The 144,179-nt window shown below is 44.6% G+C and overlaps 1 protein-coding gene across 3 annotated transcripts; it reads left to right on the top strand.

Annotated features, from left to right (window-relative positions):
• The first annotated feature begins 25,349 nt into the window (after positions 1–25,349).
• On the top strand, positions 25,350–122,175 carry ABHD5 (abhydrolase domain containing 5, lysophosphatidic acid acyltransferase). Of its 3 annotated transcripts, none has more exons than XM_056520124.1 (7): positions 25,350–25,684; positions 84,646–84,731; positions 87,970–88,342; positions 89,087–89,241; positions 106,264–106,375; positions 117,674–117,860; positions 120,484–122,174. In XM_056520124.1, the coding sequence occupies exons 1-7, from the start codon at positions 25,569–25,571 to the stop codon at positions 120,571–120,573; spliced, it is 1,119 nt and encodes a 372-aa protein (XP_056376099.1). In that variant the 5' UTR covers positions 25,350–25,568; the 3' UTR covers positions 120,574–122,174. The 3 variants fall into 3 exon arrangements, with proteins under 3 accessions (XP_056376099.1, XP_056376100.1, XP_056376101.1); XM_056520125.1 differs by lacking the exon at positions 25,350–25,684 and adding an exon at positions 72,561–72,579 and having other exon boundaries at positions 120,484–122,175; XM_056520126.1 differs by lacking the exon at positions 25,350–25,684 and adding an exon at positions 80,532–80,687 and having other exon boundaries at positions 120,484–122,175.
• Positions 122,176–144,179: the final 22,004 nt, after the last annotated feature.

The raw sequence follows: 144,179 nt of genomic DNA, 5'->3' as shown, positions 1-144,179 counted from the left end.
CATCCCCGGTCATCAGAGCTCCTGCACTTCAGATTGTCCCTCACACACAGTTTCCCATGGAAGCAGCGCCAAGTCAAGTCCCAAAACTTCAAGGGGATCCTGATAGAATTCAAAAGCTCTAATCCCACCTCCAGATCCCGACTTGGGCAGTCCTTGAGCGCCAATGGCCTCTGGAAATGAGAAGACAGGACCCTCTTGTCAAGGAATTTCCTCGACAGAGTCCTAATCTCCCACATCCCCAGACCCCACCGACGAATAACCTTCAGAACCGGGGTAGCATAAGCCGGGAGATGCCCGTGTGGTGTGCGAAGATCCTTCACTTGCCCTCCTGTCTCCCATTCCTGGAAGAAAGGCCGAAACCATCCCCTACAGGAGGATACCCACGGAGGAGCCCTCTCTGACCAGAGGTTTGCTATATTGGTCTTAAGAAAGGTATTCACTAGGAACACCACAGGGTTGACCATACACAACCCCCCTAGTCTCCTTGTACGGTAAGTAACCTCCCTCTTCACTAGGTTCAGTCTGTTCCCCCATAACATCTGGAAGAACACACTGTAGACCCGGGTCCAGAGAGGTTCTGGCAACATGCATACACTGCCCAGATATATCAGCAAAGGGAGCAGGAAAGTTTTCATCAGGTTAACCCTTTCCCGGAGGGTCAAAGACCAACCCTTCCACTGATCTACCTTCTGAGCGGCGATCTTAAGCCTGCTGTCCCAGTTTTGTTTGGGGTAATCCCCTTGACCAAATTCGATGCCGAGGACTTTTGCAGATTCCTGGGGCTCTGGAAGGGCGTCTGGGAGATCAAAATCAGGATCTCCCCCTCCCAGCCAGAGACTCTCACACTTATCCTGATTGATCTTTGACCCGGATGCCTCCGAGTAGCGGTCCACCTCTGACATCACCCATCTGCCCTCCTCTTGTGAGGAGACAAACACGGTGACATCATCAGCGTACGCTACCGCCCTCAGAGCCAAATCCGGCACCGCCAGGTCCATTCTCACCCCCGCCAACGGTCCACAATCAATCCCTCTAAGGAAAGGATCGATTGCAAACACGTACAGCAAAGGGCTCAAAGGACAACCCTGACGGACACCAGACCCAACCTCAAAAGAGCGGCCAATCCAACCATTCACAAGCGGGAAACTCTCTGCCCCTACATACAAGGTCTTAAGCCAATCAACAAACCCCCCTGGCAGGCCATATCTCAGAAGGACAGACCAGAGGTACTCATGGTTAACCCGATCAAACGCTTTTGCCTGATCCAAGGACAGCAAGTACCCCTTCCAGTGGCCAGCCCTACCCTGCTCCACAGCCTCTCGGACACTGAGCACAGCACTGAATGTACTGCGGCCCGGAACAGAGCAATGCTGAGCCCCCGAAAGGAGCCGGGGTGCAAACTCCACCAGCCGATTAAACAGCACTTTTGCCAGAATCTTTCTGTCCGCATTGAGAAGCGCTATGGGACGCCAATTCTCAATGTGGGACGGGTCTTTACCCTTTGACAGGATGATCAGCGCTGACCTCCTCATTGACTTTGGCAGAGTGCCCGAGGATAGACACTCATTAAAAACCGCGGTCAAGAGGGGAACCAAAGTGTCCTTAAAGGTCTTATAGAACTCAGATGTTAAGCCATCCGGCCCGGGTGACTTCTTGAGGGCAAGCCCATCAATAGCCATCCTGACTTCCTCTTCCCGGATCATCTCTGTCAAAACGTCAAGAGAGGGGTCTACTCCTGGTTCAGGGACGGTTTCAGCCAAGAAAGCTGATACCTTATCTCGATCTAGATCCTTCCTTCCCAAGAGGTGCGAGTAGAAGGATCTGACGACCTCCAGGATCCCTGATCTGGACCTTTTCAAGGATCCCGTACTATCAATCAGTCCTGAGACTACTTTACTATTCACTGACATCTTGCAGTTTCTGTAAGGGTCGGGCGAGCGGTACTTCCCGTAATCCCTCTCAAAAACCAAAGATGCGTGCCTATCGTACTGGCACTTCATCAGCAAGGACTTCACTCTGGAGATATCATCACGACTACCTCCAGTCGAGACAAGGTTCTCAAGTTTCTTCCTCAGGCCCTGGTACAAACGGTACCTGTTTAGGCTTCTGAGGCCCGAGAGCTGGCGGAAGAATCTCGCAACCCTTTCCTTGAAGATCTCCCACCACTCTGACTTACTGCTACAAAGGCCCAGCAATGGTACCTGGCTCTGAAGAAAATCCTCAAAGGACTGTCTTATCTCCGCTTCTTCCAAGAGAGACGAATTCAGCTTCCAATAGCCTCTGCCCATCCGGGGGGTCTCTGGGACATTCAGAGAAAACAAAATTAAACAGTGATCGGAGAACTCCACCTCAACAACAGACACTGCTGAAGAGACGGCTTCCTCCTTTAAATAAAACCTGTCTATTCTAGACCTACAACTACCCCTATGATAGGTGAATCCCCCGTGGCCTGGGGTGTGCCGGATGTGGACATCCACCAGGCGAGCCTCACTCGCTATGCTATTAAGGGCGACGCTATCATAAGTCAGCTTGTCTCTGGCACCTCCCCTGTCTTGGGGCCTCGTGACAGCATTAAAGTCCCCTCCAAAGACCACCTGCCGACTTGTAAAAAGATAGGGCTTGATCCTCATAAAGAGACACTTCCGGTCCCACTTAGACTGTGGGCCGTAGATGTTAATAAGGCGAAGTTCTTGTCCCCTCATGAGGACATCTAAGATCAGGCACCTCCCCATTTCTAACTCGATAACCCGTCGGCATTCTACCGCTGCGGTAAAAAGGACCGCCACTCCGCTATACGGCTCGGCCCCAAGAGACCAGTAGGAGGGCCCATTCCTCCACTCTCTTTTAGCCTTGTAGATAGATGACATGTCTGTTAGCCTGGTCTCCTGCAAAAATAAAATATCAGCATTAATATGGGCAAAAAAATCATAGGCAGCAAATCGAGCCGTATCTGACTTAATGCTGGCGACATTAATGGACGCCAGCGTCAATGGAGAGGGTGCCGCTATCAAGGATGATTGAGTTAAACAGCTTTCTTTTTCCCACTCCCCTTCTCACCCTCCACATCAGAAGAACTCTTCACCCTTTTTAGAGAAATAGAAGTGTCCATCTCACCAGACGTCATTTTACTTTCCTCGTTTCCGGATTCCAGGCCAGTCCCTTCCCCCGAGGACATAACCTCCCCAGGGGAAGAGGACTCGGCGCCCCCTGGAAGCTCCTCTGCCACCTCCCCCTCATCCTCCCCTTCCGAAGAAGAGGAGGAGATGTCCCTGAGGGGTCGGAATCGATTGGAAAGGCCAACCAGAGGGGAGTCAGTTTTGCCTTCCTGTGGCACCTGGACCAGGGTGGGAGAAGATCTTAAATCTCCCTTTTTTTCCTACTTGTACCCCGCTTTCGTGTCTCCTTCTGCCATCCCCCATCATCCTCCTCCATGCTATCTGAGGAGATGGCACCTTCCTCATTCTGGATCCTCCTGACCTCCTCATTCAGCTCGCCATCCCTCAGGGTCTCAGCAGCAAGGTTGGCCTCTGGGACAGAATGAGAGGTTGTCCCGGTAACCCGGGCTTTCCCCATCACCCTATCCCTTTGGCGTTTATCAAGACGTCTTAGTTGGGCTGGTGTCTTTTTCTTGCTGTTCCTCACTGACCCCTCAGTTCCTCCACCCCTGCTAGTCCCCTCCCCAGCAGATTCCGGCTCGTGATCTTCACCCGCTGGGGACAAGACTGCATTAGCGAAAGAATGAGGACAACGACTGAATGGGTGACCTAAGTCACCACACAGGTGACACCTAATCTCTGCACAAGATGCGGCAAGATGGCCTACACCCCCACACAAGGCACATTTCTGCACCGTACAGTTTGCACTGAAGTGTGTGGGGTCACCACATCTGTGACAGAGCTTCGGCTGACCCCGGTAGAAAATCTGGATACGATCCCTACCGAGAAAGGCAGAGGATGGAATATGGGTAACTGTATTTCCTGAACGTTTAAGTTTTACCAAAAACGTCCAGGCTCCTGACCAGATGCCAAACTCGTCCCTGTTCTTCTGTGGGACCCCCATTACCTCGCCATACCGTCCTAACCAGGTGATGATGTCAACACAAGAGAGTGATTCGTTACGGGTCAAAACGGTCACTCTCTTGATTTCGTTTTGGCGAGACAATGCCTGTATGGCAAAGTCTCGCCAGCCGGGCTCATTCTTTACCAATTCATAATTCGACCAGAAAAGCTCAAGCCCCTCCGACCGAACAAAACTGATATCGAATTCAGGAGTACCGTAGGGATGTATCAAGGCGAAGATATCAACTGCCTTGAAGCCCATCTTTAGCAAGAGCTCAACCACTTTCGTCCTTGAAGGACACATATCTTCGCCCTGCCACCGAAGACGGACTACATTCCTACGGTTACTACCTGCCCCGGCTGTTGGGAGGGACCACACAGTATCGCCCCCTCTTTCCTCTCGGAAGGCAGAGAGACCGTGTCTCTCTATCCAGAAGGACAGATCAACTGCTCTACCCTCTACATTAATCGACCTTTCCCCCTTTTTCAGAGCCTCCAGGAGACGTCGCTGCAATAAACCGTCCCTAGAGTCAGGAGACGAGGAAAGTATTCTACTTCCCCCAGCAGTGACATTGGCATAACTCCTATGGTCTGTCACCACTGGGGGGGCAACCGGACCAGACCCTGCACCTACACCACTGCCGATGACAACATCCCCACCACCCCCAATGACAACATTAGCACCAACTCCAATAACATGGTCACCACCTCCCCCAAAAACACCTTCCCCAGTAACATCAATCTCCATCCTCTCCCCAGTCATACATCCCCCAACCCCATTTACCCCATCACTCACACTGGCTGGACCAGCAACAGGTAAACCGGCAAATGATGATGGTGATGTTGATACATTATCATTCCGTTTTGCCTCGGCATCACGGGGCACTAGAGCTGGGACAACCTCCGCTGGCCCTTTAAGGGACCGGGCAGCATGCTTACCCAGTCTAGAGGAGGCCCCAGCCCTGTTCTTATTAGTGCCCTCCGCCTCATCAGCAATTTCTCCAGTCTTATCAGGGCGCCGCTGATCAATGGGATCAGCGGCGCCAATACAAAATAAGATTTGTTCTTTTCTTTTGGGAGCGTCTGCTACATCTGTAGTCACCGCGACTACCTCAGGCACTGAATCACCCCCCCCTCCCACAGGGGAGCGAACTACAGCCCCGGAGTCTGCCTCTATGCCCACTGCTGGGCTGCCCTCACTGTCCGGCCTTGCGGACAGTGCCTTCTCTACTCCATCCCTGCTACTGCAAACAGGCATGGAGTTTTGCGCCCTTTTAGTACCTGTACTCTCCCCGCTCCTTTGCACCGAGTCCACCACAGAACACGGGCTGGGCTGGGTAACGGGGCTTGCACAATGAGCTGACCCTGCGGCCGACTCAGGGTTTACAGGGAGGGGGGTGTAGATGTAACTCACCACTTCTTGCTGCTTTGGCTTGGTCTTCTTTTTCTTACCCCCAGGTGCCTCATCTGGCAGCTCATCTCCGAACACCAGATTCTGAGGACACACTGGGGATTCCAGCATACGTATCTGGGCCATTAGCGCCCCTCCCTGGTAGCTGTTGTCACTGTCTTCCCCTGAGTCGGCAGGTGATACTGCTGGCTGCTGTGCAGGGGGCCCACTGTACGGGGCCTGCTGCTGTTGCGACAGGCCACCAGGTGGATCTGGCTGTTGTTCTCCCTCTATCTCCTCCTCATCATCCACCTGGCTCTCAGGTTGCAGCCCCATCAACCTTCTCTGTTTCTTTTCATCCATATCTCTGAAACGCTCTTGATTTTTCAGCTTTTCTTTAAATGGTCCACTCATCTCCAGCAATTCCTCCTTTCTTTCCTCCAAAGCATTTATTTCAGCCATCAGACCTTTTATCTGTGCCTGGACTTCAGGCTTCTTCTTCTTTGGGGTAACCTCCAGCCTAGAACGGACATGGCGAAGTTCCTCCTGAAGCCTCCTCACAGCTTTCCTGGCGTCTTCATACTCACGGAGGTGACTTACGACCCGGGTAGTATAGGTGGAAATAGACTCCCGGGTCCTCAGCATTCCCCAGCCTTCCTCACTGAGGTCGGCTTCACCTCCGTGAGTACTCTGCCTTCCTCCAGATGACCTTGGCTTTCTGCTGGCAGCACCCAGCTTTCCCAAATTGTGATCCTCGTTTCCAGAAACCTTTCGGCCTCTTGCCTCTGTGGGGGGTGTTGGAGTGACATTGCTGCGACTCCGGGTGGATCGCCTCACCCCCAGATCTTCTGATGTACAGGCCGCTTGCTGGCCTCTCCTGCCTCCCTGCGGCCTACTCCGGGAGGCAGAAGCCTGGGCCTCGCCTCCCTCACTCATCCCTGGAAACCCACTCCCTCCCTGGGGAGGAGAAAGCAGGTCCCAGGTGGAACAGGTGGTAATTCCCTGGAGCTCAGGAGGCACAGCAGACACTACACAGCTGAACTGAAGCAGAACCACACCCGCAACTGATTGGCTCCCACTCCAGAGCTGTACTCACTATTCTGCTGCAATCTGTATCTTCCTCAAATGTTTTGTCTTCTAACTTCTTCATCTTGGCATCATTCCGAGGTTTCCATCTTAGTCAAGAGCAGATAGCAAGATCAGGAACATGTTAAGAGTAGGTAACAAATATCTTTTTTCAGCATTAGAAATGGCATATAAATTAAGTATAAATATATATTGATCGGCAGTCAGAAACATTTTAATCAACTTGTCACATGTAGTGTAGCATATATTTCTGTTTTGCCTTTGTTTTAGAAACTACAGCTCCCAGCATGCCTCGTAGCCTATCTTCTCTTTCAGTGCCTTGCCCAATTTGTTTTGTGTTGCCGCCCAGCCCTATTTGTGGCAGATTTTATTTTTTTTCCTTTAGCACGCCCTTTCCCCACCCTGCTCATTAGTATATTTTGCCCCCCTTTTTTTTTCTATCTGGTCTGGATGTTTGATTAGCGAGGTTAGCTCATTGTCGGCCCAATCATCTGGGTGCGTGACACGTGACCTGGATTTTGGCCAGTCAGCATCTGTTACCATGCTTGGCTGTGACCTATCAGATTTGTCCTTGCTGTCTCTCTGTGTTTACACAAGATGGCAGCGGGAGGATGGATGTCTTCTCCCACTGTCAGCCAGCCCTGCGCCCGCGGCTCACAGTATACTGAATACCCTGTATCAGAGCTACGACTGACATGTAACCCCTTCCCCACCATGGGGACCATGCGGCCCAGGGGGGAGGCAGAGGAATCGGCTATCATGATTTCCGCTGCAGGCGCACGGTCCCCATAGTGGGGGAATTAGTAACATGTCATCGGAGAACAGAAGCTGACACCCCCCCTGTAAGCGCTAAAAGACAGTGATCCGCGGGCGCCGCAGAGCTTCTGCTCTGCAGTGCCCGTGGCTCACACTGGCTTTCTGCTCTGCAGAAGTCAAGGCTCACACTGGCTTTCTGGGGTGGGATGGGGGGGGAGAAGCAGAGCAGCGGCCGCGGGTCACATATGATTAGTTCCCTGATGTGGGGACAGCACGCTGCGGCTGACAATTCCTTCATTCCCTGATGTGAGGACGGCAGGGTGAGAAGCTGACAGTGCGCCCTCTGGGGGAATCACGGTAGCGCTGCGGCTGACATGTTACTAATTCCCCTGCCATGGGGACCGGGTGCTCGTGGGGGGAATCATGATGGCCGATTCCCTTGATTCCCCCCCCGCAGGCACACAGTGGGAGGAGACATCCATCCTCCCGCTGTCATCTTGTACTGTGCAAAAAAGGAAGGAAGAGAACAGAACTCCCAACCAATCATGGAACAACAACAATTCAATGAATTCATTACAGCAACGCCTGCAGCACAACGCCTTGTCCACAACAGTGAACAAACATTGTCGCGAGTGTGGACGACAATCAAAAGCAACCAGAAAAACTACTGAACTACCGTCACAGAAAAGAGGTCAGTAAAAACAGACATGCTGTGGACAGATATATAACATCTGAATTACAAAAGTGCTCAACTTGCTTCAAACACGCTAGATAATTATAAAGCTGTGGTACCGGAGTACCCCTTTAAGGCCACAGCATTTGTTTGGGGATTACTCTTTCCGGGCAGCCGCTGCATGAAGGGAAACCTTTGGTTCAATATCTCATTGTATTCTATTGCAAATAATGCACCTTTAACCCCTTAAGGACACATGACGTTCTCGTACGTCTCCATGTCCGAGTCCTTAAGGACACATGACGTATGAGAACGTCATGTGCTTTACCGGCCCCCCGCAACCATCTGGAGCGGAGCCGGCGCCCGATGCCTGCAGGCATCGGGGCATATCGCCCAGGGGGGTCATGATGACCCCCCATGTCGGCGATCGCAGCGCATCGCTCGTCAATTCAGACGAGCGATGCGCTGCGATTCCGTTCCCCGCCGCTTGCCGGGCGGGGATCGGAGCCGGATGTCTGCTGATTTCTATCAGCAGACATCCCAGCAGTGTGCCGGAGGAGGTCCGGAGGACCTCCTATACCGGCGATCGCTGCAGGACGCCGGTAACTACTTACCGGCGTTCTGCAGCGGTTCCGGGTCATCAGGGTCACGTGTGACCCTGTGACCCGAATGTAGATGGTGACTTGGTGGTGTAGTATACACCACCAATCACCATCCATGCTGTACTGGGGGCTGGCTTTGTGGCCACCCCCCTCAGTACAGTTGTGATTGGGTGGCCAAAGTTGCCACACCAATCACAATGTAATGGGAGGGGATCTGGTGGGCTAGGAGCATGTTGCTCCGTTCTGCCTGCCATTTCACAGAGGTCTGGCGAGCAGGACGGAGCCCCGTGCTGCCCACCATCCTCTCAGTTAAAAAAAAGTGCCCCTTGCCCCCTTTCTGTGGCCCCTTGGCACAGAAATCCCCAGGGATAGCTTTAGATTAGGTAGGGACAGGTTAGGGTTAAAAAATAAAAAAAAAGTTTTTTTTTTCCGGCGTACCTCAGTGGGTGTCCGTGGGTCCGTAGCACCTTTAGCTGCGTGATCCTGGCCCTGCTGGGTCGCTGCGGTCTGCCGCCAGCCTTTTTTTTTGGCGCAGATCTTTTTTTTTTCCCACTAAGCGTGTGTGCGGACCCTCTTAGTTATAAAAGAGCAGTCCGCCACCGTTTGTTAAAGCCCACCCACCGTTTCTTTTGTGGTGCCGGCGCTTTTTTTCGGGTTTTCTAGCGTGTTTTTGCATCCATAGGCGGTCCGTGCCACCAGTAGCAGGCGTGTACTGTGTGGCCGGACCTTAACTGTGTGTGCGGCGTGCCTCACCGCTGTCAGTGATTTATCACTGATCAGCGTTTTTTTTTGTGGTAAAGGCACCTTTTTCGGTTAACGCGTATTTTTTTTTTGCACCCATAGGCGGTCCGTGCCACCAGTAGCATGCGTGTACCTGTGTGTGCAGCCTGTCCCACCGCTGTCGGTGATTTATCACTGCAGAGCGTTTTTTTTTGGTTCAGGCGGGTGCATTTTTTTTCGGGGTAAAGCGTTTTTTAATTTAATTTTTCGGGTTTTTTGTGTGGGGGTCTGTGAACAAGCCACCAGCCACTGTTCTGGGCTGAGTGGCCGGACCCCCCACTGACTTCTGCGCCCCCTGCCGCCACAAGCGCTAATCAGTGCGCACACCACTGATTAGATAGTTTTTTTTTGGCGCAGGGTTTTTTTTGCGCTAGAAGTCCCCCCCTTTTTTTTTAAAAGACCCCTTTTTATTTTATATTTTTTTCTGTTAGGGCAGGTTAGTTTAGTTAGGTTAGGCTAGGGCGGGTTAGGGAGGTAGTATCGCACCACACCAGACGCAGCACACACACCAATAAAGTTTCCCCCCCCACACACACACACACATACCTGTATCCCCATTAGAGTAGGGAAATGGCCCGCAGAGTGTTTTCGGCGGAGGAGGCATATGACCTAATTGCCTCCAACTCTGAAAGCATCTCAGAGGACGATGAAGACCCCACCTTCCTTATTTCATCGTCCTCCTCATCATCTAGTTCAGATGATGAGCCACCAAGGCGGCGAACCCGCCGCCATCCGGTGCCGCAAACCTCCTCTGCCCTTGACCCTGTGCCCCATGCTAGTATGAGTCCCCCTGGCGCTCATACTAGTGAAGCCCCCCTGCCAAGGTCACTGATACCTCGTACCGGAGAACTTGACTGGGCTGAGCCAGCGGACCACGAGCCCGTGATCCCTGAGTTTGTTGGCAACTCAGGAATCAAAATTAACATCGCCGGGTTCACTGAAAAAGACTTTTTCGGTCATTTTTTCAGTGACGACTTTGTTAATTTGATGGTTACACAGACGAATCTGTATGCCCAACAGTTCGTCGCCGCTAACCCGGGCTCACTTTTAGCTAGACCCGGCGGCTGGACTCCAGTCGATGTAGCTGAAATGAGGACCTTTTGCGGCCTCGCGCTGCATATGGGTATAGTTAAAAAACCCAGTGTAAGGCAATATTGGAGTGGGGACGTCTTTTACCAGACACCCCTCTACAGTATGGCCATGACACGTTCCCGGTTCGAGGCCATTCGGAGATGTTTGCATTATGCTGATAATGCGGCATGTCCCCCCCGAACTGATCCCGCGTATGACCGCCTGTATAAAATCAGGCCGGTCATCAATCACTTCGGGGCCAGATTTTGGGAGGCCTATGTCCCGGGGCGGGAGGTCTCTATTGATGAGTCGCTCATCAGCTTCAAGGGGAGACTCGGCTTCCGGCAATACATCCCGACCAAGCGGGCGCGGTATGGCGTGAAGATGTATAAACTTTGCGAGAGTACCTCCGGGTACACTTGCAAGTTTATAGTGTATGAGGGACAAGATTACCATTTTGAACCCCCAGAATGTCCCCCCACTCTGGGTGTTAGCGGGAAAATCGTTTGGGGCCGTTTGCACCCATTGCTAGATAAAGGTTACCACCTTTACGTGGATAACTTTTATACTAGTATCCCTCTCTTTTCATCCCTCACTGCCAGATCCACGGTCGCGTGTGGGACAGTCCGGAAGAATCAAAGAGGCCTTCCGCCCCATCATTCCCTACATGCTCCTATCCCCCGGGGTGAGTCCCGTGCCTTTTCCCATGAGAACCTGTTGTTGGTCCGGTATAAAGACAAGAGGGATGTCCTTATGCTCACCACAATTCATGGGAATGGCAGCACCCCTGTCCCTGTGTGAGGTACCGCGGGACCGGTCCTCAAGACAGATTGTATTCTGGACTACAATCGGTATATGGGGGGAGTTGATCTTTCCTCAAGCCATATAACGCCATGCGGAAAACACGCGTATGGTATAAAAAGGTTGCGGTCTACATGGTACAGGTTGCCATGTACAACTCTTTTATACTGTACCAGAACGCTGGCAACACAGGGACATACCTGGAGTTCCAAGAGGTAGTTCTAAAGGCCCTCATCTTTGGAAACCGCCAAAGAGCGGGTCAGAGCACCTCTGGAACTTTAGGTCCCCGCATCGTCCCCGACCAACACTTTCCAGGTGTGATCCCCAACACTGGAAGGTCGGGACGAACCCAGAAAAGATGCAGAGTGTGTCACAGGAAGGGGAGACAGAGGGACACCACCACTCAGTGTGACACTTGCCCCGATCATCCGGGCCTCTGCATAGGCTGCTTCAGGGAGTATCACACTTCCATGGAGTACTAAATTTTCCATCCTTTGCCCTAAATGTCATTCCCCAGAATTCGGCTCCAATGTACCAGTCCAGGGTACATTATCTTCCAAATTTTATACCAAAGTACCCTACCCCCAAAAAATCAAACCCAAAACCTCTTTCCCAATGCCCCTCATAATATCTTTGTCCCCCAAAAAATGGGTCATGGGACACAGAGTCAACAGCATTGGAGGTTTGCAGTTGCCTCAAATGCGCAACGCTCTCTCTCCCCACCTGAGCGGGTTGCGCATTTGAGGTAACAGAATAGGGACGGCCCCACACATCCCCTTCCCAGAATGATGATTTAGAGTATAGGCTTTGGGGCGGGCATCATTTTTACTTTTGGCTGTACTCTGGGTCATCATCCTGGGAAAATAATTGGCATATGAGTTCTAAAATTGCAATTTTCTTCCCCCCCATAGTACTCTTCATCCATTCCTGGAAAATAAATGAAGGGAACACCCGTCTGTTCCAAATCTCCACTTCACCCTATACACCTTCCCTAGGGGGTGTACTGTTTGTAATAATCTCACATATGGGTGTTCCTTTCTTGTATTTTCTTCTAAATGTATGTAACTGTTAGGTCCGTAACAAACATCCGCCTCAAATGCGAAGAGTTCTCGCTGAGCTCTGTCGTATTTCCAGGCGACAATTCGGAGTCACATGTTAGTTGTTCCCAGAAAAATGAAGCAGAGCATAGGTTGAAAATTACAATTTTCAAAAGCTACCCTTCATCCATTCCTGCATCAATGAAAAAATAGCAAACAAGGATCTTTGCAGGCGCATGGACAGCAGTGGATAAAAGTTCATGGAGTCTTCAATACATATAGATGTTTATTTTAAGCACATTAAAGCAACGCGTTTCCTGCCCGTAGCGGGCACTTCATCAGGCAAGTGTGCATGTATACAGGTATCAGAGAAAGCACATTTAAATAGACGGTCCCTACGTATAATCAAAAGGTCAAATCAATTGAGCTATTCTGGACAGGATTACGGAGCCCAGGTGAACACAGTTACGTAACAAAAACATCATACAAATGTCTAAACAAACTTATCACAGATAGAGGTATTATAGTCTCTAGTGGATACAGAGACACAGAAAGTTATAAAATAGAGAAAAAAGGAAAATATGATAGCCGCAGAATCTCCAAGCACTGGCTAGCGGATGGGTTTAGGTTCCGGCTGCCCAGTACTGGAGTAGTCTGATTTTATGAATGAGCGACGCTACAGATACTGTAGCGAGGCTGAGAGTGGGCGGGGCCAGTGCATGCACTGGCTGAATATGGATTAATGAATGAACCGCGCTATAGATCCTGTGGCGAAGCTAGTGGTAGGTGGAATAGAAAACACACACTGGCTGGATAAAGAGCAGTGATCATGCGCTAATATTAATTAGAGAAATATAGATGGAAAAAACATGTGCTCCGCTAGTTATAGGGGAGCCGGCAGAAAGCTGAGAGTTGAAGGTGAGAAACACTGAGACAAACCCCGATGAATAAAAAAAGGGTAGTAACCCCTAGCAACCAGGTAATGGTAATTGAAAATCTAAAATCGGGTCTAATGTGGTAAAATCTAATATAGTCTATAGTCTAATGTAATAGACTGGAGGAGCACAGCTCACAAGACTGATGATTGGTACTGTTAAATTCAAAACACATGCATCAACCATAGGCAACAATAATAAACCAGAAAAAAAACAATAAAGCTGAGAAAAAGATGCTAGCGTGCCATAGGTAGTAGACACAGGGATATTGGTACGTATCTATATGTCTCACTCCATATATATTATAAATAACATTTCAGTATTAGAGGGGTGTGTATATATATATATATATATATATATATATATATATATATATATATGTTGTTTGATGGTAGAACCATCTCAAAGGCTAAAAATAGGTTAAAGACCTATATAGTGGGATAGATCGGTACAATAGATTGCTTCATCCATTTCTGGAAAATAAATTTAGGAAACACCTGTGCATTAAAAATGTCCTCTTTACCCCTATACCCATTCCTCAGGGTGGGTACTTTCTGTAATGGTGTCACATGTGGGTGTTTCATTTTTGTATTTTCCTCGGAATGTATGTAACCGTCAGCTACTGATATGCCAAAGGCCACAAATACAAAGTGACCTCTATGACTTCTGAGCCTTGTTGTGCGCCCGTCCAGCACGTTACCCCATATGTGGATGTATTTTTATAGTCAGGGGGAAAAGCCCTCCAAAATTTGTAACCCAATTTCTCATATTACTCCTTGTGAAAATGTTAATAATTGGGTAACCCCAGCATTTTACTGTAAAAAAATCAAATTTTTCAATTTATGGCCCACTTTTCAAAAAACCTGTGAGGTGTTATTTCCCACTGTAGCCCTTGTTACGTTCATTGAGGGGTGTAGTTTCTAAAATGGTGGCACATGTGTTTTTTTTTTGTGGCTGTTATTGCACAATGGGGGCTTTATAAATGCACATGACCCCCGACCAATTACAACAAAATTTTCACTCCTTCTATTCTGAGCATTATAGTGCGTCCACAGAGCAATTTACATCCACATATGGGGTATTTTTTTTGTCAGACAAAATTGTTCTACAAATTTTGGGGGCCTTTTGCCCTATTACCCAATGTGAAAATGAAACATTTGGGGTAACACTATCAATATAGTGCAAAAAAAATCAAATTTTTCACTTTTACGGCCCACTGTTCAAAAAACCTGTGAGGTGTAAGTACTCACTGTAACACTGTTACGTTCCCCACGGGGTTTAGTTTCCAAAATGTAATGCCATGTGTTTTTTTTTTTTTTTTTTTTACTGGCCTGGCACCATAGGGGCTTCCTAAATGCGGCATGCCCCCAGAGCAAAATTTGTAACTCCTTCTCTTCTGAGACCTGTAGTGCGCCAGCAGAGCACTTTTCACCCGCATATGGGGTGTTTTCTGAATCGGGAGAAATTGGGCTTCAAATTTTAGGGGGTATTTTCTGCTTTAACCCTTTGTAAAAATGCAAACTTTTTGGGAAACCAAGCATTTTAGGTAAAATTTATTCTTTTTTTTTTTTTTTACATATGCAAAAGTCGTGAAACCCCTGTGGGGTATTAAGGTTCACTTTACCCCTTGTTACGTTCCCCAAGGGGTCTAGTTTCCAAAATGGTATGCCGTGTGTTTTTTTTTTGCTGTCCTGGCACCATAGGGGCTTCCTAAATGTGGCATGCCCCCAGAGCAAAATTTGCTTCAAAAAAGCCAAATGTGACTCCTTCTCTTCTGGGACCTGTAGTGCGCCAGCAGAGCACTTTTCACCCCCATATGGGGTGTTTTCTGAATCAGGAGAAATTGGGCTTCAAATTTTGGGGGGTATTTTCTGCTTTAACCCTTTGTAAAAATGTAAAATTTTTGGGAAACCAAGCATTTTAGATATATATATTTTTTTTTTTTACATTTGCAAAAGTTGTGAAACCCCTGTGGGGTATTAAAGGGGTAGTCCAGTGGTGAAAAACGTATCCCCTATCCTAAGGATAGGGGATAAGTTTGAGATCGCAGGGGGTCCGACCACTGGGGCCCCCTGTGATCTCTCTGTACGGGGCCCCGGCTCTCCGGCCAGATAGCGGGTGTTGACCCCCGCACGAAGCGGCGGCCGCCACGCCCCCTCAATACATCTCTATGGCAGAGCTGAAGATTGCCGAAGGCAGCGCTTCGGCTCTGCCATAGAGTTGTATTGAGGGGGCGTGTCGGCCGCCGCCTCGTGCGGAGGTCGACACGCCCCCTTCCCGCGGGCTGCCGGGGCTCCGTACAGGAGATCGCAGGGGGCCCCAGCGGTCGGACCCCCGCGATCTGCAACTTATCCCCTATCCTTAGGATAGGGGATAAGTTGCTCACCACTGAGTCACCACTGGACTACTCCTTTAAGGCTCACTTAATTCCTTGTTACGTTCCTCAAGGGGTCTAGTTTCCAAAATGGTATGGCATGTGGGGGGTTTTAGCTGTTCTGGCACCATAGGGGCTTCCTAAATGCAACATGCCCCCCAAAAACCATTTCAGAAAAACGTACTCTCCAAAATCCCCTTGTCGCTCCTTCGCTTCTGAGCCCTCTACTGCGCCCGCCGAACAATTAAAATAGACATATGAGGTATGTGCTTACTCGAGAGAAATTGGGCTACAAACACAAGTAAAAATTTTCTCCTTTTACCCCTTGCAAACATTCAAAAATTGGGTCTACAAGAACATGCGAGTGTAAAAAATGAAGATTTAGAATTTTCTCCTTCACTTTGCTGCTATTCCTGTGAAACACCTAAAGGGTTAACACACTTACTGAATGTCATTTTGAATACTTTGGGGGGGGGGGGTGTAGTTTTTATAATGGGGTCATTTATGGGGTATTTCTAATATGAAGACCCTTCAAATCCACTTCAAACCTGAACTGGTCCCTGAAAAATATTGAGTTTGAAAATAGTAGAAAGTATGCAATCATAAAGTAGACATATTGTATATGTGAATTAAAAAAAAATGTATTTTGAATATCAATTTTCCTTACAAGCAGAGAGCTTCAAAGTTAGAAAAATGCAAAATTTTCAATTTTTTCGTCAAATTTTGGGATTTTTTCACCAAGAAAGGATGCAAGTTACCATAAAATTTTACCACTATGTTAAAGTAGAATATGTCACGAAAAAACAACCTCGGAATCAGAATGATCAGTAAAAGCATTCCAGAGTTATTAATGTTTAAAGTGACAGTGGTCAGATTTGCAAAAAACGCTCTGGTCCTTAAGGTGTAAAATGGCCTGGTCCTTAAGGGGTTAAAGGGGTACTCTGGTAGAAAACCTTTTTTTTTTTTTTTTTTTAAATCAACTGGTGCCAGAAAGTGAAACAGATTTGTAAATTACTTCTATTAAAAAATCGAAATCCTTCCAGTAGTTATTAGCTGCTGAATACTGCAGAGGCAATTCTTTTCTTTTTGGAACACAGTGCTCTCTGCTGACATAACAAGCACAGTGCTCTCTGCTGACATCTCTGTCCAGAGCAGCATATGTTTGCTATGGGGATTTTTTTCCTACTTTGGACAATTCCTAAAATGGAGAAAAGGGAGAGCGCTTCTTGGTGTGATAAAAGAGAGATACTCAGTATAAAAATTAAATAAGACAGCAGCTCACCAGATTTGGTTGTGTAACGTCATACAAAACAATGGTAAGCGCATCAAGAGGTAGTGTATCCGCAGCACTCTGGCTAGGCAAGGTATTCAATCGGTCTGGCTTCAAGGAGAACACCTGTGCAGTGCCGTAGAATGAAATTTGCCATAGAATGAAATGCTCCGCCTCCATCACATCCTATTGGCTCACACTTGTCACGTGACATATTTAACAGTCACGCATCGACGCGCACGGCAGTCTCAGTTTGGCTATCACAGGGAGAGGATCTCCTCTCCCTGTGATAGCTGAAGCTGCACGGAGCTCTCATGGCCTCTGTGGCCCCACTTTTACTGTTTTATTGTCACCCGCCAGCGCGCTCGATCGCCAGCGCTATAGATAGCGCTGTCAACCGCTTGCCTCCCCGCCCGCTGCTCTACTCCCCGTCCCCTGCTAACTCTCAGGGAACAGAAAGTAGAGCAGCGAGTGCAACTAAAGTAGTACTGCGCATGTGTAGCACTACGCAAATAGCGTAGGAAGGTAGATTAGTGTAGGAGGTTGTAATTTAGCATAGTTTAGGCACCACAACTCCCAGCATGGGAGTAGTAGTTTAGGACAACAACTCCCAGCATGCCCAGACAGCTAAAGGCTGCCCAGGCATGCTGGGAGTTGTAGTTTAGCTAAGATTAGACAGCGAAGTGACTACAACTCTCAGCATGCCCAGATAGCTAAAGGCTGCCCGGGTATGCTGAGAGTTGTAGTGCAGTGAAGGGACCACAACTCCCAGCATGCCCAGACAGCTAAAGGATGCCCAGTCATGCTGGGAGTTGTAGTTTAGCTTAGATTAGACAGCAAAGGGACCACAACTCCCAGCATGCCCAGACAGCTGAAGGCTGCCCGGGTATGCTGAGAGATGTAATGCAAGTCACCACAACTCCCAGCATGCCCAGACAGCTAAAGGCTGCCCAGGCATGCTAGGAGTTGTAGTTTTACACAGGTATAAAGTAGTTAGCGTAGTGTTAGCGCAATTTTAGCGTAGTTAGCGTAGCGCTAGCTCAATTTTAGCGTAGCTTTAGTTTAGTGTTAGCGCAGTTTTACAGTTTTTAGCGTAGCATAGTGTTAGCACAGTTGTAGCGTATTTAGCATAGCGTAGTGTTAGCGCAGTTGTAGCGTAGCTTAGTGCTAGCGTACTTTTTGCGGATTTAGCGTAGTGTAGTGTTAGTGCACTTTTAGTGTAGTGTAGTGTTAGCGTAGTTTTAGCGTAGCTTAGTGTTAGCGCAGTTTTAGTGTATTTAGCGTAGCTTAGTGTTAGCTCAGTTTTAGTGTATTTAGTGTAGTGTAGTGTTAGCGCAGTTTTAGCGTAGAGTAGCTTAGTGTTAGCGCAGATTTAGTGTATTTAGCGTAGAGTAGTGTAGTGTTAGCGCAGTTTTAGTGTATTTAGCGTAGCTTATTTTTAATGTATTTAGTGTAGTGTAGTGTTAGCACAGTTTTAGCGTATTTAGCGTAGCGTATTGTTAGTGTAGTCTTAGAGTAGTGAGCGCAGCGTAGTCTTAGAGTAGTTAGCGTAGTGTAGTGTTAGTCCAGTTCTAGCATAGTTGGCGTAGTTGTACACGGGTGTAGTGTAGCTAGCTTAGTTTTACAGGCAGATGAAGTGTAGTTTAGAGAGTTTAGCGTGGGGTGTAGCTTAGCTTAGTCATAAAGTGAAGGGGCGACAACTCCCAGAATGTCCAGAGAGCCAAAGGCTGTCCAGGCAGGATGGAAGTTGTAGTTTTGCAAAAGTAGCAGAGGCAGTTGCGCTCTGCTACGTTAATGCAGTATACGGCCACCTGTATAGATGGCTGGATACGGTGATCAGAAGGCCACTTACCCACCTCCGTTCCTGCTCCATCACTGGACTTGTAGCAATGCAGGAAGATGACGGAGCTGGAACGGGGGTGGTAAGTTAGGTTCTCCAGGTACTAACCAATTTTTTTTGTGTTTTTCTTCTCGTTTCAGATTCGTGAATGCGGAGGACTACATCGGAATCGGTGGACTACGACGATGACCTGCAGTTTTTTCTTTTCTTTTAATAAAATGGTTAACGAGGGCTGTGGGGGAGTGTTTTTCCTAATAAAAATGTTTTAACTTGTGTGTGCTTTTTTTCTTTGTTATTACTTTACAGGCTTAGTAGTGGAAGCCGTTGTGTAGACTGAGTCCATTACTAAGTCGGGGCTTTGCGTTAGCCCCAAAAACAGCTAGCGCTAACCCCCAATTATTACCCCGGTACCCAATGCCACAGGGGTACCAGGAAGAATCGATACCAACAGGCCTAGAGCGCCAAATATGGTGCTCTTGGGCCTAGGCGGTAACAGGCTGGCGTTATTTAGGCTGGGGAGGGCCAGTAACGATGGTCCTCACCCACCCTGGTAACGTCAGTCTGTTGCTGTTTGGTTGGTATTTGGCTGAAAATGAAAAGACGGGGAACCACACGTTTTTTTTTTTTTTTTTAAACATTGAAAAAGTGTGTGGTTCCCCGTCTTTTCATTTTCTGCCAAATACCAACCAAACAGCAACAGCCTGACGTTACCAGGGTGGGCGGGGACCATTGTTACTGGCCCTCCCCAGCCTAAATAACGCCAGCCTGTTACCGCCTAGGCCCAAGAGCACCATATTTGGTGCTCTAGGCCTGTTGGTATCGGCTCTTCCCGGTACCCCTGTGGCGTTGGGTACCGGGGTAATAATTGGGGGTTAGCGCTAGCTGTTTTTGGGGCTAACGCAAAGCCCCGACTTAGTAATGGACTCCGTCTACACAACGGCTTCCACTACTAAGTCTGTAAAGTAATAACAAAGAAAAAAAGCACACACAAGTTAAAACATTTTTATTATTAGGAAAAACGCTCCCCCACAGCCCTCGTTAACCATTTTATTAAAAGAAAAGAAAAAACTGCAGGTCATCGTCATAGTCCACCGATTCCGATGTAGTCCTCCGCATTCAGGTATCTGAAACGAGAACACAAAAAAAATGGGTTAGTACCTAGAGAGCCTAACTTACCACCCCCGTTCCAGCTCCGTCATCTTCCTGCATTGCTACAAGTCCAGTGACGGAGCAGGAACAGAGGTGGATAAGTGGCCTTCAGATCACCGTATCCAGCCATCTATACAGGTGGCCGTATACTGCATTAATGTAGCAGAGCCTCTGCTACTTTTGCAAAACTACAACTTCCAACCTGCCCGGACGGCCGTTGGCTCTCTGGGCATGCTGGGAGTTGTCTCCCCTTCACTTTTTGACTAAGCTAAGCTACACCCCACGCTAAACTCTCTAAACTACACTCCATCTGCCTGTAAAACTAAGTTAGCTACACTACAGCTACAAGTTAGCTACACTACCCCCGTGTACAACTACACCAACTATGCTAGAACTGGACTAACACTACACTACGCTAACTACTCTAAGACTACGCTAACAATGCGCTACGCTAAATACTCTAAAACTGTGCTAACACTACACTAAATACATTAAAACTGAGCTAAAACGAAGCTACGCTAAATACACTAAAACTGCGCTAACACTAAGCTACTCTACGCTAAAACTGCGCTATAACTACACTATGCTAAATACACTAAAACTGCGCTAACACTAAGCTACGCTAAATACACTAAAACTGCGCTAACACTAAGCTACGCTAAATACGCTAAAACTACGCAAACACTATACTACACTAAAAGTGCGCTAACACTACACTACGCTAAATACGCTAAAAGTACGCTAGCACTAAGCTACGCTACAACTGCGCTAACACTATGCTAAATACGCTACAACTGTGCTAACACTATGCTACGCTAAAAACTGTAAAACTGCGCTAACACTAAACTAAAGCTACGCTAAAATTGAGCTAACGCTAAGCTAACTACACTAACATCACGCTAACACTACGCTAACTACTCAATACCTGTTTAAAACTACAACTCCCAGCATGCCCGGGCAGCATTTAGCTGTCTGGGCATGCTGGGAGTTGTGGTGACTTCACTGCACTACAACTCCAAGCATGCCCGGGCAGCTTTCAGCTGTCTGGGCATGCTAGGAGTTGTGGTCCCTTCACTGCACTACAACTCTCAGCATATCCGGGCAGCCTTCAGCTGTCTGGGCATGCTGGGAGTTGTGGTTCCATCAGCTAAACTACAACTCTCAGCATGCCCGGGCAGCCTTCAGCTGTCTGGGCATGCTGGGAGTTGTGGTCCCTTTGCTGTCTAATCTAAGCTAAACTACAACTCCCAGCATGCCTGGGCAGCATTTAATTGTCTAGGCATGCTGGAAGCTGTAGTCCTAGAGGTCATCATTCTGGGAACATATCCTGTTTCATTATTTTATGATTTATAGTTTTCTGGCCCACTGTACCCCATATTATGGGCCTCTGTACCCCACCTGTCTACCCCAGTTACGGCCCGTTGTCCCCCATAGTGTTCCCCTATTTTAGGGCTCAGTGCTCCCCCCCATTAATGCTCCTTGAGGCGGGGTCCCACATCCTGGATGCTATAATAAGCTCAAGGCCCCTGACTGACCTCCCACTCCAAGACCTGGTGTGCACCCACGGAGCGAAAATCATAAAAAATTAAGGTATGTCCTTATTCCAAAGAAATGTATTTACAAATTTTGGGGTGTCTTTTCTGCTATTAACCCTTGTAAAAATGTAACATTTTGGGGAAAACCCACATTTTTGTGAAATTTTTATTTTTTTATTTTACATATGCAATAGTCGTGAAACCCCTGTGGGGTACTAAGGCTCACTTTACCCCTTGTTACATTCCTCAAGGGGTCTAGTTTCCAAAATGTGATGCCATGTGGGTTTTTTTTTTTGCTGTCCTGGCACCATAGGGGCCCCCCCCCATTTCAGCAAAGTTTGCAAATGTGACTCCTTCTCTTTTGAGCATTGTGAGCTCTTGCAGTGCACTTGACGTCCACTTATGGGGTACCTCCATACTCAGAAGAGATGGGGTTACAAATTTTTGGGGGTATTTTCTGCTATTAACCCTTGCAAAAATGTGAAATTTTGGGGGAAACAAACATTTTAGTGAAAAAAAAGACATTTTACATATGCAAAAGTCGTGAAACCCGTGTGGGGTATTAAGGCTCACTTAATTCCTTGTTACGTTCCTCAAGGGGTCTAGTTTCCAAAATGGTATGCCATGTGTTTTTTTTTTTTGCTTTTCTGGCACCATAGGGGCTTCCTAAATGCCACATGCCCCCCTAGCAAAATTTGCTCTCAAAAAGCCAAATATTACTCCTTCTCTTCTGAGCATTGTAGTTCGCCCGTAGTGCACTTCAGGTAAAATTATGGGGTATCTCCATACTCAGAAGAGATGGGGTTACAAATTTTGGGGGGGTATTTTCTGCTATTACCCCTTGCAAAAATGTGAAATTTGGGGGGGAAACACACATTTTAGAGAAAAACATTTTTTTTTTTACACATGCAAAAGTCGTGAAACACCTGTGTGGTATCACTTAATTCCTTGTTACGTTCCCCGAGGGGTCTAGTTTCCAAAATGGTATGGTATGTGTTTTTTTTTTTCTGTTCTGGCACCATAGGGGCTTCCTAAATGCAACATGCCCCCCAAAAACCATTTCAGAAAAACGTACTCTCCAAAATCCCCTTGTCGCTCCTTCACTTCTGAGCCCTCTACTGCGCCCGCCGAACAATTTACATAGACATATGAGGTATGTGCTTACTCGAGAGAAATTGGGCTACAAATACAAGTATACATTTTCTCCTTTTACCCCTTGTAAAAATTCAAAAATTGGGTCTACAAGAACATGCAAGTGTAAAAAATGAAGATTGTGAATTTTCTCCTTCACTTTGCTGCTATTTCTGTGAAACACCCAAAGGGTTAAAACGCTGACTGAATGTCATTTTGAATACTTTGGGGGGTGCAGTTTTTATAATGGGGTCATTTGTGGGGTATTTCTAAGATGAAGACCCTTCAAATCCACATCAAACCTGAACTGGTCCCTGAAAAATAGTGAGTTTGGAAATTTTGTGAAAAATTGGAAAATTGCTGCTGAACTTTGAATCCCTCTGGTGTCTTCCAAAAGTAAAAACACGTCAATTTTATGATTCAAACATAAAGTAGATATATTGTATATGTGAATAAAAAAAATTATTTGGAATATCCATTTTCCTTACAAGCAGAGAGCTTCAAAGTTAGAAAAATGCTAAATTTTCTAATTTTTCATTAAATTTTCTAATTTTTCACCAAGAAAGGATGCAAGTTATCACAAAATTTTACCACTATGTTAAAGTAGAATATGTCACGAAAAAACAATCTCGAAATCAGAATGATAAGTAAAAGCATCCCAGAGTTATAAATGTTGAAAGTGACAGTGGTCAGATGTGCAAAAAATAGCCGGTTCCTAAACTGTAAAATGGCTGGGTCCTTAAATGGGCACTGTCACCAACTTTATTTTTTTATATGTTGTAGTACTTATTAGGGATCGACCGATTATTGGTATGGCCGATATTATGGGCCGATAATCACGATTTTGGGCATTATCGGTATCGGCAATTACCTTGCCGATAATGCCCCGCCCCCCGCACCGCCCCCACCGCACAGCGACCGCGTCGCACCCCCCACCATAGTGCTGAGCGGTATACCGGTATGAACTGGATACCGTTTTTTTTTCTCCCACGGTATGGATTTTTGCCCATACCGCTATACCGGTCGGGTCTCTCCCCCACCCTCCAAGTCAATAAAAAAAATTTAACTTACCCGTAATGGGGGTGGTCCGGGCCATCCATCCTTTCTGTAGTGTCCAGCGGCATTCTGGGAGGAGGGTGAACCGGTGCGAGCTGTCCTTCTCCGGGGGTCATCTTCTCCACTCCGGGCAGGCTCCAGCCTAGTACGCTGCATAGACGCCGCTACGCCGTGACGTCTGGTGCGTCGCTGCGCAGCGGCGTCTATGCTGCGTTACTAGGCCGGAGCCTGCCATGAATGGAGAAGATGACCCCCGGAAAAGAAGGACAGCCCGGACCGGTTCACCCTCCACCCGGAATGCCGCCGGACACTACAGGAAGGATGGATGGCCCGGACCATCCTGACAGGTAGGGGGAGAGAAGCGGGTGGCGGCGGCGGCGGCCTATGGCACTGCAAAAGCCACTGCAGTGCATTGATTTAAAGCGCCCGCTTTAAATCAATGATCTGCAGCGGTGTCGCGGGGGGATAAATAGCCGATAACTTATACCGGAATATCGGTATAAGTTATTGGCTATCGGCCCCAACCTCCACTGATTATCGGTGTCGGCCCTAAAAAAACGATATCGGTCGATCCCTAGTACTTATGTACAACAACAGATCTCTAATATACTTTTATTATTATTTTTTTTTATTAAAATTGTTTAATTTACATTTGAAAACCGGCCACTAGGGGTCTCCCTCCTAGTGGCCGGCTGCAGCCTGGTGTGACGTCACGCCTGAAAAAGGACCGATGCGCCCAGGGATCGCTCTTTTTTCATTCAGCCTGCGCTCGCTCCCTGCCTGTCAATCAGACAGGCAGGGAGCGAGCGCATTGGCTCCCCGGCCACTGGCTGGGAGGCCACTCCTCCCGAACATCGCCGCTGCCTCCGCCTCGTCGCCGCCGCTGTCCCTGCACGCCCGCTGCCAGACTCTGCAGTAAGTGTAATGGGGGGGGGGGGGGAAGGGTGTTGTGATGGAGGGAACGGGGTATGGCGCGGGGGGGGGGGGGGGGGGGGAAGGGAGACGGAGGGGATGGGCTAGCGCCGCATGTAACTAATAGTTTATCTACACAGGGTGCCTCCAGCTGTTTCAATACTACAACTCCCAGCATGCTCTGACAGTCAATAGATGTCAGGGCAAGCTGGGAGTTGTAGTGGTGAAACAGCTGGAGGCGCCCTGTGTAGATGAACTAAGGGCGGAAGTCGCCCCCAGCAGGCATCAGTGACGTGGTGCATGCTGGGGAAGTCTGCCTGGTAGTGAGCACACTGCCAGGCAGACAAAAAGCATTTTTAATATAGTAAAAATAAAAATTAAAAGCAGGGAGGGGGTTAGGGATAGATTGGCAATAGGCAGGGACAGAAAAAAAATATATAGGATGGTGGGAGCTACCCTTTAAGGGGTTAAGTGACAAACTTCTACCTACCTCAGCAATGTTGGCATACTGGAAGTCTTTGGGTATAACCCAGCATAAGTTAAGGTACCATTTATATGTATCTCCCAGTGTACTGCTGTGGTATAGAGTGGAACTACCCTAAGACATCCTACAGTCAGTACCCACTGAAGAAATGGGCATCCATTTAACCCGAATGTATCTACAGTGTCTTTCCCTTAGGGTACCTTCACACGTACAGGATTTGATTTTGCTACCCATTAACTTCAATAGGTAAGAAATTTTACTGCAGAAAATATACAGCAGATCCTGTACTTGTGAATGTACCCTTAGACAACATAATCATTGCAGGTGTAACTCTAGACATGGCGGTATCTTCCTTTATACGTCACCCCTCTGCTGTCCAGACCACAGCCTATGCCGCACAGTCACCCTCTCACCCAGTGACTCCTGACATAAACAAGTCGCCCACATCAAAGATGGCGGCGCGCGGCGGTATGGGCAGGTCACCTGACCTCGAGTCAACACCCATTCAGTGTATCAGAGAGCGGTGACGCGGTAAGGGGCGATCCCACGATCTCACAACAAACTGCAGCTGAGCCGCGGACGGCGGGGACTGAACAGAGCTGAGCGGATCAGAAGGAGAAATCCTGTCATGGCGGAGGACGCTGAAGTATCTGTAGCCTCGTCCGCGGACAGAGGACTGATCAGCAGCCTGTGGGCGGCCGCCTGGTCTCTTGTGTACGTACCGGCAAGACAGCTAGACCGAGAGTGAGTGCCCGCCCCCTCCCCCGGGGAACTTGTGTAGCGGAATAGTTTGTGGCTATGGGACGTGTGACCTCTGTCGCGATATGTTGTGGCTAGACGGGTCACATTGGGGTGGAGTCTATCGCATAGACCAGTGTGAGGACTACAGATCCCAGCATGCATTGTGTCGTGATACATGCTGTGGAATGTCTCCATTCATTGACTTGTCATCTGGTTGGTAGATGTGTTATGTGATCTCTACTATGACGTCATTGGTAATAGTCACTAGTCAGATAGTGTCACATTCCTATGCTAAAGGCCAGTGGTCTCCAGCCTGTGGTGCTCCAGCTGTTAAAAAAACAGAAGAAACTTACATGTGGGGTCCCTGATCTATTTAGGGGCCAATATGGGACTGTCATGGGTGGTCACCGTATTGGCGCTTATAATGGAGAGCTGCTGCTCTGTATTTATCTCCGCCATGTCTGTTGGGCTCCCCATCCAAAAAGGGTTTCTATGTTTTATGATTGGCTGATGCAGAACGTGTAGGATAATGTCTGGAGCTGAAAAGTCCTCTTTACATCTTAATGGGGTTGTCGCTGTCATTTGAGCTAGGATTACTGTGGCTTTATTGGGACAGTCCTGTGGATATACCCTTTAGGGTGATCCGGTTAGACCATTTGACGTGAGGGTCCGGTGACATCTTGTTGTTTGTGGGTCCACATCATTGACAGATCACTACAATAAACTGATATTCATAATTCCATCATTGTCAGCTGGATGGCCCTCAGTAGACCATGTTCACTCAGCCGAATTTCTGAAAGGAATGTGGCGGAAAAATTCCTCTCCGAAATCTTGTTGCAGTAGACTCCAATTTATTTTTCAATCTGCCGACACGTCTGCAATAGAAATCGTAATTCCAAATGCAGAAAAAGCTGACGCGACCTTTTAAGTAGGTGACTTTTTCTGCGATGTCTCTTTTTGGTCCCTGTCTACTATGTTCTGTCTGTCCTTGGTACCCACCCATATCACAACTCCTGGTGGTGGAGCAAAATACAGCGGTCCCTCAAGTTACAATATTAATTGGTTCTGGGACGATGTTTGTATGTTGAAACCATTGTATGTTGAGCCCATAACTCTATGGAAACCTCGTAATTGGTTCTAAAGCTCCAAAAATGTCATCCAAAAATTGGAAAAAGTGAGAATTAAAGAAAAATAAGTAGATAACTAAAACAGATAAAGCAAGTCCTTACATATACAAGTAATAAGGATCTGCTGGGAGCTGTAAATCGCTGTTTGTCAGTGTTTTCCAAGCAGGGAGCCTCCAGCTGTTGCAAAACTACAACTCCTAGCATGCCCGGACAGCCAAAGGCTGTCCGGGCATGCTTGGAGTTGTGGTTTTGCAACAGCTGGGGGCACCCTGCTTGGGAAACACTGGTCTATGTAGAGGACAGGAGCTTCTTCAGGGTTCTGTACAGTACACGCAATGTCCTAAAAAAGTAACATGGAGTCTCCCTCACCTGGTGTCCAAAGGTAACCCTGGCACAGGTAAAGAGTGCAGAACATGTAATACCTCCCTGTACTGCAGGGGGCGCTACCAGACATCAGTCAGTGCATACTAGGGATCGACCGATATCGTTTTTTTAGGGCCGATACCAATAATCTGTGGAGGTTAGGGCCGATAGCCGATAATTTATACCGATATTCCGGTATAAGTTATCGGCTATTTATCCCCCCGCGACACCGCTGCAGATCATTGATTTAAAGGGGGCACTTTAAATCAATGCACTGCAGTGGCTTTTGCGGTGCCATAGGCCGCCGCCGCCACCTGCTTCTCTCCCCTTACCTGTCAGGGTGGTCCGGGCCATCCATCCTTCCTCTAGTGTCCGGCGGCATTCCGGGTGGAGGGTGAACCAGTCCGGGGTGTACTTCTTCTCCGAGGGAGAACTTCTTCGCCCGTATGCAGCGACGCACCTGACGTCGCGGCGTCTATGCAGCGTATTAGGCTGGAGCCTGCCCGGAGTGGAGAAGAGGACCCCCGGAGCGGTTCACCCTCCACCCGGAATGCCGTCGGACACTACAGGAAGGATGGATGGCCCGGACCACCCCCATTACGGGTAAGTTTAATTTTTTTTACTGACTCGGAGGTTGGGGGAGGGGCCCGACCGGTATAGTGGTATGGGCAAAAATCCATACCGTGGGAGAAAAAAAAACGGTATCAGGTTCATACCGGTATACCGCCCAGCACTACGGTGAGGGGTGCGACGCGGGTCGGGGCGGTCGTGGTGCGGTGGGGGCGGTGCGGGGGGCGGGGCATTGTCGGCTTATCGGCAAGGTAATTGCCGATAATGCCCAAAATCGTGATTATCGGCCGATAATATCGGCCATACCGATAATCGGTCGATCCCTAGTGCATACACTTCAGTAATACATGGGTTTTTACCAGTAAATTGCCCATTCTGATTGGTCTGTTCTCTTGGCCAGTGACAAGTTTCACAGATCTGGACTGTCTTTGTCCAGATTGTCATTGTATGTTGAGTCTGGTTTCAACTTACAATTGTCTTTTCTGGACCATTGTATGTTGAAACTTTTTTGTATGTTGAGGCCATTGTAAGTTGAGGGATCACTGTACCTGTGACTATATAAGGAGCCCAAACAGTAGGATTGGATACGAATGACACTAGTGTTATAACTTTTTTTTGTTGTTGTAACGTAAACGTATTATTTTCTACCTGCAGATACTAGTGACAACTCTTTCATATATAAGTCTAGTGTATTTCTATTATACAGTTTGTGGTCTGATGAAGTGTGTGCATCATTGTGTTCTAAACTTACATGTCTAGTATGCAATGATGTTTATTAGGAGTGACTATCTGCTTAATGTTCACAGATGCTGCAGCAATGAACTGTCTTAGTTGTAAGCGCTGCTTTTATGGGGTGAAGCCATTTGTTGTGACAGGTCACAAATCTGCTGGACTTGCTTACAAATCATTCCTGGCTGTTCTTATTCCTTCTGGGATAACAACATTTACATCCAACCTAAAGTTTCATTCCAGGAAGTTTATAATTTGTTCCTTACAGCGGATGAGTCCTCTATTAGTCGTCTTAGGCTGGGTTCACACCACGTTTTGTTAAATATGGTTCCCGTATACGGTTGGGAGGGGGCGGGGCTTAATCGCGGCGCCCGCACTCAGCCGTATTCGGAAACCGTATTTAATGCATGTCTATGAGCCGACCGGAGTGAACCGCAGCCTCCGGTCGGCTTAGTTTTTGTCCGTATGCGGTTTCCCGCCCGTAGGCAAAAACGCGGTCGACCACGTTTTTGCCTACGGTCGGGAAACCGCATACGTCCGAAAACGAAGCCGACCGGAGGCTGCGGTTCACTCCGGTCGGCTCAAATACATGCATTAAATACGGTTCCCGAATACGGCTGAGTGCTGGCGCCTCGATTAAGCCCCGCCCCCTCCTCCCAGCCATATACGGGAACCGTATATAACAAAATGTGGTGTGAACCCAGCCTTAGAAAGGTATGACTAAATAGTTAACTGGTGCCAGTAGGCAGCTTGGGGGAGGTTTATCAAAACCTGTTTAGAGGAGAAGTTGCCCAGTTGCCCATAGCAACCAATCAGATCGCTTCTTTCAATTTTAAGAGGCTTTGTCAAAAATGAAAGAAGTGATCTGATTGGTTGCTATGCGCAACTGGTCAACTTTTCCTCTGCACAGATCGTGATGAATTTCCCCCCTTGTCCCTACACAGTCAGATGTTGTCTTCTTTGATTGACAAACTAGGGACATACACCCAGTTGGCCACTTAGTCATACATATCTAGTTAGAATAACAAATACCGTATTTCTCGCCGTATAAGATGCACTTTTTCTTCCCCAAAACTGGGGGAGGGGGGGGGAGTTGGTGCGTTTTATACGGCAAATACACATTAAAACCCTGTCCTATCGCGTCGGTCCCTGCGGCCATCAACGGCTGGGACCTGCGGCTAATACAGGACATCACCGATCTCGGTGATGCCTTGTATTAACCCTTCAGACACAGAGATCAAAGCTGACCACCGCGTCTGGAGCGAAAGTGACACTAGCCCGGTTGCTCAGTCGGGCTGTTCGGGACAGCCGTGTTGAAATCGCGGCGTTCCGAACAGCTTACAGGACACCGGGAGGGACCTTACCTGCCTCTTCGGTGTCTGCTCCGTGCCGGGATCCCCTGCATGGCCGGCACTCTCCTTCGTTGTCATCACTTCGTCGCACACGCCGTCCCGTCATCCAATAGGAGCGGCGTGCGTAGTGATGTGATGGTGGCGACGGAGAGCGAGGATACCGGGCAGCAGAGACGTTCCGGAGTGACAGGGACACCCCATGGACGCGGCGCCAGCGATGGAGGGCGGCATCCAGGGCAGCGGTGACGCGTCCGGAGCAGCGGGGACACGTGAGTATTACCTCCTATACCAGTGATCTTCAACCTGCGGACCTTCAGATGTTGCAAAACTACAACTCCCAGCATTCCCGGACAGCAGTTGTAGTTTTGCAACATCTGACGGTCCGCAGGTTGAAGATCACTGTCCTATACTTTACATTGTATTTGGTTCACTATCTTTATTTTCTAGATTTTTATCCTTTAAAATTGGGTGCGTCTTATATGACGAAAAATAGGGTAAGTGGCACAACACAGAGCTTTAAGCAAAGATATTCCAGAATTGTTGCTAATGGGGAATATAAGTACTTGCTAACACAGACATCTTGGCAGAGGTGACTGGTCCTCCGTAGGCTATGTCCACGTGTTGCAGAAAATCTTTAGTACATCTGCAGTGATGACAGCAGCAGAAAATCTGCATCACAGTATGCTTGTGTTGAGGCAGATCTAAGCCACTCTTCCATTGTAATGGTTTGGAAATCGACATGGGTGGGTTTGCGCAGTAGATATTATGTACCTGGTTTGTGGATTAGATGTTCAAAATCTTATCCACTTTGGTGTGAGCTGTAAACTGCTGCATTTCTGCCTTGTCTGGATGAACCTAGAATAAGAACAGCTGGCCTGCTTGCTGACCGTCTACTTTTAACTGTTAATCTGAAAAAGCAAAAGAGGGAAGACCGGCGGGAAGGCGCCTAGTGTGATACTGTTGATGACATGTGGGGGGGGGGTTAGTAGAAGAGTAGGTAATGGATGCTCACCTTGAGCGAGCAAAAAACTCGCATATAGACCCCCAGTGGGGTTAGTGGTGTAGATGATAGTCCACCGGATGCAGCTGCTAAGCCCAGGGTACAGGACAGGACTAGCCAGTCCTGGAGAGATATGCAGTAGCGAGGAAGAAAAAACCCTTTCAAAGGGCGCTGCTGTTGTCGTTTAGAAGCTGTGCAGGTTTCTTTATTTCATGTGCTTAAAAGTCCATTTGCGGGAAAAGTCCAATCTATATTATGGAGATCACTGGTCACATTATTCTCTGTTTATTCACACCCTGATGAGAAGGGAGTGTGATGTGTGGTCTACTGTAGACACCAGTCATCATGTGTGATAAGATCTTCTGGACTTTCTGTCTGGAGAAAAAGCTGAAAAGCCATGTACACGTACAGCAACACCATGAGATGGGCCTCATGGTGTTGTTGTACGTGTACATGACTTTTCAGCTTTTTCTCCAGACAGAAAGTCCAGAAGATCTTATCACACATGATGACTGGTGTCTACAGTAGACCACACATCACACTCCCTTCTCCTCAGGGTGTGAATAAACAGAGAATAATGTGACCAGTGATCTCCATGATATAGATTGGACTTTTCCCGCAAATGGACTTTTAAGCACATGAAATAAAGAAACCTGCACAGCTTCTAAACGACAACAGCAGCGCCCTTTGAAAGGGTTTTTTCTTCCTCGCTACTGCATACTTTTAACTGTTAACTTTTTTTTTTTGCTATTGTGCAAAAGCATTAAAAAGTACATGTTTAAAGAAGCTGATGAAGATATGTTCCAAAAATAACTTTTTCTCAGTTTTCTTACTACATACTCTTACAGTAAACAGTGTACAGTTCTGAGCTGCTTGTTGTGTCATTGTACACCTGTCATTATTCCTTTACCTGTTTTTCAGATACATACCTTTGGTCACAACCTGACACAGTAGTAGCATTGCCAGAAAGTGGGTCTATAACAAAGCCCCTATTGTGTTCGGTTACTAGTTTATGTAATTGCTGAGTGTGCAGAATAGTGGATTCCTGGCTCTGTAATGCTTTAATCCCTGTGTATTGTCTCAAAGCTGCTGTTAAAGGGTTACTCTACTGCAAAAAAAATATATATAAAAAAATCTACTGGTGCCAGAAAGTTAAAACAGATTTGTAAAGGCTTCTATTAAAAAAAATCTTAATCCTTCCAGCTGCTGTATGATCCACAGGAAGTTCTTCTATTTTTGAATTTCCTTTCAGTCTGACCACAGTGCTCTCTGCTGATGCCTCTGTCCATATACAGACCCATATGAGGGCTTTTTTTTTTTTTTTGCACCACCAATTGTACTTTATAATGACATCAATCATTTCACCACAAAATTTACGGCAAAACCAGAAAAAAATTTGTTGGCAAAATTGGAAAAAAAGCCATTTTGTAACCTTTTGGGGGCTTGCGATTCTATGTAGTGCACTTTTCAGTAAAAATGACACCATTGGGGAGATTTATCAAAACCTGTGCAGAGTAAAATTTGCCCAGTTGCCCATAGCAACCAATCAGATCGCTTCTTTCATTTAACAAGGCCTCTGCAAAATGAAAGAAGCGAGCTGATTGTTTGCTATTGGCAACTGGGCAACTTTTACTCTGCACAGGTTTTGATAAATCTTCCCCATATCTTTATTCTGTAGGTCCATACGGTTACATGGATACCTAATTTATATAGGTTTTATTTTATTTTACTACTTAAAGGAAAACTGTTACATGTTCACTCCCGCACTAAGCCCCTGATCATATGAATCAGGGGTGCTGATTCATATGATCCCTACTTTGCCCGGATCCGCCCAGCCGTTCGCCCGCAATCTTAGTTTTTCGATACATTCAAATGTGGCTGTAACTGGCACGGGCGGGGTTTTTAGGAGCCTAGTGGCACTGTGATGTCAGCGCCTCCCGTCCGCAGCGCTGCCCGCTTATGAATATTCGTTCCCCCTCCCTCCGGCTCTCCCTCTCCCCGCTGCTCCTAACTGGTGAAGACCAGTTAGGAGTGGCAGGGAGAGACGGAGGGAGGGGGGATGAATATTCATAAGCGGGCGGTGCTGCAGAAGGGCGGTGCTGACGTCACAGTGCCACTAGGCTCCTAAAAACCCCGCCCGTGCCAGTTACAGCCACATTTGAATGTATAGAAAAAATAAGATTTAGGGGGAACGGCTGGACGGATCCGGGCAAAGTAGGGATCATATGAATCAGCGTCCCCTGCACTATCCGTCAATCATAGGCGTGCGCAGCCTATTGCATTAGGGTGTGCACCCTAAAGCACAAACTCACGCTGCGCGCGTGCATATATATATATATATATATATATATATATGCACACAGTTAGTATAGTTCCCCCACATTAGGTGCAGTATAGTTCCCCCACATTAGGTGCAGTATAAGTCCCGCCACATTAGGTGCAGTATAGTTTCCCCACATTAGGTTGGCAGTACAGTTCCCCCACATTAGGTTGGCAGTACAGTTCCCCCACATTAGGTCTGCAATACAGTTCCCCCACATTAGGTTGGCAATACAGTTCCCCCACATTAGGTTGGCAATACAGTTCCCCCACATTAGGTGCCACCTAATGAGGGGGAACTGTACTGCACCTAATGAGGGGGAACTGTACTGCACCTAATGAGGGGGAACTGTACTGCACCTAATGAGGGGGAACTGTACTGCACCTAATGTGGGGGAACTGTACTGCGCCTAATGTGGGGGAACTGTACTGCACCAGTACAGTTCCCCTACATTATGGGCAGTACAGTTCCCCCACATTATGGGCAGTACAGTTCCCCCACATTATGGGCAGTACAGTTCCCCCACATTATGTGCAGTACAGTTCCCCCACATTATGTGCAGTACAGTTCCCCCACATTATGTGCAGTACAGTTCCCCCACATTAGGTGCAGTACAGTTCCCCCACATTAGGTGCAGTACGGTTCCCCCCACATTAGGTGCAGTATAGTTCCCCCCACATTAGGTGCAGTATAGTTCCCCCCCACATTAGGTGCAGTATAGTTCCCCCACATTAGGTGCAGTACAGTTCCCCCACATTATGTGCAGAACAGTTCCCCCACATTAGGTTGGCAGTATAGTCCCCCACATTAGGTTGGCAGTATAGTCCCCCACATTAGGTTGGCAGTATAGTCCCCCACATTAGGTTGGCAGTATAGTCCCCCACATTAGGTTGGCAGTATAGTCCCCCACATTAGGTTGGCAGTATAGTCCCCCACATTAGGTTGGCAGTATAGTCCCCCACATTAGGTTGGCAGTATAGTCCCCCACATTAGGTTGGCAGTATAGTCCCCCACATTAGGTTGGCAGTATAGTCCCCCACATTAGGTTGGCAGTATAGTCCCCCACATTAGGTTGGCAGTATAGTCCCCCACATTAGGTTGGCAGTATAGTTCCCCCCACATTAGGTGCAGTACAGTTCCCTACAAAAGCAAAATAGACATGGAGGCCACCAGCATCTGGGGGTGCTACCTTCCTACTGGCAGGAAGAGGGGGTTAATTTGAGGGTACTACCTTCTTACTGGGGGGGGGGGGGGGTTAATCTGGGGGTACTACCATCCTACTGGGGGAAGGGGGTTAATCTGGGGGTACTACCTGCCTACCCGGGGCCCCAGATTAACCCCCCTCCCCCCCCTGTAGTAATGCAGTACCCCCCAGATTAACCCTATCCCCCCCACCCTGTTAGAAGGTAGTACCCCCCTGATGACCCCCTCACCCCCAGTAGGATGGTAGTACCCCCCAGTTTAACCCCCTCTCCCCCCCCTGAAGGAATGCAGTACCCCCCAGATTAACCCTATCCCCCCACCCTGTTAGAAGGTAGTACCCCCCCTGATGACCCCCTCCCCCCCCCCAGTAGGATGGTAGTACCCCCCAGTTTAACCCCCTCTCCCCCCCTGTAGGAATGCAGTACCCCCCAGATTAACCCCCTCCCCCAGACCCAGTAGGCAGGTTGAAATAACATTCACTCACTCAGCGCGATAATCCTGCGAACCGTGTACCATCACGTCACGCTCTGGGGCCGGCGTCCTTGAATACATCATGACGTCCTGATTGTCATGTGACGGCAGTAACGCGCTGTCACATGACCAGACCAACTGAAGGTGTGCCATAGCGGAGCGGGGCAGGGCACAAACTGGAGTAGGAGGCAGCGCTCTGCAGTGCGCCTGACGGACAGGCGCACCGCACAGCGGGGGAGCGGGGGTCTTGGCTGGTGAAGGACGGTCGGGCACAGATGGGGGGTGCTGCGGAGCGTCTTGGTGTCACCCGGTGCGGGCCGCACCCGGGTCGCAACGCCACTGGATTAGGGTGTGCCTGGGCACACCCGGCACACCCCGTGCGCACGCCTATGCCGTCAATACCTGTGGTTAGTGGGGGAGTGAACATGTGACAGTTTTCCTTTAAAAAAAATTATAACTACATGCACCAAAAGTAGTATGTGTAAAATTGTCATCTTCTGACCCCTATAAATGTTTTATTTTTCCATATACAAGGCTAGATGAGGGCTAATTTTTTGCACCGTGATCTGAAGTTTTTATCGGTACCATTGTTGTTTTGATGGGACTTTTTGATCGCTTTTTATACATTTATTTTAGGGTATACAGAGTGACCAAAAATACAGTTTTGGACTTTAATTAACTTTTAGATTTTTATAGTTTGGACATTTATACATGCGGTGATACCACATACGTTTATTTTTATTATGTTTACATATTTTTTATATGGAATTTGGGGAAAAAAGGGGTGATTCACACTTTTAATATGGAAGGGATTAATGTGTGTGTTTTTTAAACTTTTTATTCAACTTTTTTTTTCTTTTACACTTTTAGTCCCCTTAGAGGACTTTTTGGAGGAATAAGTAGATTCCTCATACAGATCAATGTGGTTCCATAGAACCACATTGATCTGCGTGCTCTGCGCTCGATTGATAAAGCCTAGTCCTGTCAGGCTTTATCATTCTCAGCACAGCAGCCAGCACAGGACACGAGGTAAGCCCTCAGTCTACCTCAGCAGTGGATCGCTGCACAGTGCATATGACAGACATTGATCCGCCAAAAGAACAAACACCTTCTTTTGTCTGAATACAACACAGGTAACATCACTGTCTATGGAGAGAATCATTTTCTGCGCAATTCCAGCACCCGACTGATTCAGCTGGCGTCAGCTGCTCTCAGAATTTCTGTATTGTGACTCTAACCTAAGCCAAATCAGTGGCCTGCCAATAGTTATTGTGCGCCTCTATTTTGGTCAGTGTTACAGGCAGCATATGTGGGCCCATTGTGCTGCCGATCCGGCTTGCCTTTGGGATATACGTGGGAGCATAAGAGGCAGACAATGAGCACTGAACTCTATGATCAGTGCTTGTTTAAAGGAGTACTGCAGCCGAAGACAACTTATCCCCTATTCGCAGGATCTCCCGTATGGGGACCCGGAACTGCCGTGGATCTCCCTATGCAGGAGGCATGTGGAACATGGCATGATGCCGCGGCCAACATGCTGGCAATGTTCTTGCATCCCTGCCTCTCCCAGGGACCTCTTGGTGAGGTCGATGACACAAGCATTAGCCGTGCAGAGCTGCGGCAGTTCTTGGTCCTCGAACGGGAGATCGCTGGGGGACCCAGCAGTCGGACCCACGCGATCAGACACTCATCTCCTATCCTGTAAATAGGGGATAAGTTGTCTTTGGCTGCAGTGCTCCATTTAAAGGGGAACTCTGGTGAAGAAAAAAAAAAGGTTTTCAATTCAACTGGTGCCAGAAAGTTAAACAGATTTGTAAATTGCTTCTGTTTAAAAATCTTAACTCTTCCAGTGCTTATCAGCTGCTGTATACTACAGATACACTAAAGAGAAATTAGTGACTTTCCAGTCTGGCCACAGTGATCTCTGCGGACACCTCTGTCCGTGTCAGGAACTGTCCGGAGCAGGAGAGGTTTTCTATGGGGATTTGCTTCTAATCTGGACAGTGTGGTCAGGCTGGAAAGAACTTCACAAATTTCTCTGTAGTATATCTGTAAGCAGCTGATAAATGCTGGAAGGATTAAGATTTTGAAATAGAAGCAATTTAAAAAATCTGTTTAACTTTGTCACCAGTTGATTTGAAAACTTTTGTTTCCCACTTGTTTCCCCACAAGACACAGTCGGTTGTGTGACCATTTATAGTCATCTCTGTCGGCCACACACTCCCTGTTTACACAGGACGATGGACGGATGATAGCGAAAATGTATATGGCCACACAAAAGATATGATAAGGTGATAAATGAGTGTTTGCTTGTTCATCGGCTGATCACTGGCCCTTTTAAACAGGCCGATAATTGAGAATGACTGTTACTAATAACACTTACCGTATTTTTCGCCATATAAGACGCACTTTTTCTTCCCCAAAACTGGGGGGAAAAAGTCGGTGCGTCTTATACGGCGAATACCCCCCTATTGCGGCGGTCCCTGAGGCCATCAATGACCGGGACCTGCGGCTAATACAGGACATCACCGATCGCGGTGATGCCCTGTATTAACCCTTCAGACGCGGCGATCAAAGCTGACCGCCGCGTCTGAAGGGAAAGTGACACTAACCCGGCTGTTCAGTCGGGCTGTTCGGACTGAATAGCCGGGTTAGTGCTTACAGGACACCGGGAGGGACCTTACCTGCCTCCTCGGTGTCTTCTCCGTTCAGGGATCCCCTGTATGGCCGGCCCTCTCCTTCCTCGTCATCACATCATACGTGCGTCAGCGTGCGTAACGACGTGATGGCAACGACTGAGAGCGAGGATACCCGGCCGACAGCAGAGACGTTCCGGAGTGACGGGGACACGGCGACAGCGATGGAGCAACATCCAGGGAAGCGGTGACGGGTCCGGAGCCGCGGGGACACGTGAGTATTGCCTCCTATGCAGTGGTCTTCAATCTGCGGATCTCCAGATGTTGCAAAACTACAACTCCCAGCATGCTGGGAGTTGTAGTTTTGCAACATCTGGAGGTCCGCAGGTTGAAGACCACTATTGGGTTCAAAATCAAAATCTTAATTTTTTTTAGATTTTGCACCTATAAATTGGGTGCGTCTTATACGCCAGTGCGTCCTAAAGGGCGAAAAATATGGTATTTGCCTGATAAACGGTCCATGTAAAAGAGCCTTTTAGGTCTCCACCCTTTTTCCTACTCCAGGATGCAGATGCTCTACTTATACTGCTAGAGCACACAAAGGCCCTCAAAGTCCCGTGGTCCCAGTATGCGTACGCCTGGCTCACCAGACTAGGTGGTACTGATGCATGACACTATGCAGGTAGTGTATTCATTGGGCCATTGGTACACTGGAGAATCAGAAAAGTACCAGGGATGAGGCAGAGGCTTGGTTAAATGTGGTTCTGAGCTTTTGAGACCCGCAAAAAGAAAAGCACTGACTATCTTTGGTCCATTACTTAGCATATACTATTATACTATGGTCTTTTGCTAGCAGAAGGTCTGGGATTGGTGAACTGTGATATACATCTACATACCATTCTGGTTTGCCAGCATAAACTACAAAAATAGTGCTGGAATAGATGAGATTAGCGCCAAAATAGACTAGGTCCACCACAGATGCCAGGGGTGCTCAACAAACCCTCTTAAGTGGATTACATCAGAAGGTGACTTCCTCTGTTACCCCATCCGTCCACCTGTGGGGGCTGATGGCAGCCGAAGCCCGTTCTCTGTTATTACATCGGCACCTCTGTTGGCACCAACCTGTAGCCTAATGAGGCCCTTAGGGCTGTCATGTTTTTATTTCAATAAAAGAGTGCATAATACACAGCCTAAAAAAACTGATCCACCGCACATTTCTCTTACAGTCTGTGGTGTAAATCACAGTTCATTTTAACCCCTTAAAGACCAAGTGTTTTTCCGTTTTTGCACTTTTTTTTTTTTTTTTTCCTACTTAACTTAAATCATAACCCTTTAAGTTTTGCACCTAAAAATCCATATGATGGCTTATTTTTTTGCACCACCAATTCTACTTTGTAATGACATCAGTCATGTTACCCAAAAATCTACAGCAAAACGGAAACAATATCACTGTGCGACAAAATTGAAGAAAAAACGCCATTTTGTAACTTTTGTTTGGGCTTCCGTTTCTACGTAGTAAATTTTTCTGTAAAAATTACACCTTATCTTTATTTTGTAGGTCCATACGAATAGAATGATACCCTACTTATATAGGTTTGATTTTGTCGTACTTCTGGAAAAAATCATAACTACATGCACAAAAATGTATACATTTAAAATTGTCATCTTCTGACCCCTATAACCTTATTTTATTTTTATTTTTCCGCATACGGTGCGGTATGAGGGCTCTTATTTTATTTTTTATACTGCCTGCAGTCTGAAATACAATTTTTACATCCCGGAGTACTCCTTTAAGCCTCAGCATGTGGCAAAATTTCAGCATGGATTTCCGCATTGAAAACCGCATGGAAATTCTGCTTGTGTTTAATGTCCACCCACTTCAATAGGGTTCCGAAGTCCCATTCACACAGCAGATATTTTGTAGCGGATGTTCCGCAGCTAAAATTCCACATTCTGCATTCCGCAAATATATTTCATGTCTTATATTTGTGTGGAATTGGGCTGCAGAAGCCCATTGAAGTCAATGGGGCTTTTTTTTTTTTTTTTTTCTCTCTGTTAAAAGCGGAATTTGTGTAAATTTTGTGCGGAATTCACGTGCAATTTAACTTTTGCAAAAATAAATGCACTTTTGTTTTTCACATGCACTGTGGAGTTATGTAGAAATTCTGCATGAATTCCTCAATTTCCACATAGATTCCGCAAATGATTGAAAGATGCGAAATTCGGGCCAAATGAATGCGGCTGCGAAATTCAAAAATCCATGCAGAATTTATACCATGTGAATGTAGTCTAAGGGTCTATTTATACATACAATTTCCTGCTCATATTTGATGCTGCATATTTGAAGCCAGGTGCTTTGCTAGGTCTGCAAAATACCGGGGGCTAGAGCCCGTAGCCCAAGCAACGCCCCTAACCATGCCCTCATTCACACCCAATCGTGCACAGTATACAAGGAGAAATATTATCACCATACATATTACTGTTACACTTAGTGACCATATCTAACAAAAACGAAGACAAATATTACTAATAATACCAGTACAAAAAAACAAAAATGGTCAGCATCTCCAAACAAAGTGAGACACGTGCACACTGCTAGTTTTGTGTGTTAACAGTAGGAACAAATACCGCCATACAATGACCACGAACACCATTACCACTAACAAATAACACTATTTGTTACTGAATAAAATTAACTATACCAAAGCCCATATTCCCAAATACATTCACCATACAGAGGTAGATACCAGCTGTACATATGATCTGTATACCATGTAAGTGATTATATATAGGACTATATAGTGGTATATACCAGCTATACACAGGATCTGTATACCATGTAAGGGATTATATACAGAACCATATAGAGGTAGATACCAGCTGTACACAGTATAGAAAAACAAAGAAAGTAACAGCACAACTCCAAGGTTTCTGTGTTCAAATCAGGACTGAAGATTTATTGCACCATAAAGCAAAGCACTTTTTGTTATATGGTGCAATAAATCTTCAGCCGTGATATGAACATGGACTTCATAAGTGATTAAGGGTACTTTCACACCTGCGTATTTTCTGCTGGAGATTGGCTGTAGCAGATTTTTCTACAGTTTAAAGTCAGTGGGCAGCAAAATCTACTAAAGCAAATCTGCAGCGGAGAATATGCATGTGTGAACGTAGCCATAAAATTACATTTAGGGACTCACAGATGGCGTCTTTTCTGATCATCGTCATCCTCTTTCCATTTCTTCTCCATTCAGATCAGACCAACATGACTGCTGGAGCTCAGTAAGGTTGGATGGAGAGCGTTTGTGAACAGCGGTTTTCAGTTCTTTCCACAGATTCTCGATTGGATTCAGGTCTGAACTTTGACTGGCCATTCTAACACCTGGATATGTTTATTTGTGAACCATTCCATTGTAGATCTTGCTTATGTTTTGGATCATTGTCTTGTTGGAAGACAAATCTCCGTCCCAGTCTCAGGTCTTTTGCAGACGCAATCAGGTTTTCTTCCAGAATGGTCCTGTATTTGGCTCCATCCAACTTCCCATCAATTCTAACCATCTTCCCTGTCCCTGCTGAAGAAAAGCAGTCCCAAACCATGATGCTGCCACCACCATGTTTGACAGTGGGAATGGTGTGTCCAGGGTGATGAGCTGTGTTGCTTTTACCCCAAACATAGCGTTTTGCATTGTTGCCAAAAAATTTGATTTTGGTTTCATCTGACCAGAGCACCTTCTTCAACATGTTTGGTGTGTCTCCCAGGTGGCTTGTGGCAAACTTTAAATAACACTTTTTATGGATATCTTTAAGAAATGGCTTTCTTCTTGCCACTCTTCCATAAAGGCCAGATTTGTGCGGTATACGACTGATTGTTGTCCTATGGACAGAGTCTCCCACCTCAGCTGTAGATCTCTGCAGTTCATCCAGGGTCATCATGGGCCTCTTGGCTGCATCTCTGATCAGTCTTCTTCTTGTATGAGCTGAAAGTTTAGAGGGACGGCCAGGTCTTTGTAGATTTGCAGTGGTCCGATACTCCTTCCATTTTAATATTATCGCTTGCACTGTGCTCCTTGGGATGTTTAAAGCTTGGGAAATCTTTTTGTATCCAAATCCGGCTTTAAACTTCTCCACAACAGTATCTGGGACCTCCCTGGTGTGTTCCTTGTTCTTCATGATGCTCTCTGCCCTTTAAACGGAACTCTGAGACTATCACGGTGCAGGTGCATTTATACGGAGACTTGATTACACACAGGTGGATTCTATTTATCATCATTAGTCATTTAGGTCAAAATTGGATCATTCAGAGATCCTCACTGAACTTCTGGAAAGAGTTTGCTGCACTGAAAGTAAAGGGGCTGAATAATTTTGCACGCCCAATTTTTCAGTTTTTTATTTGTTAACAAAGTTTGAAATATGCAATAAATTTCATTCCACTTCATGATTAGTCCCAATTGTTGATTCTCCACAAAAAAAATTACAGTTTTATATCTTTATGTTTGAAACCTGAAATGTGGCAAAATATCGAAAAGATCAAGGGGGCCGAATACTTTCACTATACACTGTATATAGATAAGTTAGGTAGCCCGGTATGACAGTATGTTTCCCAAGCAGGGTGCCTTCAGCTGTTGCAAAACGAACTCTCAGCTTGCTCAAACATCCTTTTGGCTGTCTAGGCAAGCGGGGAGTTGTAGTTTTGCAACACCTGGAGGCACCCTGGTTGTGATACACTGCCTCGGAAGGCTTCTACGGCAGTGTTCCCCAACTAATGTACCTCAAGCTGTTGCAAAACTACAAATCTCAGTTTGTTCAAACAGCCTTTGGCTGTCTGGGCAAGCTGGGAGTTGTAGTTTTGCAACACCTGGAGGCTACCTGTTTGTGGAACACTGCCTTGGAAGCCTTTCAATGCAGTGTTATTCTGTACGTGAGACCCAGGTCGGATGGCAGGCTCACTGTTTTGAAAGTGCCCACTGCGCTAATGTGCCGCAGCCACCTTTAAAACAGTGAGCAGCGGCGCAGTCAAAAAATAAATAATCGGCAGCGTGAGACCCGGGGCTATTAGCATTACACGTGGGGCTATAGCCCTGTTAGCCCCCCCCCCCAGCGATGTCCCTGTTTGAAGCTGTGGACAGTCAGCTAGTTTACATTGAAATCTGCAGCATTTAATCTGCATCTTCAAGTCCTGCACATTAAATATGCTGAGGATACTGTATATGGAATAGATTTCTTTAAGCGTTGCTTAATTGAAGTGAAACCTATAATCTAAATACATGTATTTACAAGTTTAAACCTTGAGACTTCACTTTCAACTGCTAAAAAGAGAAATGAAGGGGAAAAGTGCAAACACGTATGTAGGTCAGCAGTTGTGTCTCGGGATCTTTTATCACCTACACTACAACTACAGCAAGTGTGAAGCAAGCTGATAACAATATATCACATAGTCTGACTGTGTATTTGCAGTAATATGACTTAATGTTAACGTATAGGAGAAATTGGCAGCATTGCAAGATTGATAAAAAAAAGTGACCTTTTTATTTTTGTATGCAAATGTTCTACTTTTTAGTTGTTTATACTGGGACTTAGTGCTGAGTGGTATGAGCAAAAATCTGTATCACTGAATTTTTCTAAATTATGGCGGTTTCATGGTATTTAACAGTTTTTTTTTTATTAGATTTTTTTTTCCAGACAGGTGAAAATGGCAAATAATCACACAATTTGTGCTACCTGCAGATGTTGTCTGATTACTTGCAGTTTTTGGAGGTGCTCTTAAACCCCTTAAGGACGCAGCCCATGTGGGCCTTAAGAACACAGACAATTTAATTTTTACGTTTTCGTTTTTTCCTCTTCGCCTTCAAAAAATCATAACTTTTATATTTTCATCCACAGACTAGTATGAGGGCTTGTTTTTTGCGCGACCAGTTGTCCATTGTAATACCCTCACTCACTTTACCATAAAATGTATGGCGCAACCAAAAAAATACTTTGTGTGGTGAAATTAAAAAGAAAACCGCAATTTTGCTAATTTTGGAAGGTCTTGTTTTAACGGCGTACAATTTACGGTAAAAATGACATGTGTTCTTTATTCTTTGGGTCAATACGATAAAAATTATACCCATGATAACACACTTTTCTATTACTGTTGCATTTAAAATAAATCGCAAACTTTTTAACCAAATTAGTACGTTTAAAGTCCCCCTATTTTGAAGACCTATAACTTTTTCATTTTTCCATATATGCAGCGGTATGAGGGCTCATTTTTTGCGCCGTGATCTTTATTGATATCATATTTGCTTATATATAACTTTTAATCAATTTTGTCATAAAAAATTTTTGGGGAATAAAATGTTATAAAAAAGAATCTATTTTGGATTTTTATTTTATTTTTATGTTCACAACGTTCACTGTACGGTATCATTAACATTTTATTTTAATAGTTCAGATATTTACGCACGCGGCGATACCAAATATGTATGTAAAATATTTTTTTAACACTTTTTGGGGGTGAAATAGGGAAAATGGGAAAATTTACATTTTTATTGGGGGAGGGGGTTTTTCAAATTTTTTTTAACTTTACTTTTTAACTTTTTTAACTTTTATTTTTACACTTTATTAGTCCCCATAGGGGACTATTTATAGCAATCACTCGGTTGCTAATACTGTTCAGTGCTATGTGTAGGACATAGCACTGATCAGCATTATCGGTCATCTTCTGCTCTGGTCTGCGGGAAGGCAGATCAGAGCAGAAGACGCCGGGAAGGCAGTGGAGCCAAGTGAGGGGACCTCCGTCAGCTCTGCTGGATGATTGGATCGCCGCGGCAGCACTGCAGGTGATCCGATCATCCATTTTAGTGACCACGATGCTGCAGATGCCGTGATCTGTATTGATCACGGCATCTGAGGGGTTAATGGCAGACATCCGCGGGATTGCGGATGTCCGGCATTACGGGCGGGTCCCTGGCTGCGATCACTAGCCGAGACCTGCCGCGCATGATCCGGGCATCGCTACGATGCTCGCGGTTATGCTTAGGATGTAAATGTACGTCCTGTTGCGTTAAGTACCACCTCACCAGGACGTACATTTACGGCGCTCGCCGTTAAGGGGTTAAAGGGGCATGGCCAAGCAAAAAGAGGTGTGGTTCCCCTGCTCGCCAAAAGCTTTCTTCATGTAATGAATTGTAAGGAGCAAATAATATGTGTTGGTTATTTTAGGCGTATAAAAATCTGTAAATCTTAGCCAGTTCTATCAGCCAGCTCCAACAGTTTGGCGTATTTCACACTACAGCTTACATTTACCAAGTGTGTAGGTGTGGAAGCTCCAGAGATAGATCTCTGTCTGTCTGTCTGTCTATCACTGTGTAATGTTTATCAATGTCCCCAGAAATGCATAATGTCTCATTCATATATTTAACGATGCTGTGCTAAATGAGAAAAAATATGAGACAGAATGTGCAAAAATCATTTTAGTTAAAGGGGTACACCACCCCCTAGACATCTTTGGATAGGGAATAAAATGTCTGATTGCGGGGGTCCCCACGATCTCTCCTGCAGCACGATACTCTGGTCCCTGTATCGCCTGTCATCAGGCGCGGAGTGAAGTTTGCTTCGTGCAGCAGATGACAGGGATGCTGCAGGAGAGATCGCGAGGGTTCCCAGCGCCGGGACCCCCGCAATCCGACATCTTATACCCTATCCATTCAATAGGGGATGCTCCCTACCAGGCAGACTTCCCCAGCAGGCACCATGTCACTGATGCCTGCTGGGGGGGGGCTTCCGCCCTTAGTTCATCTACACAGGGTGCATCCAGCTGTTTCACCACTACAACTCCCAACTTGCCCTGACATCTATTGGCTGTCAGGGCATGCTGGGAGTTGTAGTACTGAAACAGCTGGAGGCACCCTGTGTAGGTAAAATTAGTTAATTACAAGCGGCGCTACGGCGCTAGCCCGTTCCCTCCGTCAAATCCCCCCGCGCCATACCCTGTTCCCTCCATCACAACCCCCCCCCCCCCCCGCATACCCCGTTCCCTCATTACACTTACAGTTACTGCAGAGTCCAGCAGCGGGCGTGCAGGGACAGTGGCGGCGATGTGTGGGAGGAGTGGCCTCCCAGCCAGTGGCCGGGGAGCCAATGCACTCGCTTCCGCCTGTCTGACAGGCAGGGAGCGAATGCAGCCTAACTGAAAAAGGACTGATTGCAAGGCCAAAATCAGTCCTTTTTCAGGCGTGACATCACGCCAGGCTGCAGCCAGCCACTAGGAGGGTGACCCCTAGTGGCCGGTTTTTAAATGTAAATTAAACCATTTTAATGAAAAAATAATAATAAAAGTATATAATAGATATGTTGTAGTACATATTTTTTCTGTCCCTTCCTATTGCCAATCTATCCCTAACCCCGTCCCTGCTTTTAATTTTAATTTTTACAATATTAAAAATAACTTTTTTTTCTGCCTGGTAGTATGCTCACTACCAGGCAGACTTCCCCAGCAGGCACCACGTCACTGATGCCTGCTGGGGGGTACTTCCGCCCCTAGTTCATCTACACAGGGTGCCTCCAGCTGTTTCACCACTACAACTCCCAGCTTGCCCTGACATCTATTGGCTGTCAGGGCATGCTGGGAGTTGTAGTATTGAAACAGCTGGAGGCACCCTGTGTAGATGAACTATTAGTTAGTTACATGCGGCGCTACGGCGCTAGCCCGTTCCCCCCCCCCCCCCCCCGCGCCATACCCCATTCCCTCCATCACAACCCCCGCCCGCATACCCCGTTCCCTCCATCACAAACCCTGTAAACACAGAGATGGCGCCTTTACCCTTTTAATTCTAGGGGGTAAAGGGGGGGTAGGTCGGGAGAGGAAGGGGGGGGGGGGGGGGTTATTCTGCTCACCTTTCAGGGTTGTGCTGCAACCAGGCAGTTTTTTGCTGGTGTGGGGCAAGGTTTCGGGACCGCTAACCGCTGGAACAGCTGGCCGGTGCTGCGGGTCGGCGTTCTGGAGCGTTGCTTCTGTGGGATGGGTACCGTCGGCTGGTGTGTCCCAGATGTCCAAGTGCAGTCCGCTGGCAGATGTTGCAGCTGCTGTCAGTGGGGATGGCCCCCTCGATGTATACTGGTCCCTTGCGATCAGAGCGCAGTTGGAGTCATGGTGAGCAGAAGGTTGCTGCTGTCCTCTAGACCCCGGTGGGATAAAGTTATTTTCGGTTGGTGATCGGGAGCAGCTTTCTTGCCGAGACCGCTGGCAGGCGGTGTCAATAATGTAGGAGAAAATGGCGGGGGTATCCCCTGGAAAACATTCCTCGGCGTTTGCAGTGAAAGCGCTTCTCTGTTGCGACAATAAATGGCTGAAACTTCTTGATTAGAAGGGGGGATTTATTATACAAACGGGTTACAAAAATAAAGAATAAGAAATGAATTTCAGAAGGTGGAGTCCACCTTCTGAAATTCATTTCTTATTCTTTATTTTTTATTTTTGTAACCAGTTTGTATGATATCTTGAGTCCTATCGGACAGGAGAGAGCACAGAGGAGTCCTATCGGACAGGAGAGAGCACAGAGGAGTCCTATCGGACAGGAGAGAGCACAGAGGAGTCCTATCGGACAGGAGAGAGCACAGAGGAGTCCTATCGGACAGGAGAGAGCACAGAGGAGTCCTATCGGACAGGAGAGAGCACAGAGGAGTCCTATCGGACAGGAGAGAGCACAGAGGAGTGCTAGCCCACCCTCACTTACTGGACTTTGTCCATGCCTGGGCTTCAGTTTGGACAAATCCATGATTTTACAAGCCATGATTTCTATAAAAAGGAAGTAAAATTTTCTTATGAAGTGTATTAGAAAGGTTAATGTTTTGCCAAGATGTACAACATATAAAAAGTTTTCGTATCTGACAGTGCCCATTTAAACTTGCACTGTGAAAAATATATTAGTGGTCTTAAGATGGGATTTTTTTTTTCTGGTCAGTCCCAAGTGGTTAAAACTAGAACATGGGTTTTGGATTTTGCAAGCACTGCAAATAACCCCACATTATAAGTGCATATGTGAAGTTCCTGGAAATGCTTGACTGCCAGAAGTTCTTCGAAAGAATAGCTGGGAATTTAACTTTGTACAAGCTGTCCTTGCTTCTAATAGGGCTTCTGTATGATGAAATCTGTTCTACTTGCCAGTGTTCGTGTGTACATGTGAATATAAAAAAAAAGACTCTGAATATTACTCAATATAAAGCAAAGGTTTGTTTAAATTCCCAAGAGTCAAACACTAGTATACTGCTTCCAAAGCTGATATCCATAACTAAAGCATTCATAGTCATAGGAATAGTAATTTTAAAAACATTTGTCCAAAACTAACAAGATGCATATAGTATTTTGTAGAAAACTGGGAGCCTTTTGCTCATGTAATTTTATAAGCATTTATTGGGGGGGGGGGAATATATATTTAGACTTGGTTAAAACTACATTACCAATTATGCTCTGAAATTCTGAGGCAGTCCAATTGTTGACAATAGGATTCTACTGAACAGAGCACATGATGGAATTTCAGTGGCAGAGCTTCTGCCGCTGAAATTCTGCCACCAAAAGAATCATCTTGCGGAAGACGTTGCGGTCTTTGTGGACCAGCAATGTTTGCACTTTCCTGGTACCAACTGATTTAGTTGGTGCTTTCCACCCTTGGTAACTCCTCACTTGAATGCCTTATTTTAGCACAGCATTTTGCCTTGTTTGTGCTGAACTAGGTATATATTATTTTATATTATTTTCTACCGTTAATTCGGTTTGTACTAATCCTTCATGACTGCACCAATATGGAGGTTGCTCCTCCCATCACTGTAGGGACAGAAAAGAGAGGTTTAAAAGGGCCCCACCCCAGACACACCCCATTACTTTTCAAATTACTACCAGGATGTGAGCTATAATAAACCAAAACACCAACAATATAGGGTGGGAGTTACAGCCGTGCCGTCATGAAGGATTAGTGGAGTCAAGGGTATGAAAAAATCTGTTCTCTCAGATTTTTGGGGTTTTGACAAAAAGAAGGTAAAATAACTTCTTGAAAAAGACACCTTGGGAAGAAAATCTGGACGGCGTCTGAGAATTCTCTTCTCATCTGTGACCTTAAAAAAGGGTTCTCTAATAGAAAGGGCCTAAATCTCCCCTATTCTATGGGCTGTAGTACTGGCAACTCAAAAGGCTGTTTACATGAAAGAAATTTAATTTCTGCAACAGAGACAGACTCAAAGGGACTTTTGGTTAAGCCCAAAAGTACAATGTTGAGATCCCAGCTAGGTACAGAAGGTCTGGACTTTGGATCTGATGACACTGACCCCCTTAATGAATCTTTTAACAAGTTTATCATCTGCTAGAGATACACCTAGAAAGTTTGATAGCGCTGTTATCTGCACCTTAATAGTGCTACAACGAAGACCCTTTTGTAGACCCTATCCCACAACCAGATATTAAATCTATGCCAGGTTCTAGTGTACACAGAAACTGTAGAGGGTTTCCACCCTGACTGGATCAAGGAGATGACGGAGTCTGAAAACCCTTTTGTTTCAGGATCCACCGCTCAGGATCCATGCCATTAGGTGGAGTCTGCCTTCCTCTGGAGACCATAGGGGACCCTGGTGTAGAAGATTTGGTCTGACCACGAGCGTGAGAGGAAGGGCAATAGCTAGGGTCTCTAACAGAGGGATACAGTTCCTCTTGGACCAGGCCAGAGCTACTAGAATAATTTTCTGTTTCCCTTCCTTTATCTTCCTTAGGACAACTGGAATAAGCGGGGAAGGCATGAGCCAGGTTCCAATGCCAGTCCTGACCTAGGGCATCCAGACTTTTCTGTTTTCTCTAGTAGCAAACAGGTCTATCTGAGGAAGACCCAAAGTCTGGACTATCAATTCGAACACAGCCTTGTGAAGTTCCGGGATCCACCCTCCTTCTGCTCAAGAAGTCTGCCTGAACATTGCCTATCCCCCTCAGGTGGACTGCTAGAGCTCTGTGGGGGGCGGGGGAGATATGTGTATGGTATGGTGAAACAAAAATATTTAGGTGCGTACTTACTTTGAATGGGGGGGGGGGGGGGACTAGATATATTATCCATCTCCCCCCTCCCGGTTCACTTGTATCCAATCACCGATCCACCTTCCGTAGGTACCGTCAATAAAGATTCATTCCTTCGTTTACTTCCAAGGTTTTTATTAGCAACGCGTTTCCGAGGTTAAAATATGACCTCCTTCATCAGGCATAACTTCACCGATATTTACACACACACACACACACACATATATATATATATATATAGATCAAAAGTTTGGGCACTCCAGGGAAAAATTTGTATTAATGTGCATAAAGAAGCCAAGGAAAGATGGAAAAGGCATCAAATTACAGATTAGACATTCTTATAATATGTCAACAAAAGTTAGATTTTATTTTCATTATTTACACTTTCAAAATAATAGAAAACAAAAAAAGGGCATCTGCAAAAGTTTGGGCACCCTGCAGAATTTATAGCATGCACTGCCCCCTTTGCAAAGCTGAGACCAGCCAGTGTCATGGATTGTTCTCAATCGTCATCTGGGAAGACCAGGTGATGTCAATCTCAAAGGTTTTGAATGCCCAGACTCATCTGAGCTTGCCCCAACAATCAGCACCATGGGTTCTTCTAAGCAGTTGTCTAGAAATCTGAAACTGAAAATAGTTGACGCTCGCAAAGCTGGAGAAGATAGCAAAACGTTTTCAGATGTCAATATCCTCTGTTCGGAATGTAATTAAGAAATGGCAGTCATCAGGAACAGTGGAAGTTAAAGCAAGATCTGCAAGACCAAGAAAAATATCAGACAGAACAGCTCGCAGGATTGTGAGAAAAACTATTCAAAACCCACGTTTGACTGCACAATCCCTCCAGAAAGATCTGGCAGACACTGGAGTTGTGGTACACTATTCCACTATAAAGAGATACTTGTACAAATATGGTCTTCATGGAAGAGTCATCAGAAGAAAACCTCTTCTACGTCCTCACCACAAAAATCAGCTTTTGAACTTAGAAAATGAACATATAGACAAGCCTGATGCATTTTGGAAACACGTTCTGTGGACCGATGAGGTTAAAATTTAACTTTTTGGCCGGAATGAGCAAAGGTACACTTGGAGAAGAAGGGGAACAGAATTTAATGAAAATAACCTCTGTCCAACTGTTTAGCATGGGGGTGGATCAATCATGCTTTGGGGTTGTATTTGCGCCAGTGGCACAGGTAACATCTCACGAGTAGAAGGAAAAATGGATTCAATAAAATTTCAGCAAATTTTGGATGCTAACTTGATGCCATCTGTGAAAAAGCTGAAGTTAAAGAGAGGATGGCTTCTACAAATGGATAATGATCCTAAACACACCTCTAAATCCACGGGGATTACATCAAGAGGCGTAAACTGAAGGTTTTGCTATGGCCTTCACAATCTCCTGACCTCAACATAATTGAAAATCTATGGATAGACCTTAAAAGAGCAGTGTGTGACAGACAGCCCAGAAATCTCAAAGAACTGGAAGACTTTTGTGAGGAAGAATGGGCAAAGATACCTCAAACAGGAATTGAAAGACTCTTGGCTGGCTACAAAAAGCGTTAACAAGCTGTGATACTTGCCAAAGGGGGCAGTACAAGATATTAACTCTGCAGGGTGCCCAAACTTTTGCAGATGCCATTTTTTTTTGTGTTCTGTTATTTTGAAAGTGTAAATGATGGAAATAAAATCTAACTTTTGCTGACATATTATAAGAATGTAATCTGTAATTTGATGCCTTTTGGTGATTTTTCCATCTTTCCTTGGCTTCTTTATGCACATTAATAAAAATTTTTTACCTGGGGTGCCCAAACTTTTGATCCCCACTGTACATATCTTATTTTGTCTGGATTAGAGCGCCCCTCATTTTTTTGTTTGTTTGCTGAGATAGAAAGGACAGTCCTTTTTTTTTTTTTTTTTTTTTTTTTTCTGCCCAGGAGAAAATCTCCTTGGAGAAACACTGGAGGTGAGGGTGCCTGGTCCCTCCTTGGTTTTTCAGAAAGGAAAGCGCAGTAATATTGTGGGAGTAAATTTTTAAGTGTTCTGAAGCCTCCCCAGGGGTGTGGAAATTTATTTAAAAAAAAACAAAAAAAACCCTACTTGTCCAGGGGACTAAAACGGAGCAAAATCTACTTGTCCCTCATGACGATCCACATGTCCTGGCCAATTTTCGCTTTTACACACTCTCGTTTTTCCTCCTCGTCCCAATTTTTAATATTGGTGAAGTGAAATTGAAATGGTAAAAGATAATTTTGCTAATGTATTGGTTTTCTTTTCTACGCCATTTACCTTTTGGTTGAGCTAACATGTTGTTTTGATACTTTAGGCTGGCCTGATTACAGCAATACCAGATTTTGTATAGTTTCTGTCATGTTTTACAAATTAAAAAAAGAAATTTAACTTTTTTGAATTTTTTTTTATTGCCTTTTTCTGACCTCTGTAGCTGCTTTATTTATTTATTCATTTTTAATATTTTTTTCACATACAAGGCCGTATGAGGGCTCGTTATTTGCGCCATAATCTGTTTTTTGTATTTTGATCTGACTTTTTAGGGTCTATTCCCACGTACAGTATTCCGTACGGATTTGATGCGCAGGATTTTCTGCTGCAGATTTCAATGTAAACTGACTTGAAATCCTGCGCATCAAATCTGCGCAGAATACTGTACGTGTGAATGGACCCCTAATCGCTTTTTTTCTGGGATATTATAAAAATTGCAATTCTGTTTTTTTTTTTTTTTTATTTTTTTTATTTACCGTACGGGATACATAATGTTATATTTTAATTGTTCGTACAGTTACGCATGCAGCGATACCAAATATGTTTATTTTTATAATGTTTACATGTTTTTATATAGGAAAAGGGGGTGATTTGAACTTTTAATATTGAAGGGGTTAATGTCTTTTAAACTTATATTAAAACATTTTTTTTCACACTTTATTAGTCCCTTAGGGGACTTTTAGGAGGAATCATTAGATTCCTCATGCAGATCAATAGAGTTCTATTGAACTCCATTGATCTGTGTGCTCTGCGATCCATTGATAGAGCCTAGTCCAGCCAGGCTCTATCAATGACAGAGCCACGGACACCAGGGAACAGAGGTAAGCCCTCTGGCCACCTCCATACTGGATCTCCCCTCGCAATCACACTGCGGGGGGGGGGGGGGAGGGGGGAGGCGATCCACCCCACTAGCCCATCAGGGAGCATTCACTTGTCCCTTTAGATGCAGCTGTCAGCTTTGACAGCGGTGATCTAAAGGGTTAATAGCCAGCCACCTTGATCACCGCATGCTGGCTATTAGTGGCGGCCCCCGGCTACTGAGAACAGCTGGGGGCTGCAGAGTATGGAGCGGGCACGAGTCCGGAGCCTTCTCCATACAGACTGCTGAGTGCCGCCATGCTTGTCCAGGGCTTTCAGGTCCAGCCCTGCTTGCCCAAAGCAGGACTAAGGAACTGAAAAATTCACCTGCCCGGTGCCCGGAACTGCATGTCCCGGGTGTCAGGCAATAGGAATTCCACATCCCAAACTGTCCTGAGTTCCCTGTAATTGGAAGATATCCGGCTTACTTCTGAAGTCCAGGATCGCTAAACTGAGCCCCATTGGAAAACCACCCCCCAGCTGATCCCACTTGAATCTGTAGTTTATGTCACCACTGGGGAACGGGACATAACTACTCTAGATTTCTTCTGTCCTGCCACCAAACCAGAGATTTCTTGGTGACTAAGGAGATATGAATCATGCTGTCTAGGGACAACTTGCTTTTGTCCTAGTGGGAGAGGAGATTCGCCTGCAAGGGTCTGGAGTCAGCTTGACTCCAGGTGGCTGCCTGTATGCAGGGAGTCATGAGGCCTAGGATCCTCATGCATTCCTGGAAGAGATATAAGGATTTGCATAGGTGAGACTGGATCTCACCACAAGCAGGTAGTCGTCCAGACAGGGAAATATCTGGACACCTTGCTGCCTTAAGTGGGCGACCATCTCCTCTGCGAGTTTGGTAAAAACTTGAGGGGCAGAGGAGATCTCAAACAAGCGACAACAGAACTGAAAATGTTGAATCTCTCTGTTTAGAGATACAGCAAACCGCAGGTACTGCTGGTACCTGGGATGAAAAGGGACGTGATGGTATGTGTCCGTCAATTCTACCAAGCACATGAGAGCATTCTGAGGAATCAGAGGGACTATGGTAGATAAGGATTCAATCTTTAAGCATCAGTAGATTATCCACTTGTTGAGATGTTTTAAATGGGCACTGTCAGATACAAAAACTTTTCATATGTTGTAAAGCATGCAAATCCAATAGGTTTTGCAATTGCTTTCATGAGAAAATTTTCAGTATGAAGCCAAACTGCCCCCCCCTGCCTGCTTGGACACATACTAGTCCTGTTGTGTCCATGTGTCATCACCATGTCATGGACACACTTCCTTGATTGACAGCTGTGAGCGCAGGGCTCACAGCTGGAGGAAAAATCCTCCCACTGTCAGCTTGTGTCCCACTACTGTCTGTGAGGACAAGCTGGGAGTTTAGTTTTGCTAATGCTAGGGGAGATGTGAGCAGACGGTATCTGAAGGAGGGGGTGAAGACCTGCAGTGAGGCCACGCCCCCAACCTTTGAGAGGAATTCAGACTAGTGAGCTAAATTAAAAGTTTAATAAAAAAAAAAAAATAAAGGTGCTAGACACATAAAATTAATGTACATGGTCAGGATTAGGTACTGAGGGATATATTATAAAAAAAAAAAAAAATTTTGCTTGATCTGACTACACTTTATTATTAAGTTTATTATTGTCCGATACGACCTGTTTGGTTTCCTCACCAGAAAGAGTCTGAAGTAATGACCCCGACCTTCCTGACCAAAAGGGACGGGAACAATAGCTCCTAGAGATAACGTGTCTAGTACTCCTTTTTGCAGCTGGGCTGACTCTTTGGGGGAGGAAAATAAAGTAACCTCAAAACTGAACTGTTGGGGTGCAAGACTCAAAAATTTAATTTTTAACCCCTGTTGGATTACTTGCAGAGCCCAAGGGTTCAAGGGTACTCTGTTCCCCAAATTGAGAAGTCCCTCCCACTTGAATCCCATCATTTGTTTTGTGGGAGCAGGGCCTTTGGAATTGAATTTTGGAATTGAGAATAAAATTCCTCCCTTTATTTCCCTTGGGTTAACTCCAGTGTCCCAACTTCCCCTTCCCTGCAGAATCTCTGAAAGGGCGAATGTTGCTTCCAAAGGACTGTTTTTTTTTTTTTTTAGGATTTTTTTTTTTCTACCGGAAATCCCTTCTTTTTATCAGAGGCATACTCTAAAAATGTTGTCTCTCTGGTCTGAACACCTGAAGACCCCTGAAAGGAATAGAACAAAGCTTATTTTTAGACTGGGAGTCACCGGACCAGGTTTTAAGCCAGAGTGCACAGCGGACAGAGTTAGACAAACAAGAGTATCTGGCAGCAAATCTCACTGATTCTGTTAAAGCCTCAAGACAGAAATCTAGTAGCCATTTTCAAGAGGGGGAAAGAAACAAAAATTTGATCCCTTGGGGGGGGGACCTTTCTTAAGGGTTAAATCAGATAATCATGGACCTAGCTACGGAAGTGGCGGTCACGTTAGTTTTAATAGAAAAGGCTTTTGTCGCTCCCACCCCCTCAAAAGTAACCCTTCTGACCTACGGTCCATGGGGTCCTTGAGTTGGCAGGTATCATCAAAAGGGATAGAAGTACGTTTACCTACTTTGGCGACATGGCTGCATGAAATGGGGAAAATGTGCGATTGCGATTTTGGGCTTAAATATTGCGATTTCGATATGCGATGCAATATTATATAATGGCAGGATTTCACCATTTATTTATGTCCAATCTCCTCAGTTTTAAATCTCCCCCTGTCACATTCTCCCCTCATGGTCACGTCGTCTTCCATCACATTCCCCCCTCCCCGTCACATTCTCCCCCGTCACATTCCCCCCATATCACAATCTCCCATCCTACTACCACATTCTCCCCCATATCACATGATTCCCCCATGAGATTCCCCCCCCCGTGAGATTCCCCCCCCCGTGAGATTCCCCCCCCCGTGAGATTCCCCCCCCCCGTGAGATTCCCCCCCCCCGTGAGATTCCCCCCCCCCGTGAGATTCCCCCCCCCCGTGAGATTCCCCCCCCCCCGTGAGATTCCCCCCCCCCCGTGAGATTCCCCCCCCCGTGAGATTCCCCCCCCCCCCCCGTGAGATTCCCCCCCCCCCCGTGAGATTCCCCCCCCCCGTGAGATTCCCCCCCCCCCCCCGTGAGATTTCCCCCCCCCGTGAGATTTCCCCCCCCGTGAGATTTCCCCCCCCCGTGAGATTCCCCCCCCCCCCCCCCCCCGTGAGATTCCCCCCCCCCCGTGAGATTCCCCCCCCCCGTGAGATTCCCCCCCCCCCGTGAGATTCCCCCCCCCCCCGTGAGATTCCCCCCCCCGTGAGATTCCCCCCCCGTGAGATTCCCCCCCCGTGAGATTCCCCCCCCGTGAGATTCCCCCCCCGTGAGATTCCCCCCCCTCGTGAGATTCCCTCCCTCGTGAGATTCCCCCCCCCTCGTGAGATTCCCCCCCCCCCCCCCGTGAGATTCCCCCCCCCCCCCCGTGAGATTCCCCCCCCCCCGTGAGATCCCCCGTGAGATTTTCCCCCCGCCGTGAGATCTTCCCCTACCTGTCACATTCTCCCCCCCCCCCACACACCCCTGTCACATTCTCTCCCCCCCGCCTGTCACATTCTTCCCCCCCCCCCCCCCCCGCCTGTCACATTCTTCCCCCCCCCCCCCGCCTGTCCACATTATTTCCCCTCCGCCTGTCGCATTCTCCCCCCCCCCCCTGTCACATTTTATACTGCAGCAACACACTAGCCTTCCTGGGCGGTTTTCAAATCTCCCACTGGGTCCGGGAAACCTAGTGTGTGTGTGTGTGTGTGTGTGTGTGTGTGCTGCCAAAAAGACTTTGGTTGATGGGGAAATCACTGGCTTGACACGTCACATCGTCCCCCTCCCCCAAAATATAAATAAAGGAATACATACCTGCTCCTCCGGCAACCCGCTCCGGCCTCCGCTTTGATCCCCTTCCTGGTTGCTCGTGTTGATGAGTCATTCTGCATTCAGCTAATCACCATTTGCAGTGAAGTCCCGCCTCGGCCGCGATAGGCTGAGCGGCAGTGTGACGTTTTCGGCCCAGGCACTGGTCGTCTTCCTGGTATCAGGATCAAAAACATCACTCTGCCGCTCAGCCTATCACCGGCCGAGGCAGGACTTCGCTGCGGCCGGTAATTGGCTGAATGCAGTATGACTCGCCAGCAACCAGGAAGAGGATCGCAGCGGAGGCTGGAATGGGTTACCGGAGGCATCGGGAGAGCGGCTGCAGTTAGGTATCCCTTTAAGGGAACCCCCGTGTCACAGCACTGCCCCTGTAGGGAAAGGAAAAACACTGGCGTGTGTCTGGGGTGGTGCCCTTTTAAACCTCTCCTGTTTCCTGTCCCCATAGTGATGGGAGGAGCAACCCTTCATATTGGTGCCGTCATGAAGGGGGATTGCAGGTGGAAATTATTAGCGGCAGAACAATTAAAAGGGAAACTCCAGTCATCAGTTAAATTTGATCTCTCCAACACTAGGCTTCTAGATAAACCCCTTGTTCTTTTCAGGTATTCCTATATTACTCCTTACTCTTTTTTTCTTATTTTTTCTTTTTCTTCATATTTTTTCCATAATTTGCATGTTGATCACATCTACAGGAACACACCAGGTCTTCTGTTGTTCAAAAAATTTAGTCCACCAAAAATATCGTGTTCTAAATCCAATACACTAGGTCAGCGGTATTCAACTGGCGGACCGCGGTCCAGATCCGGACCACGGCCGCCAGTCATCTGGCTCTCCGGCCAGAGATGGAAGCCGCTGTCCTGGCATTCATATGTTTGGATGTCTTTAAAGGGGTATTCCAGGGAAAAATTTTTTTTTATATATCAACTCCAGAAAGTTAAACAGATTTGTAAATTACTTCCATAAAAAAAATCTTAATCCTTCTAATAATTATCAGCTGCTGAATTTGAGTTGTTCTGTTCTGTCTGACAACAGTGCTCTCTGCTGACATCTGTCTGTCTCGGGAAATGCACAGAGCAGAATAGATTTGCTATGGGGATTTGCATCTACTCTGGACAGTTCCCGAGACAGGTGTAATCAGAGAGCACTTAGACAGAAAAGAACAACTCAACTTCAGCAGCTTATAAGTACTGAAAGGATTAAGATTTTTTTTTAAATAGAAGTAATTTACAAATCTGTTTTACTTTCTGGAGCCAGTTGAAATATAAAAAAAATTGATACAAATGAATAGCTGAGCGCTGCCGGAGCGAGGGGACACTCTGCTCCCTGCCCAGCCAGCGCTTCTCCTATGATGCAGGCGGTACGATTAGCGCTGCCTGCATCATCTGCTCTGGCCAGGCCTGACAAGAAGAGGCCAGAGCAGTAAAGTAGTGCTGAGACCTAGGACAGAGGAGCAGCAGAGGACCGGGCTGCCTAAAAGTGAAAGTAAGAATGATGCAGGAGGGGATAAAGGGGCTTGGGGGGCATAAAAGTGAAAATAAAAATGATGCAAGGGTCTTGGGGGGTGTTAGGGCAGAAGGGGCTAAAGGTGTCTAGGGTAAGAATGATGCAGGGATCTTGGGAAGGGGTGTTAGGACAGAATTAGGGGATAAAGGGGTCTGGGGGGAAGAAAAGTGCAAAGAAGTATGATGCAGGGGTCTTGAGGGGTGGGGGTATAAGTTTAAAGAAGAATGATGCAAGTTTAAAGAAGAATGATGGTGGGTGGGGAGAGTTCGTGCAGAAGGGGTTAGAGGGGTCTGGGGGGGGGGACAGAAAAATGTAAAGAATGATGATGCAGGGGTCTTGAGGGGCAGAGGAGTCTGGATGAGGACTTAGGGGTCGGGGGGGGGGGATCTGAAGGAGGGCGGGGGGAAAGATGGGTCTGGAAGAGGACCTAGGGGTCTGGGGGGACTTAAGGCCCATCCACATTGAGGATATTCCTCCGGCGGAGTCCAAATGTTTTCACGGGTTTTCTGCTGCTCTGTGCATACTGTGTAATCGCCACAGTGGAATTCCCCCAGCAGAATGGACTTAAACCCCAAGAACGAACATGTTCATTCTTTAGATGGACGTTCATTCTGCTGGTGGAATTCCGTCGGAATGCTTTGTCATCTATGGAGATGGCGCACATCCGTGCAGTCCTGCTGCCAATGGCTTCGGTAGTGCCTGCAGCAAGCAGACATTCTACTGACTAAATGTCCACAGTGTGGAGAAGCCCTTAGGGGTCTGCAGGAGGAGGGTAAAATGGGTTTGGGGGGAGTACAGCGGTGGGATTCTGACAAACAGAGGAAACAGTGTCTGGCAGTATGATTTTTAGGGGTCATGATGTCTGGCAGGGTTATAATGATTATTGTTGTCATACAAAGGATGAGGATCTGCTAACAAAGTAACCAATGATGTCCGGGGTTCAGACTCTGCAGAGAAGATGGAGCTGAAAGAAAAGGACCAGAGGAACAAGAAAAGTAAAGACAACAGAGAATACGTCTACTGTGAGTCATTATACAGTTGTTTATTCTCCTGACTGTCCCATCAGAGCTGGAGTCACTTGTAATTTCTTCAGTGATGACGGGTGACGGTGTGCCCCAATATGTGGCTCTCCAGCTGTTAAAAAAAACTTCAACTCCCATAAGGCCTGAGGCTTTGCAGGCATGATGGGAGTTGTAGCTTTGCAACAGCTGGAGAGCCACTTAAACTGAGGTGATTTTAATGTATTCAGCCTATTTTATTGTAATGGGTGTGTTCTCAGACCTCCACCGTAAAAAAAAAAAAAAAAAAAAATGGGCTGCATAGCCTGAGACACAGAGGTATAAATCGCTTCAGGGCACAGTGGCAATATAATATTTGGGGGCCCAGCTTTATACTACTCAGGGGCACCGTGTGAGTGAGCATTATACTCAAGGGTATGGTGTGGCAGTATTATAATCAGGGGCACAATATGTGGCAGTATTATACTCATGGACAGGTGTGTGGCAGTATTAGATTAGGGGCAGGTGTGTGGCAGTATTATATCAGGGGCATAGTGTTTGACAGCATTCTATTTAGGTATACAGCATGTGGCAGTATTATATTCAGGGGCATAGTGTGCGACAGTATACCAGGGGCACACTGTGTGGCAGTTATATATTCAGGGGCACAGTGTGTGGCAGTTATATATTCAGGGGCATAGTGTGTGGCAGTATTATACCAGGGGCACAGTGTGTGGCAGTTGAACAACAATTATGACTTATTAGGTACTAATAATGTTGTACAACAGGCAGTGCCTATTTCTGGCATGGCACTGTGTGAACCAGGTCTTAGAATTTAGCTCGGACCTTCACCGGATGGCAGACCTGGAAAAGTGGACCCCTATTAAAAGTAGGTAAGTACCCCTGCACTAGGTTATTGTGCGGGTACGCAGGAGTAAGATGAGGTATTACCTGCTTAAATTCGTCCCGCTGTTTTTAACATATGACCCCCGTTTCTCGAATGCAAATTCTGTTTAGAGCGCAAAGGAGGCGGGAGCTTGCCTCCCTCCTGTATGCCGTGCAATGCCCGCCTATCTTATGCATATTCATTATGCTTCAATCTCACTTTACTAGGACTTAAGAGTAAAGAATAATGAATTGACTGTGCGGACTTTGCCATGTGATCAGCATAAGGCTGGGTCCACACTACGTTTTGTCCCATACGGGAGCGCATACGGCAGGAGGGAGCTAAAACCTCGCGCTCCCGTATGTGACCGTATGCGCTCCCGTATGCCATTCACTTCAATGAGCCGACCGGAGTGAAACGTTCGGTCCGGTCGACTCATTTTTGCGCCGTATGCGCTTTTACAACCGGACCTAAAACCGTGGTTGACCACGGTTTTAGGTCCGGTTGTAAAAGCGCATACGGCGCAAAAATGAGCCGACCGGACCGAACGTTTCACTCCGGTCGGCTCATTGAAATGAATGACATACGGGAGCGCATACGGTTACATACGGGAGCGCGAGCTTTTAGCTCCCTCCTGCCGTATGCGCTCCCGTATGGGACAAAACGTAGTGTGGACCCAGCCTTACCTGGCTCAATCGCAGGTATTTTACTTGTTGTAAATGGTCTGTGGTAATGCCAACCACATTGCAGAACCGACATATGCAGTTAGGTTCTACATATGTAAACAAAAATAGTATCAAAAATGTTAATGTGGAAACATAGTGTTACTGTTACTGATAGTGTTACTGAAACATAGTGTTACTGTAAACCAAGTGACATCAATAATCGATGATAATCAAAATTATCAACTAACTGAAGGCAGGATTTCAAATCAAACCTAACAGATTACTTGAATTTGTGTGAATTTCATCATGGCAACTCTTAATATGCATCAGTAGAGTGTATGACCCCATATGTCTCATCAGAAGCATGACCATATGGTGTCATGAGTGCATATAGACAACAGATAGTGTCCTTCACCCAAACCTAGTTCAGGGAATCACTGCACTCCTGAATAGTCTGGAACACTTTGCAGCATTCAATGTGCTGAAACATAACGTTTGAGGTTCTCAATTGGATTTTGATCAGAGAAAATGATGGCTAGTCAATGGCCTACTTTCCTTTTGTCATCCAGGAATTGTCTACACATCTTTGTTTTTATTCCAGTGCCTGACAGTCTAGATAAGGTTGGCTGTCCAGTTTAGTTTTGTGCAACCCTCCAGTGATATGCTTCCAACCATCAGTGACCCAACACCCAAAATTGTCATACTGGATGATGCAGCACAATCTTACCTTGGCGTTCCAGACTTTTAAGTCTGTCACATGTTCAGTGGAAGCCTGCTGTCATCTGTGACGGAAATGGGGTGCCAATGGTAGACCTGCCAATTCTAGTGATGAAGGCCATTTAAGTGGCACTGTGCTGGGCTAAGAGCATAGATCCCACCAGAAGATGTTGGGCTCCTATGCCTCCATAATAGTCAGATTGACAGTTTGGTCAGAAACATGAGTGCCTGTATGCTGCTGGAGGTCATTTCATCGCAGTTTTCCCACTCTTGTCCCTCCTCACTCAAAGTAGCAGATACTGGTTTGGCTGTTGGGTTGATGCCTTTCTACGCCTCTAGCCAATTCGCCATATGTGATGGTTGTGTCCTGGTAATTATTCCAACTTCTCAAGACTATGCTGAAAGATAAAGCAAATCTTCTTTCAATTACATGTATAGATGTGCCCTTGTGGAGCATCTAGACTACCGATACTACCTGAATGGGCTGCATGTACTTAATCATGTTAATATTTATCTCCCTAAAGTATATTTGACTGATGCCATACGTGTTCCCTTAAAATGATATTCCCAGCATCAAAAGTTATCGGGGATATGAAGCAGTCAGACCCCCACTGATTGGCTTGTTACAAATTCTATTCCTCTATTACAAATGTTATCGAACTTTCCATGAAAAAAGTATTTAAATGAAATTTTAATGGCATTCCATGAAATGAATGTTGTTTTTTTGTGTGTGTAATATTGGCATACACTATGTCGATGACTTGGGTTCGACAGATATAGATTTTTGTAGGGCTGATATCGATAATCTTTGAACGTTAAGGCTGATAGCCGATAACCTATACCGATATTCCGGTATAAGTTATCGGCTATTTCTCAAACCGCCCCGCAGAAGCCGCTGCAGATCAATGATTTAAAGCGGGCGCTTTAAATCAATTAACTGCATCGGCTTTTGCGGGGCCAGAGACCGCCGCCGCCACCCGCTTCTCTCCCCCTGCCTGTCCTGAGTCCAACCACCACCGCTGCCCCATTGCCTCCCACATCCCCGGTTTTATAATTGCCTGTTCCCGGGGTCCGCGCTTCTTCTGGCTCCGGCGGCGTCCTGAGCTGTCACTGGGCGCACTGACGGTGATGCCGCAGGACACTGCAGGAGCCAGAAGTAGCATGGACCCCGGGACCAGGTCATTATAATACCGGGGATGGCGGAGGCAATGGGGCAGCGGCGGTCTCTGGCCGGGGGGGGGGGGGGTGATGCGTGGGCGGGGTATTATCGGCAAGGTAATTACCGATACTGATAAAGTCCAAAATCGTGAATATCGTCCAGACCGATCATCGGTCGATCCCTAGGCCATAAGGATGTCATAGGTAGAGGCATAAAGGGCCCCTATTTGTTCATATAGAAAGACATTGCCTTATTTTTTTCTGTACGTTCAGAACTTTGACACAATAACCTTCTTTCCACTTACACAATAACAAGTGGGTGGTCTGAGTGGTTGTTAAACAGGCAATCTGCCTTTGTCTGATCATGGAAAGTACAGAATCCTTGACCTGTTGTCCAATGATATTCCAGCATTAGTTTATCAAGTAAGAATAAACATTTATGAAGGTGCTTGTACATTGCAGTAAGTCACACCACACGCTACACGCAAACACCAGATAACAAAACATGCAGTTCATTTAATGTGGGCAAAGGTCTGATTAGATTTTCATTGGTTACACAGTACAATTGCTGGAAAAACTAAATGAACCCTTTGAAATGACATTTTTGCATCCCTATATACTCGAGTATAAGCCGGCCCGAATATAAGCCAAGGCCCCTAATTTCACCCCAAAATCCCAGGAAAAGTTATTGACTTGAGTATAAGCCTAGGGTGGGAAATACATCGCCCCCCCCCTGTCATCATCCAGACCCTCATCATCATCACCCTGTCATCATCCCCCCTTCATCATCACCGCCTGTCATCATCCCCCATTCATCATCACCGCCTGTCATCATCCCACACCCCCATTCATCATCCCCTTATAATCCCACACCCCCCCTTGTCATCATCCCCACCCCCCTTCATCATCCCCTTGTCATCATCCTCTTGTGAACTATCCGCCCTCAGTGGTCTTCAACCTGCGGACCTCCAGAGGTTTCAAAACTACAACACCCAGCAAGCCCGGGCAGCCATCGGCTGTCCGCGCCTGCTGGGAGTTGTAGTTTTGAAACCTCTGGAGGTCCGCAGGTTGAAGACCACTGAGGGCGGAGAGTTCACTCGAGTATAAGCCGAGGGGGGGTGTTTTCAGCACGAAAAATCGTGCTGAAAAACTCTGCTTATACTCGAGTATATACGGTATATGATTTGATTATTTGGTATACCAATGATCAAAACCGGTAACGCACAATAATGTTTTTAACACTTTAAGGACTCGGCCCATTTTCTCCTTAAGCCGACTCAGCACTTTTATGCAAATCTGACCACTGTCACTTTATGCATTAATAACTCTGGGATGCTGTCAGCTGTTCGGTGCACATGTTTGGTAAGTGCTGGCTTTGTTTTTCAGGGTACGATGTGCAGTGCTTTCGGGTGCAGTGCTTTAAGCAGTGGCGGCACTAACTGTGTCACACAAGCATTCCAGTCACTCGTGGTACTGATGACAGTGTGTCTGTTCTTAGCGTGGGTCAGTGCTTTGTGCTTGTTGGCTTACTTCTAGAGCGGTATGGAAGGAACGAATGTCGCTTGAGCAGGTGCTTAGGTTATTAGGGGATGGATCTGAGATTTTGCTGCTTGTCACTTGTATATATAAGCTGCGGCTTATTGACATAGCTAGGGGGAGCATGTGGGATACCTGGAGGTGTTTAGGGCCAGCAGGATGGTTGAAGGGTACGGTGTTTTATATCGTGAGTTACCTTAGTAACGCCCGCGTTGGGTAACTTTGCGGAATACTGCGCAATTCAATATGGCCGCCAAATATGGTGTGCAATTGTGGTGTAAGTGATCAGGTGTTGATGGCTGGGGGTTTCCTTGGATAGCTTGGTGGTAATGTGAATTTTGCTTATGTGTAGTGGCGAATTTTGATTGCAACATGGGTTCAACATGAGTTCTTCAGTAGCCTGATGCACTTTCAAGGTGGAGATATACTCAGTTTTTACAGACTCGTCTTCATAGCAACTTCGTATGGGGTTATGCACTTTCATAGTCACTGGGTAGTTTCCTTACCATGTTACCAGACTCGCCTTCAGGTTGAAAGTAAACTCACGGTTCTTCCTGACACGTCTTCAGAGCAACTGTCGTTTGTTTTCTTGACACGTCTTCACGAAAAGGTACAACCTCGTCTGTTGCATCACACGCTCTCATAGGTTATTACTCTAGCTGTCTCGCATCTTGTCAATGGTCGGTTATTTCTTTCCACGTTCCAATTACGGTTGTTTCTCATGTGCACCGTCCCTTATTCGATCAAAATGTTTTATTTACTTGTGCTTGTGTGTATCAGCTTGTTTCAGGTGCTGCTACCTGTTCCCCAGTGAAGTTTGTTATATTGTTGTCTAGGTGGGTCTCATTTGATTTGATTTGGCTGTTTTAAATGGACATACTGGATTAGGCATAATTTTTCTTTGTTTTTCCACCGGTACCCAATTGGCCCAGACAGGTTTCCTGATCAAGTATGCCTCATGCCTCAGACATCGTGGATTCATTGTCCATCTTAGATACCTCTTCTGAGAATCTGAGAGGGGTGGTGCTCCTTCGTATCAGTGCTGGACGGTCCTGAAATTGATGGAGGAACTCAGGAAGCATGGTGTCCTTTTTCCTGCTTCTGCCAGGAAAGCAGAGTTATATAAGCTGCTCATGGCCGAGCCTGTGCCTGGACCAGTCAAGAGCAATATCCGGTTGCTGCTTCTTTGGTACAGTTGCATCAGATGATGGCAACCATGATAACTTCCTTGACGAATGTTAAGGCTCGGTTAGACCCTGGAGAAGGCTGTTTCTCATACGCAATCTTCAGGTGTACTGGTGCCGGTGTCTGCAGCCAATCAAAGTTGTGCCTGGAAATTTTGGAGGACAAAGATTAGGGATCGACCGATATCGATTTTTTTTTTTAGGACCGATACCGATAATCTGTGACCTTTCAGGCCGATAGCTGATAACTTATACCGATATTCCGGTATAAGTTATCAGCTATTAAACCCCCCCCCCCCCCCACCCGGCCCCGCAGAAGCAGCTGCAGATCAATGATTTAAAGCGGGCGCTTTAAATCAATGAACTGCAGCGGCATTTGCGGGGCCAGAGACCGCCGTCCGCTTCTCTTCCCCTGCCTGTCCTGGGGTCCTCCCTAGTCCAACCACCACCGCTGCTGCCCTATTGCCTCCCCCATTCCCGGTTTTATAATTGCCTGTTCCCAGGGTCCACGCTACTTCTGGCGGTGTCCTCAGCTCTCACTGTGTGCTCTGACTGTGACGTTGCGCTGAGGACGTCACTCGTCATTGCGCTGCGCAGGACGTCGCAGGAGCCGGAAGTAGCGCGGACCCTGGGAACAGGTAATTATAAAACCAGGGATGGGGGCAGCGGCGGTGGTCTCTGGCCGGGGGGGGGGGGGGCGGGGCATTATCAGCAAGGTAATTGCTGATACCGATGTCCAAAATCATGAATATCGGCGATAATATCGGCCAAACCGATAATCTGTTGATCCCTAGTAAAGATGTCAATCTGGTGCCCTTGCTAATTTCCACACATGACATTGCTGATGCTAAAACTATTGGTGAATTGTCAGTTGTTTTTAAAAGTAAGGATGCCAGACTGAATTGGAAATTGTCCCTTTCTGAGTTTATTGTTGCATTCCGTATGTTTAGGGACGTGATTTGTTCTGTTAAGCCACACAGAAGGGAAGAGCTTGATACTTATTTGTTCAATATGGCAGACCTGTGTAACAAATATGGTGTTACATATCTCTAAGATTATCACAAATCATTCTCAGCCAAAGTAGCGGCAGCTTTGGCTCAGCACAATTACTCGTATGATTGGTTTAAGCTTGACACAGAATTGTTCTGTAGACACTTAGCGGGTCTGAAAGCTCCCCTGTGTGTCCTGTGCCAATCTATCTCAGATTCCACAGCATAGTGTGGCTTGGCACAAGAGGAATCATCAGTAGGCAAGGCCATGGTTCCTCATGTCAGGCATAAAGCTGCAGAGATGGTTGACAAGCTCTGGAGACCTTTTAGATACTTAGGGAAGAACCAGATATGTAACACTTATAATCTTACCACATGCAATTATAATCAATGTAGGCTGCTGCACATTTGCTGTAACTGTTATCGTGCTCATCCCCCTTTAGCTTGTACAACAAAAAGTGGTTTATCATACCTAGGAGTAATTCAGGTGGATGTTTTACAAGGTTTCTTGGTGTCAGTATCCTGACAACGAATGGGTACATTGGTTGATGGACGGGTTCAGGTGTGGATTCCATACTGGTCTAGTGGCATTGCCACAGAGCACTTTCGAATGTAGGAATCTACTTTCAGCGGTCAATGATCTTGTTACTGTGTCGTCGTTGATCAATGTGGAAGGGTTATATGATTGGTCCCTTTCCTGTCCCCCTCTTCCAATTTTGTCGAGTTAGCCCTTTTCTAATTAAATCCCCTCATCAAGCCCCATTGCAGTTGGCTGAGTCACTCAGAATTTTTGATCTTTTAGGGGTGCCTGTCTCACCTTAAAAAAAAAAAAGGAAGGTCCTTCCAGGGTGTTAACCTTCCTTGGGATAGTGCTGAACTCAGAGAAAATGGAGGCCAGATTACTGAATGATAAATTAGCTCGCATTTGGCACATTATTGGTAATTTTTTCCATGTGACAAGTCTCTACAAAAGCAGAGTTACAGAGCCGTCTGGGTATGTTGTCATTTGTCTTGTGGGTGATCCCGCAGGAAAGGTCGTTCATATCCAGATTTCTGGATATTGCTGTTGTCTTCTGCACCACATTAAGACCGCACAGGTCACTTGGGTCAGGCGGCTAAAACCGATCTGGCCATGTGGCAGAAGCTTCTGGATAATTTGAACAGTGTTTCGTTTTTTTTTTTTTTGTGCCAGTTGTCTCCCCGAAATCTCCCCGTATATTCACTGATGCCTCTTCTAGTTTTGGTTTCGCTGCCATAGTTGGCCCAGTCAGGTTTGCAGCATCCCTGGGTTTGCTGATAGCTCCGCAACGTTTGAAATTGTGCCTATTGTGGCAGCCAAGGTAATGCCTGGGGCAGACAAGGTCGGCAACCTCCTAGTTCCTCTCTTCCAGTTGCTAACAATGGAATAGGACATTACAAGCTACTTGCACGCCAGCTCATGATGAACTCTTTATCACCTAACACAGCTCGATCTTACAAGCTGGCGTGGAACACGTATAATAATTTTCTAGCAGCTCATTCTAACCCCTCAGTTGATTATATTTCAAACCTACTCTGTTTTGTTAGTTTTTGCCACCACATGTTAAATTTATCCTACAATACCATTAAGTTGTATATGTCAGGGATACCGCATTTCTTATCCGTGGAACACCCGAGCCAACCGTTACTGTTCTCATTCCAGGCAGTTATGTCTGTGTTGCAAGGTGTTCGTAATACCTCAGCTCAATGTGTTAGGTTGCCGATTTCGGGTGACACATTCAGGAAGTTGTCTGATTTGCTCGATTTGGCACATTTTAGGTATTTACATAGTAACCTCCTCATGAGGAATGGATATGGGGTAAAAAGGACATTTTGAACGCACGGTAGTTTCCTAAATTATTTCCAAGAATGCATGAAGGGTACTTTGGGAAAAAGGCAATTTTCAACCTATGCTCTGTTTTATCATTCTTGACCCCGAATTGTTATCTGGAAATACGACAGGGCTCATGAGTGAGAACTCTTCTCATTTGAGGCCTATGTTTCTTACGAACCTAAGTTACAGTTACATACATTCAGAGGAAAAGGAATCATCATTCTGGGAATGTGATGTGTGTTGCTGTCGCTATGCTGTTACCTCAAATGCGCACACCGCTCAGGTAAGGAGAGAGCACTGCACATTTGAGGCAACATGCAAACCCCCAATGCTATTGACTCTGTGACCCATGACCCCATTTTGGGGGAGGGGGGTTGGGAATAAAAATTTGGAAGACAATGTATTCTGGACTGGTACATTGGAGTAGAATTCTGGGAAACTAAAATAAGGTACAAGGAATATAAATGTAGTAATCCATGGAAGTGTAATACTCCCTGAAGCAATCCTTAACGCAGAGGCCTGGATGATCGTGGCATGTGTCCTTCCGTATCACCCTCCTGTGACACACTCTGTATTTTTTCTGGGATCATCCCTGGAAAGTGTTGGCCTGGGATGCTCACGGGCGCCTACAGTTTGGCTCGCTCTTTGCCGATCACCAAAGATTAGGGCCTTTAGAACTTCCTCTTGGAACTGAAGGCATGTATTGCCAGTGTACTGGGACAGTACAAAAGAGTTGTACATGGCAACCTGTACCATGTAGACCACAACTTTTTGGTACCATGACCATGTTTTCAGCCTGTCGTTATATGGCTTGAGGACTTGAACAGAGAGATCAACTCTCCCCATATACCGATTGTAGTCTAGAATACAATCAGGCTTGAGGACCGTTGTTGTGGTTCCTCACACAGTGATAGGGGTGCAGTCTTTACCAAGAATTGTGGTCAGCATAAGAACATCCCTCTTATCCTTAGATCGGACCAGCAACAGGTTTTCATGGATAAGGGCACGGGACTTGCCCCTAAGGATAGGTGTCCGGAGGGGATAGGTCAGGAAGCCGCTTTGATTCTTCCACACTGTCCCGCAAGCCACCGTGGATCTGGCAGCGAGGGATGTGATCAGAGCAATACTAGTATAAAAGTTATCCGCATAAAGGTGGTAACTCTTATCCAGCAATGGGTGCAAAAGGTTTCAAACGAGTTTCTCGCTAACACCCAGAGTTGGGGGGACATTCTGAAGGTTCAAAACGGGAATCTCTACCCTTGTACACTCTAAACTGGCAAGTGTACCCTAAAGGTTTATACATCTTTACACCACACCTCGCCCACTCAGGGGGAATATATTGGCGGATGCTGAGTCTCCCCTTAAATCTGATGAGAGGCTCTTCAATAGAGATCTCTGTCACGATCTCGCCCTATCGGTCCAGCTAAGACGCTAGAAAGAGTGTGATGGTGCAAGGGTTAAGGCCACCAGACCTCTGGATATCCACTACTAGTCCCAGCAAGTCACCAAATTAACCCTTAGATAAACGTGTTTCCACCAGAGCTGCCTTCAGAAAGGTGGGGGGATGATGAGGGGGGAATGATGGGGGACATGATGAGACAGGGTGGGGGGGATGATGAGGGGGGAATGATGGGGGACATGATGAGACAGGGTGGGGGGATGATGGGGGGGGGGATGATGGGGGACATGAGACAGGGTGGGGGGATGATGAGGGGGAATGATGGGGACATGATGAGACAGGGTGGGGGGATGATGGGGGACATGATGAGACAGGGTGGGGGAATGATGGGGGACATGATGAGACAGGGTGGGGGGATGATGAGGGGGGAATGATGGGGGACATGATGAGACAGGGTGGGGGGATGATGAGGGGGAATGATGGGGGACATGAGACAGGGTGGGGGGATGATGGGGGGACATGATGAGACAGGGTGGGGGGATGATGAGGGAGAATGATGGGGACATGATGAGACAGGGTGGGGGGATGATGAGGGGGGAATGATGGGGACATGATGAGACGGGGAAATGAGGAGGGGGAGGCACTAAATGCTTAATGTCTGTATGGCTAGTGGTGGTCTATGACGGGGAAATGATGAGACATGGGGGTGGCGATGAGAGGGGTAAATGTGGCACAGGGACTGATAAAAGGGAAAGAATGATGTGGCACTGGAGGGGACGGGACCAAACTGAGGTGCAGAAGAAAACGAAGTTGGGGGGGATGATGTGGCATTTAGTCCAAGTCATTTATTTTACATTTTATTTTTTCTTACTAAAATTTCCCTGTTAAAATTGGTGTGTTATACGCCAGTGCGTGTTATACGCCGATAAATACGGTATCATGTGTGGAAATGTCTGATCTATTTAAATTTATTATGTTAATGATTCCATATGGTGAACTGTGTAAATGTCCAAAAATACAGATTTTCAATCACATCATAGATTTAAAAAAAAATTAAATAAAAAAAATGAATGAAAGACATTCAATAAGAACCATCAAAATAAAAATGGTACTGATAAAAACTAAAGCTCAATGCACAAAAATTGGGCCCTCATACAGCCCCGTATATGGGAAAATAAAAGTTATAGGGGTCAGAATATGACAATTTTAAATATACAGACTTTTCTTACTAAAGTAGTACAATAATAGAAAAACTATATAAATTGGGTTTTGTTTTAATCTATTGAGCTACAGAATAAAGAGAACATTTTTTAACCATAAAGTGCACTGCCTAAAAAAAAAAAAAAAAAAAGTAGCAAAATTGCCCTTTTTTTTAATTTGTCCCCACATTCATTACTTTATTTTTTGGATTCACTGTACATTTATGGTAAAATGAAAAGTGTCATTACAAAGTACAATTGGTCATGCAGAAAACAAGCCCTCCTATGGGGTATTATTTCTCCTCTGAAGACACGGAAATTTTAGTTAAAGCTGTCAGAAATGCAATGAACATTCCTGAAAATTAGGAACCTACTTCTATCCAAGACCGTATGTTTGCGGGTCTAAAACCTAAAAAACAACAGGTGTTCACTGTCCATGACAACATTAGGGATCTAATCTTGGAAGAGTGGAAAAAAACTGAGAAAAGGCTGTTTCTTTCCAAAGAGTTTCGTTCTAGATTTCCCTTTAGTGAAGAGGATACGAAACTATGGAATGAAATTCCAAAAGTTGATGTTCAAGTGCCTAAGGTGGTAAAGAAAACATCCTTACCTTTTGAGGACAGCTCTCAGCTAAAAAAGAAAATTTGTGGGATGCTTCCTCTGCTCAGATTAATCCCAACATTGCAGCCACTACTGTAGCAAGATCCCTGTTTATTTTGCTGGAACAACTAGAAAACCATCTCTCTAGTAAAACTGCTAGAGAAGAAATATTAGAATCCGTTCCTATGTTAAAATTAGCTACAGCTTTCTTAGTAGATGCCTCGACTGAATCGGTCAGAATGTCCTCCAGATCGGCTGTTCTATCCAATTCAGTCAGGCGAGCCTTATGGCTAAAAAATTGGCACGGGTACCCACTTCTAAAAGTAAACTTTGCGGTGTTCCTTTCCAGGGTAATTCTGTGTTTAGCCCAGTGTTAGATAACATTCTGGAGCAAGCTGCAGATAGGAAAAAGGTCCTTCCTGAAGAAAAACCTACCAAACAAAAGAATAATTTTTGTTCCTTTCCCAAAAACAGGCAGTATAAAGGAAAAGGGAAAACAGGTAGATGGAGCTACCCAAAGGGAGGCAAGGGTAGAGAATTTTTGCTCAACCCTTCCTCAAACACTTCCGTTAAAAAACAATGACGGTCTTCAGGTGGGGGGAAGGCCGACTCGATTTTGTCGCCAGTGGGCGAACATATCAAAAAAACTGTTTATTCTGAGCTCTCTGGAGTTTGGCTTCAGAATTGAGTTTGCCTTCCCTTCTCCTCAAGGATTTCGCATTACATATCTAGGATCAGAAAATGCAAACATGAGGCTCAGCTCAGGTAGAAAATATCTGTTATCCCTTGGGGCTATTTTTACCAGTTCCTCAGCTAGAACAAGGCCTAGGTCATTATTCCAACTTATTCCTAGTCCCAAAGCCCAACGGTTCCTTCAGAATCATTATAAATTTAAAGGGTTTAAACAAATGTATTACTTACAAAAAATTAAAAATGGAAACTTTAAAATCTGCTATTCCACTAATCAAAAAAAAAACACCTGGAGGGCAATCATAGATTTAAAAGACTCCTGCTTCAACATTCCGATCTACGAGCCTCATCAGAAATATCTCCGGTTTGCAATTCGGTTAAACAAGGAAGTTTACCATTTCCAATTCAAAGCTCTACCCTTTGAAATATCCTTGGCTCCGAGAATATTTACAACGGTCATGGTAGAGGTTATAGCCTTCCTAAGATTAGAAGGGATCACCATCATTCCCTACTTAGATGACCTATTGATTACTGCAAATTCTCATCACCTACTGTCTCTTCAGGTCCAGCGGACAGTATCATGCTTGCAAGACCTTGGCTGGATAATACATTTCCAGAAATCGGATCTCTCTCCCTCCAGAACCAAGAGATTCCTAGGCATGACCCTGGATTCAGAGGTACAAAAAAACCTTTCTTCCAAGGTAAAAAATATCCTCTATTCAGGAAAAGTTAAAGGTGATGAGAAGCAAATCTGTCACTCTAAGGGAAGCCATGTCACTTCTGGGGTCTATGACTTCATGTATACTTGCAGTACCCTGGTGCCAGAGTTATTCCAGGGTTCTTCAGTCCCAAATCCTGAAGTCCTGGGATCGCTCTCAGTTATTACTAGAGAAAAAGATAATTTCCCTTGCTGTAAAGAAATCACTAAAGGGGTGGCTAAAGAAAGAAAATCTTCAAGTTGGGATGCCATGGATTCTTCTTCTATCCATTTCCATAACCACAGATGCCAGTCTTTGGGGCTGGGGAGCGATAGTGGAAGATCTTCATCTACAGGGTGCATGGTCCCAAGAAACCCGAACCTATTCCTCAAAATATCGAGAACTAAAAGCGATATTCAAAGCTTTAAGAGCTTCAAAGGATCTTGTAAGGGGCCTTCATGTAAAGATCTACTCAGACAACACTACAGCACACATCAATCATCAGGGGGGAACAAGGCATACACCCCTAAAAATGCAAGCAGAAAGGATTTTTCTTTGGGCAGAACAAAATGTCTCATCCCTTTCTGCAGTACACCTAAAGGGAGTGGACCATCCTTCAGCCGATTTTCTGAGCCGCCATATCCAGGATCCAGGAGAGTGGTCCCTTAATACTCATGTTTTTCTCTCACTGACTCAATCTTGGGGTCTTCCAATAGATAGACCTTTTTGCGTCCAGAAAAAATTGGAAAGTACAATGTTTCTTCTCTTTCAACCCCAGAGAGAATCCAGAAGCGGTGGATGCTCTACAACAGACATGGTCCTTCAACCTAGCTTATGCGTTTCCACCAATTCCTCTGATCATGAGAAGGTGAGGTTAGGAAGAGGAAAATTCATCTTCATAGCTCTGTTGTGGCCAAAAAGAAGCTGGTTCAGTCTTCTGAAAGATCTTTCCATAGCGGAACCCATTCTTCTTCTTCTTCAGAGGGACGGTCTGTTGTCCCAGGGCCCTCTATATCACAAAAACCTAGAAAATCTCCAACTGGCAGCCTGGCTATCGAGAGGTTTGTGTTTGAACAAAAGGGTCTCTCTGGAAAGGTGATCGACACTCTTCTAAAAAGTAAAAAGGATTCTACCTGCTCGATCTACCTTAAACAATGGAACAAGTTTCTGTCTTGGTGTGGCTCCTCTCCGCCGGATCTACTTAGTCCTGATATTCCTAGAATACTAGATTTCCTGCAGGATGGCTTCGATCTAGGGTTATCTTTGAGTACGTTAAAGGTCCAGGCAGCTTCCCTTGGCTGTTTCTTTGACGTTCGCATTGCTGGACACTAATGGGTAAAAAGATTTTTTCAGCAATTTCCAAACCGAAAATTTCTAACCTATCTTCCCCATGGGACTTAAATATTGTTTTATCATCTCTAGCTAAAGATCCATTCGAGCCTTTGTCTGATTCATCCATCAGGTTCCTTACCTGGAAAACCGTTTTTCTTGCGGCAATAACATCTGCCCGAAGAGTAAGTGAAATCCAAGCTCTGTCTATAGACTATCCTTACCCAGGGATGTGGAATTCCTATTGCCCGACGCCCAGGACATGAAGTTTCGGGCGCCGGGCAGATACATTTTTCCGGCCCTTATCCCGGCTTCAGGCAAGCAGGGCCGGACCTGACAAGCGCTGCGGCTTATTAAAATATAACATTATGTATCCCGTACGGTAAATGTAAGAAAAATACCAAACCACAGAATTGCAATTTTTATAATATCCCAGAAAAGAAAGTTAAAAATAGATTAAAAAGTCAGATCAATACCAAAATGATACCGATACAAAAAACTGATTATGGCGCAAAAAATTAGCCCTCATATACAGCCTGGTATGCGGGGGGGCTAAAAGTTCAGAATTTTTTTTTAATTAGTAAAACATGACGTAAACTATAAAAATCTGGTACTACTCTAATCAGGCGGCCTAAAGTGTGAAACTAACATGTTATCTGACCACAAGGTAAATGGCGTAGAAAAAAAAAACAACCAAATCTGCAAAATGATCTTTTACTATTTCAATTTCACTTCACCTAATATATATATATTTTGGTTCAGAGAATATGTTATTGAAAAATTGAAAAGGTATCATTATAGAAGGCATTTATGGCTATTATAGGGCGAGGAGGAAAAAATTAGAGCGTAAAAGCGAAAATTGGCCCGGACAAGTGGAACGTCATGAGGGTCAAGTACATTTTGCTCCATTTTAGTCCCGTGGACAAGTAGTTTTTTTATAAAATTTCCACACCCCTGATCCTTACCTAACTATACTAAAAGACAAGATTATTTTAAAACAATTCTGCTTTTCTCCCAAAAGTTCTATCCAACTTTCATAGGTCTCAGGACATTATTCTTCCCTCCTTTTGTGCCAGCCCCAACAATAGTTAAGAGGAAGAATTCCATAAACTGGATGTTAGGAGAGTGGTCCTATACTATTTAGAGATCACTAAATCTTGGAGGAAAGATTCCAACCTCTTTGTACAGGATCAAGGGCCAAATAGAGGAAAGAAAATCTAAAAACTCCATCTCAAGATGGCTTAACCCCTTAAGGACGCAGCCCTTTTTCACCTTAAGGACTGAGCCCTTTTTCGCAATTCTGACCACCGTCGCTTTACGAATTAATAACTCGAAAATGATTTTGCCGAATATTCTGATTCTGAGATTGTTTTTTCGTGACATGTTCTACTTTATTTTGGTGGTAAATTTTCGGCGTGAATATATATTCATGAAAATTTAGCATTTTTCTAACTTTGAAGCTCTCTACTTGTAAGGAAAAGGGATATTCCAAATAAATTTTGGGCAGTCTAGGCATGCTGAGAGTTGTAGTTTGGCAACATTTGGAGGGCTATCGTTTGGACACCACTATAACAGTGGTCTCCAAACTGTGACCCTCCAGATGTTGCTAAATTACAACTCCCAGCATGCCCAGACTGCCTTTGGCGGTCTGGGCATGCTGGGAGTTGCAGTTTGGCCTTCCTAGTGTATGCCACAGTAAAGATCACTTTACTTTCACTTTCATTTCTCTACCTGAGCCAGGATCCAGCAGTCTCCAGCGACGATCGGGGGTCCCCAGGCATCTTCTCCTCCAGGTACCGGCCTCCATCTTCTCCCCACGTTCCCCTTGACATTCAGGGGTGGGCAGATGTCATATGTCAGAATCAGTTCTGACCAATGGCAGGGGATAGGAGGAGATCGCAGCACTGCGACCTCGCTCCTGTCCCTCAGGATGATCAGGGCTGTCACTGACAGCTCCGATCATCCCTATTTTCTGGGTGATCGGGTCACTAGAGACCCAATCAGCCCGGAATAGCAGAAAATTCAGACATGCGATTTTCTGCGATCGCCGACATGGGGGGGGGGGGGGGGTCTCCGGACCCCTCTCGGCGATGTGAAATCATTCAGCAGGCATCCCGGTCCGGTCCCCAACTGGCTAGCGGCGGGGACCGGAATTCCCACGGGCGTATGCATACACCCCACATCCTTAAGGACTCGTATACGCCCGGCATCCTTAAAAGGTTAAGTCTGCAATCACTCAGTCAGTAGGCCTCAAAGCTCATTCCACTATGGCTGTTTCAGTCTCCTAGGCCGAGAGCGCTTCGGCCTCTCTAGAACAGATATGCAGAGCGGGAACATGGTCCTCTCCGCACTACATTACAAGCTGGATGTGACCTCTTCTCAGGACCTTGGTTTCTGCCGAAAGGTGCTGCAGGCTGTGGTCCCTCCCTAAATCTACACTTATCTGGTATGTCTCATGTGGTGCTGTCATGACTGGACGAAGTGAAAAGTAGGAATTATGACTTACCGATAATTCGGTTTTCATGAGTCCATCACGACAGCGCCTATATTTTCCCACCCTTATTTTTATATGTATATATGTGTGTATATATGTATGTATGTGTGTGTGTGTGTGTGTATGTGTGTATATATATATATATATATATATATATATATATATATATATTATCATTTGCTCTTTTAGTAATTTGTAAACACTGAGGGAGTATGGAGGGAGGGGCCCTTTTAACCTCTCTTGTGCTTCCTGTTCCTATGCAGATAGGGGGCAATCTCATGTAGTGATGTCGTGATGGACTCATAAAAACCGAATTATCTGTAAGTCATAATTCCTACTTTCCTTTTCATAGAAATCATAGCTTGTAAAATCATGGCCTTGTCCAAGCTGAAGCACAGGCATAGGCAAAGTCCAGTAAGTGAGGGTGGGCTAGCACTCCTCTGTGCTCTCTCCTGGGCTATCAGACACAGAGCAGTGCTAGCCCACCCTCACTTACTGAACTTTGTCCATGCCTGTGCTTCAGCTTAGACTAAGCCATGATTTCTATAAAAAGGAAATAAAATTTTCTTATGAAGTATATTAGAAAGGTTCATGTTTTGCCAAGCTGTACAACATATTTTTTTTTATCTGACAGTGCCCATTAAAGGACACAGACCATTTTATTTTTCTATCCACAGACCCATATGAGAGCGTGTTTGTTTGCGTGACTAATTGTACTTTGTAATGACACCTTCATTTTACCCTAAAATGTATGGTACAGTCACAAAAACATAATTTTTTGTGGGGAAATTAAAAGAAAACCCGCACGCTGTACACTTTATGGTAATACACACCATTTTCTTTATTTTGTGGATCAATATAGTTAAAATGATACCAATGGTTTACATACTTTACTATTATTGTACTACTTAAAAAAAAACATCAAACTTTAACCCCTTCCCGCTATAGGTTGTAGGAGTATGTTCTGGGAAGGGGTGACCAGCATCAGAGCGGGATTGTGGTTGCAATGGGAAACTTCACCACTTTTCCTCTGCATAGGTTTTGATAATTCTGCCCCCAAAAGTGTACCAAAGTCATTTTAGTCAAAATTCCTTGCAACTTTCTGCAACTTTTCTACACAAAAAAAGCTCTAAACCTGTTGATGATTTCCCCATAAATTTGTTTTGTAAAGGCCAAGTCCTATTCCTCACCTTAACCCCTTGGAGATGCCGAAACACGTTTTAGGGGAGCATTGGTCCACGATGTGCATCCAACAATGAAGGTATGCGTGAATGATCCTGCATTTGTTTATGCAGCCCTGAACAGACTTAAGCTGCTGTTTACCAGATTGGCCCTCAGATCTAGTAGCTGTCTGCCTGTCATAAAATTTGCTCCGAATGTTATTCCAGACTCCTTTTAAAGTAATTAGTGCAGAAATCCAGGTAATTCCAATGGTACACTTAATTTGTATTGCTACTGTATGAATATAGCAATAAATGTGAATTCTAATGAAGTTAATGTTCTCTTTCAGACATCATTTAAAGGGGTACTCCACCCCTGGACATCGTATTCCCTATCCAAAGGATAGGGGATAAGGCTTCTGGGGACCCCCGCGATCTCCCTGCACCTGCCATTTGTTTAGAGCGTTGGGTGCAGCGCCAGAGGCTTGTGATGTCACGGCCACGCCCTCTTAATGCCAGTCTATGGGAGGAGGCATGATGCCCCTCCCATAGACTTGCATTGAGGGGGCGTGGCTGTGACATCATGAGCGGGCGGTGACCGTGATCGCCAGTCATCCTGCAGGGAGCGAAGTTTGCGTCGTGCACCGGATGTCGGGGGTGCCGCAGCTGAGATTGCAGGGTTCCCTAGCCTCGGGACCCCTGCAATCAGACATCTTATCCACTAATCTTTGCATAAGGGATAAGATATCTAGGGGCAGAGTATCCCTTCAAGAGTTTGTCACTTTGTACCTTGCAATAGCGAAAGGGGTTGTCCTGGCACAATGTTCTTTGGGATCTGACATTAGAAATGAAACGGTGATCTAGAGAAAAATATATATACTTTGCTTTAGCTAGTGGCATCTTCCATCAGTGTAAAGACCCTATTACATAGAGCAATTATTGGCTGAACAGGCCGATGCCACACTGTGTAACAGGGCCAGTGATTCCCCCGACACTGTCAGTTGGTTTGCTGAGTAAAAAAAATGATGTAGGTTGCCACACATCAATGTGTAATAGGAAATGTGTGATCAGTGAATGATGGCAGCAGAGGACTGCATGAATGTTCAAAGATGGATGAAATGGAATCCTTACTAATATCTATGGGACACCCTGACAACAGAGCTTGGGACTCTAAAGACCTCCAAGTGCAAGTTAGATTCAAAATGCTGCTATCCATGTATTTCAGCTAATAAGCTCAGGTCCCTACATATCTAAAATTGAGTTGTATATTATATATATATATATAATATAATTATTATTTGTAGTTTGTACATTTATGACTATTAACTAAGACCACAAATATGGAGGGGCATTTACTAATCTTTTACTATGTAGTCTGGTTTTTACCCTGCCTTTTTCTACTTCATTTTTGACTGTGCGACAAATTTACTAAATTATTGCACGACGTTAATAAATTTGGCACACATAGGCAAAAGTGGGAAATTTACTTCATGTAGTAGAAAAAATAGTCTGTTCCTTTTTCCTGCTGTCTGAATAGGTTTGGCTGCTAGGTTTCCTTTTGTTTTTGAGTATTTTTTAAGCTTTTTCACCACATCTAAATAATTCAATAACTAAATTGTAGTCATGGCTCAGAATAGTGGTAAACGGCGTTTAGTGTGTGTGTGTGTGTGTGTGTGTGTGTGTGTGTGTGTTACATTTTTTTAACACAGTTTTTTCTCCCTAAATGTACTTACACTTTTTTTTTTTTTGTTAATTCTTCTACAGATCCGTGTATCCTGTGGACTCCTTCGGATTCGGTGGACTACTTCGACGACCAGCGTTTTTCTTTGCTTGATGTTAATAAAATGGTTAACGAGGGCTTGTGGGGAGTGTTTTTTTTGTAATAATTTTTTTTTAAACCTGTTGTGTTTTTTTTTTTTTTTTACTTTACTTGACAGGCTTAGTAGTGGAAGCTGTCTTACAGACTGAGTCCATTACTATGCCGGGCTTAGCGTTAGCCCCCAATTATTACCCCGGTACCCAACGCCACAGGGGTGCCGGGAAGAGCCGGTACCAACAGGCCCGCAGCATCAAAAATTGCGCTCTTGGGCCTAGGCGGTAACAGTCTGGAGTTATTTAGGCTGGGGAGGGCCAGTAACAATGGTCCTCGCCCACCCTGGTAACGTCAGGCTGTTACTGTTTGGTTGGTATTTGGCTGAGAATAAAAATAGGGGGGACCCTTTTGTGTTTTTTTTTTATTATTTATTAAAAAAAATAAAAAAACGCATAGGGTCCCCCCTATTTTCATTCTTAGCCAAATACCAACCAAACAGTAACAGCCTGAATAACGCCAGCCTGTTACCGCCTAGGCCCAGGAGCGCCATTTTTGAAGCTCCAGGCCTGTTGGTACCGGCTCTTCCTGGCACCCCTGTGGCGTTGGGTACCGGGGTAATAATTGGGTGTTAGCGCTAGCTGTTTTTGTGGCTAACGCTAAGCCCAGCTTAGTAATGGACTCCGTCTATAAGACAGCTTCCACTACTACGCCTGTCTAGTAAAGTAAGGAAAAAACACAACAGGTTTTAAACATTTTTATTACAAAAAACACTCCCCCACAAGCACTCGTTAACCATTTTATTAAAATCAAACAAAGAAAAATGCTGGTCATCGAAGTAGTCCACCGAATCCGAAGGAGTCCACAGGATACACGGATCTGAAATCAGAAGAAAAAAAAAAAGGGTTAGTACATTTATTATCACCTGCTCACACATCTCCCGCCCCGCACGACTACAACTGCCAGCATGCCCTTACAGTAAGGACATGCTGGGAGTTGTAGTTGTGTGGTGCAGGAGATGTGTGGGCAAGTGACAAGCTTGTCCCCTGCCCCCAGCTGCAGGACTACAACTCCCAGTATGCCCTTACAGTAAGGTGGGGCGGAGGCCGGGAACAGTGTTTCCCAACCTGGGAGTTGTAGTTTTGCAACATCTGGAGGCACCCTGGTTGGGAAACACTGTTTTAGGGCTTGGGCAACTTACCGGCTTCCGTAGGATCCAGCGCTGCACGACATTGCCGCAAGACACTGCCGCCCGACGATCTCAGTCACCGATCGTCGCTGGAGCTTCGGAAGGGTAAGTGAACGTCTTCACCTGTCCCCTTCAGCTGTTAAGTTTAGCAACAGCTGGAGGACTACAGTTTACAGACCACAAACCAGTGGTCTGCAAACTGTTGCCCTCCAGCTGTTGCAAAACTACAACACCCAGCATGCCCTGACAGCCAAAGCCTTTGGCTCTCAGGGCAGGAGCCCGGGCTGACATTACAGTGCAGCCGCCCGGGCTGACATTACAGTGCAGCCGCCCCGGGCTCCTCATACGGCCTCTCCGCTACCCTCACTTATGGGGACACTGATATCCCCCCCCCCTTGTCTCCCGCCCGTGCCGCTCAGCTCCCGCTGCTACAAGACTACAACTCCCAGTGTGTCCTCACTGTAAGGGCATGCTGGGACTTGTTGTTTTGCAACAGTTAGCAGACAGATGGGAGTTGTGTGGCGCTGGCAGGTGAGAGGGGTGGGATGTAAATCACTGCAGTGTCCCGGTAGCGAAGTGAGGGTAGCGGGGAGAAAGTATGTCGGAGCCCGAGTGGCAGTAGCTTTTCCTGCTCCATGTTGGAGCTGGAGTAAATTTAGTCAATTTTTACGGCCGTTGTGACAGTTTATTGCGCAACTGCAACTGTCTCAGTTAATAAATACCTGACCACTGCAAGTAAAAAATAAAAACTTGCGTAAATCAAGCGGGAAATTTTTTTTTTACTTTATAGCTCTTGCTAGAGAAAGTCGCACGAAAAATAGGGTAGGCGCAATTGCGACAATTTTGCGCCAAAAATAGTCAGAAAGAAACCACTAAACCCCTTAGTAAATGCCCCTCATGGTGTGTATTCATCCAGTCCACTTCTGTGAAAATAGTTAGGTCTACGTTTACTTTTGTGTTTCATACAGTGATCAGTTTCTCTTGTGATGACCATGTAGTGCGCTGAAGCCACATGCCCTTTTGATTCTATAGTGCTCTCCTCCCTGAAAATAGACTCCAAAAGAAGAATTGCAAATATTTAAAAAAATGGGCATTATTTAAGGAAAGTAAAATAACACCTCACAGAAGGGATATGTTTTGTGTCTGGCTACTTCCTTATGGCAGTGACAGCATTGTGACTGAAATGAATGTATTACAGATAAATGGTATAGTTGTCAAAGTGAGCCAATTTTCTTGTGTGTGTGTGGCCTGTGTAAGTGTATGTTCATATCTAGTATTATGGTCAGTAATTTGTTTCCGGTTTCGTAAGCCAAAACAAGGAAGGAAGCAGACACAAACAAATACTATAATGGAAAGATTTGCACTTTTTCCTGTGTTATTCTAGCTTTGGCTTAAAAATACAATGCAAAACATTGACTAAACTAATCGACAGATTGCTTTCTTACTTATGGGCCTTTTACACAGGCCGATTATCAGTCAAATTAGCATTCGTAAGAACGCTTGATCCCAACAATTGTCACCAATTAGAAAAGTGAACAAAAATCTACTAGTCTCTCGGCTGATCAGATTTGTTGGCCACACATCATGCTGTGTAAATGGGATGTGCGGACGACAATGACAAAATAAAGGGCTGTACAAAAGTTCCAGCAATGCAAGTACCTGCTCGGCCTGTCTAATAGAACCCTTAGCCATGCTCCTGTAATGTAAGGCACTTTTTCACTCTGCTGGGAGAGAACTTCTCTTGAACACCCTGTACACAGTGCTGGGGGGAGCTGAAAATACATTGTCGGAATAATTGACCTCCAGCAAGTTGTAAATGCATCTCTGTATAGGCATTGGCTGTAAATCTTCAGTTGCCGTAAAGCCTGTTCCAGACATAGCTGTAGATTTGTGGTATTCATTCAGCACAACAAATCCACAGCAGTTGACAATACAGTAAAAGTGGACCCTGAAAGCGTTCCGTGTGGATTTTTCAATCCATAGCATGGTATTTCTTTTGTGGAAATTACACACATTTTACTGCGGCCAATCCACAACAGAATCCATAAAATCCTGCATGTAACATGCTGAGTCATCATACATTTGAGGCAGAATAATGGAAAAACCATAAATGGGGATAACCTGTCTTGGTACGAGTAATTCTACCTGTTGCCAACCTTCCAAAGAAGAGATGTTATTATTATTAAATAACATATGGTGGCCTGTTCAGACCTTTTTACAGTTACATGTTTTTCTATTGCTAAGATATGTGGGTTTACAATTTTCAGGGACAATTCAGGGAATCAGTCAGATGGATGTTTACCTCATTTTCATAAAGGGAGTTATCAGGTGATGGGCAGGATTATTCAGTCAGGGGATGTAGGGAGGCAGTGGTGGTGTATTAAGCATATACACCCCTGACTGTATAATCACACCCATCACCCGACACAGTCACTCCCTTTATTAAAATTAAGGGACAATTTCCTGAATTGTCGAATAAAACTATGAAGCCACATATTTATAGAATGGAAGGGCCAAGAAAGTAACCCCTTAACTACTACGAGTGTATATTTACGCTTGAGACTGGCTCCCGGTATGTGAAACGCGCTCAGGAGCTGAGCGCGCTTCGTACCTGCGGGGTCCCGGTTGCTGTCAGCAACCAGGACCATCGGCTAATATCGGGCAACGCCAATTGGGCTGATGTCCAGTATTAACCCTTTAGATGCCGCTATCAAAGTTGATGGTATCTAAACCAGGAGAAAATATATTGCCGGTTAGCTCAGCGGAGCTGTTCGGGACTGCCACGGTGAAATCACTGCATCCCGAACAGCTGAGAGGACAGTGGGGGGTGGGGGTTATTTACCTTCCTTACCATTGTCCGATCGGCGTTTGATTGCTCCAAACCTAAGATACCAGGCTTGAGCAATCGAGCGCAGATAACACTGATCAGTGCTATGCTATGGCATATTATTGTTCAGTGTATGCAATCAAAGCGATCGCGGATGTCCGCCATTACTGGAAGGTCCCTGGCTGCTAACAGCAGCCTGGACCTGCCGAGCATGACGCGAGCACCGCTCCGGTGCTCGTGATCATGGCTGCGCGTAAATGTAAGTCATGGTGCGCTAAGTACCACGTCACCATGACATACATTTACATCCATTGTTGTTAAGGGGTTAAAAAAGGTCAAGAGCACATTTTCGCCCATCTCATACACAGACTTTGGACCAAAGTGCAAACACAGAAAGTGGAGCCTGGAGTGCTGAGGGGGCTGTGTTCAACCCAACAGCATATGGCAGTTAAGTGTGATAGGAGCTGTGATTGGATGAGGCTGGATGCACCCCCCTCAGCACTCCAGGCTGCACTTCCTGTGTATGGGCTTCGGTCCTAAGTCTGTGTATAAAATGGGGGAAAATGTGCTCTTGAGCTTTTTTAAGCACAAATAAAACATAGAAAACTTCATTTTTTTTAAACAGTATATTAGTAATATTTTTTATTTACCATAAGGAGTGCAATAGCAAAATTTAGTTTTACTGAGTGACCATTTAAGGGGTTAAAAGGGTGTCAGAGCACCCAAAGCTATGTAATGATAACTCCAAGTGAAGGAATAGAAAGAATGCACTCACCACACGAATAGTGCTGTTCATATGCACCTATGTAATGATAACCTTTCACTTTTTTTGGTTGGTTACAGGTCCTCTTTAAAGCTTTACTTTTTGTGTAGATTATAAGGACACCTTAAAAAGATAAACTTACACCAATCCTCTGTTTTTATTCAAAAGTAATGACATGATGTAGTATAGCTATGTCATGACATATGATAGAAATAGGATCCCATAAGAATATATTATGGCATCCCCTCACTTCTAGAAGCGGTAAAGTAAATCCAGTTGTTAAATTTCTATATAATGGTATACAGATGCAAGTGTCTTGAAGCCGTGTGTATCAGAAACAGTGCTATGATTTAAGATTTTACACACTTAATTGAGATTTAATGAGCTTTTAATAGATTTTTTTCATTATTATCACTATGAATGTGTCAGACCCATTTATATATAACCTGTTCTTCATTTTTTCTGTCTTGTAGATCAGGATGGCTTTCCAACTGGCTCCCTGCATGGTGCCCCACATCTATGGCTCATCTAAAGGAGGCTGAAGAGAGAATGCTAAAGTGTAGGTTAAAATGTTCAGGGGGTGCATGTGAACATGGAAATATTCTTCTGTTTTCTTTTTCATCTTCTAGGTTAAAGAATACAGCAAAGAGAATCTTACTATATCGGTGCGTTCCCACAGGGCGTATACGCTGCGCAAAATTTACGTCAGCAGCGGGAAATACGCTGCGTATTCCTTGCTCACTGTACACACAGGGCTTCCCAGCGGCAGCCCTATGTGTGCAGTGAGTTTTGGAGGTGTAGCCGCGCGTCAGACACGCCGTCACACGGCTCCGCCTCTAAAACTCACTTCACACACAGGGCTGCCAGCGGAAAGCCCTGTGTGTATAGTGAGCAAGGAATACGCAGCGTATTTCCCGCTGCTGACGTAAATTTTGCGCAGCGTCAAATACGCTGCGTATACGCCCTGTGGGAACGCACCCTAAAACTGCTTGATAAATCTTCCCAGAAGTTTTACTCACCTGCCCTGATCCTGCTGTTTAAATGCCTCTATGTCCCTGTTTGTAAATGCTAGTTCCTGTGACAAGTTGTCTCACCAGGAGCTGTCCACAATCATTGACTGAGGGGGGACAACAGTGCAAGCAGCGATTGCCTGGGCAGGCAGTTTCCAGTGAGATGACATGTCACAGGAACAAAGAAGCAGTGGTGACAAGTGGGAACCAGGAGGCATCAGAATGGCAGCTGCAGGGGATCTGGATAGGTGAGTATGACTTAATTTTTTATTTTAAAGTGCCCTCAGACATATGTATTAAACAGAATGTATGTCCCCACACAACCCCTTAATCTAAAGTGTATTTGAAACCCAGACTCATTCCTTACTGACATTTTAGGTAGAATAGACTGTTATATTATTACGTTATATTTATAAAAATGCATAAGAATTAATAAGATGGAGTCTCCTATTTGGGACCTCCACCAAGTCACTAAAACAACGAATGGCAAAAAGTGTCTCTCTCAAACAGCATATTTGTACATACCCTGCACAACCCATTGACCTCAATTACCTTAACCTCCCAAATAAAGCAGTATAAGTACCGTAAATGTTATGGGGAAGATTTATCAGGACCTCTGCAGAGGAAAAGTTGAGCAGTTGCCCATAGCAACCAATCAGATTGCTTATTTTTCCCCCCAGAGGCATTTTTAAAAGTGCAGGAAGCAATTTGATTGGTTGCTGTACGCAACTGGTTAACTTTTCTCTACTCAGGTTTTGATAGAACCAGTGATAGTGAGGCAGCTGTTTGGCAGTCAGAGGAAGCTGAATTTTCCCAGTCTAACATTGCTTGCTGTTATTTGTTGTCCCTACCTTATTAGACTACAGGGATCCAGACAACTCCAGGGGCTGCAAAGGGTATAGGAGAAATGCTTCCACACACACTACATTCAATAGGCCGCTCATTTGTGTAGAAGTTACAAAGTATAAACTTAAAGAATAAAGATGGAATATTTGTAGATTATATAATCTAAATGAAAATTCCTTTTCATCCTCTACATCTTGCTTGTGGGAATAGATGGTCTGTTCGTTCTAGGATGATCTATATACCTTTAGTCAGCTGAGCTGTATGGCCACGCTTACTATGCACTTCTGAGGCTTGTGGCTTTATTATCTTCTGCTTGATCTGTTCTATTCTTTTCCTTCACGAAGCCTTATAATCTGTATCCATTACTGACGAAATTCTGCTGTAATTTGATTAAGTTCACTTAAACCTTGGCAGATATAGCAAGGCCTCCCAATGTAAAGTTTAAAGAAATGTTCTGAGGGAAAATTGTAGATGGTTGATTTATTATTGCTGTTCTTCACACATTTTTCAAAAATTAGCAAAGTTTTTCATTGCAAACACCTGCTTTGTGCAAAAAAGTACATGTGGTGTCACAGCCTCAGATGCATTGAGAGGGCACAACAAGGAGTGAGTGTGTCAAGGACCTACAGTGCCAGAGGTTTTGGTCCTTGACATGGAACCCTGGGGCCACACTTGAACCTTTATATGAGCATTGCTATTTCAGCATTGGATCTCTGGAATGTAACGGTCATGCCCTGATCCTGTCATGTTTTATATAATCTACAGTCTACACTGGTGGTCTGTTTAGATCCATGGTATAGTTAGTGTAGCACATTGATCCAAAAACATATTTTTTAAATGTTTGACACTGCTGATTACACTGAAAACTGAAAGCAGTTGAAGGCTGTGGATACTTTTTTTAAAAGCATTTTTTATTCTTTCATTGTTTTTATTAAAGTGCAGAAACCTTCATAACAGGACATTATTAAAGGGGTTCTCCGGTGCTTACACATCTTATCCCCTATCCAAAGGATAGGGGATTAGATGCCTGATCGCGGGAGTCCGGCAGCTGGGGACGCCCGTGATCATGCACGCGGCACCCCGTTTTAATCAGTCCCCGGAGCGTGTATGCTCCGGGTCTGATTATGGGTGTCTTCAAGGCAGCGTGTGACATCATGCATCCGCCCCCGTGTGACCTCACGCTCCGCCCCTCAATGCAAGCCTTCGGGAGGGGGCGTGATAGTCCCAGCTGCGGGACTCCCGCAATCAGGTATCTTATCCCCTATCGATGTGTAAGCATCGGAGAACCCCTTTAAAAATAAAGGCTTCTACATCCTGTGCAGTTTGCTGTGTGAGCTCTATTTTCTCTATATTTGCACACAGTCTATCTTTTATCTGCTCTCCTCTCTTTCACACAACCCGTTCTGGTTATTACTTAAACTGAGAGAGCACAAAGTCTATGTGAAGGAATCATCTTTTTCCCTAAGCAGAAGATAAATGGTAGAAAATTTCTATTGAAGACAATAAGCCTTTGAGCTGCACTGTGTAGATTCCAAATTAGCTCCTACTATTGAAATCAGAATGTTTTATAATGGACAAGAAGTGTAACTTAATCTACTGCTAATAGTTAAAAGAATATATATTCCCCCTCACTTAAAGGACATCTGCAGCAAAAACCAACTCCACGCCCCCCATACAGCTCTATGGGAGAGGCGGGGAGACGCGTCTTGCTGTGGCAGGCACTCCTCCTGTATGGGAAAGCCGCGACATAGCCGTGGCCTGGTGGGGTGGGGGGATGGGGGGTTGTTGGGGACACCCCCCACGATCAAACACTTATCACTTTTTATTTTTTTTATTGCACAAATATGTATGTAACTGGGAAATGTCCTAATATGTTAAGAAAATCTACAAATAGTATATGTCTAAAACTTCTATTCTTCATACCTTTTCATCTGTGTGTAGGTATTACAAGCTCCTATACCAAAGATTATGTATTAATATCTGGTGGAAACAAGATCTGGACTCTGTCATTTGTGCAACCACTTTCTTCAAAGACTCCATTAGTTCTGTTGCACGGCTTTGGAGGAGGTGTTGGACTGTGGGCTCTCAACTTTGAAACACTTTGTCAAAATAGAACTGTATATGCCTTTGATATCCTGGGATTTGGACACAGCAGTAGGCCTCACTTTGAGGGTGATGCAGAGAAGGCTGAGATGCAGTTTGTACAGTCAATAGAAGAGTGGAGAATGGCTTTGGGACTAGATCACATGATTTTACTAGGGCATAACCTGGGAGCTTTTTTAGCTTCTGTTTACGCTGTGAAATACCCCTCAAGGTAAGTTATGGTAGTGATTTTATTGCTGTGAAGGAATATCCCAAGTTTACAATCGAGCTTTATAAAATGTATACATTATTTATAATGCATAATTATGTGTCTGTAATGCCAGAGTGATATAGGCATAGGTATAAGGATAAGCTCAGGATAATCTGTGCTTTTTACCACAGATTATCAAATACTATTTGAAGTTTTCCTGGATTTTTTTTTTTGTTATTTTGTCTCTCACTGTTCACATAAACCAGTAAAATTATAGACTGATCGATAATTGGGATAAAAAAAACCACAAGGATTAAACATATAGGGAAAACCTTACTGTTTGGATAATTTTTATTCAATTTGGACCTCATGGGACACGTGAATTACACTAAATTTGGGATCTCTAACTTTGCCTTAGATGCTATTTATCATCATCTCTCTCTTTTCTAATGTTTCTCGCCTTATTCTTGTGTTTCTCTTTGATGTATGAATATTTAAGTTGTTCTCCTACCTTCTACCAAAGTTTACTCTTGGCATATTTTGTAAAATAGCAGTTCTCCCCTGGAATAGTCATTTATATATTCATCTTAATTGCTGTGTATTTTTGAAAGACTCACGCTTTTGTGATATGCATTACGATGTTTTGTTATTTCCATGTTCTTTTATGGATAAAATCTAGGTAAAATACAGTTAAAGAAGAAAAAAAATGTGGTCATTGGTTATTATAGTTTGTTATATTTTTAATGTTTCTTTTACAAATTTCAGGGTAAAAAGTCTAATTTTGGTAGAGCCATGGGGATTCCCTGAAAGACCTGACAATGCTGATGAGGAAAGGCCAATTCCAATTTGGATTAAAGCAGTTGGTGCCTTATTAAGTCCATTTAATCCATTAGCAGGACTTCGCATGGCCGGACCGCTGGGTGAGCAAGTTCAGTGGAGATTAAAACTGCTTATTATTGACTATAGAAAGATACATGAACATAGCAGTTTTGTTCACATTAACAGTGTGGGTCCTGGCAGCTAACAGCTAATGGCGGTCATCAGTGATCCTGCTGATTCCCGCCATTTAACCCATTAGATGGAGGGTTTAAAAATGGGAATATCCACCACAATAGCAATTGAAATCGCCCCCTTTTCCCATTTTACAAAACAATAAATAATTTGATATATACTTAGTATTGACACGTGCAGAAATGTCAAAGTAGCTAACAAACAGAAACACCAGGACAAGGCAAATGCCAAAAAGAGCAACCGAGGAAGCAACAGGTCTATTGGTGCATAAAACGTAATAATCTCACTCCATCCATGGTGCTAAAAAGCACATAATGATGATATAGTCAAGTATGTAAAATCCAGATAGTAACAATAAACACAATGAGCACTTACCCAGTGTGAAGACAAATGTTCTTTTTATTGATCGTCTGGCAAGACACAATATCGACAAGGCCTAGCAGGGAGATCATAAGCTGAGGGCGTGGATAGGTGATACCTGTTTCACATCAGTATGGTGCTTCTGGTTCGGTGTTGGCCATCCACACTCTCTGCTCTGCTTATGGTCTCCCCGTTATGCCTTGTTCGTATTGGTCTTGCCGGGCAATCAATAAAAGAACATTTGTTTTCACACTGGGTGCTGAGTGCTCCACCTGTTCATTGTTTCTCTCTGGATTTTGCATAATTAAAATATAATGTTAATGATCCTGTATCGTGAATGGTGTAAATGTTAAAAAAATATGAATGTCCAAAATTGCTGATTTTTGGATTCATCACATTCCAGAAAAAATGTAATTAATAGTTCAATATAGGCAAATATAAAGTCATTAAAAATTTGTCAAAAAATCTAGAGGCTCGCTTGTTGGTGCTTGCAGAGGGCAGCAGCTTATCAGACTGTCACTGCGCACTTACTTAGCCTACCTCAGCTACTTGGAAACATCAGGCATACTCATGCATGTGAAGCCATACATAGCCATCTTGATGCAGACCACACTAAGCTAGTGGCTAGAGGTACATGATCTGAGACGCTCTGTGTTGCTCTTAGAGTGTCATGTTAGATGTGTGGTTACTTCTGGAGATCTCTATATTTGGGTGACCACATTTGACTCACAGACTGTATGTTGGATGCCCTGGACCTACGGTGTACTTCTGTCAGGGACATTATTGTGAAATGTGATAATTATATTTTATGTTAATAGTGGTTTTACTCAAAGCTGACAGTTCAGTGATGAGTAGAGGTGGTTGTAATCTGCCACTAACCCTGCAGGCTTTACATATCTACTCTCCTCAATGACATGTATTTTTAGTGAACTTCTCTTTGTAAGTGCCTTTCTTGCCTGTGGAAACTTCCAAAGTAATATTGGGTGTAGACAATGGGACACATTTTACTATTGCTATTGAGCCAAATTCTGGTGCATTGTGCACCTATAAACTGGCTTACAGAATTTGTGCCACAATTTAAGTTTTGTATAGTGTTTAGAGCCTTTTTCATAGTGTCCAAAAAGAGGGTGTGGCTTTGGGCAAAGAAGTATCTTTAAATGCAACACCATGTGTCAAAATCTGCCACATTCGGGTGCAAGATGTCATAGTTTAAAGGGTATCTGTCTCCATATAAAACTTTTTAATATAGTGTTCCTTGTGTAATTAGCAGACGCTTTTCCAATCACTTGCTTTTAAAATTATCATCATAAATATGTTTAAAATACAGGGTGGGCCATTTATATGGATACACCTTAATAAAATGGGAATGGTTGGTGATATTAACTTCCTATTTGTGGCACATTAGTATATGTGAGGGGGAAAACTTTTCAAGATGGGTGGTGACCATGGCGGCCATTTTGAAGTCGGCCATTTTGAATCCAACTTTTGTTTTTTCAATAGGAAGAGGGTCATGTGACACATCAAACTTATTGGGAAATTCACAAGAAAAACAAAGATGTGCATGGTTTTAACATAACTTTATTCTTTCATGAGTTATTTACAAGTTTCTGACCACTTATAAAATGTGTTCAATGTGCTTCGCATTGTGTTGGATTGTCAATGCAACCCTCTTCTCCCACTCTTCACACACTACATATAGCAACACCGCAGGAGAAATGCTAGCACAGGCTTCCATTATCCATAGTTTCAGGTGCTGCACATCTTGTATCTTCACAGCATAGACAATTGCCTTCAGATGACCCCAAAGATAAAAGTCTAAGGGGGTCAGATCGGGAGACCTTGGGGGCCATCCAACTGTCCCACGACGACCAATCCACTTTCCAGGAAACTGTTCATCTAGGAATGCTCGGACCTGTGGTGGTGCACGATCTTGCTGGAATAACTCAGGTAACGTGCCAGCTTCAGTGCATAAAGAGGGAAACACATCATCATGTAGCAATTTTGCATATCCAGTGGCCTTCAGCTTTCCATTGATGAAGAATGGCCCCACTATCTTGGCACCCCATATAAAATACCACACCACACCATCAATTTTTGTGTTCCAACAGTCTTGGAGGGATCTATCTAATGTGGGTTAGTGTCAGACCAATAGCGGTGGTTTTGTTTGTTAACTTCACCATTCACATAAAAGTTTGCCTTATCACTGAACAAAATCTTCTGCGTAAACTGAAGGTCCTGTTCCAATTTTTGTTATGCCCATTCTGCAGCACCTAAACTACGGATACTGGAAGCCTGTGCTAGCATTTCTCCTGCGGTGTTGCTATCAGTGTGTGAAGAGTGGGAGAATAGGGTTGCATTGACAATCCAACACAATGGGCAGCACATTGATCACATTTTATAAGTGGTCAGAAAATTGCAAATAACTCATGAAAGAATAAAGTTACGATAAAACCAACATCATTGTTTTTCTTGTGAAATTCCCAATAAGTTTGATGTGTCACATGACCCTCTTCCTATTGAAAAAACAAAAGTTGGATTCAAAATGGCCACCATGGTCACCACCCATCTTGAAAAGTTTCCCCCCTCACATATACTAATGTGCCGCAAACAGGAAGTTAATATCACCAACCATTTCTATTTTATTAAGATGTATCCATATAAATGGCCCACCCTGTATAATAGAAAAACTTCCACTAGGTGGCTTTGTTCTCTTCACTGCAACAATTAATACAGTGAGTTTGGTCTCCTCCCAGCCTGGCAGGAGACCAAACTCAGGAAGTGCTTCTCTGTACGGAGCCTCACTGAAGGCTGCACGGAGCCTGAGGTCTTCTATTCATCACAGCACTGCAACCATGTGAGAGCGGAAGTGGTCCCCCAGCAGGCTTCAGTGATGTCAGGCCTGCTGGGAGATTGCACTATGTGAGCAAATAATAAAGCTCTGATTTTTTTTTTATTGATTTTTTTTTTAAGGGTGGGAGGAGTAGTTAGGTACTTTTTAACCCCTTAATGACCACTGACGTAAATGTACATCCTGGTTTGGCGGGACTTCCTGCACCAGGACGTACATTTACGTCCTGTGTATGACCGCGATCATCGGAACAGTGCTCGCGTCATACACGGCAGGTTCCGGCTGCTACTAGCAGCCGGGGACCAGGCCGATAATGGCCGACATCCGTGATTGCGTGGTTGTCCGCCATTAACCCCTCAGATGCCGTGATCAACACAGATCACAGCATCTGCGGCAGTGCGGTATTTTGAATGGATGATCGGATCGCCCGCAGCTCTGCCGCGGCGATCCGATCATCTAGCATGGCTGCCGGGGTCCGCTCACCCGGCTCCAGCCGTCTCTTGGGGTCTTCTGCTCTGGTCTGAGATCGAGCAGACCAGAGCAGAAGATCACCGATAATACTGATCAGTGCTGTGTCCTATACATAGCACTGATCAGTAATAGCAATCAAAGGATTGCTATAGATAGTCCCCTATGGGGACATAAAAAGTGTAAAATAAAAGTTGAAAAATGTTTTTTTTAAAAAGTGAAAAATCCCCTCCCCCAATAAAAATGAAAATTGTCAGTTTTTCCCATTTTACCCCAAAAAAGCGTAATTTTTTATTTTATAAACCTATTTGGTATCGCCGCGTACATAAATGTCCGTACTATCAAAATATAATGTTAATTATCCTGTACGGTAAATGGTGTAAACGTAAAAAATTGAAAGTCCAAAAATGCAGCTTTTTTGTCACATTTTATTTAAAAAAAAATGTATAAAAAATGATCTAAAAGTTTTATATATGCAATTGTGGTATTGAAAAAAAGTACAGATGACGGCGCAAAAAATGATCCCTCACACCACCCTATATATGGAAAAATGAAAAAGTTATAAGTGGTCAAAATAGAGCGATTACTGATTTTGTACAAAAAGTTTTAGATTTTTTTCAAGCGGTACAAAAATATAAAAGTATCTAGCCATGGGTATCATTTTAATCGTATTGACCCACAGAATAAAGAACATATGTCATTTTTACCGTAAAGTGTATAGTGTGAAAACAAAACCCTCCAAAATGTGCAAAATTGTGGTTTTCATTAAAATTTCCTCCCTAAAAAAATGTTTTGGGGGTTCGCCGTACATTTTATGGTAAAATGAGAGGTTTCATTACAAACGTACAATTGTTAACGCAAAAAAAAAGCCCTTATATGGGTCTATAGGGAAATATAATGGAGTTATGGATTTTAGAAAGTGAGGAGGAAAAAACGAAAACGCAAAAATTAAATTGGCCTGGTCCTTAAGGTGAAAATGGGCTTGGTCCTTAAGGGGTTAAGGCAACCAGTAGTTGGTCTCAAACAGCCTGAACCTCTGGCATAAATCTGAAACATTCATAGACTGTCTTGTCCTATGTTTGTGTTGTCTTACACAAAGGCACAAATGTTAGTTTCCCCCATTAAAGGGGTATTCCGGGCAAAAACGTTTTATCCCCTATCCAAAAGATAGGGGATAAGATGTCTGATCGCAGGGGGGGGTCGCTGCTGAGACCCCCTGCGATCTCCCTCCCGGTTACTGTGACTGGGGACGTGACGTCACGCCACGCCCCCTCCATTCATGTCTAAGGCCTTCACGCCCCCTCCCATAGACATGAATGGAGGGGGCGTGGCGTGGCGTCCTGGAAACCCGGAGGTTTCCGAAACGAGATTCATAGAATGCGGGTCCTGCAGGGAGGTCGTGGGGGGTCTCGGCAGCGGGCTCCCCGCGATCAGACATCTTATCCCCTATACTTTAGATAGGGGATGAAATGTTTTTGCCCGGAATACCCCTTTAATTCTTTTGCATTACACTTTACTACCCCTAGATTATCGACACTTCTGTTTTGTGGGTTTCTTGTAGTAGATAAAAGGTAAACTTTTTTTGCAACAACATAAATGCTTATTGTTGCAGTGCCATTCCAGTCTATAGCTATCTTATGTTTTCCTTTGTACCAGCAGTCCTGCAGGCTTCAGTTAACTATTCTTGAGTACTGGGAAGGCCAGGTTATAACGTTTGTAGCATTACCTATTTTATAACCTTGATCAAACAAGCGGTACATTTTATGGTTGGTTTTGTAGATCATACTAAAGTATATATAAAGTCTCAGGAAATTCTGAGGTGTATCTTTTACAATGTGCCAGTCCAAGGAAAAAGAGATAACAAGGTTCATGGTTGGGGAATAACATAACCTGATTTCTGAGAATTATGTATTTGTCCACAAGATGATTATTATTTTATTAAAAAACTTTGACCTTATTAAATGATCTCACTGTTTACTTCTTCCAGCAAGTAAGTCCATTGCTGTCTTGCCCTTGGCACCCTTAGTCATTCCATTATTATTTCACTGTTTCATGAAAAGAAAGTAAGCCCATGTAATCTCTAGTTAGTGTACAACATCTGGTCAAGCAGATGGCTTATTACTGAACATCATAACTGCTTAGAATAGTCCCCTACGAAGACTTAAAATTGTATGTACATTTTTTTTTTTTTTAAAAGCCCCTCCCATAATAAAAAAAATGTAAATGTCCCACACCCGCCTTTCCCACTTTTCAATGTAAACAAAAAGAAAAAATCCCAACAGCAGAATTGCTGATTTTTGGTCATTTCGTATATAGGAAAAACATTTTTTTTTTTTTTAAAAAAGGTGATTGTCATATCTGAACAAAAATGGCACCGATAAAAACTACATATCACGGTGCAAAAAATTAGCCCTCATAGAGCACCTATACAGAAAAATAAAAGAAGATCTAGGGGGAGATTTATCAAAATCTGTGCAGAGGAAAAGTTGCCCACAGCAACCAATCAGATCACTGCTTTCATTTTGCAGAGGCCTTGTTCAAAATGAAAGAAGCGAGCTGATGGGTTGCTACTGGCAACTCGGCAACATTTCTCTGGACAGGTTTTGATAAATCTCCCTCATAGGGTTCAGAATACGGCAGTTTTAACCCCTTAAGGACATCGGACATAAATGTACATCCTGGTGCCCTGGTACATTTACGTCCAGTCCATGAAACTAAACTAAATGCTCTAAAAACAGCTTGCAAGAGGCGCCCTAAAAGAAAAAAAAATGCTGAATAGCTGAACAATAATGAATGGCTAATTGCTGAGCTCCATTTTACTTTTCACTTTTTTTCACTTACAAAGTACAATTTGCCCTGCATTAAAAAAAAGCCGTTATATGGCCCTGTAGATGGAAAATTGTAAGCGTTAGGCTATGTTCACAATTTCTGCACAGAATTCTGCACAGAAATTCTGCAGTAAATTCCATAGAAATGAATTGCCCATTCACTTCAATGGAATTTCTGCAGCCAAAATTCTACAGCAAAAATTTTGTGTGAATTGGACAGCGGAATCCCATTGAAGTGTATTGGCTGTAAATTCAGTCAGAATTTTCATGTGGAATTCCATGCAGAAATTCTGGTATGTGAACTTGGCCTTATAGCTTTGGAAAAAATAAAATGGCAAAAATGGAAATTGACTGTGTCATATATTCACATGCCAGAATTTCTGAACATCAACACCTATTCTGTGTCCGCATTCATTTGGTTTGTTTCTGGCTTGTGCGGATTTTGCACGGAATTGCTGCGGATTCTGTGCTCAAACCTCCAGCTGTTGCAATACCACTGCCAGCATGCCCTTTGGCTGTCCGTGCATGCTGTGGGTTGAAGTTATGCAACAGCTGGAGGCACACTGGTTGCAAAACACAGAGTTTGTTACTTAACTCAGTGTTTCACAACCAGTGTGCCTCCAGCTGTTGCAAAACTACAACTCCCTGCATGTACGGTCTATCAATGCATGCTGGAAGTTGTAGTTCACAACAGCTGGAGGCACACTGGTTGCGAAACACTGTTAGGTAACAAACTTCGCAACCAGTGTGCTTTCAGCCATTGCAAAAACTACAACTCTGAGCAGGCAGTGACAACTGAGGGCATGCTGGGACTTGTAGTTATGCAACAGCTGGAGGCATACTACCAACACTCCCAGCATGCCCTTTGGCTGTCCGTGCATGGTGGTTGTATTTATGCAACAGCTGGAGGGACACAGGTTGCAAAACACTGAGTTTGTTACTTAACTCAGTGTTTCCCAAAAAGGATGCCTCCAGCTGTTTCAAAACTGCAACTCCCAGCATGCACGGACAGCCAAAAGACATGTCGGGAGTTAGTTTTGCAACATCTGGAGGGTCCCAGTTTGGTGACCACTGTGCAGTGGTGTCCAAGCTGTAGCCCTCCAGATGTTGCAAAACTTCAACTCCAAGCATGCCCAGACTGTCAAGGCATGTTGGGAGTTGTAGTTCTGCAACATCTGAAGGGCCAGATGTTCCAGAACTACAACTCCCAGCATGCCCGGACTGTCTGGACATGCTGGGAGTTGTAGTTTTGCAACATCTGGAAGGGCTACAGTTTGGATACCACTGAACAGTGGTCTTTGGCTGTCTGGGCTTGCTAGGAGTTGTAGTTTGGCAACTCCTGGAACGCAGCAGTGAAGATCACTTAGGGCTGATCTTTACTGCTGCGTCCGCCGCTGCCTCCGTCGGTCCCGCGCTGCCTGTCCTGATCCTGCCGCCAGTCCCGCTGCGATCGTCGGTCCGGGTGTGAGGTGAGATTTCCGAACCCGTCCACCATCTCCCCCCTTCCATGCCAACGGACATTGTGATAGAAAATGTATTGGACGTGTATACACGTCCATTTGCATTAAGTCACAGGAAAAATGGACGTGTATAAACGTCCATTTGCGGGAAGGGGTTAAAGAAGTACTTTTTATTAATTTTTTCACCTATATCTTGCACACTTATTGTCACTAGTCCTGCAATGCTATTTGTTTTAATCCAGCATAGCTGCATGTGTTTTATACTCTAATTTGGTTATGTGATGGTCACATTTAGAGATAAGCGAATCGAAGCTGACGAACCCGAATTCGTAACGAATTTCAGGAAATATTGAATTCGCAACGAATGCGAATATCGCTGCCATTCTATCATGCGCATCGCTTCATTTAACTCCATTTTACAGCATTCCAGGCTCCAGAGCATCTAAAATGGCAGATCCACATGTCAGTACATGGGGCAAGGGACGCTGGGAAGGCAAGGCGGGAAGGGAAGTTGGCGGTATGACCCTGAATCACATGCAGGATGCAGCCTATCAGCTGCCAGTCACTCCTGTGATGTCACAGCCCCATATAATCGGCAGCCATATTGCGGCCAGCCACTTCATTCATTACACTGCAGAGAGATAGGACGGACAGCCTGTGTATGTTTGTTACAGCAGAGAAAAGTGCATTCCAGCAGCGTTTAACATCCTCCTAGTCACATCAGCGTTCTCGTGGACGGAGAGCATTGTTTTTTTCACTGAAAAGGATTTTTACTGCAGCTGCAGGCGTTAACCTCCCAGTCACTTTCTTCGGCATAGTATTACAGAGGTGGTCACATAGCTGTGTGTTGCCTCTTACATGTCAACAAGCTGCATCAACTTCATTAACTTTAGCAGAGGAGGCAGGAATAATTTTTCAGCGCAATTCAGTGTCTTTGTTCCACAAACAATCATCTACTGCTTATGCTAGTCTGTAGATGGTATAATAACGAGCAGTCCATTTCTAATAGTCTGTGACAGAGTGCAATTTTGTATTTAGTACACAGCTTTTTTTGGCTGCAGCACTGTTGTGTACTGCTGGTGTTTTGCAAAAAAATATATTTTTTAAGGGTACTGTATTGTATTTTTCTGCTCTCATAAGTGCATACCGCATACGTACATCTAAGTAGTGTACTATTTTGTACCTGTTAATCTGTCAAGGGCCTACATACTGTGAAAGGACAGACAAATGTACTCATCAGCTGGTGTTGTACTCAGATACTTTTTTTTAAGTGTACTGTAGAGCATTTTTCCGCCCTCATCAGTGCATACCACATACCTACATCTTAGTAGTGTACTATTTTGTTCCTGTTAATCTGTCAAGGGCCTAGATACTGTGAAAGGACAGCCTGCTGCTGTTCTAGACAAATACTGTTTCTAAGCGTAGTGAAGCGTATTGTACTCCCCTCAAATACACAGGCAGAAAAGTGCCAGGACGTGCACAGAGGAGTGGCAGAGGCCTAAATCCTTCAGGCAGAGGTCGCAGCAGACTAGGGACAAGTGGCAGCAGGAGTCGCAGCGAGAGACCGGAGTTCCCATTATCAGCTAGTGGTCGTGTCTCGACCAGCAACCCATCTGCCGTCGTCAATTGGTTAACACTGTCATCCACTTCATCACAAGTGACATTTGATACCCCCAGTCAACAGTCGGGGGGTTCCTCAGACACAACCCTCAGTTGGCATGGCCCCGGAGCAGTCCCTGTCCTCCCATTGCCTCTGTCCTATGCTGTTCCCTATCCTACAGAAGTATCTTATGCTGTGGGTTCAGCTCCACTTTTCACTGAGGATGATCTAATAGAGGACAGTCAGCAGCTACTGCCCAGCCAAGAAGTGGAGGATACATCCGCCGCTTCCTCCGCTAGGCGGGCAAGTAGTGACATGGGAGGCGGTGTTGCCAGGGTTCAGGGTCCTGCAGAGGACACTGTTGAGGAACCTGGGGAGGACATTAGTGACGTGCAGATGCTTGATGATGATGAAGCCGATCGCAATTGGGAGCTGGGTCCAGAAGGGGTTTAATCATCCTCAGGAGAATAGAGTTGCAGGTTGCCCGTGAGGCAGCAGCTGAGCCAGCAAGGCGGTAGCATGGTTGGCAGTCAACATGGTGGCAGAAGGGGAAATTCTGGAGCCAAACGTGCCTGGGTTGAGACCACCTGCTTCGCGGCAGCCTACCTTGCGGCAGTAGCAGTCAATTAGTGCGGACTGTTGGTGGGAAAATCTACTCGACAGTGTGGTAGATTTTCATCAGGCATCCGGAGGAGGTAGCCACATGCAAGATGTGTCGGCAGAAGGTGAAGCAAGGCCAGGGTCCCAATGTTGGCACCACGGCCCTGTGTCAACATATGCTTTGCAACCATAAAGCAGCCTGGGAGAACCATGGCTCCGATGTAGTGGTCCAGCCTGCTGCATCACCCTCTTTAAGACAACCAAGGCTCCAACACCTCAGCCGAAGGGAGCTATGTGTCATACCCTTCTTCTGTCGCTACAGATGGTCCTGCTCCTCCCACTTTTAATCAGCCATTCCGCCAACAATCCATCCGCGAAGCCATGTCCAAGAGTGCCCACTAATCCAACAGTTCAAAAGCTGAATGAGCTCCTGTCCAAGTTGCTGGTGCTGCAGTCCCTCCCTTTTCAAGTGGTGGACTCTTCACCTTTCAGAGAATTGATGGCTTGTGCCGAGCCGAGATAGAGAGTGCCAGGCCATCATTTCTTTGCAAAGAAGGCAGTACCAGCCCTGCACAATTTTGTGCAAGAGAAGGTGGGCCAGTCCTTGAGCCTGTCGGTGTGCTGACGTCTGGAGCTGTATTTACAGTCAGGGACAATACATGTCCTTTACGGCTAACAGCCACAACCCCAACTTGGACAGGTCACGCCACTTCCTCCTTCACGCTTTCAGCCCGTTGGTCCTGTGACAGTGTGCGACTCAGCCTCCACTGCCCAGACAAGTCTGTGGCCCTTCAGCATACCATGTGTGCAGGGTACGGCGGTGTAACACTGTTCTTCACATGGTTTGCCTTGGCGAAAAGAGTCACACAGGGGAGGAACTGCTAAAAGTAATTCGTAAAGAAATCAGAGCATGGCTTACTTCCACGAAAGCTGGAAATGGGAACCATGGTGACTGTGACAAGGAAGGGTCAGCCATGCGCCCTGCATGGCACACGTGTTAAATCTGGTTGTCAAGCGGTTCCTAAAGTGTTCACCCCATTTGCAAGACATCCTAACAGTGGGAAGGAAACTTTGCATGCACTTCAGCCACTCGTACACCGCAAAGCACACCCTCCTTCAGCTGCAGCATCATAATGGTATCCCCCCCAACATAGTCTGATTTGTGATGTTGCCACACGTTGGAATTCCTCCCTTATGTTGGACAGACTGTACAAACAGAGAAGCAATCACCAATTTCTTGATGATCCAAGCAGATAGGGGTACTCTCCTGTGTAACTTCAATGTGAACCAGTGGCAGCTCATACGTGACACCTGCCCTTTGAGGAAGTCGCCAGAATTACGGGATGAACAACGTCATTCCACTGCATTATTTCCGAAAGTGTTGGAAACAATGACTGGTCAGGGCAATGGAGACGTTGCGCCTACATCTCACGGCCACATGAGCCCTGTGGGGGCTGAACTGGAGGAGGAGGATGAGGGGCAGAGTGGAGCACAGTTTAGGTTTCATGAGATGGGTGGTGTTTCTATTCCTCTGACAGGAGAGGAGGAGCATGATCAACTAGAGGAGCTATGGGGTTTCGAGGAAGGCGAGACAGAGGACCCAGACACACCGTGGCAGTATGCAGTGGAGATGGAGGCAGGAAATCCCTCTGAGTCACAAATGGCACTATGCATGCTCAGTTGCTTGCGTAGTTACCGCTGAATTGTCAACATTCGGCAGCAGGATGACTTCTGGCTCTCCACCTTATTTTACCCTCGCTACCGGCACAAAATGGGGTCCTTTTTTACACCCACTGAGGGAGGACAAACTGATCTACTACAGAGAGATCCTACATCGTCAGTTGGCTGATGCCTATCTGCGTCATCGTCCATCCACTAGCAGGTCTTATTCGGGGGGCCCTCTGCGCTCACCTTCCACTGCCATGGTTGCTGGGGAGGGGTGGGGTGGCAGCAGTACCAGCTCCATCAGCAGCAGCCTGAGTCTACAGTCGCTGATGAGTACCTTTTCTTCACCCGCATAGTGAAGCAACTCATCAGCAGCAGGTAGACATGGAGCAGGACCTGAACCAGCAGGTGGTGAAATACCTTGACATGGCCATGCAAACAAACCTTGAAGAACCGCTGGACTTCTGGGCAGCCAAACTTGATTTATGGCCACACCTAGCAGAGTTTGCCCTGGAAAAGCTGTCCTGCCCGGCCAGTAGTGTGCCATCAGAGTGGGTGTTTAGTGCGGCGGGGGCCATAGTCACCCCAAGGAGAACTAGTCTGTCCACGAAAAATGTGGAGAGACTAACCTTTGTGAAGATGAATCAGGCATGGATCAGCCAGGATTTCCACCCACCAATGCCAGATGCATCAGAGTAGATTGACCATGGTGCTACACCAACACTTCACAAATATGGCTCGTGCCAAACAGATTTAAGGCACTGATCCCCAGTTACAAACATTCCAGCCACCTTCATCACCGGGTACTGGTATTGCCACCCACTGCACCACTCTGTCACTGGGTCACTTTCAGGACCCCTGATGCTGCTGCTGCCACCTCCAGGCTGTTTCATTCAGCCACTATTTTGTCTCCTTTTGCTTCAGCCAACTCCAGGCTGTACCATTCAGACACTATATGGGCTCCCTATGCTTTCCCCACCTCCAGGCTGTGTCATTCAGCCAATATGTTGTTTTCTAATGCTGCTGGGACTGTCTTGGAAATTACCTACAACTTTTTTATGGTAGCACTAGCAAACATACATGCTCAATAGAGATTTCAACATTGATCTTCTAATGTTAGGGGTTTTGAAGCCCTCTTATGTTTGCATCCTGCTGCCTGATCCAGGCTGTGTGTTTCAGGAACTACTTGGCTTACTGAGACTGCTGGGCCTATGCCTAAAAATAACATACATCTTCTATACAGATTTTAATATTAATATTTTAATGTTAGGGGTTGTGAAGCCCTCTTGTAAACTCATGCTGATTATAAGAGTATAGAAGATAGCTGCCTTAAAACTTAGTTTTTAATTAGTTATAACGATGAAAATATCACCAAAATGGTGCATAAATGTGCGATCACCTAAATGTAAATACATAAAGCAACCAATCAGCTGCTCCCTGAATCTATCTACAAAGTGGTAGAAAAAAAGTAACATATATATATATATATATATATATATATATATATATATTAGCTCTTGGATCGTCCTGGTCACTTGCCATGGGACACGTTCCTCACAATAACACAGCAGACCACAGTTCCTCATACAAGTCTGGCACCTTGCCAGCTTTATTTCCACAGGTTGCAGGTAAAAACAAAACATAAACAGGAACAAAATAAAGTCCTAGACAGTCTGCTCACTGACTATAACGCTCAGCATGCCCTGTCTATCAACTGGTGAGCTTCCCTCATCCAGTTAAAACCTGTGCCACCTGCAACCTGTTTTACTACCAGTTCACACCCGAACTTGGACCACTCGCAGCACCTTCTGCATGTTACCTAAACAGGGCCCATGTGTCTCCCCCTCTAACAGCCAGCATACTGTTTCCAAGGGAGAGCACAGATCAGACTGAGTCTCCATCTTATATACACCTCCCTTCCCTGCTGCCTCATTACTTAAGAAGCAGGTGAGAGATTCTTCAGGGTGAGCCAAGGAAATACACCCTTTCCTTGCCAACTTATCACAATATATATAAGCATAAAGAGTATAGAGTAATTTCAATAACAGAAAACTTAAACTAATTCCAAAATCCAGCAGTGTATAGCCACAGTAGAGAAATGAGTCAAACATTACAACATAAACAGTGTGTGGTAAGCCATGGCAATAGAATACTAGTCAAAATATGCCTCAAACATAGTAAAAGAGCGAGGCTATCGATCGCGGACACCAAAACACCTAATTAGAGTACAAGAAGCTCGGCCGTTGTCAATAGCAACCAAACTGAATCAATGATATAAAACACCACAATCAGTGATGTACACTGCTTTACAGGTACATAGACCCCCGCAGGGTTAATAATCTGCTAAAACGGACAATGCCTAATAGATGGGGGTACAATTAATTATACAGCCAGATGACTCTTCCCTTATCCTTCACTGCGTAATCAATCCAATACAGTGATACTGTTAAAGCCAGAGAAAAACACTGCTGTATGGAGCTAGGTACCAAACCAACGCCTGCAGTGGCAGGAGAGCCAGTCCGATGTCGGGGAGTGCACGATGTGCGATACCGGACAGGCTCTCCTGCCACTGCAGGCGTTTAGTGATGCTGCTGGGCCTAGGACATTACCTATATATGTTTATTTTAGCACTAGGTACCATACATCTTCATCTTTTATACTTTGAGATTGTGAGGCGCCACTGTCTCCTCATCTGCCGTCAACTCCAGGCTGTGCCATTCAGCCACTATATGGTCTCCTCCTATTGATGCCACCTCCAGGCTCTGTCATTGTGCTGCCATGTGACATGTGACTCCTTGTTAGATTCGGTCCTTCGTACCCACAGGCGGGGGCCCGGGACACTAAAATTTGGGAGTTAACAGTTCCATTTCAAAATCCTCAATTTCAAAATCTTAAATTTCTATTTAAAATTCTTATATTTCAATGGTCTCCTCATGATGTTGCCAACTCCAGGCTGTGTCATTCAGCCAATATATTGTTTACTGATGCTGCTGGGCCTGGGTCTGGAAATAAAAATGTTTTTGTGGTAGCACAATAGGGATTGTGAAGGCCTAGTGTCTACTCATGCTGCTGCCAACTCCAGGCTGTGCCATTCAGACACTATATGGTCTCCTCATGCTTCAGCCAACTCCAGGCTGTGTCATTCAGGCAATATATGGTTTACTGATGCTGCTGGGCCTGGATCTGGGAATAAAAATGTTATGGTAGCACTAGCTACCAAAATCTTCGGTTTCAATTTCAGAATTCATCTTTATAATGATAGGGATTGTGAAGGCCTAGTGTCTACTCATGCTGCTGCCAACTCCTGGCTGTGCCATTCAGCCACTATATGGTCTCTTCATGCTGGCAACACCTCTGCACTGTGTCATTCAGCCGCTATATGGTCTCCTCATGCGACCAACACCTCCACGCTGTGTCATTCAGCCACTATATAGTCTCCTCATGCTGCCAACACCTCCATGCTGTGTCATTCAGCCACTATATGGTCTCCTCATACTGATACCACCTTCAGGCTCTGTCATTGTGCTGCTCTGCGGCAGTGATTCTAAAAGCGATGCAGGTAATCTGCATATTATTCTGAATAACCGTATTATTTCACTACTCCAGCACACTCCATATGCGTGTTCGAACACAGCAAAGTGTTCTATACCCTTATTGAGGCTCTCTGTAGGCTAGAAATTGTCGTTTTTAATATAGATTCGCCGTGAATCAATTCGTATTGAAACAAAAAATTTTTAAAAAATTCCATGAATCGGCCGAATCAAATTTTTCATAAGTTCGCTTATCTCTAGTCACATTCTTGACTCTCCAAGTCATTCAGTACCTAATGGTTCAAACAGGAGGTCAGACTCTCACTTTCTGTGGACTACAGGATAACATCATTACCTACCATATCCCTCCTACTAGGTCCCAGGCCCCGTCCCACCTTATGGTATCAGTATATATAGTTAAAGGGATACTTTGCTGAAAACATCTTATCCCCTATCCAAAGAAGGGGACCCCTGCAATTTTCTGGCCGGCAGCGGCGCTCAGAACACAGAAGCTTGCAGTACATGGCCGGCACACCTCCTCCCATAGACGTTAATGGAGGGGGCGTGGTGGCTGGCATCGCCAGTCATCGGGCACGGCTTGTAGTTCGCTCCGTGCACCGAATGACGGGTGCCGCAGCAGAGATTGTGGGAGTCCTCAGTGGCAGGACCCCTGCGATCTAACATCCCCTATCCTTTGGATAGGGGATAAGTTATTTTCAGTTGTGTACCCCTTTAAACACCTCCTGAGGCTGTGTTCACACACTGCATTTCTTGCAGCTCTTTTTCTGTTTTTATTCTGGGATTTTCCCCAAATCATGTGAAAATTGAAGGTTGTACAGCAATTGTGCAAAATATAGTAATATAAGGCTGTGCGTACACATTGCGGCTTATAAGCTGTAATGTAACTAATTACCGCATGTGTTTTAGGCAGCATTTTACCACGATTTGTGTAATCATGAGAAGAAAAACACAATTTATACTGTGCTTTCCATCATTTGCGAGACTGGTTAACTTTCCTCTGCACAGGTTTTGATGAATTTCTCCCACTTTGAGGGAGATTTATCAAAACCAGTGTAGAGGAAGAGTGGTGCGTTTGCCATAGCAACCAATCAGATTGCTTCTTCTACATTTTTCAGAGGCCCTTTTTAAAAATGAAAGAAGCAATGTGATTGGTTGCTATGGTCAACTGGTCAACTTTTCCAGTGCACATGATTTGATGAATCTCCCCCTTTGTGTAAGAAAACCCACCAGAACTGCACAGTGTAAACTCAGCCCACCTATGAGTGGGTGATCTCAAGCAGCCTCATGACCTGGCCTGGTGCATTGATGAAACTCCCCACGCAAAGCCAGAGGATTTATGGAAAATGTAGGCCACATTACACAACCCAATTCATCGTTCTTTAGTAAACCAAGATGGAGCTTATCCCATGCCTCTCACATCAGGTAAAAAAATTAATAAAAAACATATAGAAGAAACTCTACATTAGTCTCCAATAATAGCCTATGCTGCACTACAAAAGCAAAAAAAGAAAAATCATGAATGCTTCTTTAATACATCTTTTCCATCAACAGGCCTAAGTCTTGTACAAAGACTGAGACCAGATTTCAAGAAAAAGTATTCATCCATGTTTGATGATGACACCGTAACAGAATATATTTATCACTGCAATGCACAGTCACCAAGGTGAGTCATTTTGTGCATGTCAGGTAGGGTTGGGCGATATACCGGTTCAAACCAAATACTGAAATTTTTGTCCTGTACGATATAAACTTTTCCCCATACTGCAATACCGGTTTGGCCCCTCCCCCTCGGGAATGAATGAATTATCGGCCCAGCGCTGTGCTGTCCCCACATCTGGGAACTAATCATATGACCCGCGAGCGCTGTTCTGCGCCCCCCCCCCCCCCCCATAATTAATAATAAGCCCAGTGCTGTGCTGGCAAATACTCGCATATCACCCACAAGCGCTGCCCTCCTCATCCTCCTTTTTGTTGCTGGCCGCCAGCGCTGACACACTATACTGTACTCTGTATCCCTATGCCCGGGCTGCAAAAGGTAAACAAAATAAACTTTAACTCACCTTCCCCGTCGGTCCGGACCAGCTTCCTGGGAACGGGAACGTCGGACAGCCGTCAGCCTATCATCGGCCGCAGCGATGTTCAGCCTCGGCCGGTGATAGGTTGAGCCCACTGTCATGTAAGAAGCCGGCTCAGCCTATCACCGGCTAAGGCGGAAAATCGCTGCGGCCGGTGATAGGCTGACTGCTCTCTGAGGTTCCCTATCCCAGGAAGCTGGTCCGGACCGACGGGGAAGGTGAGTTAAAGTTTATTTTGTTTACCTTTTGCAGCCCGGGCATAGGGATACAGCGTACAGTATAGTGTGTCAGCGCTGACGGCCCGCAACAAACAGGAGGATGAGGAGGGCAGCGCTAAGGCCGACGTAGGTGCGTTAAAGTTTATTTTGTTACCTTTTGCAACCTGGGCATAGGGATGCTGCGCTGGACTGATAATTAATTTTTTATGATGGGCGGGGGGACTACCATTATATACCGTGGAACCGCCATAAGTTACAAAAATACTGTGATACACCTATTTGGTTATACCGCCCAGCCCTAATGTCAGGCCCCTTTCACACTACCGTTGTCACCCTGCAAAAACTCCTGTCATTAACTCCTGTCTGAAAGTCCCTAAAACTGGCGGCAAAAAATCACATTCATGTCAATCGGATTTTTTGACCATCCTGCAGCACCAGTTAGGTCTCGTTATGACCAACAGCCTTTATTTTTGAAGGCACAAAAGATGGTGCATGCACTAATTTTTGTCCCGTCAAAAATAACAGTGGTATAATTTCATCCGTTTGCAACCGGTGTATAATATCCGTTATTACTTCTGTGCCTGCTCAGAAGAGGTGACATCAGCAGACTCCTGCAGTGCTGAGGGACTACTACCATCATGGAACATACTTTCCATGATTGGAATAGTAGTTTCCACGGCTCCGGGAGTCTGCCGACAGCTGGGGAGGCTACATTAGTGTTTGTAATACTACCCCCACGTCTTAGACCTGATGCAATCAGAAGTTATTAAACGGGAGTGGGCGTCAAGCTCCACTCCCATGCGATGTACAGTGTACTTTTACTTTCATTTTTAAATTCCCCGCCGGGAGCCCTGAATGTCCGGTACCGAGGAGCCATTCAGGGCTCCCGGCGGGGTTTTTAAACTTCCTGTGCATAATTTCCATATAATCCTATTTCCCACGACTTTTGTACAATCATTTTATTCCCCCCATGTATATATTTGATAAATGATTCTCCTGCTGCCCAGTCATCTGTTTCAAAATACAGCGGGGACATGCCAGTCCATTCACCGCTGCTCATCTCTGTACTTGACAGATGAGCAGCCGGGAATGGAGGGACCTGTCCCCCCTGTGCGCTGCTTCATTTATTCATTCACCCCCGCCAGTTCCCGACATGTCCCCACTGCTGCCCTGCTCCAAGCGCAATCAGAGCGCACAGTGGGGACATGTCAGTCTATTCCCCACTGCTCATCCCCATACCTGACTGAGATGAGCAGTGTTGAATAGACTGCTTATCTAGTCGATCCCTCAGCCCCTGTACTACAACCACCATCATGGAACAGAGTCTGTTCCATGATGGAGGTAGTAGTATAAACACTAATGTAGCCTCCCCAGCCACTGGCAGCCACTAGCAGACTCAGCCGGGGAACTACTACTCCCATCATGGAAACGGGTATGTTCCATGATGGGAGTAGTAGTAGTCCTGGCTGTGGGAGTCTGTAGGCAGAGGTGTAATAACGGACAATAACTGTACATGATGGATGTTATAAGGGGTCTTAATGGATGAATGTGCCCGTTTTTTTGAACGACATTATTCAGCCGTTAGCACTAGTTAATTTGCATAACGAGTATACAGTATATAAATGATAGATCTGTTTTCCAGTGAATATATTATTGTACAGTAATCTATTCTGATCTTAGAATGAATCTCACCGAAAACCAATTTCTATTTGTGTACAAAAGAGGGGGTCACCGAAGAAAACACTAATACATAACTTTTAATTACTCTAAAATTGGGGACAAAAAATACCCCAAGACCATCAAACATAAAACAACAAAACACACACTATATCAAGAATATGAAGTGACAGATAAGGACTCGATATAGGCCCAAGTCAGTTCATACAAAAAGTCTGATAAGAAAAAAAATTTTTTTTCTCTATCGGCTCCATTGGGGGACACAGAACCTTGGGTATATGCTACGGTCTCTAGGAGGATCGACACTGTGGCAACCAAAAAGTTGGCTCCTCCCAGCAGGATATACCCGCCTCCAGGCCACTGAGCAATTCAGTTTTTGCTTAGTGTCTAAGGAGGTAGACACGGTCTGGAGTTCTCTCCAGACCAGGTCTCATATTTTTTATTTTCCTAGTTAGGGAATGTGTTAGTTCTTTTATTCCTTTTTCTTTCTGTTTTCAGGTGGGGACTCAGGAACTACAGTTCACTGTTTCCCCTTTGCGAGAGGTGGCAGGCATCTTGGATGTACTGATAACCCCCTCTCGCCAACGGTCAGCGCTTGGGGTTGCACCTCATGGGTCCGGGTCCCCCTACCTCCCTGTTCGCCTCGCTATGAGCTTGGCTTTCTGCAGGGACATTGTTTACTGAAGACTCCATTAGGTAGGTTCTTCAACATAGGTGAGTATTTTTCTCTCCCTAGGTCTTGCAACAGCTGGAGACCCCTGTTTTTGGACCTATGCTCTGAAGCTGGGGCTGGCCATAGGATACTTTATTCTGCAAGGGGGTTTTATTATATGGGGGAGCAGTGTGTCTAACAGGCAGTGTTTTCACAGTATGGGGAACTTTATTTTGGCAGTGTGTGTGATATGTATGCGCCGCAGGCTTCTCTCTGCGGCCGCCTTTTTACTTTCACTTTCGGCAGCCGTAGCTGCCGACGGCACTTCGCCCGCTCCATTCTCCGGGCACATAGCAGCTCACTACATTCGGCATGTGTGCTCGGGATTCGGAGCGGGCGCCATTGCTAAAGTATTCTTCGGCGGCCCATCGGACTTTAGCTTCGCCCACCAGACCACATAAGCGCTTCAGCTGCGCGAAATGAGCTCCAATCAGCGTGCCTTTGGGGCGTGCAGGGGCCAATCACAGCGCCCTTGCCTCTGACCCGGCCTCTTCCTCCTATTGGCCGGCGTCTTTTCTCTCTCCTCCCAGCACAGTGCAGAGTTCCTCACAGCAGCTGCCTAGGGACACCGTCTTGGGTGAGACTGTTCATTTGCTATATCCGTGCCCAGAACTGTTCCTCCCTCAAAGCAGATATCGGGTATATTTGTTACCCATTACGTTTGTAAAAACTGCTCTGCAAAAATGAAAGGTCCTGCTGAACCCACTTGTTCTGCCTGCTCCACTGCTCCCCCTGACCCCCCAGGTCTGGCCTCTCCTCCGCGGGTCTTACCAAGGTCTTGACACCCGTCATAGCCCTCCTACGGTCGCGGGGTGTCTCAGTGATTCTTTACTTGGACGACCTCCTTGTCAAGGCCTCCACCAGTGCCCAGGCTTGGGAGAATGTGATCTTCCCTCTTCAGACCTTTTGTTGTTTCGGGTGGATGGTCAACCGAGACAAGCCTGTTTTCTCCCCCACCCAGTCTCTGCTCTTCTTGGGGCTTCAGTTTCGACTCGGCCTCTGCTCTGGGTCGCCTCCCGCCGGACAAACGTCTGGCCCTCTTGTCAAGAGTCCGCTCCCTCCGGATACCATCTCTGGTCTCCATCTGTACTTGCATGGAAGTCCTGGATCGGATGGTGGCATCCATGGAGGCCGTACCCTTTGCCCAGTTTCTAGTTTCTTTACGTCCTCTTCAGCTGGCAATTCTTGCCCAGTGGGAAAGGTCATCTCTCTCTCTCTCTCTCTCTCTCTCTCTCGTTCTCTCTCTCTCTCTCTCTCGTTCTCTCTCTCTCTCGTTCTCTCTCTCTCTCTCTCTCTCTCTCTCTCTCTCTCTCGTTCTCCCTCCCTCTCTCTCTCTCTCTCTCTCTCGTTCTCCCTCTTCGGACCCGTTTGTCCCTGCGCTGGTGGCTCCGCCTTCCCCTCCACTGGCAGGTGGTCACGACAGATGCCAGCCTGTTGAGCTGGGGGAGTGTTTTCAGGGATCAAACGGTTCACGGCCTCTGGCCTCCCCAAGAAGCCCTTCTTTCCATGAACATCCTGGATTTGGGGGCGATATATCTTCTCTGAAGCATTGGGAGTCCCTGCTTCAGGGCCACCCTGTCCGTGTCCAGTCGGACAATGCTGCGCTCGCAGCTCAGCAGCCATGTCAGAGGTGACAAAAATCCCCCTTTGGGCGGAACACGAAGTTCCGGCCATTTCGGCTATTCTCATTCTGGGAGTGCTCAACTGGGAAGAGGATTTCCTCAGTCGGTCCTCAGCCGACCCCGGAGAATGGTCTCCTCTTCCGGAGGTGTTCGCACAGATCTGTGACCTCTGGGGGACCCTGGACGTGGATCTCTTCGCGTCTCGACACAACCGGAAGATTCCGACGTTTGTGTCAAAGTCCAGGGACCCCCTGGCTCTGCCGTGGATGCCCTAGTAATTCCGTGGTCTGTTTTTTTTTTTTCCTGCCCTATATGTTCCCTCCCCTCCCCCTTCTTCCAGGGTTCGAAGGAAGCTCAGGGTGGAAGGAGTTTCCGCCATTCTGGTGGCTCCAGATTGGCCCCGAAGGGCATGGTACTCCGACTTGGTCTGGCTTCTGGACGACGTTCCATTCAGTCTCCCACTTTGTCCAGATCTACTGCCACAGGGTCCACTTTGTCTCCCCTTTTTACAATAGATGCATTTGAAGGCGTGGCGGTCGAGACCGCGGTTCTAAGGGGCCGCAGCTTCTCTTCCTGGGTCATTCGCACCATGCTCAGGGTTTGCAAGTCCTCCTCTGCGAGAATTTATCACCGTACCTAGCGGGCTTACTTTCATTGTTGCGAAACTCAGACCTTTCTTTCCTCCAGTTACCTTTTCCATTTCCCGTCTCCTCTCCTTTTTGCAGTCAGGGTTTGAACAAGGGCTGCCTCTCAGCTCCCTTAAGGGTCAGGTTTCGGCCCTTTCCATTTTCTTCAGCGTCCTCTGGTTTCCAATTCGCATGTCTGGACCTTCCTTCAGGGCGTGGCACACGCTGTCCCCCTTTACCGGTCCCCTTCTCCCTCTCGGGACTTGAACTTAGTCCTAGGCGTTCTCCAGGATGCACCTTTTGAGCCTCTTAGGGAGGTTCCCCTTCGCCTCCTGGGAGGTGGCTTTTCTATGTCTATTACTTCCATTGGGAGAGTATCTGAACTGGCAGCTCTTTCCTGCCGTTCTCCTTTCCATCAGGACAAGGTGGTTTTACAGCCAGATCCGTCCTTCTTAACTAAGGTCGTTTCGCCTTTTCATCTCAACGAGGACATCGTCTTCCGTCCTTTTGTCCCGCTCCTTCTCATCCCAGGGAGCGCTTACTCCACAAATTGGATGTGGTACGGGCTGTTCGGACTTATCTTTCTGTCACCTCTTCCCTTCGCCAGTGCGATTCTTTTTTCCTCCTTATGGAAGGTTGTCGAAAGGGACAGCCTGCTTCCAAGGCCACCATTTCTAGGTGGATCTGATGTGCTATTTCGGAAGCTTACCGCTGCATGGGGAAGGTCCCGCCCTTCAGGGTTTTTGGCTCATTTCACCCGCTCTGTGGGAGCATCCTGGGCTCTCCGAAACGAGGCAATCTGTAAAGCGGCCACCTGGTCGTCTTTGCACACTTTTTCGAGCTTTTACCAGGTTCATACCTTCGCATCAGCTGATGCTAGTCTGGGCCGGAAGTGTTGCAGCCGACTGCCTGACCTTTTTTCTCTGCCCACCCAAGGGATGGCTTTGGTACGTCTCAAGGTTCTGTGTCCCCCAATGGAGCCGATAGAGAAAAGGAGATTTTTTTAGACTTACCGTAAAATCTCTTTCTCGAAAGATCCATTGGGGGACACAGCTCCCGCCCTTTTCTGGGGTTCCTTTCCGGTTATCTGTCCGAGGGAGTGTTCAGTTGATTTTTCTTCTGGTACTCGAACAGTTCGTGTTTTTTTTCCCTTGACCTGTCTGTCTCCTCCTATTGCTCTGGGACTAAAATTGAATTGCTCAGTGCCTTGGAGGTGGGTATATCCTGCTGGGAGGAGCTGACTTTTTGGTTGCCATAGTGTCGATCCTCCTAAAGACAGCAGCATATACCCAAGGTTCTGTGTCCCCCAATGGATCCTTCGAGAAAAAGATTTTACGGTAAGTCTAAAAAATCTCCTTTTTGGTTATAATCCCGGTCAGATGATGTAGTAAATGTACACAACTCCTAAATAAAGGAGGGGATATAGGTGGGGGTAGAAAGGGGGAAGGACCTAGGGAGGTGATAGGCCAAAGATGGTAGTAGGCCACTACCTATCACTTGCCCTAATGTCCCCTATTCTATACCTAACCCTAGGCGGAGTTAACGCCCTGAGGCCCCGCTCCGGAACCTAGTCTATTCTGTCACCTAGTTGCCCTGATGTATGACAATTAGGGAAAGCACTGACTGTCTCACTGGGGAGCCCTGTATAGCTAAATGGACAGGGATGGATGCCCCTATCTTTAGATAGTACAAATATGATATTGTATAATGTGAGACTTTCAGTGCATGAGAAGATAAAGAAAAGTCGGCACTCACCGGGTTTCCAATTCAGCAGATTTTATTGCACGTTACTCACAGCAGTAGTACAATTCTCGGGGAGATGACGGATGGTACAAGGGGGGTACCACAGAGATGCGACACCTGTGTTTCGCACTTAGTAGTGCTTCAACGGGCCTAATCAGGTTGGTTAGGCCCGTTGAAGCACTACTAAGTGCGAAACACAGGTGTCGCCTCTCTGTGGTACCCCCCTTGTACCATCCGTCATCTCCCCGAGAATTGTACTACGGCTGTGAGTAACGTGCAATAAAATCTGCTGAATTGGAAACCCGGTGAGTGCCGACTTTTCTTTATCTTCTCATGCACTGATGGTATATTCTACGTGAGTCCGAGCACCACCGTATCCCCACTCCGCTACAGCGACTTAGTGTCCACCCGCTTTCAGGTTCAGAAGTTAGCAGTGCCGAACTACTCATCTATACGATAATGTGAGACTTTACTCTCGGGTGAAAAGAATAAATAGACTGATTCTATTAGATTAATGTTAGACTCAATACTGTATTGATAATACTGCTCTACAAAAAAATATTTGTCTATGTATCTTATATATTCAACTGGATCTCAATGCTTTGTATATATGTGTAGCTACAGGACTGTGTAGTTCACATCAGAGTGTCATTTAAAACAAAGTCGGAGCAAAATACGTAACCAATATACTTATTGGACTATATATACAGTGGCCCACAGGGACTGATAGATAGCAACACTATAAGACCAATTGACATGCCTCTGGAGGGTAAATGCAAAGTCACACCTATTCACTACAACCAACTCACAGCGTAGAGCATATAACAAAAATACATCTTAGATATAGATGCAAACATATGGAGAGTCACACACAGATATGAATATAGATAAATCTGTACTTATCCGATATAGGAGTTGAATAGGGATGTCCCGACGCGTTTCACAACCCCCCCCCCCCGTTCATCAGGGGACAATTGGGGGCTATGTACATGTTCAGGAATGATGGCCGATGGAGGATCAGTGTAGATGATAACTGCCAGAGACCATGTCTATTGCCGGGCAATTCCCGGTTTTTATATGAAAAAGAGGACCTCCCTCTTACCTGATGCAGCCAATCTCTTAATCGAATAGGTATATACATAACAGGTATTGATTAATCTTACCTGTTGCTCATCCCACTTGTATACCCGGAACTGGCATCAGACGCCATATCCATGTGGTCTCCGGGATATATGATGGTTCTGTTTCTGCCTGGGAGCGGTCACATGATCCGCTTCACTTGACCGCTGTACAGCCTCGTTTTGACTTCCTCATTAGCGGTGTCCTACATAGCGTTGCGAGGCAACTATACAGCCTCGTTCTGATGTCTATTGAGCCTCATTCTGACTACCACTTCCGTGGCGCCCTTAGCAATGTTCCGGGGCAACCATGCCGCCTCATTCCACTGCATGTAGCAGTGGCGTCCCTAACGATGCTTTACTCCGAGGCATTAATACAGTCTCCATGGTGTCATCAGCGATGTATCTGCAAAGTCTGGCAGAGATACGCCAGGTGACGTGGTCTCAAAATACGATCACATGACCACGGAGGATCCATTGCTGACATTCTGTCAGTGTTATGGACAAAATACAACTGTGTCTGGTGACACAGGTGCAGTAGAATATAAGGCAATGGATCGCACTCATATTATTTTATATATATATATATATATATATATTAAAGTAGATGATATTAAACCCAGTTCCAATGCATGGATACAGATATACATATACGTGTATATGGTGATGGCTTATAGATGGCTATATATCTTAGAACTAAGGCATGAAACAAGATGTAATGAGGGGAGGCACTTGAATTTTTACTATAATTATAAATAGACATTACTGCAGTCAGATTATACTCCTTATACTGCACTGCTCCATTCTCAATCAAATTATAGCAATGGATCATGTTAAACATCAGACCCATAGTAGTCGGTGAAGTGGTCCGATATTGTCATATACAGAACACCACTACACCCCAATGATATATCACCGGTCTATAAAGACCGACGAGATAAACTATATAGGTGGCAGCATTTCGTGCCAATGTGGACTGGAAGTTGAGACCTAAATATTCCTTTAAATAGTACGTTGCCAGAACATGCAATCAAGTCCTCGCCAATGAGGAATATTTGGCCGTAAGATAAATAGATTTTCCATTACTATAATTTGATTGAGAATGGAGCAGTGTAGTATTAGGAGTATTATCTGACTGCAGTATTGTCTATTTATATTTATATTAAAAATTCAAGTGCCTCCCCTTATTTCATCTTGTTTCATGCCTTAGTTCTAAGATATATAGCCATCTATAAGCCATCACCATATACATGTATATGTATATGTGACTATCAATCCATGCATTGGAACCGGGTTCAATATCATCTACTTTATTATATATATAATGAGTGTGATCCATTGCCTTATATTGTACTGCACCTGTGTCACCAGACACAGTTGCATTTTGTCCATAACACTGACAGAATGTCAGCAATGGATCCTCCATTGTCATGTGTTCGTTTTTTGAGACCAGATCACCTGCCGTATCTCTGCCAGACTTTGCAGATACATCGCTAAGGACGCCATGGAGACATGCCTCAGAACGAGGCTGTATTAATGCCTCGGAGTAAAGCGTCGTTAGGGACGCCACTGTTACATGCAGTGGAATGAGGCGGCATGGTTGCCCCGGAACGTTGCTAAGGATGCCACTGAAGTGGTAGTCAGAATGAGGCTACATAGACATCAGAACGAGGCTGTATAGTTGCCTAGCAACGCTATCTAGGACGCCACTAAAGTGGAAGTCAGGACGAGGCTGTACAGCGGTCAAGTGAAGCGGATCATGTGACCGCTCCCAGGCAGAAACAGAACCATCATATATCCCGGAGACCACATGGATATGGCGTCTGACGCCAGTTCCGGGTAAACAAGTGGGATGAGCAACAGGTAAGATTAACCAATACCTGTTATGTATATACCTATTAGATTAAGAGAGTGGCTGCATCAGGTAAGAGGGAGGTCCTCTTTTTCACATAAAAACCCATCTACACTGCTCTTCCATCGGCCATCATTCCTGAACATGTACATAGCCCCCAATTGTCCCCTGATGAATGGGGGGGGGGGGGGGGGCGTGAAACGTGTCGGGACATCCCTATTCAACTCCTATATCGGATAAGTACAGATTTATCTATATTCAGATCTGTGTGTGATTCTCCATGTGTTTGCATCCATATCCAAGATGTATTTTTGTTATATGCTCTACTCTGTGAGTTGATTGTAGTGAATAGCTGTGACTTTGCATTTACCCTCCAGAGGCATGTCAATTGGTCTTATAGTGTTGCTATCTATCAGGCCCTGTGGGCCACTGTATATATAGTCCAATAAGTATATTGGTTACGTATTTTGCTCTGACTTTGTTTTGAATGACACTCTGTATATATGTGTAGCTACAGGACTGTGTAGTTCACATCAAAGCATATAGATACAGTTGAATATATAAGATACATAGACAAATATTTTTTGGACAGCAGTATTATCAATACAGTATTGAGTCTAACATCAATCTAATAGATTCAGTCTATTTTGAAGTCTCACATTATACAATATCATATTTGTACTATCTAAAGATAGGGACATCCATCCCTGTCCATTTAGCTATACAGGGCTCCCCAGTGAGACAGTCAGTGCTTTCCCTAATTGTCATACATCAGGGCAACTAGGTGACAGCATAGACTAGGTTCCGGAGCGGGGCCACCCTAATCAGGGCGTTAACTCCGCCTAGGGTTAGGTATAGAATAGCGGACATTAGGGCAAGTGATAGGTAGCGGCCTACTACCATCTTCGGCCTATCACCTCCCTAGGTCCTTCCCCCTTTCTACCCCCACCTATACCCCCTCCTTTATTTAGGACTTGTGTATATTTACTATATTATCTGACCGATTGTGGCTGTTGATGGGGATTATAACCAAAAATTTTTTTTTTCTTATCAGACTTTTTGTTTGAACTGACTTGGTCCTTTATCAAGTCCTTATCTGTCACTTCATATTCTTGATATAGTGTCTGTTTTGTTTTATGTTTGATGGTCTTTGGGTATTTTTTGTCCCCAATTTAAGAGTAATTAATTAAAAGTTATGTATTAGTGTTTTCTTTGGTGACCTGCTCCTAGAATGACAAGGTTTTATGATTTGCATAAGTGTGCTTATGTTTATTGCATTATATAGAAAAAAATCCACACAGTTCTTTCTCTTTTGCAGTGGTGAGACAGCTTTCAGAAATATGACAGTCCCATATGGCTGGGCTCGAAGGCCAATGTTGCAGCGTGTTGACAAGATGCACCAAGACATTCCAATCACAGTCATTTATGGAGCGCGATCTTGTATCGATGGTAATTCTGGAAGCACCATACAGTCTCTGCGGCCAAACTCCTATGTGGAAACCATTGTAAGTACTTTGTCAGATTTTCTTTACGAAATACAATATGTTAAATGTACTCCTTCCCGCTATATGACGTGCATTCATGTCATAGCGGGAAGTTAGTTAATGCTTTGTGACAGGTATACGTTAACATGCTAAAAAGCGTTTAAGTACCGGCTAGGAAGTTACTATTGGTTTGACATTGACAGTTATCCTATGTTGCCGTACAGATGTACTGCAGTGTAGCATAACAGCGGTCCAAATATTGCATCTCCAAGTTCCCAAAGGTAAACTTATATACTATTAAAGTATGATATTATGTATTCAGCACAGTAAGGGAGGCTTGGAGAAACAGCAGTTTGGTAACCTGTGTAGTCCCTCAGCACTCCTCTGCTTGGCAGACACATGAAAGCAGGATGAAGGTTCATCCACCAATCAGGAAGGAAAAAGAAGCCACATCAAGAGGGAAGTGGATGCATGTAATAGCCTTCCTGCAGAAGTGGTTGCTGCAAATACAGTGAAGGAGTTTAAACATGCATGGGATAAGCATAAGGCTATCCTTCATATAAGATAGGGACATGGACTATTGATAGGATTCAGATTATTGGGCAAGCTAGATGGGCCAAATGGTTCTTATCTGCCGACACATTCTGTGTTTCTATGTTTAATTGTAAATGCCCATGAAAGTCCTGTAAATCTGTGATATGTTGACTCCAAAAACTAAAAGCAACCCAAATTATCTGCATGTAATGCGGACTCAATGGCAGGGCTTAACAAATACCAGAAAAATGTTAGGAATTTACTAACTTGCCACAAAATAAAGATTTATAATTGATCCAGTAGAGATTCATTTGGCTCCTAAAGCCTTTCGTAATTGGTCTGCCCCTTTTTTATGCTGCACAATGTACCAGCTATTAGTGCCACTTAACATGGTGGTTTGAATGTTTTTTTTCCTCTTCTTGTAATGTTCCACCTATAGGGCTGCACGCAATGATGTTTTCAATCACTCGTGCTATCAAGAGGTATTGTAATCCAAGCCTTCGCCTATGTCGTATAAAATGACAACCGATCTGTACCCTCTTAGTCATCTTCAGCCATTCAGTTATCATCTCGTTACTTTGCTAAAAATAGATGATTATTAGCTTGTGAATGATAGACACACAACTATATTGCTGCTAAACAACCTTTAGCAGCTTAGATATAATAAAGTCCTGCCTAATGATACAATGTTACAAGTTGATCATGAAAACCATGTTGATTATTTTTATAATTAATTTTTTATAAAGTTGTCACACTTTATTGTTTTGATCAGAGGGGGTCCTGGTGCTGAGCCTTTCACTTGTGAAATCAAGCAGAATAAGAACGATACAACTCCCCTTGGCAATGATGCACTGCTCTCAACTCCTTTAAATCACAGTCCACCATAAAATGCACAGCCTCAAATGGAAATAAAAAGTGTCACCTCTCATTATGTTTATTGAACCCCCTAAAAAAGACTGTTTCTCAAATGCTAGTTTACTTGTGAGCTATATCTGTAAATTGTTTATTCTGTACAATCAATAAAGGTAGCAAGATTTCATCTCTACTTGAGTGTTTGCTGTGCAAACTGTTGTAACAGAAATGGTCACCCGAATGCTGTCCCATCCATTTTCGCTAGGTAAGGGCCCAGCTTTGTAACCTTCCCCCCAAGTGCATCGGTATACCCTCCTGCCAGCTCCTGTAACTACTACTTTTATGTAATATTCATAGGCCTCCCCTGCAGTGACGTAGCACAATCCTGCTCAGAAACCTCCTAAAATCACTGGGATATTACTGCACAGGGTTTTAGAGCGGGATTATGCTACATCACTGAAGAGGAGGCCTGTAAATATTTATAAGGAATAGTAGTTAAGGGAGCTGGCGGGCAGCTATAGTGGTGCACTTGGGGGCAAGGTAAGTCTAAAATTTGTATATTGCTGTTAACATTTTTCAAAAATGCTACAATGAAGCAACATAAAGGTGCCATAGTGATCAGTGTAACGATAGCTTGTACCAGATACCAAAAGGATAGTATGGGCTATTACATGTACAGTAAGCAATTTTATGATTTTCTTTTACATACATAATGGGGGGAAAAAAGTAGACAAAAGTCCTTAATTGTATACACACAAAGAAACTATAGCATGCACTCACCGCTAGGCTGGTGTCTAGATGTCCGGGGTAACGGGACAGCACGGCAGGTCTCGCATTAGCGCTCAGAGGCTACGCTGGTCATTTCACGCACGCTTCTTGTGGCCTCTCCCATAGGCCGGAAGAAGCTAGCAATGTCGCGTGAAACGACCGGCGAAGCCTTTGAGCGCTTCGGCGAGACCTGCCATGCTGTCCCTGGACCTCCGGACGTCTAGACACCAGCCTAGCGGTGAGTGCATGCTATAGTTTCTTTGTGTGTTTGCTATTTGATGCTATATTGTGATTGCATGCACCCCGCAGGTGTCATTGCCACACTGGATCTCCATTTTGCTTGGCGCACCTATCCTTTATATTGCCTCTATAGGATTAGTGTGTTTTTTTGGGAGTGCTCTCCCCTACGTTCTTTGATAGTGTCCTTAATTGTATGTTTGTCACTTGACGTCCTGGCTTTTGCTCAGGTTAATATTTATCTGTTCTTTAGGCAATTCGTGGTGCCGGCCATTATGTCTTTGCTGATCAGCCGGAGGATTTCAACCAGAAAGTGATAGAAATCTGTGATTCTGTGGATTGAACTGTACATCTCCCTCTGCTTTTCCTGTGTGGGAAAATCACTTCAGCTTTTGGTGGGATATAAACCAAATAATGCAAAACCTAGCATTTTGCCCATTTCATCGGTGCTTTAACCTTTACAAACATTTGCACACTCAAACCTAGAAATGTGCCTTTTTGTAGGAACTGATTTTATAGATTTTTAGATGAACTCTGAATAATTTTAAAAGCTGTACAGAGTGTTTATATTTATACCACATTTGTGATACAGATTGGTATATATTTCCTGAACAAAATATTAGTCATTTCTAGCTTTTAAACTGGAATTAAGGCTTACTGAGCCAAGATACTCCAAGGATTTATTTATCCTAGTTCTGACTGTGAGCTCCTGACTATGTATGTACTTTGTTGTGTTGTATTTATTTTTGTTAAAAAAATTGGTAAATACTCCTCTTTTGTGTGCCAAGTTCTGCATATAATGTATGCCTGCCTGTTGCAATGAATAAGTGTCTGTCTGTTTTAAGACTAAAACTTTGAGTAATGTTTGAAAACACTTCCTTCTTATGGAATTTAAGTTTTTTTTCCAATTGTTCCCTTTAATGCCTGAAGAAGAAGTTATACTATTCAAAATCTAACTATTGAACTGAACATTTCACCAGAATAGGCTCATTTTACACTAAGCTGTTTTAAAAAATTAACTAGTGGATTTCAGGGATTTAAAGGGATTATCAGGTGTAAAAAACAAAACCCCAAATGTGTTAAAGCAAAAAACAAACAGTTACTCACCTCTCAAATCCAGTGCTAATGCCTTGTTCAGGCTTGTGTTGTCTCCCGGTCTTCCTTTAGGAGCATACCACATGTGCCACACTCCTGGCATCTCTGCCCAGTGATGGGAGCCAGGATGGCAGGAGTACTGAATATGAGCACTGAGGCCTCAGATTGGATGCTTTGGTCAGGTGACATCCTCTGCTAAAGGAAGACCATTTTGCCAACCTAAGCATGAAAGGGGATTACCACTGGATCAGAGAGATGAGTTAACTTTTTGTTGTTAATGTGTTCGAGACCCTTTTACAACTTTTTTTTTAAGTCCTTGATAACCCTTTTAATTGACCTGAATTATTTATTAGTGTCTGGGCCAGAGGAAGTGAACCTGTCGTTCCAGAAGCCATAGAAAACAGTGTATGTAATGGACTATGGAAGTTTGCTAAAATTCTTGCGAAAAAGGCCGCCCATTTTAATTACTGCCGAAGCGCATGACTATGGAGGGCATATGAGACTATATGTTCCTTCTCCCTGTTAGGATATGTTCACACTACAGAATCTCTGCACGGAGGTATTCCGGATCATAGATTCTGTCTGAGAAGTCCTTCGGAGCTTGGACCGCACAGACGTGCTGACATCATTTGGTCTGTGCATAATTCCGCTGAAAGAATTTACGTTTTTTTGCACAGACTGCATATCATTTAAAGGGGTTGTGCGCTGCCCTGCAGTTTGGAGCTCCGCTCACAGCGTCCGGAAGTTCATTACTCCGAACGCTGGGTGCGGGCTTCCGTGTTCGCGGCTGCCGGGCGTGACGTCACGCCCAGCCCCTTCGTGATGTCACGCCCGCCCCCTCTACCAAAGTCTATGGGAAGGGGGTGTGACAGCAGTGGCTGTGAACAAGGAAGCCTGCACACAGAGTTCGGAGTAATGAACTTCCGGACACTGTGAGCGGAGCTCCGAACTGCAGGGCAGCGCACAACCCCTTTAATGGTGACAGCACATGTTCATTCTTTTATCGTAATTGAATACTAGATTATTGCAGGAGAATCCCCAAGCGAAGGTTCCTTAGTGTGAACATACCCTTAATGTAAAAGGTTACAAGGATGTTGTGTTAGTCAAATGCATAGAGGCCTGTTCCATGCGATGTGCTTCCTATAAATGTTTTGATTTGTTTGCAATGCTGCTTTTGTGAGTTGTCTGAGTTGTTTTAAGTTTTGTTTTTTTGTTTTGTTTTTTTGTAGCGTACCTTGAATTTTAAAAACAAATTTCACTCCTATTCAACAGATAATTGGCGTATGAAGTGTTACAATGCGCAAGTTGTTTTTATGTGTGTGTTTGTGATTGTATTTTTTTATTTATTTTTGTTTTGTATTATTGAAAGTTAGAAAGAAATTCTATATTGTAATGTTATTGCCCTTCCACGCTGTTCCTAGAGCAAACTTTTTGCAAATAATTTTTCAATTAACCACTCAATCTTGTTCTGTCAAGTGTTACTTGATAGTACACACATGGTTTACCACATTATACAATTTTGCATTAATCCACATAAAGGAAGTCTGAATAGCCACTTGGACTTTCAGATTCATCAGATTTTTCAGATTTTATCATATATAACGAATGGCAATGGATTATATATGGTAAAATCTTCTTCCTCACCATCACTGGGAGGCGTTCCTACCAGGAATGGTGAGGATATATATTTTAAGTGTCCCTCGCCAAGCCCATAAGTAGTCCACTGGGTGGGGAGCTATAATCGCCTAGTACATAGTTACATAGTTACATACATAGTTACATAGTTAGTACGGTCGAAAAAAGACATATGTCCATCAAGTTCAACCAGGGAATTAAGGGGTAGGGGTGTGGCGCGATATTGGGGAAGGGATGAGATTTTATATTTCTTCATAAGCATTAATCTTATTTTGTTCCAGGAATGTATCTAATCCTGTTTTAAAGCTGTTAATTGTTCCTGCTGTGACCAGTTCCTGAGGTAGACTGTTCCATAAGTTCACAGTTCTCATGGTAAAGAAGGCGTGTCGCCCCTTGAGACTAAACTTTTTCTTCTCCAGACGGAGGGAGTGCCCCCTCGTCCTTTGGGGGGGTTTAACCTGGAACAGTTTTTCTCCATATTTTTTGTATGGGCCATTAATATACTTATATACGTTTATCATATCCCCCCTTAAACGTCTCTTCTCAAGACTAAACAATTGTAACTCCTTTAATCGCTCCTCATAGCTAAGATGTTCCATTCCCCATATTAGTTTAGTCGCGCGTCTCTGCACCCTTTCCAACTCCGCAGTGTCCCTTTTATGGACAGGTGCCCAAAACTGAACAGCATATTCCAGGTAAGGCCGTACCAATGCTTTATAAAGGGGGAGTATTATGTCCCTGTCCCTTGAGTCCATGCCTCTTTTGATACATGACAATATCCTGCCGGCTTTGGAAGCAGCAGCCTGACATTGCATGCTATTCTGTAGTCTGTGATCTACAAGTACACCCAGATCCTTCTCTACCAGTGACTCTGACAGTTTAATCCCCCCTAAAACATACGACGCATGCAGGTTATTAGTACCCAGATGCATAACTTTACATTTATCCACATTGAACCTCATTTGCCAAGTGGATGCCCAGACACTTAGTCTATCCAAGTCATCTTGTAACTTATGCACATCCTCTATACACTGTACTGTACTACAAAGCTTGGTGTCATCTGCAAAGATAGAAACAGAGCTGTTAATACCATCCTCTATATCATTGATAAATTAAACAACAGCGGTCCCAGTACTGAACCTTGGGGTACACCACTAATAACCGGGGACCAATCAGAGTACGAATCATTGACCACCACTCTCTGGGTACGATCCATGAGCCAGTGTTCAATCCAGTTACAAACTAAAATTTCCAAACCCAAAGACCTTAACTTACCTGTCAGACGTCTATGAGGGACAGTATCAAACGCTTTAGCAAAATCCAGAAACACTATATCCACAGCCATTCCTCTGTCAAGGCTTCTACTCACCTCTTCATAAAAGCAAATTAGATTGGTTTGACAACTTCTATCCTTAGTAAACCCATGCTGGCTATCACTTATAATACAATTATCCCCTATGTATTCCTGTATGTAATCCCTTATAAGTCCTTCAAACAATTTACCCACAATGCACGTTAAACTTACCGGTCTATAGTTTCCTGGGGAAGACCTAGAGCCCTTTTTGAAGATTGGCACCACATTCGCCTTGCGCCAGTCCCTTGGCACAATACCAGACACCAGAGAATCTCTAAATATCATGAACAGGGGTACAGATATTACTGAACCATCTGCTGCACTGTAATCATGATCCCTCAGCGTGATTGACAGCCCTGGCACAACACGGCATGTCTGCTTAATGAGTAGAAGATCGGTGAGGAGGGCTGTCAATCTTGCTGAGGGGGCGTGTGTTCACTGCAGCTTGGTGAGAATAGTTCCCCGCCCAGGGGACTACTTTATGGGCCGGTGTAGTGAAGAATTGTGTGTCTTGAAGCGTTCTGTGTCCCAAACAGCTGATGAAAGTGCTGAGACACTGTGATTGGTTTATGGGGGGGGGGGGGGGGGGGGTGCAGTTTCCTCTGCTCACTTCACTGCTCACTGTTTTGCAGCCTTACTGCCTGGACACATATTTCTGCAAATCCTACACTCTTATGTATTCAGCCTGGACACAGATTTCTCTGTGTCCAGGCTGACTACATGAGAGTGTAGGGTTTGCAGAAATATGTGTCCAGGCAGCAAGGCTGCAAAACAGTGAGCAGTGCAGTAAGCAGAGGTGACTGCACACATCCCCATCAACCAACCACAGTGTCTCAGCACTTTCATCAGCTGTTTGGGACACAGAACGCTTCAAGACACACAATTCTTCACTACACTGGCCCATAAAGTAGTCCCCTGGGCGGGGAACTATTCTCACCAAGCTGCAGTGTACACATGCCCCCTCAGCAAGATTGAAAGCCCTCCTCAGTACAATGACTCAGCACTTTTATCAGCTGTTCGGGACACAGAATGCTTCAAGACGCACAATTCTTCACTACACCGGCAAAGGACACTTTTAAACTATATATCCACACTATCCCTGCCGGCAGGAATGTTTTACCGTTCTGATGACTGGTTCCCTTTTAAGCATAAAGTTCTATGCATATGTAGTTTTACTAAAGTTTATGTGGGGGGACAGGATGGGCAATGATTACCTGTAGAAACTCTTTTCATTAGTTTAACAGCTTTTTCTGTGTATGTTTTCGTGAACAAACGAAAATCTATGTTTCCATATATTTTTTTATTAGTTCCAAAAAATAATAAATATAAACATATATATAAATATATATTATACACCTAGACTTTGCTCACATCTAGCCATATATTTGAGAATGCTCTGCACTAAAACAAGCAGACAGTGATAGACTTTTTGATTTGGATAAATTGGAGTATGACTCAATCAGGGCTAACATTTCTGCACAGATCACCGGTTCATTAAATGGGTCATCCAGAATTACAAAAACAAAGCAGATTTCTTCCAGAAACAGTGCCCCTCATTTTCTCAGTTTGTGTGTGGTATTGCAGCTCAGCTCTTTTGAAGTGAATGGAGCAGAGCCGTAATCAAACACACAATCTAAGGACAGGTGTGGCACTGTTTTGAAAGAACATCAATGCTTTTATAATCCTGGATAACCCCTATAAGTAAAATTCATAACACAAAAACTCACTGATGGTATGGGAATTAATTTCTTGTATTTATGTAAAATAAATTGTATTACTGACCTGTATAGAGCCAATGCTGAAAGAACATTTGGCAAAGAATACTTTCTATAATGATTGTGTTTTATAAAAAAAAAAAATGTAGATGTAATTGGTATAATGGACGTATTACCAGGGATGTTAAACAAGACCTGTGGCCTCCTCAAAACACATAAAATGTCACTATCCCATCCTCCACTTCACTGATCCATCTGCTGATTAAGGCCTAGACTGCAAACTGGACAGTTACAATCTCACAATTATCAACGAGGAGAGACTCTGGTTCATCTGCTGCTGACAACCACTGTCTTTTTTTTAGAGTCTGTGAACATTGTTGTAGTCCATGCACTATCCAAGGGGGCATGAAATTGAGACTGTCCCTATTGTTAATGGAGTAGGGGGGTAACTTGCCAGTTGACAGTCTAGTATGGTGGATGCTAAAACTAACTGTACCAATAACTAGTGAATGGCTGGGAAGAAGATAAACTAAATAGAAAGTAGGTGAATCAGTGTTGTGGTGGCACTACAGGTATCATCACGGCTGGGTTTTTTTTATTTTATTTTTTTTAAACTCCAGTTCTCCAATTCTTTCACTTGCTGCATGTTACTAGGCTGTAAAGAAATTGCCAAAATGTTGTCCCCCTTCTCCAACATCACTCAGCGCTCTGAAGTTATTGCATAAAGCTGCACCACACAGACCTTTTCTCTGTTCATCCTCTGTATGCACACTGTACTATGCTGTTGATACTGTCTACTTTCAGGTAATTCCTCCTGCTTTCTGGTCTAAATATAGGACAACGCAGATAAAAATAAACCATGCTCTCAGTGTTACCAGTATAGTATTATGTTGCAGAGAGCTGGTTAGGGCAGGAAGTCAGGAGTGGTACAGCTTCAGCAAGTACACCACTTGCATGGCAAGGGTAGGGTCACACGTGCCGTATTTTGCTGCTGCATATTTTTCTACCCATTAAAGTCAATGAGTAGCAAAATCAGCTGCCTATTTTGCTATTCAGACTTCAGTGGGTAGGAAGATATGCAGCAGCAAAATACTACATGTGTGACCCTACCCTAAATGTCCCTATTAGGGCTTTAAACTCAATCATTTTTATTTTAATCTAAATAGGTCCAAATGACTGTGCCCATTCTAATTTTACTTTGATTAGAACTCTGTTCAATGGATCTATAAGAGCTTAAAAAGACATGGTCATGAAAATTTTTGCATAAACCCCTGTGACTTCTTGCCAATTGGGCAGAGCTTGCTGCAGAGGGGCATGGCTTCACATAAAGGGGGAGTGGCCACCCAATGTGCCATATTTTCTACAATCTATGCCAGCTAGCAGGTGTAAATTGAAGTTCAAACCTACCCCAGCCTCAGATTCGCCCAGTGTGTCAAAACTGCATACATTTATGCAAGGAATCAGGAATTCTAGAATAGTTTGTGATTATATTTTGGGTGTGTTTTTCTGCATGCTGCATTTTCCTCAATTTTAGGAGATGCAGCAACATGACAGACAGCTCGTAGTGTGACTTAACCGCATCATATCCAAAAAGCGTGCAATAGTTTATCATAGTTTGAAGTGAATGGAAAAGTGTAGTAGTTTACACTTACTGTTTTATTTTTCCCATCTGCAACAATACCTGCACATGTGAACATATCCTATGCCTGTTTTAAAGGACAATCTTAAAGCATTTAAACTTTTTTCATTTTTATGTATTTTCTTGAATGTATATTTTCATTTTATTTTCATTTTTGAATTGAATATCTGCTAGACTTTGCACCAGCGTTAAAAATAAGACTGTAAATATAGATTATAATCTACAGTTCATTTCAATATAGACAGTGTGCAAGAGATTACCTTGCATTAGCCTGTCTCTTTCCTTTAGTTGAATAATTCTTATTAAACACTGTATGAGCGTGAATTCTCTAATAAATGTATAGTATAAGTGGCTGAAGTAAAGCAAATCTATAAGCCAAATAAGTGCTGTGTAGAAGTACTGTATATGAAGAATGTTAATATTTTATTTTGAATAAAAACCTATAGTTGACTTTTTTTATTTCAATTATAAGCATAGTTATATATGTATATGTTAAATTGTCCACTGAATTCTCATTTCTGCATTAAGTGTCATTTAATGAATATAATTTAAAGTTCATGGAGTACGGTAAGATTTTTTAGGTTTTAACGAATATTTAGATATTATTGTTGTATTTATTCTGTATCAAAAAAGTGAGAACATAAGAGTCTCCGGATGTGCTTAAAATATAACTTTTACTAGTAGCAATTAAAATTATTAAACTATTATAGGTGTTGATTCATGAAATAGCCAAATGGCAAAATTAAACAGAGGAGAGTGCTGTTTTATGGATAGTTGCTGAGCCCAGCCAACATCCCTATTGCACAATCACTGTTAAAATGTGAGATAAATACACAGCCAGCGCAATCACTGGATAAGGTACGTAACAAAAACTTGATATTATGATAGAATTTCCACCAACGCGTTTCTGCCACCGTTTATGGTGGCGTCATCAGGGAGGAATATGTAGCTATCTTTCTATTATCCAGATAGGTACCACAAAATGTATAAAAATCTATTAATGTATATGCCAAAGAAACCTAAAAAGGAAAGCATAATAACAGCTTATATAAAGACAGTGGAATAAGGCATGTAGCATATTGCCCCAGGTAGCTTATGGTCAGTATCACCGCCTGTAATGAAAAGAAATATGCAGATCCACTGTCTATATTCAGAATCCTGCGATCCACCTAGAAAAAAAAAAAGGCAGGAGAAAACTCACAATTGTGTCCTGTAAGAGAGCAAAATCCATAGAACTGTACAGTGACAGTCTATAGTACTCACGATTTCAACGGATCAGTAGCGTAACAACGTGAGACACCTGCAATCCTGCAGGGAGCCGGGGATTACCGGCTCACTCGCGGGTTCCAGCGAGGAGATGGCGTCTGACATCACATCCGCCCAATGCCGTTTAAATATGCGCTGACCACGCCCACCGAATGACACCATTACTAGGGGGTCGTGCGCGTTCAAATGCGATTGACAGCGCAGGACAGTCGCGGCTCGGGCGGTGTACATAGAGAATAAAGTGTCAGGTAAGTCTAGTCTTGGACCACTTAAAGCAACCGCATCACTGATAATATTGAGAGGCATGAGGGGCAGATTAACCCACTAGTGCCTAGTATAGTATGCACATAGAAAGAAAAATAAAATATTAACGCAGCACGGACAGCGACTTCGCAACAGGAATTCCAGTTAGTGAAGGACCGATCATGAATGTGGTAGAGTCCTATATTAATGATTCAATGGGGCAAGTAAAGTCTAACCATAATCATTACTATGGAACATTGAGGAACAAGAAAATGGTAATATTATTAAAGAGAAGGTACTAAATGGCTTTAATACAGAGAAAGGGAATAGATGAACCAATAAAGGAGAGTTACGGGGAGGGAGGAGGGGATAAAGCAAGAGCAGTATTTGCTCAAAAAATTCCACATTGGTCCCACACACCGTAGGAGTGGGCTGTCCTAGTTGGATAGGGAGGAGGGATTTATTGCATGGCTCTAGCGGACCTATGATGTACCTGGTATGCCCTAATTAAAAGAACCCTAAGCCTAGGCGGGGTGGCCGCCCTAAAAAGGGCGGTCCCGCACAGGAACCTCCTAGAAACCTCTAGTTGACCCTAATTACAATGGATGACCACTCACTCCTCCCGGCTGACTACAGCCGTCCCTGACTACCTACAGGTCATCCTGTGTGGGACCAACTGGAATAAAAAATCTTCTATAAAAAACATCCAAATTGAATCTGCTCATTAAGACCCGCAGGGGTCACTGTATTTAGCCTATGTATCCAGCGACATTCTTTCTGCAGCAAGATTCTATCCAAGTCCCCCTTTCTCTCAGATATAAATGCCCTTTCAATTCCAACAAATGACAATTGGTGTAAGGTACCCCCATGGAAATGATTCATGTGGTTGGCAACTGAGGTGTCTCGAGAATTCCTAATGTCCCCAATGTGTTCTAAAATTCTTTTCTTGAATTCCCTACTTGTTTTTCCCACATAGAACATGGGACAAGGACACATAGCTACATAGATTACTCCTTTTGAGGAGCAATTTATGTAGTGTGGGATGGTAATCCGTTCGTGATGATGTGGTATTGTATATGTCTTGATAACATATTGGTAAGCCCGACAGTGGCCACATTTAAAGCAGCCTTTTGTTGGTGACATGCGACCCAGCCAGTGTTGTGCTACAGAATCCATTTGTCGAAGATGGCTGTGGACAAGCATGTCACCAAGACTGCGGCCTCTTCTATATGTTATTTGCGGGGTGTTGGTAATAATTTCCTTTAGATCTGGGTCTACCTTCAAAATGTCCCAGTGTTTCATGATAATCTGCCGTATAGGGATCGAATATTTATCATACATGCTCTCACCAAAAACAATGAGGCCAAATATGGAAAAAATTCATATACTTTATTGAAAGAACAATAAAAACTTATGTTAAAAAATTACATAACAATAATGAATCGGTGGTCATACAACACACACTGCAAAAGAATGATGAGAATGTCCCGTACGACTAAACAGAATGTACAAAATACAAAAGGCCTCATTCAAAATGGTGGCGTACCATATGGAATATGTCAATATGCAAATACATAACATGTATAAGAAATGAGACTATGAGAGCCAAGAATCGAATATAAAGAAAGGAAGGGCAGGGTAAACAAAGAATGGAAAAAGCAAACAAATTCTGGTCATGCACCCTATCCTGGGACAGCTCACCTACCCCGAACGCGTTTTCGCTTGCCGCTTCGTCAGGGGGCCTATGATTCTGGCAGGAGTTGAATTAGTGGCAAATTCACTATGTTGTTTAGGCACCAACAGTTCACTCCGTAGTCTCATAGAGGCCTCTCTCTGAGCTTTATTTAATACATAATCTGGATATCCTCTGTTACGAAATCGCTGTTTCATAATTTGTGCTTCTTTTTTGTAATCATTGGGGCGGGAGCAATTCCTCCTGAGGCGGAGGAACTGCCCCTTCGGGATCCCCCTTTTTAGGGGACCCGGATGACAGCTCTCCCACCTCAGGAGGTTGTTTGTAGAAGTAGCTTTACGAAAGATGGTACTCTGCAGAGTTCCATCTCTCTCCCTAATTATACTGACATCTAGAAAGTTGAGAATCCTTTCTTGTATCTCAAATGTAAATAAAAGGCCTATATTATTGATATTAATTGCCTGTACTAGCTGTCTAAAGGTATCTTTAGTCCCCCTCCATAGAACAAACACGTCATCAATAAAACGTAACCAAATCAAGGCATGCTCACTGAAATGTTCCCTATCATCTGAAAAGAGGGTGGTGGCCTCCCACCAGCCCAGGGTGAGGTTTGCATAGCTGGGGGCACAGGGGCTCCCCATTGCAGTCCCCCTGAGCTGGTGGTAGACTCGGCCTTCAAATAAGAAATAATTGTGAGTAAGTACAAATTTAAGTAATTGAAGAACAAACGTGTTATGTTCCTGGAAGGGGGCACCTCTCATATCTAGAAAATATGCTGCTGCCCCTAGCCCAACATGATGGTGTATAGAAGAGTAGAGGGCTTCTACGTCTATGCTAGCCATGATGGTCTCATTATCAATGGTGACGCCCTCTATATGTTGGAGCAGATCCATAGTGTCTCTCAAGTAGGAGGGTAGAGAGAAGACAAATTGGCGTAAGATTTTATCGATGTAGATGCCCACGTTTTGCCAAATACTGCCCACCCTAGATACTATGGGGCGTCCTTTTAGGGGAATAAGACCCTTATGTATTTTGGGTAATGCGTAAAACGTGGGGATCACTGGTGAAGATGGTTTCAAAAAGTCATATTCTTTTTGATCGATGAGTTTCTTTGAGAGGGCCTCTCAAAGTGAACTGTTGGTGCCTAAACAACATAGTGAATTTGCCACTAATTCAACTCCTGCCAGAATCATAGGCATGTATGATAAATATTCGATCCCTATACGGCAGATTATCACGAAACACTGGGACATTTTGAAGGTAGACCCAGATCTAAAGGAAATTATTACCAACACCCCGCAAATAACATATAGAAGAGGCCGCAGTCTTGGTGACATGCTTGTCCACAGCCATCTTAGACAAATGGATTCTGTAGCACAACACTGGCTGGGTCGCATGTCACCAACAAAAGGCTGCTTTAAATGTGGCCACTGTCGGGCTTACCAATATGTTATCAAGACATATACAATACCACATCATCACGAACGGATTACCATCCCACACTACATAAATTGCTCCTCAAAAGGAGTAATCTATGTAGCTATGTGTCCTTGTCCCATGTTCTATGTGGGAAAAACAAGTAGGGAATTCAAGAAAAGAATTTTAGAACACATTGGGGACATTAGGAATTCTCGAGACACCTCAGTTGCCAACCACATGAATCATTTCCATGGGGGTACCTTACACCAATTGTCATTTGTTGGAATTGAAAGGGCATTTATATCTGAGAGAAAGGGGGACTTGGATAGAATCTTGCTGCAGAAAGAATGTCGCTGGATACATAGGCTAAATACAGTGACCCCTGCGGGTCTTAATGAGCAGATTCAATTTGGATGTTTTTTATGGAAGATTTTTTATTCCAGTTGGTCCCACACAGGATGACCTGTAGGTAGTCAGGGACGGCTGTAGTCAGCCGGGAGGAGTGAGTGGTCATCCATTGTAATTAGGGTCAACTAGAGGTTTCTAGGAGGTTCCTGTGCGGGACCGCCCTTTTTAGGGCGGCCACCCCGCTTAGGGTTCTTTTAATTAGGGCATACCAGGTACATCATAGGTCCCCTAGAGCCATGCAATAAATCCCTCCTCCCTATCCAACTAGGACAGCCCACTCCTACGGTGTGTGGGACCAATGTGGAATTTTTGGAGCAAATACTGCTCTTGCTTTATCCCCTCCTCCCTCCCCGTAACTCTCCTTTATTGGTTCATCTATTCCCTTTCTCTGTATTAAAGCCATTTAGTACCTTCTCTTTAATAATATTACCATTTTCTTGTTCCTCAATGTTCCATAGTAATGATTATGGTTAGACTTTACCTGCCCCATTGAATAATTAATATAGGACTCTACCACATTCATGATCGGTCCTTCACTAACTGGAATCCCTGTCGCGAAGTCGCTGTCCGTGCAGCGTTAATATTTTATTTTTCTTTCTATGTGCATACTATACTAGGCACTAGTGGGTTAATCTGCCCCTCATGCCTCTCAATATTATCAGTGATGCGGTTGCTTTAAGTGGTCCAAGACTAGACTTACCTGACACTTTATTCTCTATGTACACCGCCCGAGCCGCGACTGTCCTGCGCTGTCAATCGCATTTGAACGCGCACGCCCCCCCTAGTAATGGTGTCATTCGGTGGGCGTGGTCAGCGCATATTTAAACGGCATTGGGCGGATGTGATGTCAGACGCCATCTCCTCGCTGGAACCCGCGAGTGAGCCGGTAATCCCCGGCTCCCTGCAGGATTGCAGGTGTCTCACGTTGTTACTCTACTGATCCGTTGAAACCGTGAGTACTATAGACTGTCACTGTACAGTTCTATGGATTTTGCTCTCTTACAGGACACAATTGTGAAAGAGTTTTCTCCTGCCTTTTTTTTTTCTAGGTGGATCGCAGGATTCTGAATATAGACAGTGGATCTGCATATTTCTTTTCATTACAGGCGGTGATACTGACCATAAGCTACCTGGGGCAATATGCTACATGCCTTATTCCACTGTCTTTATATAAGATTGTTATTATGCTTTCCTTTTTAGGTTTCTTTGGCATATACATTAATTGATTTTTATACATTTTGTGGTACCTATCTGGATAATAGAAATATAGCTATATATTCCTCCCTGATGACGCCACCATAAAAGGTGGCAGAAACGCGTTGGTGGAAATTCTATCATAATATCAAGTTTTTGTTACGTACCTTATCCAGTGATTGCGCTGGCTGTGTATTTATCTTACGTTTTAACAGTGATTGTGCAATAGGGATGTTGGCTGGGCTCAGCAACTATCCATAAAACAGCACTCTCCTCTGTTTAATTTTGCCATTTGGCTATTTCATGAATCAACACCTATAATAGTTTAATAATTTTAATTGCTACTAGTAAAAGTTATATTTTAAGCACATCCGGAGACTCTTATGTTCTCACTTTTTTGATACTTATATGCTGGATGATTTGTTTATGCAAACAGTGGTCCATGTAGAACCACCTTATTAGATTCTACGTTTTAGTGATGTATTTATTCTGTCTTGATATTAATGGGTATAAATCACATGGTTACCTTTAGACAAATTCGGGAACAGTAGCTATAAAATATAAAGTAATATACTTAAAATTAGGGATCGACCGATTATCGGTATGGCCGATATTCACAATTTTGGGCATTATCGGTATCGGCAATTATCTTGCCGATAAGCCGATAATGCCCCGCCCCAACCGCACCGCGACCGCCCCCCCGACCCACCGCATCGCACACCCCCCCCACCGTAGTGCTGGGCGGTATACCAGTATGGCTTTTTGCCGCTATACCGGTCGGGCCCCTCCCCCACCCTCCGAGTCAATAAAAAAAATTAAACTTACCCGTAATGGGGGTGGTCCGGGCCATCCATCGTTCCTGTAGTGTCCGGGGGCGTTCCGGGTGAAGGGTGAACCGGTTCGGGCTGTCCTTCTTCTCCGGCGGTCATCTTCTCCACTCAAGACAGGCTCCGGCCTAGTAGCTGCATAGACGCCGCTACGCCGTGACGTCAGGTGCGTCGCTGCGCATGGGCGTCACTGCGCAGCGGCGTCTATGCAGCGTACTAGGCCGGAGCCTGCCCAGAGTGGAGAAGATGACCGCCGGAGAAGGACAGCCCGGACCGGTTCACCCTTCACCCGGAACGCCCCCGGACACTACAGGAAGGATGGATGGCCTGGACCACCCTGACAGGTAGGGGGAGAGAAGCGGGTGGTGGCAGCGGCCTATGGCACTGCAAAAGCCACTGCAGTGCATTGATTTAAAGCGCCCACTTTAAATCAATGATCTGCAGCGGTGTCGCGGGGGGATAAATAGCCGATAACTTATACCGGAATATCGGTATAAGTTATCGGCTATCGGCCCTAACCTCCACCAATTATCGGTATCGGCCCTAAAAAAAACGATATCTGTCGATCCCTACTTAAAATTATTAATCAGCAGTAGCATGCTATACAATTACTGGCTTCAGTGGTGATGTAAGCTGGTGTGAGCCACTGCTGAGACTGGTATGTCTGCAGTGGTCATGTGGATGTACATCAAGTCATCAATGCAGCACAAGTAAACATAGAGGGGTAATGACCACTGGAGATGCTGGATTTGACGGGATTATTGGTTGGTTATTTTATTGTATATTATAACATTTCCTGCAGGAGACTTAATTTACATTAAATATAAACATATCTTGCTTAGTTTGACTTACTGCTCAGTGGCCATTTAATTTCTGCACATCTCCTTTTATTTTTATTTTTGAATTTAACCTCTTAAGGACGCAGGGCATACCTGTACGCCCTGCGCTTGGTCCAGCTATTTAAAACGGGGTCACGCCGTGACCCCACATCATATCGGGTCGTTCCTGCCGGCTTATGATAGCCGGGACCCTGGGCTAATAGCGTGTGGCACAGATTGTTGTGCCGCGCGCTATTAACCTTATAGATGTGACGATCAAAGTTGATTGCCGCGTCTAAAACGACAGCAAAAGCTTCCCCGCAGCTCGGGCTGATCAGGACTATCGCGATAAAATAGCAATTTCCCAATCAGCTAGCACACGAGCGGAGGTCCCCTTACCTTGCTCCGTCGCGTCCGATCGGCGTTTGATTGCTCCAAGCCGGAGCTACAGGCTTGAGCAATCAACCCCCTATCACGCTGATCCATGCAAAGCTATGGCTTTGCAGGTATCAGTGTAAAAGATCAGTGTGTGCAGTGTTATAGCCCCCTATGGGAGCTATAACACTGCAAAAAAAAAAAAGTTAATATTGGTCATTTAACCCCTTCCCTAATAAGTTTGAATCCCCCCCCCCCTTTCCCATAAAAAAAAAATGTAAATAAAAATAAACATATGTGGTATCGCCACGTGCGGAAATGTTCGAACTATAAAAATATATCATTAATTAAACCGCACGGTCAATCTTGTACAGGCAAAAAAAGTCCAAAATAGCGTATTTTTGGTCACTTTTTATATAATGAAAAATGAATAAAAAGTGATCAAAAAGTCCGATCAATACAAAAGTGATACAGAAAAAAAACTTCAGAACACTGTGGGAAAAAAAATGAGCCCTCATACCGGCCCGTATGCAGAAAAATAAAAAAGTTATAGGGGTCAGAATATGACCATTTTAAACGTATAAATATTCCTGCAAGTAGTTATGATTTTTTTCAGAAGTAGGTCAAAATCAAACCTATATAAGTAGGGTATCATTTTAACTGTATGGACCTACAGAATACAGAGAAGGTGTCATTTTTACCGAAAAATGTACTGCATAGAAACTGAAGAGAAGACTGTAGAAGTTACAAAATGAAATTTTTTCTTCAATTTTGTCGCACAATGAATTTTTTTTTTCCGTTTTGCTGTGGATTTTGTGGTAAAATGACTAACTGCAAAGTAGCGCAAAGAATAAGCCATCATATGGCATTTTATGTGCAAAATTGAAAGCGTTATGATTTTTGGAAGGTGAAGAGGAAGAAATGAAAATGCAAAAAACGAAAAACGCTGAGTCCTTAAGGGGTTAAACAAATTATTATGACCATTTAAAATTAAATACAATTATCATAGTTCATGGAAAATATATTACATTACATTGCATTAACCCCGACCCCTCCCACCCTGTACCACTGCCACCAGACTAGGGAGAGAGAAAAAAAAAAACGGGCAAATTTATTATTAATCTTCCCAATCCACCCATGTCGAGCTAAAATTTTTTAATCTTCTCTTAGATCCACCGGCCCTCCATTCTTTATACTTTCGGATTTTCAAAACGAATTTCTCCCAATCAGTGATGCTTGGACCCCTATTACCTAAGAGCCCTCTGAGGATCACAACCTTAGCCAGCATAAATATCTGAATTAATAACTCTTGGCCCTTCCTGACCTTACTCAAATCGCCTAGAATAGCATGCGTCGCCGACCAATCTTTCTCTAAATTGAGTTTATTTTCTATAATCTGAAATACCATACCTCAAAATTCTTTAACCTTTTGGCATAGCCGTAGCAAATTAATCAAATCGGCATCAGCTCCGCCACACTTGAGGCAATCTGCCTCCCTCCAACTCTTCATCTTTTTTAACTGTAGCGGTGAATAGTATAAATGGTAGACTATTCTTAATTGCAAAATTTGATATCTCTTATTAATTGAGCACTTTTTAGCATTGATCAGTATACTTTCCCATTCTTCCTCATAAATGGAACCAAGTACTTTCTCCTACCTCCTTTTCTTATTTTACTGAAAGTTGGCAGATACGGTTTTAAGGAGTAACATATATATATTTTAACTTCCCACCTCCTTCCAAATTCATCTATATGCTTCACACAATTGAATATTGTGACAATTGAAAATGTATGTTCATTCCGCAATCCTAACTCATTCTTTAGTGTTTCAAATGTTTTAATCTCTCCATCCTGAAACATCTGTGCGACATATTTAACCCCTTTACCTTTCCAAAAATCACTCCCTAATAGTTGAAAATGTACCAAGTCTATATTATCCCATAACACTGTATTCCTTATACTTCCCTCTATTTTACATCTCTTTTAAACCTCTTGCCAGATTTTCCTATATAACCCTATCAGTGAAACATTCCCCAAATCCTTCTTCACAGGAAGACCTACTTCAATAAATTCCAAAAAACTCTCAAAGTGCCCTCTATAATCTTTAATTCCCCCCAAAGTGCTTCACTCCACCCCCCGTCTAATATTCTGGAGGTTTTTTGCCAAAAATTTTAACCTAAATTCCGGTAAACCCACTCCACCTTCTCCTTCCAAGTGTACCCACCTTATATATTTCATACGTACTCTACCCCTCCCCTACATCAATCTACCCATAAGGGCTTCCAAGCCCCAAAACCATTTTACAGGAATCCAACAAGGGGCTGCCCCCAAGACGTATAATACCTGAGGTAAGACTACCATTTTGATTAACCCGATCCTATCTGCAATTGAAAGAGATCCAAACCAATTTCCTCCAAAATGGGCAGAGTCAAAGAGGCGCTTGAAACCGAGGTGAGAGTAAAACTTCTACTTTATTCCCATAATGCAACGCATTTCGCGGGGGTTCCGCTTCATCAGGCATGAGAACTAGAACATGGTGTGCAGTTTATATAGGGAAAATCCTTAACCCTTTCAAGGGCGGAAAAGGATTAACCCCTTACAATTTACACTTAAGCTGATATTATATCATTGCCAAAGTGGACACTAAAATCACATGCTAAAATCAAACAAAGATATACATATGTCAGTAAGACAATAGGTCATACAAAAAATTATATATATCAAAAATATAAGAGATTTATAAAAAAAAATGTATATATACAAAAAACATAACTATAGCTTATAAAAAATAATCATAAAAAAGGGGGCGAAAAATGTCTCAACGGGCATTTTCTAATGTTTCATTAAGACCATCTGGAACTAACGTGGATGGAATGAAAATCCAAAATGCCTCCCTATTATTTAATCTTTGGATTCGATTAGGAAAATTATAAGGGATAGTTTCAAGTATGGTTAACTTTAGTTTATTAATACACCTGTCATGTTTAAATGACAAGTGTCTGGACACACTATGTAATAGGAATCCATTTTTGATATTAAACCATTTTTGATGTTAAACCTATGTTTATTCATACGCGACCGCACAGTCTGAACTGTGCGGCCGACGTATTGAAGTCCACACTCGCATGTCAAGAGATACACAGCAAACGAACTATCACAAGTATGATATCCCTTAATAAAAATAAGTTTTTTGGTGAGAGCAACACATGCAACGGGCATGTCCACATGGAAAAGTGCCCGATGCATCTGTCGCTATCCACTCGGATGGAACCACATCAGTTCTCATTTTACTCGGGGCAACCAGATTTCTCAAATTGGAAGATCTACGGAATATTACTCCTGGTTTGGGAGGCAGAACATCTTTCATAATAGGATCATTCCTCAAAATTAACCATTGTTTAGAAATAATATTTTTGATATTATTTGCTGCACAATTGTAATCTGTAATAAAATTAAACTTATATGTGTTATCAATAGTTTTGTTTTCTGATTTTGGTCTCTCATTTACTAGATCACCCTGAGACATCTTTTCTTTCTCAGAAAAGCGGTTTCGAAGAATCTTTGTTTTAAAAAATTGCAGTCCTTCGTACAGTTTTTACGTACATGTAGGTACTGGCCGTATGGAACATTACTTATCCACTTAGGAAAATGGGAGCTATAAAAATCCAATAGGCTATTCACATCTACCTTTTTAAAGGTTTCAGTGGAAATATTTCCCATGGAATCCTTCTTTATACATAAATCCAAAAGTTCTATATTTTCCTCCAAAAAATTTTAAGTAAAAGATAGACCCCAATCATTAGAGTTTAAATAATTGACAAACTGTTCAGCAAGATGTTCTGTACCAGACCAAATAATGATCAAATCGTCAATAAATCGTCTGTAAAAAATTATGTAAGGGCTGAAGGCGGGGGACTGTGCTATGTATTGGGACTCGAATCGCCCCATAACCAAATTAGCATAACTTGGGGCGAAACAAGTCCCCATAGCACAGCCCCTCGTCTGCCTATAAATGACACTATCGAACTGAAAAGCATTTTGTTCCAAAATAAAGTACATAGCCTCCACCAAAAAAAGATTTTTGTATATCACTAAAGGTGGGGTCATTAGAAAATGTGTCGTAGATGGCATTTAAGCCTATATGGGTAGAAATGTTAGAATAAAGTGAACAAACATCCAAAGTAATAAAAAAGAATTTAGAAGGTAAGTTCAGAGAATGAATTTCTCGAATTAATTGAGTAGAATCCTTGAGATAGGAAGGAAGTTGTACGCAGGAAAACGTTTTTTCTTTTCTTTCATACACCGGCAGGTGTATAACACTGAATTTAGCACAGAGACAGAGTAACAGGTGAAAAATGGTAAAAAGGCACTAAAGTCCACACTAATATGACTTATTTCTGAACAGCAGCAGGACCCAGCAGTGCAGCACCACAAAAAAAAAATCCAGGGATTAAACCCTAAATTGCACTCTGTCACACAATTCTGAGCAGCAGAAGATTTGTGGTGAAAATAAAATTAAACTCAATTGGGCTGAAAAATGAGGAGATAAGATGCTTCAGAAAGTTCAGGCAGCTTGGAGATCTGTATGAGGCAGCTGACAGCTATCTGCCCCTCTCTGCTGCAATGCTCAATAACGTGAATAGGAGGTTTAGCAATCAATGATCCTTCTCAGTGTAACAGCAAAGCACTCTGCACTCCTGCCTTTCCCTAATGCTGATGTGACTAGCAGTTGCAGTGTAACGCTGTGGTATGAGCTATTCACACACACACACACACACACACACACACACACACACACACACACACACACACAGTCCTGTCCTCTTCATCTCAGTGCATAGATGAAATGAAGAGAGGCAAGATGGCCGCCGATTATATAGGGGCTGTGACATCACAGGGGTCAGTGAACACTGATAGGCTGCATCTCACATGTGATTCAGGGTCAGCCCGCCTACCTTCATTCCCGCCCTCCCATAATCCCCTGCCCCATGTTCTCACATGTGGATCCGCCATCTTAGGTCTCCAATAGCCTGGAACGCTGTAAAATGGAGTTTAATGAAGCGATTCGCGCGATAGAATAGCGGCGATATTCGTATTCGTTGCCAATAGAATTTTTCATGAAATTCGTAACGAATTCGGGTTCGTCAACTTCGATTCGCTCATCTCTAATGAGCAGTCAAGCTGCAGAATCATCGATCAGTGGTTTCTTATGAGAAACCACTGATCAATGTAAAAGATTAGTGTGTGCAGTGTTATAGGTCCCTATTGGAGCTATAACACTGCAAAAAAAAAAGTGAATAAAGATCATTTAACCTCTCCCCTAATAAAAGTTTGAATCACCCCCCTTTTCCCATAAAACAGTGTAAATTAAAATAAACATGTGTGGTATCGCCCCGTGCGGAAATGTCCGAATTATAAAAATATATCATTAATTAAACTGCACGTTTAATGGCGTACGCTAAAAAAATTCCAAAGTCCAAAATAGTGCATTTTTGGTCACTTTTTATATCATGAAAAAATTAATAAAAAGCGATCAATAAGTCCTATCAATGCAAAAATGGTACTGCTAAAAACTTCAGATCACGGCGCAAAAAATTAGCCCTCATACCGCCCCATATGCGGAAAAATAAAAAAAGTTATAGGGGTCAGAAGATGACAATTTTAAACGTATACATTTTCCTGCATGTAGTTTAGATTTTTTCCAGAAGTACGACAAAATCAAACCTACATAAGTAGGGTATCATTTTAACCGTATGGACCTACAGAATAAAGAGAAGGTGTCATTTTTACCGAAAAATGTACCGTGTAGAAACGGAAGCCCCCAAATTTACAAAATGGTGTTTTTTTTTTCACTTTTGTCTCGCAATTATTCTGTTTTCTGTTTCGCTGTAGATTTTTGGGTAAAATGACTGACGTCATTACAAAGTAGAATTAGTGGCGCAAAAAATAAGCCATCATATGGATTTTTAGGTGAAAACTTGAAAGAGTTATGATTTTTAAAAAGTAAGGAGGAAAAAATGAAAAAACCCGGGTCCTTAAGGGGTTAAGCTTTAGAGTGGCTGTACACCCTACTGCAGCAGTGGAGTCGCTGTGCCTTACACCCAAAAGTGTACTTTATCTCTCTCTGTCAGTGCTTTTATCCAGTGATTTGGGCTTGTGGTGAATCACTGCTGTGAAGCAGTTTTTTCTGTGCAATACACACAATGCTCTATCTCTCCTTGCAGTGAAATGCTCTCTCCCGGAAATAAAACTCTGATGTGACTGGCTGCAAGATGGCTGCCGATTAGATAGGGCTGTGACATCACAGGGGTGGCTGGCTGCTGATAGGCTGCATGTTGCATGTGATTCAGGGTTATCCCGCCTTACCAGAGTTTCTTGCCCCATGTCCTCACATGTGGATCTGCCATTTTAGGTGCCCTGGAGCCTGGACCGCACTAAATGGATTTTAATGAAGCGACTCGTGCGGTCGACTCGTGGCAACGTTCGTACTCATTGCGAAGCAAATTTTTCCTTAAAGTGTACATCTCGTGAAAAAAATATTTTAGGTATGACAGATCAAACCCTAATGAACACTTTTTTTTTTCTTTTAATTGGTTTTATTTAAAAATGTTGCTTCTTTCCATGTATATTTTGGCTTTGAAAAATCCTCTACTAGCGGCTTCCCTAGAAGTCCTGGCCACAAGGAGTCCGAAATCACTCTGCAGCCAGGACTCGTAAAAGCTCAGGGCAGCTCTCCATCTGTCAGATAGGCGGGAGCAAGTGCTGTGCTCGTACTTCAGAGGGGCACGCTCCTGACTCGGCCGGCCAGTCAGTGGAGCGCTTCTCTTCTTATTGTACACATCGGGTCTGCGAGTCCCTGCAGGCATCAGATGACGTTGCGCCTGCTGGGCCACACCAGCTTCCGCCCCTCACAAATGCTAGGCTACTGAGCTACCGAAGATAGCTAAAAAGAGGTTTTTCTAGGGGGTTTTATTTAAAATAAAGGACGGATAGTGTCAGGGACAGATGGGGATGGGGAATTAGGGAGAGTTCGGATTCATCAGATTCAATTCGCTCATCCCTAGCTACATCTATCTCCACCACACTTGGGAGGAAAAATCCTTTTGACCCCTGTACACTGAAACAGTAACATCCACATGATAGCAACTAGAGAAATGTTTGGACACAGCTGATTAAAGCATTAGGATTTGTACTGTCTATAATAAACCTACTAATCCGTGTCCTCAATGGTCCTGTGGTGCAACCTACATATTGCATATTACATAAACAAGAGGTTATCAAATAAGACGAGTTGCAATTGATATAGCTTGGAATATTCTGCTCCCTTCTGTTGCTCATAGACAAATGTTTTTCCAACCAACATGTTTCCACACCTTGCAGATGTTATGTCCACAGTTATAGTATTTAATCAGGCTTTATTTTTATTATCATTTTACCCTAGAAGCAGGCTAGGGGACAACTGGTATCTCAGCGCTCTGGCCTTTTTTTTTTTTTTTTTTTTTTTTTAAATAACCCTTACACCATAATTCAAAATCTGCCATGTCCACATTCAGAATGGTAATGATTTTTTTAATAAAAAAAATCTCCTTAATTTTGACGGGCTATATGGGACAATAAAAGTCAATATATGTATATAATCTTTTTTTTAACTGCTGCGTTCTCTGTTTGTTTTAGCTTCTTGTGCCTCCTTTTTTTTCCAAATAAAATCAAATCCTTTCTATGCAGAGATTCAACCTTTTTTTTTTCTGCATCATTGATATATACAATGGCATAAGATGGGAGAACTTCGCTACCATACTCTCATCAGATATTTGCAATTAAAATGTTTTGTCAAATTCTCTACTGCTGCTACAAGAAAATCTTTTAGGGACATGGGGAGAGTCATCAAAACCTGTCCAGAGGAAACATTGCTGAGTTGCCCACAGCAACAAATCAGATTGCTGCTTTAATTTTTGAAAAGGCCTCTGAAAAATGAAAGTGATCCGATTGGTTGCTATGGGCAACTTTTCCTCTGCACAGGTTTTGATAAATCTCCCCAAATAGTATTTGCTGTGATGTAGTATACAAATCGCAGGTTAGCCATTTATAATTAGAAAGTTGTGTTTTTCCATACGTTAAGTGTCTCTCACGTATCCAGGAATATTTTTTTTATCAGCTGTGGCAAAAGGCTGTCAACCTACATACCTAACTTCTCATTTATTGACTCTGTGCATGACACAGTTGTATAAAAATAGAAACAAGAAGACCAGAGGACGGCGCATCGTGCGT

Source organism: Hyla sarda, chromosome 5 (genome assembly GCF_029499605.1).
Source record: "Hyla sarda isolate aHylSar1 chromosome 5, aHylSar1.hap1, whole genome shotgun sequence".
Classification (NCBI taxonomy): Eukaryota; Metazoa; Chordata; class Amphibia; order Anura; family Hylidae; genus Hyla; species Hyla sarda.
Note: the sequence above shows the minus strand (reverse complement) of the source record. Positions and strands in the feature narration are given on the sequence as shown.

Bases quoted from the DNA above. Each gene is read 5' to 3' on its own strand.
- ABHD5 (XM_056520124.1), top strand. From the start codon at position 25,569: ATGGCGGAGGACGCTGAAGTATCTGTAGCCTCGTCCGCGGACAGAGGA. The intron at 84,732-87,969 runs GTAGGTTAAAAT...ATCTGTGTGTAG, and splicing joins TGAAGAGAGAATGCTAAAGT to GTATTACAAGCTCCTATACC. The intron at 117,861-120,483 runs GTAAGTACTTTG...TCTGTTCTTTAG, and splicing joins ACTCCTATGTGGAAACCATT to GCAATTCGTGGTGCCGGCCA.